Source organism: Panthera pardus, unplaced genomic scaffold, assembly GCF_024362965.1.
Source record: "Panthera pardus isolate Hobbes unplaced genomic scaffold, ASM2436296v1 HiC_scaffold_13, whole genome shotgun sequence".
Classification (NCBI taxonomy): domain Eukaryota; kingdom Metazoa; phylum Chordata; class Mammalia; order Carnivora; family Felidae; genus Panthera; species Panthera pardus.
The window spans coordinates 193,676,654-193,805,755 of NW_026526688.1; the positions used below are offsets into that span (position 1 = coordinate 193,676,654).

Here is a 129,102-nt window from a genome sequence, read left to right on the forward strand (position 1 = left end):
AAGACGAGAAGTAACAAGTGTTGGTGAAGATATGGAGGAAAAGGAGCCCTTGTGCACCGTGGGTGGGAATGTAAATTGGTGCGTCCATTGTGGCAAACAGGGTGGAGGGGCCTCAGAAACACCACATGATCCAATAATTCCACTATTATTTACCCAAAGAAAAGGAAAACACAAATTCAAAAAGATGCATGTACCCCTATGCTGACCACGGTGTTATTTACAATAGCCACGATAGGGAAGCAGCCCAAGTGTCCGTTGATACAGGAGTGGTTAACGAGGATGTGGTACACACACATCTTGCTCCTATTCGCCTCCCCAGATCTATGTATCTGTCTCCCTAATCTTAGCATCCACTGCTACATGCTTGATAAACATCTTCAAATGGAACTGCAGTGTAACTTTAAGCCAAAACTCACCTAAAAAATAGTGCAGCCTTGATTAATGTCATCGGGAGTGAACTTGAACTTTGCTTCGGAAGTGGTTGGAAAGCCTTGCTTTGTGAACCCCAGAATGCCGTGTCCCACGCAGGCCGTTGCTTCCTGGGACCCGACTGCCGCAATACTTAGTTTTAACAGCTTTTGCTGACGTGGCTATTGCTTCAAAATGTTGCGTGCTATCACCAACACTCAAAGTTTTGACTGCCTTCCTTCCAAGCCTATGGATAACACATTCTTTTCACTGTTCTGTCTTCTGAAAGACTGAGGAGACGGAGGTGTTCAGGGAGATCGAAGGCTACTATAGAATCTGGAACAGTTAATAACAAGTAGCTTTGGCAGCTGTGCTTTTGCAAATCAACTGTGTGGTTGCAGTGATGGACAGACACACAGATCAATGGATCGGAGTGGGAGTCCAAAAATAGACCCCTGCTTGTGTGATCAGTTTGTTTTTAACAGAGATGCCAAGGTAATTCAATTGGAAAAGATAGTCCAACAAACAGTGCTGGACTCACTGGGTGTGTGTGAAAAAAAAACAAAACATGGAGCTATTTCACACCATCTATAAATATTAACTCAAATTGATCATATACCTAACTGTAAGTACTAAAACGATTAGACTGTAGAAGACAGCAGAGGTAAAAAAAATCTTGTGACACTCGCCGGGTAAGGCAAAGATTGCTTTCTTTTTTTAAAAAAAAAAATTTTTTTTTAACATTTATTTATTTTTGAGAGACAGAGAGAGACAAAGCATGAGCAGGGGAGGGGCAGAGAGAGAGGGAGATACAGAATCCGAAGCAGGCTCCAGGCTCTGAGCTGTCAGCACAGAGGCCGACGTGGGGCTCGAACCCATGAACTGTGAAATCATGACTTGAGCTGAAGTCGGATGCTTAACTGACTGAGCCACCCAGGTGCCCCTGGGTAAGGCAGAGATTTCTTTAAAAAAAAAATTTTTTTTTAATGTTTATTTATTATTGAGAGACAGAGAGACACAGAGCATGAGCAGGGAAAGGGTAGAGAAAGAGAGGGAGACATAGAATCTGAAGCAGGCTCCAGGCCCTGAGCTGTCAGCACAGAGCCCGACACGGGGCTTGAACTCATGAACTGTGAGATCATGACCTGAGCTGAAGTCGGTCATCCAACCAACTGAGCCACCCAGGCGCCCCAAGGCAAAGATTTCTTGAATAGAACACCAATTACATAAACTCTAAGGGAAAAAAGATAAAATAGATTTCAAGATTAAAAATTGTTGCTCTTTGAAAGACATAGCTAAGAACACAAGAAGGCAAGCCACAGACTGGGAGGAAGATTTTCTTCAACATATATTCAACAAAGTGCTTAATTCAGAATGTATGAAGAATACTCATCACTTAATAATAAGACAACTCAGGGTTTAAAAAAAAAAAAACCTAAAAACTAGACATAAGAACTTAAACTGACACTCCACAAAAGAAGATAATGGAATGGCCAATAAGCACACAAAAAGATGCTCAGCATCACTAGTAATCAACAAAATGCAAATTAAAACCATAATGAGATAGATACTGTTTCACACCCACTAGAATGATTACAGTAAAAAGATCAATAGTACAAACGTTGGTGAGAATATAGAGCACCTGGAACTCTCTCACACATTGCCAGTGGAAGGCAAAATGGTATAGACACTTTGGAAAATAATATGGCAGCACTTATAAAGTTAGCTACATTTATCAGATGACTCTGTGATTTCACTTTTGGGTTTTATTGCAAGAGACATGAAAACACATGTTCACATAAAAATGTGTGGACATTGTTCATAATAGCCCCAAACTGGAAGAAACCCAAATATCCCTCAACTGATAAGTGGGTGAACAAATTATGTACCATGGAGTACTCATCTGCAATAAAAGGAGAATGTCATATTAGTATATGCGGCAATGTGGATAAATCTCAAAAACATAATCCTAGGTGAAAAAGTCAAGCACAGACTATCATGTACTGTATGATTCCAATTACATGAAATTCGAGCAAAGGCAAAAGTATAGTCAGAGAAAGTAGAGAAGAGTATTGGTTGCTAGAAGCCAGAAGAATGGCAGAGTAAGGAGAACAAGCATAGCAGGCACAGAGGAACTTGTCAGAGCAAGGGAACTCTTGGGTGTCTTGACCCTAATGGCGATTATGATTATATACAATTACCCAAATCCATCAAGCTATACTTCTAAACTCTGTGAATTTTGTAATACCTTTATAAAAAAGAGGAAAAAGAAAGCAATACAAGCTAGTGCTTGCTCGAAAAATTAACAGTTAGGGGAAGAGATAGACATTAATGTGCAGAACGACATATGTGAAGGGCAAGTTTGGGCAGTGACGTGGTAGGATGCAGCAGCATGATCCTGGATGCCCTACTTTCCCGGGCTACTTGCAAAACAAACCTGATGGCAGCGTGGCTGTTGCATGACCTCGTGTCTGGAGAGAGAGGGAACGTGTGTTTCTCAAGGCCGGTACGTAGTGAATGGTTTGTCATCTGGTAGAGAGGGTTAAAAATATTGACACCACCAAGATTAATACTAACCAATTATTTACTTGTTTGGTGCATAGATTTTACAGTGACCGCTTAACAGCAGATGGCATTTAGCTAAATTAGCTTGTATATAAATACATCATTCTTTAAAGACTGAGGTCAAGAAAAGGCATATGTAGGTCCGGTAGGATTTGGTCTTTGGGCTTGTGTTGTGCATGAAATTTCTCCAGTGTACCAACAATGGGCTTCTCAATACATTTGTTGACTGGCTCCCACCCTGGGCGTAGCAAACCTTTCACATAGTTGACAATAATAATAAAAGGCCTAAAGGAGATATCTCAATCCTTGAAATTCATGACTATAGATCATTCTCAGTGGCAGGTCCCTTTGAATGGGCCAGACGTGGTCCTGGATGCTGGTTGTAAGATGATGAAAAGATGTGTTGCCCATAGTCTGGAAGAGGCGTTGGCACACTGTTTTTGTAAGGCGCTAGACAGTATATGGGCCACATTGTCTCCGTTGCAACTATTCAGCTCCACCTTTGTAGCATGACAATCCGTAGCTGTCATCCAGCAAAACTTTATTTATGAAAACAGGCAGTGGGCTGTTTTTGGACCATGCAGCTTGCTTACAACTGGTCTTGAGGGGTGGTAAGCACTAAATGAATAAATACATCCGAGGCATATCATCATTTATTGTAATCTGTGCCATGAGAGACAAGAAGAGATTACCGTGCTAGAGAAAGATGAGGTCTAAGGAAATCGGCTCCTGACTGGGTAAAGGGAGAGAAAGTGGCGGAAGGGGGGCCAACAAGGTAGCATACGGTACGATATATCATCTTGACCCCCAGCCATCAGTAAAGTCTACACTGATCAAGAAATGTTCGTGCTAGGAGGATTTCTTGTGGAAACCAGTGGCTGAGCCCGATAGTGCACCCCGGTTGACATGTGGTTAACTCAACAGTGCAGGTGGAGAAAATGACGAGGAGGCCCCCAGCTAACATGGGGGTTACATATATGTTTACCTGTGCTTAGGAGAGAGGTCTAGAAAAGTAGACACTAAATGTTAGCAGCAATTACCCCTGGGGAATATATTTTAGGTAGGCAGGTAGTAAAAGGGGACTGCTTTGTAATAGGTACTTCTTCCATGTTGTAATACTTTACCATGAACTTGTATTACTTCTAAAAACTAAATAGAGTGACAAAAATTATCTTTTCAAAGGCAGCTTCCTCTCTTTCTTTCTCTCTCTCTTTCTCTCTCTCCTTTCTTCCTTTCTTTCTCTCTCTCTCTTTCTCTCTTTCTTTCTCTTTCATTTATTTTTTTAATCTAATTTATTGTCAAGTTGGCTAATATACAGTGTATATTGCATGCTCTTGGTTTTGGGGGTAGATTCTTTCAAATGGATTTCCCAGCACTGAGGAGAGTACAAGGTCTAGATGAGGATTCTGAAACATCTTGAGAGAGACGTCAAGTCCTTTTAAGTCAGCTCACAATTACATCTCACTGCACAGGTTGTGCATATGTGTGCGTGCACACACGCAGAACTCCAGATGGATAATGATCCAAATATAAAAGGTTAAAATATAAAGTTTTTGGAAGACAGTGTTGAAGAATATCAACCTGACCTGAGGGTAAGGACAAGGATGAAAATGGGGACTACCTCTGACTGCATTGAAATTAGGAACATCTATTCATTAGAGAGTGAAAAAAGCAAAACTCTGGAAATACGAAGATGTATTCAAGACATATTACTGACAAAGGGCTCGTATCCAAAATTACACTCCTACCAGTCAGTAAGAAAAACAAAACTCAATGGAAAAATAGAGGAGAGATTTAAGAGGCACCTCACAAAAGAGGAAATCCGGGGTCCCTGGGTGGCTCAGTTGGTTGAGCATCCAACTTCAGCTCAGGTCATGTTCCCACGGTTCGTGGGTTCAAGCTCCGTGTTGGGCTCTGTGCTGACAGCTCAGAGCCTGGAGCCTGCTTCGGATTCTGTGTCTCCCTCTCTCTCTCTGCCCCTGCCCTGCTCATGCACTCTCTCTCTATTTTCTCAAAAATAAACAATAAACGTTAAATTAAAAAAAAAATAAAACATTTAAGAGAAAATCCGAATGGCCAATAAGCACATAAATAGTAAATGTGCTCAACCCTATCAGTCATCTGAGAAATGAAAATACCACGAGATTGGCAAAAAAATAAAGGCCACCAGCATAGTATATGCTACGACGTGGGAGATCAGAGCTTACACAAGTTGCTAGTGAGTGTATAAACTGGTACAACCACTTTAGAAAACAGATTGCATTATTTAGTGTGTCAAGTTCGTGTACCCTATGACCCAAGCAATTCATTCCTGGGTAATATTCTCTCAAAACTGGGCATGTGTACACCAGGAAATACAGTAATGTTTACAGTCACATGGTTCACAATAGCCAAGCTCTGGGACGAATCTAAATGCCCATCAACAATTGTTATATATTTATATAATAAAATGCTATCCAACAGTGAAAATGAACTACAGCTACAGACAACACGGGTGCATTTTATAGAAAATAGTGTAGATTAAAAGCAAAGATATAAATACATAGTTTTGATTCCCTTTATTAAAAAGTTTAAGGGGCGCCTGGGTGGCTCAGTCAGTTGAGCATCTGACTTCAGCTCAGGTCATGAGCTCACAGTTTGGTTAGTGGGTTTGAGCCCCACTCCAGGCTCGTTGCTATCACTCAGCCTGTCAGCCTGCTTCGGATCCTCTGTCTCCCTCTCTCTGCCCCTCCCCTGCTGGCGCTCTCCCCCAAATAGGTAAATAGTAAACAATTTTTTTTAAAAACCGTGCTGTTTTGGAATTCGTGCTTGGGTGGTCAAGCTATACAGAAATGCAAAAGCTTGGCAAGTGTTTCCTTCTGAGAGATCGGGAAGGATGGTTGTACCTGAGAATTGTACCTGAGAAGGAGGTTGTACGCAGAGAGGTTTCTGGTTGCTGTCAGTTTTCTTCCCATTAATTTTTTTCTGTTGCGGTAGAATATATGTAACACAAAACCTAACCGTCTTAGCCATTTTTAAGTGTAGAGTTCAGTGGCATTAAGTAAATCCCCATTGCTGTGCAAACATCACCACCATCCATCTGTAGAACTTCTCTCATCGTCCCCAACGGAACCTGTGTACTCATAAACAGTAACTCCTGTCTCCCTGTGTCCTCAGCCCCTGGCAATCACCACTCATTCTACTGTGTCTATGGATTTGACCACTCTAGGTACCTCAGGTGATGAAATCGTACAGGCTTTGTCCTCTGCAACTGGTTATTTCACGCAGCATCCTGTCTCCGAGGTTCCTCCATGTTGTAGCATGTGTAAGAATTTCTTGCCCGGTGAGGCCGAACGATTTTCCACTGTGTGGATCTACCACATTTTGTTTATCCATCGGTGGACACGTGGGCTGCGTCCACCCTTTCGCTATTGTGAATAATGCTATGATGAACGTGGGTGTACAAATAAATACCTGTTTGAGTCCCTGCTTTAAACAGTTTCCTACTTGTTGACAAGAGTTTTAAAATTATTCACGGTGCCAGTTAATGCTTAATCCATTTTCCATGTGTGCGTTACCTTTCACAAAAAGATTAAAAAACAATCCCATAGACCTGGGATTCAGTTACCATGGAAACTCTCTTTCTGATTCTGCTTTTGCCTGTCTTGCTATGATCCTCTCTCTCCCTCTCTCGTCCTTACTATTGAAGTAAGAGGTGTTTTCTTGCGCATTTAAAAAGAAACTTTTTAGCGGGGTTTGAAACCTACAGAAAATTGTGCAAGTAATACACATCAACGTGACAAATTATTCACAAAATGAACAGCCTAGTTTGAGTATACATGTTAGGTACATGAATGAGGTGTGTCTGGAAACAAAATATTCACATTTCAGGAGGTCAGCAAAGTTCTAAACTAAAAAGCAAAGAGCTCCTTAGATGTAAGGAGGTAAACAGCATGATATTGCAAAGTGTTAACACTTGGGAGTTAAAAGTGGTTGCCTCTCAGGAGTAACAATTGGGGATGAAAAGGGAGTGGGGCAATATTTTCCTTTTCATGATTTATATATTTGACTTTTTAAAATTTTTTTTAAAAATGTTTATTTTTGAGACAATGCGAGAGACAGAGCACGAGTGGCAGAGGGGCAGACAGAGGGAGACACAGAATCCGAAGCGGGCTCCAGGCTCCGAGCCGTCAGCACAGAGCCCGATGCGGGGCTCGAACTCGCGGACCGCAAGATCGTGACCTGAGCTGAAGTCGGACGCTTAACCGACTGAGCCACCCAGGTGCCCCTATATTTGACTTTTAAAAACATACACATAATACATATTTCAATTCGAAAAATAATTTATTTACAATAAACTAACCAACATCTATAATCTCTCCTCCTCCACTCCAAACAAGACCTTTGTCATCATTTCAGATGTTCATCCAGGACTGGCTCTGTTTTGCTTAAATTATCTTGACTTTTAGTATTACCTTGATCATGTTTTAAATTATGTCTCTACTATTTGGACTTATTTACAAATGGTGTTCAATTTTGTAGCCACATTGTATTTCCTAACTCTACATTAGACTGGTGTTTTTACCCACAACATTATCTGCTATCCCATGTTATGATTCTGACGCCAGTTATGTGTGTTTTTTCCGAACACACCACGAAAAAATTCTCTGACTCCAGATGGATGTCCTACAGTTCAACTCAATTCAAACGCTATCTACTTGGAGATAGCATCAGATCCCACAGATTAAGGATTCGGTCCTGCAAGACTGCTCCCCTCCTCCCATTTCAGGTATCAAAGTCCAGGCTGTCACCTGTGCTTCTGACCAACTGGCTATAGATATACTGGAGGTCCAAAAACCTTCTCTTTGGGTTTGACTACATATCGGTTTTTTATAAACGGTTATAACCTCATTACAGCCCGATGAAGGGATGCATAGGGCAAGGCGCGAGAGAGAGTGTGGAGCTGCCACGCCCCGTCTGAACTGAGCTACTCTCCCCAAACTCGCACACGTTCACCAACCTGGAAGTTCTCTGAACCCTGTCCTTTTGTGTTTCTATGGAAGCTTCACAACTTTGGCGTGATCAATTCAACCAGTTGGGACTGGTTGGGACTGGAGTCCCAGTCCCCTTCCTGGGGGTGAGTGAATGGGAGGAACTGAAAGTTGGTTGGTTTCCCATCCTTAGGCACTTTCCAAAAGTCACCTCACCAACCAAGTCAGTTGTGGTTGAAAGGGGTTTGTTACGAATATCAAGACATCTTTATCCCTCTTATCACCCAGGAAATTCCAAGGATTTAGGAGCTGTGCCAGAAACAGAAGGAAGACCAAATATGTCTCATAAATCACAGTATCACATGTCTCTCTGATTCCGGGACACTTTTTTATTCTTTCTTTTTGGTGGAATAGATCTTCAAGGACTTTTCTAAGAAATGGTTTGAGTACTAAGTCAGAAGTTTGCTTAATTCTTCACTCATACAAAACCTCCAAATGCTAACTCCTGTGAGAAATTCCTCAGTAAAATCATTTCAAAGTCAGAGAATCACTTTGGCAGTCTTTCCCTTTGCCCTTGCTACACATTAACTATGGTATATTTTATATCTTATATTATGCTTTGAATTGACCTGATTTTTCACCTACAAGATTATAAAATGGCCTGGAAACCAAGGACCCCGCATAGAGTCCAACACTTGGTAGGTAGTCAAAATTTATTCTTAAACACCAAAGCCATGAGGAGCACAGGAAGATAAATAATCTTTATGTCATGTCAACAGTAGGGGGGTGAAGACAATGAGAAATTCCCGTGAAGCCTTAAAGATAGGCCAGAATGCAGGGGAGGCTCTTTGTTTTTGTTATGGAAGGAGACTCATTGGGCAAAAAGAAAGTAAGATTCCAAATGGAAAAATGGTAGCATATGCCAAGATGCAGGTGTGTGGAGGTGTGGGATTTGCTTTGCACGACATGGGTGACAGTGACAGGCTCGGAGGTGCTGATGTCAAGATCAGCCTGTTTAAGAAGTTTCTGTGATGTCCTGTAGAATAGGAGGGCGTCCTAAGTTTTACCCTCTCTGGGGTACCTATGTCCTCCTAGGTAAAGCGAAAAAATTGATGACAATCAGTGATTTTCAAAATGTTTTCTAAAAAAGCAGGGAAACGTTTTCTCCACCTCACTCCCACACCCCAGTTTTTAAGTAGAATTCCAACTTTGTTCAGGTGGAAAGTAGAGCTCTTTCAGCTATCATTAGGATGAGGAACTTCTAGCTCTTCTCCTTCTTTTTCGTCTATAGTGTGACCATGGAAGAACTCATAGGCTGTGCCGAAAACAAGTAGAAAAATGATACGTGACTTCCAACGAGGGTGTCTGCGGAAGCATCCTGGAAACTGTGCACTTACAGCAAAATAATCAACGGGCTTTCGTTGTTTGATTGCAGAGTCCATTTAGAGATGGGAACGCTGACGGTCTGGGATGATGACAACACCACACTAGAAAGTCTATGGAACGTATGTGGGGGCTAAGGGCGAGGGTGGGGAGGAGAACTGATGCCAGGGGTGTCTGCGGTCAAAACAATGAGAGATACTGGGCTACGTGGTCTCCAAGGTGCCCTCCCAGCTCTGGCACTGGGCTGTAGAGGGGCCTGGGCTGCGTAACGTATTCATGTCACAGAGCTTCCTAAGTAAGAGTGATACTGGCCTCGGGGAGTATTTTCGTAGAGGTGAAAGTGAAGAACAAGGTTCCACAACTATGCCAATAACTTAATAGTTTATTAGTCAGTCAACAATATTACAAATATTTAAAAATTACTTAATATAAATAGTTGGCAGCAAACTATTCCATTACAGAGTTAAATTACCAGTACAACAGACAGACTGGAGATTTAGACATCTGGAAGATAACAATAAAATAAACTAAAATATTTTAACGAAAGAATTTAAGCTGAAGGCGTTTACCTAGTGTCCATAAAAGCATGGGTTCTCTTTTTATTTAGAAAAAAATAAAAAACGGCTTTAACACCCCATTAGGAATATAAAATAAAATCAACTGAAAATATTAATTTGCATATCAAAGAACCATTTATAATTACAATCCAAACACTCCATAAACCACTTGTGCGATTCTATACAGAAACTGGGAATTAGAAACTAGTTGCTTTAATATTACAAAGATTTCAGCTCCAAAAATAATTCAACATAAAATAAACTTTAGCAATTAGTGTCATAAAATTATATATTTCCACATAAAAATACAAAATAATATTAATGACAAGAATATGAAAAATTATTCCAAGTATTTTACTACTATTAAAATAAAATAAAACCCAAAAAAACAAAATAGAAATATGCATGAAAAAAGTCTCTCCTTTTGTTAGCAAAACACTATCCAAAATAACTACAATCATTTACATCAGTACAAAGATTTCTGGATTTAAAAAATAGTTGCAATGACAAAAGGGGTATCTTTTCTGACAGTAAAAAATGACACTGTGGATAAAATCTGCAAAATATGCAATGAAAAAAATAAATTTGCATTAAAAAGGTTTACACTGTTATTTTTTTTTATACAAACATTAGAAACAGTATTGCACATCACAACACAGAATCGAGGTTAGTCAGCCTTCCAAAATGTGTTATATTCAAGTTTTGTAGCATCTTTGAGGAGAGGCTCTGTGCAGCCAGATGCAACAGGGATAAAATATCAAGTGTTTTCCATACACAAATATATAAATGCTAAATGTTTCCTTCTTAACAAAAAGTGTGGATTTTTAAAGTTTTTTTTTTTTCCTCCACAGTCATACTTTTGGGCAGCAATATGAACATTTAGGGAACACAAGTGAAGAAGCTTTGAAAATACAAAAATACAATCAAAATTAATAATTTTCTACAAAAATAGTAAAATAAATATGATCTGTAAATTAAAAACAAAAAACCTCCAATACAGTGTTTAACAGTTAGAAAATAAGAATGTAGTACATAAAAGGCAAAAAAAAAAAAAAAAAAAAGAAGAAAGAAAGAAAGAGGTAGGGGTGAGGTGTGGAAGGAACAAAAGATTAGACCGACAAGCTTTTACTATAACAGAAATGAAGGTAAAACCAACCATACATTTCTGCCATTTTTACCCGTGGCGAAAAGGGGGTTCCGTTTCATTTCCCTTCATTCCCAATATTTATTTCTGTTTAAGAAGGGAAAGTGATTTTCAACATCTCCAATCATTTTCATCATATAATTTATTTTAGTGTTCATTATTTAATACATGAAAAGGCTCTTCAATTTTAAACATTAAGCAGAAATTATGAAAATAAAGTTAAAAAATCTGCGAAATTAAATATCTAAATAATTAACATTGCAAAACTACTGATTTCTTTTCTAAATTCCAAAAATTGAGGTATAGCAAAGGAGATGTCATCAGTCAAAAAAAGTGTGCCATAAAATAGCTGACTGTTGGAAAAATCTCTCACAGAGATATAAAAATAGTGCATAACAAATGTCAAATGGATCAAGGTTGGCAGGGTTAAGGTTAGAAAAGAATACTCCAAAAATCTGGAGGATCATGGTTAAGTAACAAATAGGGAACATCGACAAATAAATTAGTAAAAAGCTCTTCTGAAAACAGCATCAACTTGAAACATTAAAAACTGGAACCACAACCACAATAAAACAGCAGAGTTAGACGTGAACCACATATTTTTACAGTACAAAAAAGCACACCAGAGACAACCGATATTAAGATCGACACTTTGCTCACGTGAAGGATTGTCCCAAGGGGTTGCAATAAGGCAACACCCTTGTAATTTTCTCTCTTTAGAGTCAAGAACCTTAGTTCCACATTTTCTTTTAAAAACATCCACCACTGTTGGGTGCTTTGCTTAGATTGCAGAGTAACTTCTACATTAAAATATAGGGGCTAGTTGCATTAAAAATGCTCTAAAGAGAAAAAACATCACTAGCGATATTCTAAGTGTTCGGTACCAAGAGAAACTCATTAGCTATGGCATGTTTCCATGCCCACTTTCTCAAAAAAAAAAACAAAACAAAACTGCAAGCAAAGTCATTACCAAAATTCCTTCATCAAAATCTAAAAAAAAGCAATTCTTAACCATTAAGAACAACAATGTTCCATGCAACAGTGACCCCAGTTTAGACAGAAGACCCCAATATACATAGGTCAAACGTGTAAGCAAGTTTAAGCCAGATTTCACCATTGTCTTTAAGGTAAAATTAAATTTTATGCAACTAGCCATCTGTATATTTCCCCATCTCCATTTTGACTTTACTTAGGTTTACTAAAGTTTTGCACTCTTCTATAAAGTTCATTTGTTTAATATGGGCTTCCTGTGGGTCTTACATTTGGTGACTGGTTAGCAGTGTGCTGGCCATCTTTGGTTTATAAAGGATGTCTTAACCATGAACTATCAAAGGGGCTAAAATCAACCTTCTTTAAAATTCTAGTATTTTTCTTCTCTCAATCTTTTACCTATACTATTATCACTGCACATGAATTAGAACCGCACATCACAAAATTGCACAGGGATTACAAATATTACATCCAGTCTGCATAAAATCGAATTCCACTACCGACCAGATCACAAAATGGCTGCACTCTCTAATCTAAAACTAATTTGCATATTGTACACATGTAGGACAATTTTTTTAACTTGAAGTCACAATAATGCATGCAAGTTTGCTTTTTTTAAACAAATTTTATAATTTGTTCATGCTACCTAGATTCAAGAGAGCTTTTTTGAACATTTGCAATACCTCACCTCTTGTTAGTTAATAACTCTAGTGCATGCATAAGGTGTATACAGGTAAGTAAACATGCATTTTTTTTTTTTTCACATTCTAAAACTATGGCAGTTTAGGCCATATTGTGCTGCCTGCATTTTATCTGCAATGCAGTGTCTCTAACGTTTTCAATCCCGTATTAATAGGTGGCATTTACACATAACACCTATATAGCAGCAAAGCTAATACAGCTTGTGATTAAAAATGTTTAAAAATAGCTAATAAATCAGATTATCTTGAGGTATTATTTCTTGCAAGTCAAAATGGAGAGCAAAAAAACCAACCCTAATTTTTAGTTTATGTATACACTGAAAATAGCAACAATAAAAATAAGCATTTGTAGCAGACATATTCCATCTCCACTATTATTTTGCTACCTTTGGTAAATTACTGGGGCAGATCTTGAAGTTAAAAACCCACGTTTAGAAATAAGTGCACGCTTCACCCACTATATAGCAGCAGACTGTTTGCCCCTACGCAAAACATTCTCGTATCTAATTTTAACTTTACATATAAAAATAACTTGGAGAAAATACAAAAAAACATTTTATTTTAACATGAAAATATCACAAAAATTAGTAAGCCTGAGATGTAGGGTTTTGGTGAAAAACAAGAGGCTTGTAGTGTTTTGGCTGCTGATCAAGATGCATGTACTGGTAGCTGGGGGGAAAGCAGAAGAATGCACTTATTTCTTCCGCGTGTCGCGTCTTCAGACACAGTAAGCCACATGCACCCTTTCTTTCCGTGTCACACGGAGGCCGGTGTGCTAGTCTCAGTTCCAGCGGAAGTGGATCTGACGTGGGCGATCAGCACCTTCCTTTACCAATGGCTTATGGAACTCACGTCCTGCGCGAGAGTGGATATTTGCCCAACAAAACTCACAGTAATACTGCAGGCAAGTGACATTGGCACAGAAAAAGGGAGCAAATTTTCCACCGCAGCGCGCGCCCTGGCATTCATCACACATCTGGTCATCTAGCACATATGGCTTCACCTCCACCTGGAACGAGAGGGCAAAAGAGGTCTCACGAAGGCTGCTTCAGAAACCGCTTTAGCGAATTTAAAACGTTCAGTGTTCTCAAGGGTGGGACCCGCATTTAACCTCGAGGAAGTAGGCAGCTTCCCAGGGAAAGAGCTTTCCCATGTAGCAGGTAAATACAAAGCGAAACAAAACCAACAACAGTGAGGTCAGTCTGTTCTTGCATAATCGTCTTTTTACAAGACGTTTCGTGTTCATAAATGACCACGTGATTAAACGAGCACTTGGTTTTAGTTTGGGTAACTTTATTTTGATGTTTTCTTCAGAGGACTATAAACTGAGTGGTGTTTACTATGTTTTTCAAAGACAGCTAATCCTGTAAATCTAACATTCTACCCTCACCTTTGGTGAAGTGCCATCTTTAAAAGCGTGTTAATATTTTGGGGGGGGGCGGTGACTGAGTGAGAAAGAGAAGGGCATGGGACGAGCGGTTTTCGCACCTTCCCCTTCATTCCGACACCACCCGAGAGCCGGCCCAACCCCACGGCCGCCGGGCAGCGCAGCACTTCCGTCTGTACCCTGCTGGTGCCTCCTTGGCACACACACAGACCAGAACTGTGGATAATCTCGTTACGGGCGTGTCTAGACGTCAGTGAGTTTCTAAGATATAAAATCAAAGGCCCACTGAGAAGGCCTGACTCAGGAGAAGACCTCAGACTCTACTCAGCTCGGGGCGCTAAGTCTCTTAAAGCTCAGCGTCCAGGTCTGTCAAGTGAGAATACTAGAACCTGCTTCACAGAGTTGTGAGGATTAGATTATGCAGGTAAAAAAGCATTCAGGACAGAGCCTGGCACCCAGCAGACTCTGTAAGCCAGTGCTGCCTGCTACAGTAACCTTCCCAGTGGAGGGCTACCATTTTCGTCTGGACGGTGCCCGGCAGCCTCAGACCTCGGCCTTTCCTGGGGACGGGAGGGGAAAACTGAGTGTTTAAGTGGCTTGGTTAGAGGTAAAGTAGTGCTTGCCCAAGGTATAAAATAACAACCCAACAATTTCTATCCTGAACGTATGAATACTTGCATGTATGCAGAAAATGAATATGTAAGGATATTTTCTTTTATTTAAAACAATTTTTTTTAATGTTTATTAATTTTTGAGTGAGAGACAGAGTGCAAGCAGGGGAGGGGCAGAGAGAGAGGGAGACACAGAATCAGAAGCAGGTTCCAGGCTCTGAGCTGTCATTACAGAGCCGGACGTGAGGCTTGAACTCATGAACTGGCTCATGACCTGAGCCGAAGTCGGACACTTAACCGACTGAGCCACTGAGGCGCCCCTAGTATCTTCTTTTGAAAAAAATGTTTGAGATACGGAGTGTGTGTGCACACACGTGTGAATGGGGGAGGGGCAGAGAAACAGAGAGAGAATCCCAAGCGGGCTCTGTGTTGTCAGTGCAGAGTCCAATGTGGGGCTCAGTCCCACGAACGGAGATCATGACCTGAGCTGAACCAAGAGTCGGACGCTTAACCGACTGAGCCACCCAGATACCCCTATAAGGGTATTTTCTGAAGCATTATTTGTAGCAACAGCAACAACAAACAGGAAAAAAATCTAAAAGTTGATGACAAGAACTGTAAAACAAACATTTGATAGAAAGGTAATGGAATTAAGTTGTTTATATTTGCATTTCATGGACTAGGGCTGGATAAATGTATTTTATGTACATTGAACATTTTGCTTTTCTGCACTGTCTGTATCTTTTGCATATCTTCCTGCTGGAGGGTTTTTTTTTTTGTTTTTTTTTTTTTTTAAATAATTACTCATTGCCAGTTAAAGATTTTAAACCTTTTTTCCATTGGCCTTTGGTTTTTAAAAAGATCTTTGACACTAATTTAAAAATTTTTATGCTCAATCTTTATGTTTCAACTGTTTTCCTTTATGAATTCTATCTTGATTGCCAGGCTGCCATTTTTGATTCATTATCATCACTATAATATTTTTATGTGTATATAGTTATAACACTATTCTTATATGATATAATATTATAACTATAATTAAATTTTCAAAGAATATCTCAAAGTAGCAAGAGACTTACTGGATTTCATTTTGCTAGATGATAAAGAAAATGGGCACGGGGAAAGCATCTGCTCACTTCTTAGTTCCCAGGACCTAGCAGAATCTCTAGCACAAAGTAGAAACTATATTTGAGTAAATGTGGTACACTTATGTGTGCTAAGTTTCTTTCTCATGATTTTATCTCTTGCTTTTACCATAAGATTTTAAGCTAATTAAAGACAGAGTATCTGTGTGGTTTACTTCATTTCCATAATACCTCATAAAATGCCTGGTGCTCAGGAGTTACTTAATGTAAAACTGCTGAATAAAATATGAAAATGCAATGATTTCAGTTATTTATGTTTTAAAATTCTAGATATTATTTCATGAAGCCAATCTACTCACTTTCAAAATCACAGACTTCAAAAATAGAAAATTTGATTTCAAATTTATGATTTTGGAGTATAATCAAACCTTATTTTTGACTAATAATCTCTAAAAATTAATCTCTTGCATATGTGAGAAGGAGTCTTAGTTTCATCAGTTCTGTACCTATTTTTATTTTCTATTATGATGCTTTTCCTTATTTTACTTCAGAAGAACCTATCTGTAATAGTCTGTCATAACTGATGAAATAATATTTAGTTATCCATCTTGAGGCATAACACAACTCCCTTCAGTAAGTACCAGAAGGCACAGTGAATGATATTACTCATGGAGTAACATACAAAAATTATAATGAATTACACCTTTGTGGTGACTGTGTTTCCTAGCAATTGAGGAGATAGGCATTAAACCCCGATGTGCTCCTGAGCCAAAAAAGTAGCCTGAATAAACTATTTTATTTTCTGAATAAACAATTTTAATCTTCTCCATATCTTTGGATTATCAGTTATAAATGTAAAATTAATCTGTTTTTATGGTTTCATAACTATATTCATAGTAGAGACATGAAAGGCATAAAGGTTAATGGTTTATATTTTTTTTATAAATAATACAGGTGACTTATAGAATTCTTAAGGCTCAAATTCTTTTTTTTTTTTTTTTTTAAAGATTTAATTTTTTAAGTACTCTCTACACCCAATGTTGAGTTCTCACAACCTGAGGTTAAGAGTCGCATGCTCTACTTACTGAGTCAGCCACGCACCCCTCAAATTATTTCAAAAAGATTTCAAAATATACCTTAGTAACACATACCTTAAAAAATAAACATTTCATCCTTTTTAAGATGGCATGTATGTGTTTTCAGTTGCTCTTTAAGAATCAATACTCTTCCCCAAATACTTGATCCTTCACTATCATTTTGGAAACAAAGAAAGATGAGGTTTGACCCTCCACCAATTTTCCCTGTGCTTCTGCGTGTTAAATAACTACAATTACATACAATGTAAGTAACTTCCTCAGTCAATAGGCTCGCTTCCCCGCAAAAGTCAAGGTTAGACTAGATAGGCGGTCTCAAGCACCGATGCACACTGGAATCACTTGGGAGCTTTATAAATTCCTGCTGCCCCCACCAATTACAACAGAATTGGGGTGGAGGGAGGACCCAGATGTCAAGATGTTTCTAAATTCCCAGGGGACTTTAACGTGCAGCTGAGGGTGAAAACCACTGGGTTAGAGGGACTCCAGTTCAACAAATTTTTGTGCATGTTGTAATTAAAACAGAGACCCTCCACTTATTTATCTTTTTGCAACATTTTAAGTAACAGTGCAAAAAAACAAACCAAACCAAAAACCTCTGCATGTATGAACTGAAACTATGCTGTACTTTTTTTTTTCTAAATGGTAATTTAGAAACTGGTAATTGGTAATTAAATTGATGACTACCTTTAGAGTCCATGGTCTAGTCAATCCATATTCCTTAACCAGCTCCCCTGCCTCCAAAATAGTCCTTTTATATACAGACAGCTTTGGAGAAGAAACTTCAAGAAACTGTTACACTGGGATAATAAATATGCACTCAAGTTATATCTACCACTTTGGACATAAAAGTTAATTTATCTCCTATTCTTAGTATACCTCATCTGTACTACAAAGCAACCATGATTGTTTAGGAATACTGCTTAGCTATATCTAGGAACTACGAATAGATTTTAGTATGAAACAGATTTGTAAGTGAACAATTGAGTTTCAGTCACTCCTTTCCCCTATTTTGGATGGTAATCAGTGCTATCACTTAGCAATTATTCAATGGGCTGGCTGTTAGTTAACATTCATAGGACCTCCTAAAAAGTTCTTATTATGATGACCTAAACAATGCTATTAAAGAGTGAATGTTTTAAAGTTTAGGTGAAGCTTTTTAAAGTTTATTTATTTATTTTGAGAGAGAGAGAGAGAGAGAGAGAGAGAGAGAGAGAGAGAGAGAGAGAGAGAGAGAGAGAATCCCAAGCAGGCCCTGCACTGTCAGCGAAGAACTCGACATGCGGCTAGAACCAATGAACCGTGAAATCAAGACCTGAGGTGAAATCAGGAGTCAGACGCTTATTAGGACTGAGACACCTGGGCGCCCCTAGGATAATTATTTTGTAGGTTTAGTTTATTTGTAGGTTTATTATTGTGTATATTAAGGGAAATACACAGAGTGTATTTTTATTTTAAATTTTATGATAAATAAAAAATAAAAACACTTAAATAACACTCAGTGCCAAACTCTAAGTGCTCCTGCATCTGTGAACTCACTTAATCCTCAAAATAACTGTGAAAGAGACACGATGATACCAATAGTGCTTTCTATCTGATAAGTGAGGGAAAGAAGGCACACTGAGGGTTAATTTCTTGAGGATTACAGAGCACATGGTAGAAACCGGAACCCGGGCAGTCTGGCTTCAGGGTACAAGCTCTTAAAACAAGCTCTGCCTCCATGGTAAGAAGGATATTAAGACTTCACTGGTGGATAAAAAACAAAAAACAAAAACAAAAACAACAACAAAACTTGACATGCTTTTACAATGACATTTATATTTTGAATATTGTATCTAAAGTTCAAAGTATGTTCAATAATTTTACATTTCAGGGATATATTAAAAAAAATTTTTTTTAATGTTTATTTTTGAGAGAGAGAAAGACAGAGACAGAGAGAAAAAGAGAGAGACAAAGCACGACCAGGGAAGGGGCAGAGAGAGAGAGGGAGACAGAATCCGAAGCAGGCTCCAGGCTGTAAGCACAGAACCTGATGCAGGCTCAAACCCCTGAACTGTGAGATCATGACCTGAGCCGAAGTCAGATGCTTAACTGACTGAGCCACCCAGGCACTGTAGGGATATTTTGATATAATACTCTTTTAACTCCAAGAGTAAAAAAAAAAAAAAAAAAGTATAAAAAAATAAAGTGTTTGAATTATATTACTGACTCAGCACATTAGAGGATGTTGTCAAATGATTTCCCAATAGGTAACTTACGCGTTTATCAATATCCCCATGCTGAAGTTGAACGAACCGAGCACTGATGGCAGCAATATAGCTCTGCTGATTGGAGAAAGCAACTCGACCAGCACCTTTTGGGTATTTTAGCTCAGGATCTGTATCGATTCCTGCATAACAAACTCCACCATACAGCCGGTCCATGATCATAGCAAGTTCCACTTGAAAAGAAAAAGAAGTTCCCATCAAAGGTGAGACAACACGGTAAATCAAAAATATTTAAGTCTTTCTTAAAAAGGAAAAGTCAACAGGATAGTTTCAGCTGTTTTCTAAATCCAATCCTTTCATCTGCATATTGGACCCAACCTGCTATCACTACAGAGTCACCTGGCAATTCTCTTCTCTCCTTAGTGTATCACCGGTTTTTCATCTATACTGGCTTATTCCCCATCTTAAAAAAAAAAAAAAAAAAAAAAAATCTCTTAACTCTGTTTTTCTCCCTCTCAGTGACTGCTTAATTTCTATGTTCCCCTTTATAGCCAAATTACTAAATTTTTTTTCTTATACTACCCAATCCCTGTCTTCCCATTCCTCATTCAACCCTTTATAGCTTGACTTTCACCCTATGACTCCATTTTAACTTCTCATGCCATTGCCAAATACAATGGTCAATCAGCAGCACTGAACCTAGTTAATCTCTTCCTCTTTCTTGAAATACTTTCTCCATCTGGCTTCCAAGACACATTATTCCACTAATTTTCCTATGACCTCACTGTAATTCCTTCTTAGTCTTTCTTGCTGGTTCTTCTTCCACTCCTTGACTTTTCAATGTCAGAGTGCCCTAAGTTCCAGTGTGTGGGTTTCTCTCTACACTTCTGGCTTTGGTGGCTTCATCCCATGTCATGGCTTTAAATACATCTACCTGTTTCCAGCTCCTAAATTCCTGTCTCCAGCCCAGGCCTCTTCTCTGGACTCCAAACTCATCTATGCAATGATGGACATTGCATATTGACATTTAACAGACCTTATCACATAGTATGTTCAAAATGGCACTCCTAATATTCCATCATCCCACTAAATCTGCTCTAATGAGGTTTTGCTGACTTAGTTGGTAACTAATATGAAAGATGAAGCTGCCAAGAGCCTTGGTTTCATCATATTTTCTTTCCCCCCCACTGTACATGCAATCCTATGAACCTGATTTTCAAGACATATCTAAAATCCAATCTCCTCACCTCCATTCCTAACATCCTGTTCCAAGCTATTATTATTTTTCCTCTGGATTGTGGCAATAGCCTTATCTCTTTGCTTTTGATTTACAGTCAAAACAGCAGCAGGGCCCCTCAAAATTTATTTTCAAAACAGTAGCAAGAGGGATTCTTTTAAAGAAGATACCAGATACAAATGGCTGAACTGAAATTTCTACTTAGCTCTACAGGGTACCAGAAACTTGCCTTCAAAACCAAGACCACAATCTTCCTTCTCAGGGTCCTTTATCTCACTATCTATGTAGTAGCTGAAGACTGAAAGCTGAAAGTCAGTCTTTGTGTTTACCTCACAAATGAACAGGAACATGCATTCATTCTGCTCTCTCACCACTGCCACCTCCAATCCAAGCTCCCATTATCTGTCTCCTGTCCCGCAAAGATAGGCTCCTAACATGGTCTATCTGTATCTACTCCCAACTCAGCTGCCCCCTAAATGTGTCGCTAGCTACACTTATCTAAAACTCTTCACTGTTTTGCCTTGGCTTTGAGGGTAAATGCCTAATCAGCTTATTAGACTTATATGACCTGACTCCTATTCACATTTTCAATGCCTTTTTGTGCCTTTCCCCTCCCTCCTTATACCCCTAGTCACCCACTCTGGCCTTCTTTCAGTTCCTCCAACACATTCTGCTTCCTTCCACTAACAATCTTTGAATATGCTGTTCCCTTTGTGTGAAACACAGTTCTCAAAACCCTTCTGCCACCCCAACTCTTCTTCTGTTCTTGTAGGTCAGCTAAAATTCAAGTGTGTCTTAAAGATCAGATGGCACCACATTCCTGGGCTATATGCTCTTTTATTCTCTGTGGTCTTTCTTTGTAGCAGTTATGTTCTATAAGTATTTACATGTGTGAATGGTTCTTTTAACATGCATCTCCTATACTGGAAGAGGATGTTTTCCAGTGGTGGAAGGCACTAACACACTCACAGGCACATGGAATCACAGAACATGCTTGCACAGTGGGTATTTAGGTCTATAAATTATGTTCCTATATGGCATCGTCTGGTAAATGGTTCCTGGTTGTTGATGAGCAGAAATTTATTACTTATCAAAGCACTATTTAAAAAAAATCCCGTATTTCTTCTTCAGATACCTGAATCAACCCACATAAAACAAACACAGCTCAAATCCTTCTATCTTAGAGAATTACACTTAAGAAGTCAGAAGTATTTGGATTCTGTTTATAGAGTCTGCTTGGAGTTAACTATTATAATATTGATAGATGAATGTCCACTTCTCCAGTGACTCGATGGTTTCAAGAATGCTTCTCAGGATTCTGCAGTGAACAACTACTAGAACATGAGGAATCTGCCCCTGCCCACCCAATAGGGACAGGCACACAACAGCTCCCAGATGTTTACTGAATTAATATTTAATTTTTTTTTTTTTAAAGAAGCCACATTTGTTAACATTCTACTTACCAGCCCTTAATGGCCTAGGAACACCTCCAACAAAAATTGTTTTTCGAGGATCCAAAGGCTGAGAACCATCCATCACAAAATCACTGTCACTTAAATTCCAAGGGCGGATCTGAACCTATGAAGAAAATTACATTACTGCAATGGGTCTTATTCCCTTGATAGCTTATGCTGCTTTGTGCCAATTAACAGTGGTCCTTTCAGTTTTCAAAAGTTTGGATAGTTGGATTTTAAAACAAATTATTTTTTTAACCTAGATACTGAAAATTATCCAAATTTTTAAAAACTGAACTCTTAATATAGCAGTTTCACTTTCTTTTTAATTTCTTTTTTTCTTTTTTAATTTTTTCTATCACTAACAATGGTCTCAGAACAGTTTTTGGTAAACTTGGATTTGTAGCCTAAAGTTCAAGTGGTATTTACTTACTGGTTTGTCCTTGATGGTGGGGCTGGAAACACAGAGATAGAGTTTTCCATCCTCTTCAATACAAGCATCAATTAGTGCCTGAACTGAGCTCTCTTCTTGAAAGAGAAGGAATGCATAGCCTGTAATAACCATTAAAAATAAGGCAATTATGTGAAGGTAAGTGATTTCACCCCAAACTTCAGTACTGTTTAGAAAATACATGCTATTAGAAAAGAAAAAAGTTAACTGTCAAATAGAACTAGAACCATTACACTTTCCAAAGGAGAACATGATTATCATCCTATGGAATACACACAAAACAGATACTCATTAATTAGCTATCTTCTATAGAGTACGTGCTATTCAATATTGTGCTAAGAGCTTTACATAAATTATGTCATATGATTCCCATAACAAGTCTAAGTCACTTGCCCAAAGTCAGTCACATAAGCAAGTAGCTGGTGGAGTAATTTTAAACCTGGGACAGCCCCTAAGATCTCCCATGATACTGTCTTCTTAAAGAACTTGGCAAGTTTGGGGGTCCTGGGTGGCTCAGTCACTTAAGTGTCCAACATTGGCTCAGGTCATGATCTCACAGTTTGTGGGTTCAAGGCCCATGTCAGGCTCTGTGCTGACAGCTCAGAGCCTGGAGCCTGCTTTGGATTTTGTGTCTCCCTCTCTCTCTGCCCATCCCCCACTCATGATCGGTCTCTCTCTCTCAAAAATAAATAAAACATTAAAAAATTAAAAAAGAAAAGAACTTGGCAAGATTAACACACTAACGTTAGAAGCTGAAGATTCCTATAAATGCCCTCAGGGTAAGACATGTTCTGGCGCATACTTGGGACTAGAGCATACTTGGAAAGGCCCAAGAATTTCCATGAGGAGGAGAAAAGTCCACAGCAAGACAACTTCAAAATGATACTAAGAAAACTACCTTAAGGAGGTTGGAATGAAACGGGTTCCTTCAGCGTGGGTTAGAACTTTCAAATCAAGCCTCAAGTTGGATAAGCAGCGGAACACTCCTTTCACATAGTCTGGAGACTATGTTTGGACTTTGGATCCAAGCTCTTGCTTAGTTTCTGTACCTTTGGGAAATATGCCCTTCCTCCTCTCTTTGTGATAACCAGTGGTCAATCTTTAAGCAGAATAGACTTCATTATAAAAAGAAGGTACCAAAGTTTACACTGCAAGTTCACCATTACACGATTATTCCTAGAAGCTGAGAACTAAATGACCAAAAAATACCCCTTTGCCTTGGCAAGATTTCTATGCAAACAAACCTGGAGAACTGTAATCTGGTTCCATTATGAAGAAGTCATCGAGCAGGCCATGCACATCTGTTCCATCATGCAATGAATGGTAAGTGTGAGGTCATGTTTTATGTTGAAATCTAAACACACAGCTTTATTGCTAACAATGGCTGTAATTGCCACAAAGGTCGATTGTGACACAAAAGTGCTTTATTTTAATAAAATTATAATACCTGATTGCATAAATAAAGCCATCAAACTAACCTATGCAAATAGAAACTTCCAAAGGTATGATTATACAAGATTAAAAAACACATCTTAGACCTTTTCAATTGCTAGAAATAATTTAAATATGCCTAAAAAAATAAAAAATGCATACTGGTGAAGGCTTTAGTTTTGATACAAGCTAAGGATTTGAGAGTTATAACTTCTGTAATAACTGATAGGTTATACGACCAATTTACTAAAATTGTATTTTAAATTTAGTATTTTTAACGTTAAGATTTGTGATACTAATTTTTGATACTAATATTTTCATTTTACTTGGTTTTAAAGTAATACTTTATATTCAGTGTTCTTAATATTGCTTAATTATTTGTGTGATTATTAGGGACGAAACGTTTTGTATCACAAAACTAATTAGGCAGCGTGGCAGATAAATTATGATCTAGCTAAGGCAAGCCATTTAGTATTAAAACACTCTTACCAAACACACGCTATACAGCGAATTGATACCCACATAGGGTGAGCCTCATTCACTGTAAAGGAAACACATGTACATGTGTGGCTCAGTATCCAAGGGCTCATGGCACTGCCTTAATCACAAGGCAGCTTCACTAACTGGATGCTTTTATACCAGTGTTTTCCAAACCACGGAAAATGAATTACAACAATGACCACACTGCCTGAGAGAGCAAGGCTTGGGAACACTGGCCTTTGGCGATGACAATTAACTATAGGTATACCAAAAAAAATATGATTTGCCAGTGCTACTTTTGTGAGTTTTGTGTTGTTTGCTTTCCAGTTTCAGAAAATAAACTAACCATCACCACAAAAACCACAATGACAATGACAACAAGAGCAACAAAGACAGCAACCATTGTGTTTGATTAAGTTTGTGCCAACGCATCTTTCCAGGCTTCGAGTCCACCATCCTATTTTATATGAAAAAAACTCAGGCAAAAAATGGACACCTGTCTCCACACAAACCAATTCTCCTTCCTTTCTAAAACTGTATTGCAATTCCTTCCTGGAACTCTGTTCAACTCCTTGATGTCTATCTAAATTGCACAGTACCCTTTAGATTTTGTTCAAAACTTCGCAGTGAGGTCTTCACTACCTATTTCAGGTCAAAGGAATCTCTCTATTCTATGGTATTTATTGTTGTTTATATCATTTGTTAGTCAATTATCATTCTGTGAATTACCAAGAATAGAAAGATGAGTAAAGGCATAGTCCTATAGACTAAGGCAAGAACTGGATGTTAATAAAATTGTCACAGATTTGTAGAATTATAAAGATCTAACATTGCAGTTGTGACCAGTGCTATGAAAGGGCTGAACAGTGCTAGGAGAACCTAAAACAGGAGGATGTGAACCGTTAGGTCGGTCCTGAAAGTTTCCTGTGAGCAACAAATATTTAAACTGAAATAAGCAGGGGATATGTAGATAAAGACCCATGAGAAGAACCTCCGGGCAGAGACAACACCAGACGTAAGGGCCCTGAGGTAGGAAAGAGCAAGGCCAGTTTTTGGAACCGGAAGGCAGCCAGAAGCAACAGGGGTAGAAGAAACCAGAGAGATAGGGAGGCGGGGCAGGGCAAATGCATTTTTGCCTTTATTCTAACAATAAAAGAAACCACTGAAGGGTTTTAAGTAGAGGGTCAGGGGAATAGCACTATCAGGTGAATTTTCAGAGAGATTACTCTAGCTGTACTGTGGGAGAAAAACTGGGGACAGCCAGAGGTATGGACAGACTAGTCACATTCCTGAAGTAGGCCACCGTAGTGGTAACTTGAGCAGGAACATCAGAAACTAACTGGCATTTTTACTGAACACTCAATAAGCTTTATAAAAGGACAAGGGAGTAAAACAATGGACAACAATAGATTAAAACTCAGCTAACAAATGCACGTCTACATCTATATGGAGCGAATTTTCTCTCTAAACCAAGTATCAGGGCTTCCAAGTCCAGTAAACTCCACAATTGGGTGACACTTTAGGGTTACATGGAAAAAGGTACATAGCTTTAATCAGATTTTTATAGAGGCCTGGGACTCAGAATCCTGCTCAAAAGATACTCCTGATTCCTTAAGATCTTAAGGTGTAAAACAAGAATCACATGAATGAATGATTTCATTTCTCTAAAAATCTACATGAACTAGTAATGGAGGTTCTAGAATTCTCAATGACAAAAAGTGGAGATGGCCCATATAATTCACTCAGAAACCTTCAATTAGTTTTTGTATGCCAGTAACTATTCTAACTTGTTTCCTTTCTCAGGCCCAAAATCAGACCATTTAACAGGTTTGCTGGAGTCTCTTTCCAGGCTTGAAAATTCATTCAGTCATGAGTGAGTGTTTTTTTTTCCTTCTAAATTGTATTTCAACGATGTTCAAAGAAAAATCTCAGTTTCTCAACCTCCCCCTTTCATTTTATTCACTTCAGAGAATCTGCCATCAACAACCTGAGTGTATTCATGTTAAATTCTCTCCCCTCACCTCCCTGCTCATCATGGGCAGGGAGATACTTCCTCTCTCCCCTGACAGTGGCTTTGCTTCGCTCATGAATGATAGTGTAATTTGTGACTCTTGTGCTACGCTGACAGGCTGCAGTAGTATCCTAGCAGTAAGTCACTAACACAATTAGGTATTCTCTTCATATAATGGGGTTTTTGGACCAGACACTTTCTCCTTGTTAAATTCACCCACAGGGTTAAGTATCGCTCTGTTGTTATCTGCTATTATTTGGAACACCTGAGCAAATGTTGCAATATTTATACTACTCATGTGTTTATACACATTTTTTTTCACTTCACACAGATCTCAATTTCACTGTGTAGAGGAACACTTTTTTATATGTCTGTACTCAAGTTACTTAGAAGGATGCTTCAGACGGAGAAATTACTCAATGCTGGTTTGAGTCTGAAATCATTGTCACATCATCCTATCTTTTATCATAGCACAAGTGTCTTATGATTCCTGATTGCCTTAAAGGAAATGAGGATAGTCACAAGGACCATTCTTCCTCACTTTGACACATTACCAGCCTTCACAAATTACTCTATTAGTTTTATATAAAGGTGTGATGATATGCAATTCTAAAAGAAAACACAAAGTAATTGACAGTATCTTATTTGCTCTCATAAAACTGATTCCCTAGAAAATATCAACAATAAAAACTCTTACCTTTTGGTGGAAAATAGGACTTGCTTTCTGCTTTATGAGGCCAATCTACTACCAAAGGCCCAAATCTTCTGAAGCTAGCAGTTATTTCATCTAAAAAAGTATAATAATATGTATTAGGAATTAGTTTTAATGGTTCATTCTAAAAAAAAAAAAAATCCTGTATAAGTTAAAGATTTAATGTTTAGAAGTACCAAGTAGCCTAAGATAAACTAGAATATGAAAACTCAAAACATGTCTAACAGCCTTACTAAAAGGATATATGAACTAAATAGCTATTTTAGTCAAAATAAATTCAATTTTAAGCAGCACATTGGCCAGAGCCGTCAATTCAGTGTGAGTTTTAAAATTTTATGTAACACTGTATGGATACTAATGGATTTTAGTACACCAAACCGTAAATATTACTGCCTTGAAAAACACGCCAACAGTATATCAAGTTAAATAAAGAGATTGTTACTGCTTAATAAGTAAAATTTTATAGGGAAAGAAAGTTCTGTGCAAATAAGACATATAAAGTTATCATACTCATAAAATACACTAAGGTCTGACACATGTCAGGTAGTTTCGCTGAAATACACCTAGGTCAAATCCAATGATACGGTCTAGGTTATTTCATCACATGAAAACCTTATTATACTAATGAGTCCTTAGAATAAGTTTGTGGATATTTGAATCATAACTGAAAAATATCTCAAAGTGTAGCAATATCCCATTAGTTGTTACTAAGAGTGGCAGATTTCCCACAACCTTACAAACATTAAGACAGTTTCAGTACTTTTAAATCTTTACCCTGAATTATTTTATTATTACACATGAATATTTTTTACACATGTTTATACATGCCTTTGTATAACCTGAATTTCCTGTTTATGCTGTTTCCATTACCGTTTGGGGTTTTATTGCCTCTTTCTTACCTGCTTCTAAAAGCCTACTTATCCTTAAAGGAATTAAACTTTTGACTATCATGAACTGCAGGGAGAGTTTCATGGCTGGTTACCTTTATTTCGTGTGTGTTGTATTATGGTAATGTAGCAGGTTTTAAATTTTATAAGAAAAGATTTTTGTATGACCATCTTATTTACAAAAAAATATTCACAGTAACCATGTGCATTTTAACATATAAAGAAACAAACTTGAAACTGTCCAATTACCGATTTAACATTTCAACAGGTGATAAAATATTGAAATAGAAATGGATGTCCATTCTGAATGAAAATCTCTAGAGGTAAAACATTGTATACCTCCATTCACATTATATTTTAGCTGTTTGTTTGTTTTAAACTCAAATCATCACCCTACCTTCATCAATATCTGGAGGAAGACCACCAACAAAAACTTTTCGAGAGAAGCGTTCTATTCGTTCTCCATTTTGATGAGCAGAATAGCATGTGGGAGAATTTAAAACCCCAACTTGATCATTATGGCCATCATCAAGCAGACCATCATCTATTGGAAAGAGGGAAGAACGACCTAAAATATAAGAACAAATATAACTTGAATCTTAAAGAAATGACAAAGTCAAGCATAAAGATAGGAATGACAAATTCAAAGGCTTAAACAATGAAGGTGACATAGGCATAAAAAAATAAGGGAAATTCAGATTGTTTAAGGTTTTAATTACCTGGATTCAAAAGAGAAGCAGTCTGAAGAATGACTTAGAAATAAACATAGTCATATGACAACAATTATACTGCAAACACTAGATCACTTCAATTTTTTATGGAAAGCAGCAAGAATCTGAGGTATGGGGATGGTTAAACTGGATGTGTAATAGGAGAAACCTTTGAGAAATTGGTGGCAGAAGGGAAATGGCACAGACTAAATAGATAAGACATAATAAAAAGCCACTTGCAAACTACGGTAAGGACAAAGGCAACACGGAAGACTTGCATATAAGGTTAATTGATCACACATGTGACAATTATGTAAGAGGGTAGACAGGGTTTCTGCACATGTGCAAAACAGAAAAAGGCATCCCCTCTAGGACTTTGGTCCTCATCTGAGCCCACCCTTCAGAGGTGACCCTTTATATAGGGCACATCCTGTACAACCCTCTACTGCGCAGCAATCCTGATGCTAGACTCCATGGGGATCAAAAAATTAAATGACCTAATAAAATATAGTCCCCTGCTCTCAGGGGATGTACAGTTAGAAAAGATAAGATCTATACATATAACTATGGCACATATTCATAAGAAAGCTTCAAAGTACTTCAGAGGAAGTTTGCTGGAGGAAGGGAGTAACCTGGCTAATAACTGGATAATTTCTAAAATCCTTAAATGAAACTGGATAGGAACTGTGGTAAAAAGGGAAAGATAGTGGTATTTACTGAGTGCATGCATTAGATTGGGTAAGATATTTCTAAGTTGAAATATTTGTTAGAACATGGTTTTGAGTAAATTTTCCAAGTGGAAGGAGACACACTGGACAAAGGATGAAAATGTGAATTTATTTAAGAAAGAGAGAGTAGTCATGGTTGACTACTGCATGTTGGATATAAGGAGAGTAAAGGCAAGAAAACAGTTTTGAGGCTAGCCAGAATACTTAGCCTTGAATGTCGAGTTAAAGGAGATGTTTTATTTAGTGGGTGATTAAAACAAAAAACTGGATATAGGGGCTCAAGCAAGATAACTTTTCCGGTGCTTTAGGAAGACTTACAGCAAATGTGGTTAAAGTGGTTAGAAATGAGTGGATCAGGAAGGATGGACAGAGGAGACACTGTAATAGTAAGGCGTGGATATCTGAGAAACAAAACAGAGAAAAATAACGGAAAGGAGGAACTAAAAGATGTTATAATAATAAGAATCATTAACTAAATATAAGGATAATAAAGACCAAAAGCTGGCATAAAAAAGGGTAGATACAGAAGGAAACAATCAACAAAACTAAAAGGCAACCTACTGAATGGGAGAAGATATTTGCAAATGACATATTTGGCAAAGGGTGAGTATCCAAAATCTGTAAAGACCTTATCAAACTGAACATACAAAAACCAAATAATCCAGTTAAAAAATGTTCAGAAGACATGAATAGACATTTTTCCAAAGAAGATATCCATACGGCTAACAGACACATGAAAAGACATTCAACATCACTCATCATCAGGGAAATACAAATCAAAACTACAAGGAGATATCACCTCACACCTGTCAAAATGGCTAAAACTAACAACACAGGAAACAATAGGTGTTGGTGAGAGTGAGGAGAAAGGGGAACCCTCTTACACTGTTGGTGGGAATGCAAGCTGGTGCAGCCATTCTAGAAAACAGTGTGGAGGTTCCTCAAGAAACTAAAAATAGAACTATCCTACGACCCAGCAATTATGAGGTATTTACCCAAAGGATACAAAAGTATGGATTCAAAGGGTCACATGCACCCCGATGTTTATGGCAGCACTATCAACAATAGCCAAATTATGGAAAGAGCCTCAAGTGTCCATCAACTGATGAACGGATAAAGTAGATGTGATACACATATACAAGGAAATACTACTCAGCCATAAAAAAGAACAAAATCTTGCCATTTGCCATGATGTGGATGGAGCTAGAGGGTATTATGCTAAGTGAAATGAATCAGTCAGAGAAAGACAAATACCATATGATTTCACACATATGTGAAATTTAACAAACAAAACAAATGAGCAAAGGGAAAAAAAGGGAGAGGCAAACCAAGAAACAGATTCTTAACTAGAGAGAACAAACTGAGCATTGCTGGAGTGCAACTGGAGCGTTGTAGGGCGATGAGCTAAATGGGCGATGGGCATTAAGGAGGGCACTTGGTATGATGAATACTGGTTGTTGTACGTAAGTGATGAGTCACTAAATTCTACTCCTGAAACTAATATTACACTGTATGTTAACAATCTGGAATTTAAATAAAACCTTGAAAGAAAGAAGAAAAAGAGAGGATCGATAAGTGCAGCTTCACATGCTGAGAGGATGTTCAGAATTCAAAATAAGGTGGGCAGATGCAAATGGAATGGAGGAAGGAAATGAGCCACATTTTCGAGAAGAGAGTCAACTTTACAAAAGTGACAGGTTATAAAATTCTTTGTAGTATCACTGATGAAAACTTCAGAGACAAATGATGAGGGTAGTTCCTTGGGAGACTTACAAGAAAGTGAGGGAACATTCAAGAAGCACGAGAAAGGAGTGGTAAGAAAAGTATGAGGGAAGCCGAAGCATTATTATAACAGTTCCAAAGAAAAATGTGAACAAAGCTTTAAAGAAAAAAAAAAAAAAAAAAAGAGCAATGAAGTACCAACGTGAGATGTTAAGATAAACACTTGAAAAAATGACAACTGTTTGAGGACATGCACGATCTTCAGAAGGGAAGCAATTTTAGTGAAGTTGGATGAAAGTCACATTGCATGTAGAGTTTTATAAAGTAAAGACATCAAAAGGAGACGATTCTTTTGATGGAAAAAGAAAAAGAATGCAGACAAATTGTTTTTCTTCCAAGATGGAATGAAAGTTTTTTGTTTTTTGGTTTTTTTTGGGTGTGGGGGGGATGAAGAAACAATGCATGGAATCTGTAGCGTTGTACCTTAATATATCCAAGTCATAAAACGTCATTAAATAGGGATCCTGGGTGGCTCATTCAGCTAAGTGTCTGTCTCTTGATTTCAGCTCAGGTCATGCTCTCACTGTTCCTGAGATCTAATAACCCTGCGCTGGGCTCTGTGCTGACACTGCAGAGCCTGCTTGGGAATCTCTCTCTCCCTCTCTCTCTCTCAAAATAAATACGCTTAAAAAAAAGTAACTATCTCATCATCTTGATATGACTCATAACAGTGCAAGTGGTATCAACAAAGGCCATATGAAATGTGATGGCCTGCACAGACTGAAAGATGGGATGAGAAGGGGACTCACGTGCTGTGAACTGTAGCTGGTTGGATGTTGGAAATAAGAATTGGAAGTTTTTAACATCAAAACCAGGTAGAAAGATCATACTTGTACAGGAATAGGAAATTATAGCACAGATTCAAATTCAACTTAAATAAGATGTTCTGCAAGATGCCTATGTGAACTTTGTGAATAGTTAACTTCTCCAATACCTTTGCTATTAGAAATAAGGGTCAATGAAAAACAAATGTCAATAATCTGTTTTGACATTAATTTGACATTATTTGACAAATTTGACATTATTTGACAATAATCTGTCAATAATCTGACCAACAGAAAGAAAGCCCTTCAAAGTATTTTATCTAATTACTTTAACAAAAAAAAAAATCAAGACCCATTATAAATAATATTGTAACTGGTTCAATTTCTAAGGTGGACTTCAATAATTCTATATTTTAAAAGGAATAATATGAGGCAGAAAAACACATATATTAACTAGTTTTTAGTAGAAAAATTATTCTTATTTCAGACATGCCAATACATTGGAAATTATTTCACTCTAAAGTGCCCTAACACACATATGAATTTAGCAGGCCCATGAATATGATATGCACTCTTTTTAACAAACATTTATCTTGAGAAAAAATACAGATCATAAATATTTAGAGTCTAAATCGAAATACTAAATACGGTGACAAAGGAAATCACTACGTAAGAGAGGTCATGACCCAAAAAGGATTTAAATTTTCTGTGTTAACTATAATGTTGTAAGCATATTCATATTATAACTGCATTTAACGATGATTCTGTATTACAAAATACCACTTTAACTATAATAAATAAAATATAGTTAGTAAAGCAACTATCAAACATCCATAATCTATATGTCTAAAATCTAGTAACCAAAGCTCAGCTAAACAAAGGATGTAATGGAAAGGCTAAGAACATATTACACATACTAATAAGAACCTTCATTGCTGTAAAATCATGACCATTTTCTTTATAGAAGCCATAAAAGCTATGGAATTATATGCTCTTTTAAAAGAGGAGTTAACTGAGTATACATCAACAACAAAAATATCACGTTTTTAAATAAAAAAAATTTTTTTAATGTTACTTATTTTTGAGAGAGAGAGAGAGAGAGACAGAGCACGAGTGGGGGAGGGAGAGAGAGAGAGACAGAGTCACAGAATCTGAAGCAGGCTCCAGGCTCTGAGCTGTCAGCACAGAGCCTGACACAGGGCTCGAACGTATGAGCTGTGAGATCATGACCTGAGCTGAAGTCGGACGTTCAACTGACTGAGCCACCCAGGCGTCCCCCAAAACATCATGTTTTATCTTGCCAATTATCTTTCCTTATCACCCAATTTAATTCAACTCGAAACACAACTTTAATACAATTCTCTAAGTAATGACCTACTTCACATACAGTACACTATGAACATGCTTTCTGAGAATGACACATACCTACATTTAGTGCATGAAAATTACAGCAAAGGTAAAAGGATGTGTGCTGAGAGAAGTAAAACTGGATTATAAAATAATTTGGACTAAAATATTTGCAACAGTTTTCAACCAAAATTCAATTAGCTTCCTCCTTTTTTTTGCTCTGAAACTAGGATATATTTTCAGGTTCTTACATTTCAAAAGAATGAAGCTGAATGATAATGAAAACACAGCATAAAATTTATGGGATGCAGCATAAGCTACATATTTAGAGGAAAATTTCCATATTTAGAGGAAAACTACTTTTACACGCGTGTTAGAAAACAAGAAATGCTTAAAATAATCCTAGTTTCTGCCACAAAAAGATAGAAAAAGAATAGCAAATTAAACACAAGGAAAGATGAAGGAAATAAAAAAATAAAGTCAATGACATAAAACATAGACTAACATGATAGCAAGTCAACAAAGCCAAAAATGGCTCTTCAAAAACATGAAACTGATTTACCTCTAAGCAGAGTTTATCAAGTTCATCAAGAAAAATTAGAAAACTCAAGTTACCAGTACTAAGTATGAAAAAGGGGACATCAACCAACACAGAGCCTATGAACATAAACAGCTAAACTTCCTACCTAGTTTTGCAACCCTGATCGTAAAAACCTGGCGAGAAAATTACAAGAAAACTATGTATCAAGAATACAAGAGGCAAAAATTGTAAAGAAAATATTCACAGGTTGAATCTAGAACTATATAAAAATGGAAAATACATCATGATTAAGTGGAGCTCGCCTCAGGAATATAAGACTGATTGACATTTGAAAATCAATTACTGTAATTCATATTAACACAAGGAACTAGAAATATCAATCATTTCCACAGATGTAAGAAATGCATCTGATAAAGTTCAACAGCCACTCATGATTAAAAACTCCCAGCAAACTAGGAATAGGCAAGAATTTCCACAATCTGATAAAGAGCACTGAAAACCTGCAGTTTACATCTTTAATGATAAACCATTAATGCTTTTCCCCTGAGATCTGGAAGGATGTTCACTATTTATATTCAACATGATCCTGGCAGAACTAGTGCAAGAAGATGAAAAAATAAAGTGTTTAATACTTGCAAGGAAATAGTAAAACTGTCTGTGCTACGAACATGATTTTATATGGAAAATTCAAAAGACTCAAACTACTTGAAGTAAGTGCATTAGCTACGGGACAAATACAAAATCAACTTACAAAAATCAATTTATTCCCAGATGACAGTAATAATAATAGGGAAAAAATTTAAAATAGTGCCATTCTTTATGTCATCAAAACTCATCAAATACCTAGGAATAAATTAAACAAAAGATATGTAAGACCTTTACACTGAAAACAAAAATTTGCTCAGAAATTCTACAAGACTGAAATAAATGAATAGAGAGAAGAAATCAACATGTGAGATGTGAAATTATCTCATGTATAGATTGCATACAATGGCATTCAAAATCCGAGCACATTTTGTCTTCTAGAAACTCTCAAGCAAGTTCTGAAATTTATGATAAATCAAAGAATTCAAAACAGTTAAAAAAAATCACATAAAAGAACAAAGTCAGAGGATTATACAGCCATATTTCAAGATTTACTGGTCAGCTATGATTATTAATAATTATAATAATAGTATAAAATAATATAAAAAAATAATCATAAGCTTTGGTGGCTTAGTCAGTTAAGCGTCTGACTTCAGCTGAGGTCATGATCTCGTGGTTCGTGGGTTCGATCCCCACATCTGGCTGCTCAGAGCCTGGAGCCTGCTTCAGATTTTGCATCTCCCTCTCTCTCTCTGTCCCTCTCCAGCTTGCGCTCTGTCTCTCAAAAATAAACTAATTGTTAAAAAAAAAAAAAAAAAAATTAAAGAATGTAACACTTAGGATAGGCAAATAGCTAACTGGAACAAAACAGAGTCAAGAAGCAGACCCATACATTTACAGTCACTTCATGTTTTCGAAAGTATCCATGCAGTTCGATGTGGAAAGGAAGATGTTTTTCAATAAATGGTGGTGAAGAGGGGTGCCTGGATGGCTCAGTTGGTTAAGCATCCAACTTTGGCTCAGGTCATGATCTCACAGTTTGTGAGTTCGAGCCCTGCATCGGGCTCTATGCTAACAGCTCAGAGCCTAGAGCCTGGAGCCTGGAGCCTGCTTTTGATTCTGTGCCTTCCCCTCTCTGTGTCCCTCCCTGGCTCACACTCTCTCTCTCAAAAATAAACAAACATTAAAATTTTTTTTTTTAAAAATGGTGGTGAACCAATGGATATCCAGGTGTGGGGGGTGGGGAAGGAACCTTGATCCCTATTCTCACACCATACCAAAAATACATTCAAGAAAGATCAATGACTTAAATGTGAAAGATAAAACAACAAAGTTGCTGGAATTTCTTCACGATATTTGGGGATAGGCAGTGATTTCTTAGGATTAAAAGGAACTAAAGATAAAAGAAAACAACTGGACTTCCATCAAAATTAAATATTTTTCTGCTTATCAAAAGACAGTGTTAGTGAAGTGGAAAGACAAGCAACTACCAGAAAATAGGACAAAATACACAAAGAACTCCTCTAAGTGAACACTTATACTGAATTAAAAATGGACAAAAGACTTGTACTGAAACTTGACAAAAGAGTATAATGAAATGGGTTACAAGGTATGAAAAGGTGCTTCATATGACCCTTAGTTATCAGGAAGATGCAGATTAGAACCATAATGAGACATCACATACATGTATCAGAGTAGGTAAAATTAAAAAGCTAACAGTACAAAGTCAGTCTTATATTCTGTGGGAGTGTAAAACTGGCAAGCTACTTGGTAGTTTCTAATAAAGTTAAAATATGCATTCATTCTATAAACCAGCAATTTTGCTCTTATATATCCAAGAGAAACGAGTGCTTATGTGCACATGTACACTCACACACACTCACACACACACACACACACACAGAAAAGAAAAAGGATACAAAAATGTTGATGGTACTTTTATTTACAATAGTCCAAATGGAAACCAACTCAAATGTCTATTAGTAGGTTAATGAGCAAATTGTGGTATATTCATATAATGACTCTATTCACCAGTAAGAAAGAAATAACTGACAGTAATTTCTGTTCTACAAAATCTTAAATTTCCCTTTGAGACTGACATTTTTAAGTATCTAAAAGCAATTACTTATGAAATTTTAAAATGTCTTTTCTTTTATTTAAAAAAAATTTTAATGTTTATTTATTTTTGAGAGACAATGACAGAGTGAAAGTGGGGGAGGGGCAAGAGAGAGAGAATCTGAAGCAGGTTCCAGGCTCCCAGCTGTCAGCACAGAGCTGGATGTGGGGCTCGAACCCACGAACCATGGGATCATGACCTGAGCCGAAGTCAGACGTTTAACCGACTGAGCCACCCAGACGCCCCCAAATGTTTCTTCTTTTAAAAGAACTGGATATGGTTGTTCCTAAGCTTCTTACCATAGTAATTAGATGTGTTTTTTGTTTTTCTCTAGATAATTAAAAAAAAATTTTTTTTTAATGTTTTTATTTATTTTTGAGACAGAGAGAGACAGAGCATGTACAGGGGAGGGGCAGAGAGAGAGGGAGACACAGAATCTGAAGCAGATTCCAGGCTCTGAGCTGTCAGCACAGAGCCCAATGCGGGGCTCGAACTCACGGACTGTGAGATCATGACCTGAGCCGAAGTCGGCCGCTTAACCGACTGAGCCACCCAGGCGCCCTAGATAGATAATTTTAAAGGTGAGATTTCCATGCTGTTAAAACCAGCAGCAAAGTAAGGATATTGATCAACAAGCTCTATAGTCAAAAGAATTTTAAACTGTAATTAGACTGCATTGTTTGAAGGGGTAGGGTTTTTTTTTTTTTTTTTCTATTTTAGAAATCATCATTTGACCTTGACATCAAATGCTCCATTTATATTCTCTAACTATTGTTATGACATTCTTGACTAATACTACAAGGCAACAAGTATGAATGGTTACACAAAAATCCTACTTCAGTGATTCTAACTTAAGATGTATATACATCCCTATTTGTCTGTAATATACATAGGCATTTATAACATACACGCATGCTATAAACATAAACATGAGAATTAATATGAGGTTAGTTACAACCAAGACTAGAGTGAGCATCTAACTAAGAATTCTTTAAGAGATTTACAAAGAATGTGATAGTTTTAGAGACAAAAATGTAAAGGAGAAAAGAGGGGAAAAGCTTTATAGGTAGAAGATATTTGCTTGAGCAAAAGTACAGAAATATTCCAAAGGCCATATCAAGGTAAAATATAGAAAACTGGAGACATTCTTAACTATGTGCTTAAAAGCCCTACTTACTTCAAGTAAAATACCTTACGGTAAGTTAGTCACCTAAAATGTACAATAAAAATCTGAAAGGTAAAAGAGTAGTTACAATAAAAATTACAGAGGAAGTAGTAAGAGGTGAATGAGATATGAAAAATATGAAAAAAAAGAATAAATGAAGGTTGCCTAATCATTGCCAATGAAAGGGTCTAATACAGCTTCCGTATTGCCAGGGCTTTTTTAAACAGGTCACCAAAATCCTTTTCACGTGAAGGCAAAGTTAGAGGATCTATATTCCTATTACAGGACTAACAATATACCTTTTCCCAAAACAGAAAATTGGCAAAGGTTTTATAGTAAAGAAACACAGCCACTACCTCAAATATGAATGAGCCTTATTTGTTATGTGGACAATTAGGATTCAAATTATTCATTTCAAAATATTTTAAATAAAAAGGCTTAGGGAATGCATGAGATTTTTCTATATTCCTATAATAATGTTTATTCCACACAATAATAAAAGCCAGATTAGGAGCTTCCTTAACTGAAGATGGGGCTAAAGGCTAAATTATGACTAGGCCATGTGACAGAATGATGGTTAGCAACCAGTACATGATTTTCTGGTATGTGCTGTTAGAGGAGTTGTAAGCAATTACTAATTTTACTCCACTGGCTATGTGCCTATGCCCAAACCACCCCTATATTTTCAGATTTTGACCTTATTTTGGAAGCCCAGAATAGAGAAATTTCTCAACATATCAAAAAGGGGGAGGCAGGAAAGGAAAACATTTGTACAAAATTAGGCAATTTATGACTTGAATCTAGGCATAATTCTTTGATCTCAATGTGTTATCCTGTACTTTCATTTACTAACTGTTGTTCTAAAAATAAAAACCAAGCTATATAAATTAAAGATGACTATGAATATTCTTCTCATCTTCTAAGATCTTAGCAGTCACTCTATTGGAGTAGAAAATCTACCAATGTGATGGCATGATTTTTATTTAATATGAAAGGATCAAAAAAACCCACCATCAAAACAATAGAAGTAGGTTTGAGACTGCACTTTCTCAAGCACTACCTGTTTAATCAGATAGAATCACTGATCAGGCATGCTTTTCCAAAGAACTGAGAAGCTATTAAGGTACCCTTATCACCTAAAGAGATTTTGTCCCAATAATAGGTTCATCCTTTTCACATAGGGGATGGATATTTAATTTTAATAATCAATTATAACCTAGTTATTACATCTTTGTACATTAACTTCTAGACATACTATACTTGGCCGTAAGTTCACTAAAATTTTGTTTCTTTTTAGAAACTGGTCTGGCTGGGTATAGGTGTAGAGTTAGGCAGAGTAAGTCTCTTCAAGGAGGAGGGGTAAGCAAATTTTTTCTGTGAAGGGCCAGAGAGTAAAAAATATTTTAGTCTTTGTGGGCCTTACATTCTCTGTTGTAACTCCTCAACTCTGCCATCATTGTAGCTCCAAAGCAACCAGACAAAAGTAAATGAATGGGCATTGTTGTGTTCTAATAAAACCTTGTTTATAAAAACAGGAGGTGTAGCCTGTGGGCCGGTTTGCTGACCTCTGTCTTCCAGTACTACTCTGGCTTTTTTTTCATGCTTTGGAGATTTTGCCCATTCTTTGACAGGTATCAAAAGCATTTACCAAAGATGAAGAATTTCAGCCTTGATTTCATCATAAAAGGATTTGAGAGTGGTGGTATTTAGGGGGTGCACCCTTACTTGGGCTACTTGACAAGATTGTTTAAGAGTCAAACGGACTGAAACCAAATCGAACCAATTCAGAACATCCCGGGGTCAATTTTAGAACGATACATGGTATACTGTCTTACTAATAATTCCTTGCTTATTACAGTGCATAAATCTGAATGGCTACATAGTGTAAATAAATCCAACCTCCCTAACTGAGCTTCCGTAATTTCATTCCCTTTAAAATAATTTCTCCTATTTCATTCCATATACAAGCTATTAATTCAAGCTTTGAGATTACCTGCTAGAAAAGATTGCATTATGATGTTTTAGTCCTATTAACTAAAATAGGCTCTATTTCTATTTGTTAAAATATCGCTTATATTTTTGTTCCTTTGGGAGCACAGTAGCCCTTTAACCCTTTACGAAAGGAATAGATGGCAATATAAAAACGTTTGAAGAGGAGGGACAGAACTTACCTTACACTTCACACCTCTCTTCACACTCCCACCCAGACCAGTACGTTCACTCTCAGAATTGAATGGAAGAAATGCCGAACAGAAAATAAAACACAAAAGATAGTGTTCCATATATTAAAGACTGCCCCCCCACATGAGAGTCTTCCTCCTTCCTAATCCTGCCCCCCAGGCAGCTCTGAGGTAGAACTTTTTTATGGCTCCTAGGGTGTAGAGACGCAGAGGAGTTGGGGCAGGTTGCAAGTGAAAAACAGGGAAAGAAATACTTGCTCTTTCTTAATTACTTCCAGTACAATTAAATTTTGAATATTCCTAAGGTATATTTCATATACTAGTATCTAGAAACAGCCTGATGTGAAGTTCTTATTGACATTATTAAGGAAATTAAAATATATAAAGTCGTTTTGGTAGTAATTTGGTTTGACTGCAGTCCAGTGGGAAATCTTTTAAATGAAAACAGCTCCTCTGTGCCTGGGCTTAAAGGTGAGTCTAAGGTGGCAAGTAAGAAAAATATAGTTCTTCCCCAAGTGGACTACAAAGTCAAAATGTCTTATGAGAAGTTAATGCTACTCACCGACTACTGCAGTGGTGGAGAGCAATGTCTCATTTTTGGTACAAACTGTATCAACTTATTGTGACACATCCCACATGAGCAGTAGATCAGATATGTGTAAGACTTTTTTTTTTTAAGAAAGGAAAAATGACTAAATAAAATTAACAAATGCAGCTCCTTTGATGGACCAAACGTTAAACATGAAGCCCATAAAAGGGGGATCTTGGAAGTTAAAAAATTATCAGTGTGATAATGGCACTGTATCTAGCACAGAAGGGGGAAAAAATGAGTAGAAAATAGGAAGAGAGCCAGGCTACTTCCAGTCTTTTCTGAGTCATTCCTTTGGTATGTGTGTGGTTTTTTTTTTTTTTTTTAATGTTTTATTACGTACTGTGTCAAAGTACTTTCAAATTCACATAACTTTCTCAATAGGTATTTATAATAGGTACACTTTTCATTTGATTATCAAAATTGAAATTTTAATTTTTTTTTAACGTTTATTTATTTTTTTGAGACAGAGAGACAGAGCATGAACGAGGGAGGGTCAGAGAGAGGGAGACACAGAATCCGAAACAGGCTCCAGGCTCTGAGCTGTCAGCACAGAGCCCGACACGGGGCTCGAACTCACAGACCCCGAGATTGTGACCTGAGCCGAAGTCGGCCGCCCAACCGACTGAGCCACCCAGGCGCCCCCAAAATTGAAATTTTAAAAGCAGACTCCGACTATTCACAGAGAACCAACTAAAAAATTACTAACGCCATATAACTTGAGAGGAAAATTCAGGCGTTATCCCTCCACACTAAGCCAAATAAGTATGACAGGTCAGTTCCGACCTACAGAAAGCTTCTGTAGAAGCCTTAGGACCATGTGAGAGTCTTCTTTCTTCCAAAGCTGACAGGCAGTCCTAAAGTAGAGGAAATCTTATAGATCTCTATCCTCTGGGAGCCATGAAGAGCAGTAATAAGTTTCTATCTGAAAGAAGAAAAATTTGCTTTTTCTTAATATCATAATCATAGTCTACCATTATTAAACTGAGAAAAAAGATGATAAACAACAGGACTTTCTGACACCCAGTTCCTGAGAAGTTCCTAGGTCCTGATATTAAGTTGGAGTATGCCAAATTACATTAAGAATAAACCACTAGGGTTAAAAGATGAAAGTGTATAAAAGGAAAAGATCCTAAATTAAATATGCTCCGTAGTTTCAAAAATACCTAAAAAGCACAGCTTAGTAAGTGGGTTTTGCCACAAGAACCGAAGCTCCATATTTAAAAAGCAGAGTGAAACAAGGCAGTCTACAGATGTGAGAACAGGTACTAAAGTTCTAACCTTCCCCCTCTCTTCTCAGTTGCTAGCCGCAACCTTCAGAAAGTTATTCAGCTTTAGCGTCTGAGTTTTGAGTTTCTATATCCTATAATTTTTTCATTAAGAAAACTAAAGAACCAAGAGACTTAGTCAAGCATGGGAAAAAAACAGATTCCAAAAAGGAAGTTAAATTCAGACAATGTGAAATACAAAACTGGAAATACTACTTAAGAACATAGAATACTTGTTTCTGTCATCAGCGGTGGCAGAAAGATTTAGCTTGTTTGTTTTCGAAGTGCACATACTCATGACCACATGAAAAGAAAGTGAAGCACTGGCACGCAGTTATAAAATGTATCAAAAGGCACTATTATTATGGTCTATCCTCCATGGCTCAAGGGAGATTTCAGGGGTCAAGGAAAACCCTTTTTACTCATTTTGGTCCTTATGACAGCTACGTAAGTATCATGATTATTGCGCACTTAGAGGATAAGCTAGCAGGTAAAGCTACTTTTGCTTCTTTGCATCCCATGTACTTTTCTCTCTCTCAGTCTCTCTGTACATACAAAAGAGAAGCCAAGTTTAAAGCGCCACAGACACTGTCAGCTGCTTTCCAAAGAGGTTTAGTAGTCCGGCATCTCAGAGGCCTCGTTTTGTCCTTCAGATAGCAAGAAACCAGAGAGGAAGACTGTTGCGGGGCAGAGAGAAAGGGTGTGTGACAGAGCGTGTGAGTGTGCCTGCACGGTCTGGGGAGGGAGAAGGAAAGCATTATATTCTCCAAAGACACACAGAAATGTTAGCAACATGATTTCTATACACCAGTGTTAACAATAGCTTATCTGGTATTATTTAGTTTCAACTGGGTCAGACATAAAACTAATAAACTGGGGTTGGAAATTATATACATAGGTATGGCAACCAGTTACAGATTTAGAGAGCAGAAAAATCGCCTTGCAAGTCACCTTCACTAGTGTTTATTAAACATTTTTCTTAAGCAAACTATAAACAGCAGCTTTACTTTAAAACGTATGAAAATAAACAGTTAGAGTCTAGACAGTCTAAAAGGAAAACATTTATTAAGTAACCAGATTAGTATGGAAATGTGCTTTAAAGTTAGGAGATACAGGATTCAAAAATTTGACAAGTGTGCAAATCAAAATATAACTTTTCTGTGAGTTTTCAGTGCATAAAAAAAATCTAGGCTAATTATAGAGTTGATCAGTAAAACCCAATTAAAAACAGTTATACCATAGCAAACAGAAAGGAATTACCTCGTCTTCGCCCATAACTCCTTGCTGCATGTAAACAAAGGACAAATTGTAAAATGTCAGAACTAAAAACAAGCCCACACATACAAGTATCTGTGATATGAAAAGCTAAGTGGGCATCTAGTGATTAGGACTACTTTGTTTTAAGAGCTAGGACAATGTCCCCATGTAATAGCTGCATGTGTTTTACCATTTACAAACCACTTTTATTATATATATATATATTCTGCACTGTACCATAAAATGAAATTAACAGGAAATATGCAATTTATTCTCATACATGCTCCAATTCATGAATAAATATTTCTTTCACCTGATCAAGATGGTAATATGTAACACCTTACAGTTAAATAGCATCCCAAGTAATAAATGCAAACAACTTGAATTAAATCCTCATTTTACTAATTATAAAGAGAGATACAGCAGATACAGTCCAACAAACAGCTATTCAAATCCAATTCACATTATATCAAGCACTGTGTGGAGAAAGTACTGGAAGACACAGAGGTATGAAAAGATATAACAATGTTAAACTGATACTCTGAAGCCTGTAGAGCTTAGATAAAAGGTAAAGACATCAATCCATGTTCAAACTTGCTTAGTTGAAAAAATGATTAATGATACACTACAGTTACCAATGCTTTCAATCCTTCTGGTACATTTTATAACCTCTATCTAAGTGCTTATGTCTCTCTCTCTCTCTGGGGTAAAAGGGATTCAGATACAAATTGTTCTTAGTATCATCACAGACTAGCACAGATGTTAAATATTCAGAAGTATGAAGCAGAAAGACATTTCAAACTACCTTATTAGCAGTTTACATAATTCCACATGGAGAAAAAACACTGCAATTTATTCTCCATAATAAACTACCAGTTTGATAAAACCCGCAACTTATTTTTAAATAATTCCTCCTTGCAAATCCGAGTACACAATGAGTATTTTTACCCTGGAATTAATATATGAAATCAAAGCAGTAAACTAAAACAAAAATCACTGTTAAAATCAAGATCTTAACCCATGTTTTATGAATTTTTTTTTTGGCCGGGGAAAGTTTCTTTCTGAATAAATCTCAAATCGAAACATATGTTAAGAGTTGTCAGAAATGTAGTCTTCCCCAAAAGTATAAAGCAAAGACCAAAGGAAAACATTTCACATCATTAAATACATTCTACTACAGAAGTTTTACAATGTGAGTCTTTAATATAAAGAAGTGTGCCCACAGGTGAAAATATAGGATTAATACCCCTACAGTAACCCTTAGTCATTACACTTTAAGTCAATAAATACAAGGCTTACAACAGAGTCTGTTATACAAAATAACTTCATTTGCATCTCTGCCTCTCCATTGTCTTTATTTAGCTGTAACTACTGCAGTTTTAACCTTTTTGGGAGCTCCAGCTACCTCACAGCCTAGCAGATTGTCTGACCTGTACATTAGTTTATATACAAGCTTACCTGTGTGTGTTTTTGTGTGTCTATCGAGCTTAGATGTACATTACCTGTATACATTACATATAGATTACCTGACATACATATTCGTTTAGGGTGAGGTAGGGGCGGAAGTGACATTTAGAATTTTGCTGTGGAAATCCTGGAAGACTTATAAAGGCCTTAAAAACACAGGGTCTCAAAGAGATAGCGGATCAACTATGGAAAATCGAGTAGGAATTTTAAAAGAGCTGTCAAAAACAGACTATACAAGAGTGAATTCCCTGCAGTCTTAATCGTTGTATTAAGTGTGGAAATGGTCAATAGGCTCCCAAACGGTCACAGCACAAGTCTAAGAAGTTAGGCTTCCTACTTCTCTCCAGGCATGATCGAAATGATATTAATCCAGTATAGATTTGCTTTACGGAATTTCAGTCATGGGTGTAGAAGACGGATCATTTACAAAGCAAATAAAACTACTCTCATCAAGTTTAAAGTCAAGTTATGAATTATAAGGAAGTGATAACGTGGTCCACAATTCCTGACCTATTGAGAAAATTAATGACACGACAACCAGTTTATATTCTCAGCTGTTATGTTCTTTGCTGAGGCTACTCAATGCTAAAATAGTCAAAATACGTATGAATGTTCATAGCATCTTAGGTCTCATCTCATTCCTAGGCTTGAACACATTATTTAGAAGAGTTCTCCAACTACCTCATACCTGAGGAATTTTAGAGTTCTGTAAAGAGCTATTGCACTTATTTTCTGGACAACTCTCAAATTCCAGCTCTCTACATTACCAAAAATAGAACTGCCTGCAGATGAAGCTAGATCATGTGAAACACTTCCTATCCCTGTCATGGAAAGAACCAATCTGCTATCATCACACTAAACAACGGAGTACGGACTCACTTTCCTACATGAGATCTTCTTATGTGAATTTCTGTTCCACCATAACTCGGATTCAGAGTTATCAAAAGTTCCCAATGAGAAAAGAAAATCATTAAATTACTATTCATTAAGTTTTAATTAAGGAAGACTTCTTTAAACAATATGCCCCTCCAAACTCATTTAGAATAGGACTTAGAAAAAAAAGTGAGCAATTTTTGTATAAAAACTATTTAGAACATTCAATTTCAGTTACCTAAGTTTTATAAAACTTATTACTAAAAATTACCAGGCATTCAGAAGTGAGGAACTGGCTATTTAACACACGTGTGTAAATATGTGTGTGTGTGTGTGTGTGTGTGTATGTTAGATTATATTTTTTTACATATATGTTTTATTTTATCATTATTTTTTAATGTTTATTTTAGTTTTGAGACAGAGCGTGAGGGGGGGAGGGGCAGAGAGAGAGGGAGACACAGAATCTGAAGCAGGCTCCAGGCTCCGAGCTCTCAGCACAGAGCCCGACGTGGGGGTTGAACCCAAGGACCGGGCCGTGAGATCATGACCTGAGCTGAAGCTGGAATGAGGCACCCAGGTGCCCCTCCACATACATTTTTAAAGATAATAATAATAAAGCTTTGGAAAAAAAAAATTTTCCTACAAGAGTGAGTTTAAAATTTGGTCCTGGGTTATCAATAATCTCATTTAGGTTCTAACCCATTGCTACTAAAAAAGAAAAAGGATGATTCTGACATTCTCTTCAGTGTCTCTGTGCCCTTACATATTGGCTCTTAGCAATGGCTGTGGTACCTGATTTACTGCAGCTGGAGTAACAGATAAGGAAACATAACAAATTAGCCAGAAATATTTAGGTTAAAGTTCTCTTGGTGTGAAACTAAAGAAATTCTTATTTCTTGCTCTGAAAAGCCAAAACCAGGGAGAGATATACCCCCAAATTATCCTTTTCAAGATCTAAAATAAATCTGTTATCTACTCCACTTATTTCCATTAGCATAAAAAAGGATTACGTACTCAAATTTCCTATTTTCAGGACTTAATACAGTACATTTAGAGACTCTGCCCTCAGAAATACAATTTCACTAAGTTTTCTTAATTAAAAGATAAACATAACCTCTCTCCTCCCAAACAGTAGAGCAAGCCCTTGATTATAAACATAGATGTATATGGCTAATGACAGCAAATTTAAATTTCAAACTAGCTTGCATCCCCCTGTACTTCTGCTATCTGTCCCCCTTTTGAAAAGCCATATGTACTAATAAAAATATAAGCTATTTTTCCTTGGGAGAGGGGTGAGGGGAGCACAACATGATCCAAACAGATACAAGCACCTGAATGATACATCATTTTGCATTGGTCCTCACTGCTATGGAAAACAGGTGGTTTTATTTTGTTTTTTCCTACTGAGAATAAAATATGTGAGATTTATACACTTGGAAGTACAACATTCAAGCCGTCATTCTAAATTCAGATAGTGCTTGCATTTTGGTTTTTAGACAATCTACCCATTCCTATATAATATTACTTCCCTAAAGTGCTTCTGGGTGTTAGGTTCGGACTCCTCTACAATATTTATTCAATGGTAGCAGTCTCCACCAGTTAATTCAACTTGATTTCTAGTTAGATGGAGGAACATGGTATGTTCAGGAGCCTACCTGCAGTTATATTTCTATGGCATTTTTTTATTGTTAAATTTTATTTTGTCTATACAACTTCAAGAGACATATGGATGTGGGATACTATCTCTTTTTCTGAGTTAAGAGAGGTTGAAATATAAGGATCTGTTAGAGGTATTTCACAGTTTTACCCAGTCTGACCAACTTCCTGACCTTTACCCCATTCCCTGTTTATCCGTTAAAGGAATATTTCACAGTTTAACTATAATGTTAATTGACCAGGAAGGCAGACTCATGAAAGCTTTTTACAACATTTGCCTTATCTGCATAACAACTACACTAGTATTTATAATATTATTTTTATTAAATGGACTCAAGCCTAGCACCTAATAATAGCCTAGTAACATCATAGATTTCTTCCAGTTCTGTGTTTTCTAAGGAATGTTCTCAAATTGTTATAGTCATGCATTTATTATAATATGTATTTGTGCGCCACCAAAGATTGTCTTGGGTACCACATGGGACATGTGCACCACTCCTTAGGGAGCACTGTGAGACAGTCATTTTGCTTTTGACCCACATTTTGTTCCTATATAGCTTCTTCCAAATGGGTCTGGTTTGACTTTCTGCAGTAACATAAGACAAACCTTCTTTGGTCACTACATATATGTTGAACATCCTTCAAATACTTGAAAACATTGGCTATGTCTTCTTTCAATTTATATTCTCCAACAATTTATGTATTCACAAGACAGGATTAATACTCTTTCAAAGTCATTTTGTCACTATTCACCATCACCCACTGTCACAGCTAACTCTCACTTTTAGAAACTGTTCTAAACACTTTACATGAATGAATTCCCTCATTTCTCAAAAAACAATCCCCTGAAGCAGGCAGCATTTTATCTCCTTTTGACATAAAGAATCTGAGTCTAACTGAAGTTAGGTGAACTGTCCAAGGTCATAGCAAAGTTAGGGTTAAATCCAGATAATCTAGCTCCAGAGTCTGTGGTACCAACTACTGTTAACTATTGTTAACCCCACCACCACCACCACACACACACACACACACACACACACACACACACACACACACACACACACAAAACCACTGACTTATAATTTATTGCCAAATACTGATTTTCAAAGTCAATAATGTTAGCTATGCTTATTGGTTAAGTAATACAACTTACTTAGTTGCTAATGATGAGTTCAAATCTGTGACATAATTTAAAAAGTAGGTCTATGTATTGAGATGCTACAATTCCTTTAATCAATAATATTTAATAATAATTTAGTACAGGCAGAGGCTTGGTATTGACATCACTTAATTCCCATATTTCCTAGGGAGACAATATGCTAAGAATATAGTTGAACTGTAAGAATTAAAAGCAGCTCAAGGAAAATTTCCCCTTACTCCTTCTTGCCATTTGCCCACTTCTCTCTTCAATGACCTTGATGTCTAGAAAAAATTACTTAAATTCTTAATATTCAAATACTTCCCAATCATAATAAATATACCCAATTTCTTGACCTCTGCTCCCCTCTTAACAATGTTCCCAAATGAGCAAAATAATTTTTTTTCTCTCTGGATCAAATTGTCCCTACTGACCTAAACACATTTTGATGTCCTAGTTTCATTATCTCTTCTGTCCCCTACTCCCTTGCCAGAAGAAGTTCAGAATGTCCAGGACAGCTCACTGTATCGAGCACGTAACATGGCTCTGAAGTGGCAGGCCATGAAGAGTGCTCACATAATGAAAAAGCGTGTTTGTCCACAAGGTTCAACTCTTGCCTGAAATAAAATATTCTTGTGTCTACTAGGTGATAAAACACTGATAACCTAACATCTAGGTTATTTATGAAGGCTTCAGGCAACCGATGAACTCAATTAGCTTAATAATATTTAGTGCAAAAACAGTGTGGCTCCTAAGCTCTTTGCTCATACATAACTGATGTATTCTATTGTGGTTGCAACATACCTCTGAATCGTGCTAGTGTGGTAGGCACACAGCAATCCCAGGTCATCTGTGAATCATCTAACAAACTGTCTCATACAGCACCTTCCTTCAAATGGATCTTAACAGAGTATGTGAAATATACACAAATTCAAGTTTTTCTACTGACTTGTTTTTAGAAGTTAAAATGGACATGATCTTTATCACACAGAACGTCCCAAAAGCAAATTATTTGAGGAAGTCAGGATAAATACATAAAGAGCTTGCTGCTTAATCCCATCGTTATTTTATAAATCAAGTCATGAGGATAATACAAAATTATGATCTATTTTCAGTTTGTAAACTCAATTTCATCAATGTAAGTTTTAGTCACAGATACAGAGTTTAGAGACCAGCTACTCAAGTGACGTGTTGTTTTAATTCCATGGTAGAAAAAAAGTTGACTGAAGAAGTCCTGGAATGCGATTTCTAGTGCCCTTCTGGTCAAAGTCTATGTAAGCACCATAATTCACTGAATTCATGAATGCGGCCTGCTGTACTGCTGTAAGGTCCAGCCCAGACACGGCCTCAGCTAGAGAGCACAATTAGGCCCCAGTGTTAGGACCTTGCCAATTTGACCTCTAACCATCCTTCAAGATCCTAACACATACCCCAGTGCTCAGATTACGCTGGCACGTGGTGGGCAACTCAATATATAACAATCTAAAGTTGAATGAAGCAATCAATCGCACCACAGACACCCTGCTTCTTCAATTTTTCTCTCATTCCAAAATTCTATCTGACACCTTGCCAATCTCCCAGGAAGCCTGGGCTTTATTCCCACCCCTCTGTCACTAGAGTCTTTATTACTTAGTATAAGTTCACAAGGTCTAGCTTTACACTGGCCTTTTTTCAACCTTTGTTCCCCAACCTCCCTATCATCTGTTTTCAACAGAGCTTTAGTTGAAATAGAAGAGTCAAGTCATTCTAATGATATAATTATGTATTTTTTAAGTAAGACTGTGTCTATTCTTCCTTCTTTCTACTTCTCTTTGTCCACCCTCTGATTTAAAAATAGCTGTATGAAGGATATTTTCACCTTCCATGTCTACTCCCACAGTCACGGGTGTGCTAAGTACTGGGACTTGAAAACAATGTTTGTCCAACAGAAGGAGAACAAACTTTAATGAAAGTTTATTTATCCTGTTTCTAACTCTGGTGAAGTTCACTGTGTAAACTTTCTAGTTAGAATAAATTAAGTTAGCGTGATCACCATATTTACAGAGTCACAAGTATATTCATTCCTTAGTTAACATAAGCACAAGTGCTATACTAAGTAACAAGTTCTACGCACTTTGCAATCATCATCTCATTTAATTCTCATAATAATCCTTGAGATTGTTATTCCCATTTCATAGATGGGAAATGAAGGCTCACAGAAGTTTCTAAACAAAATCATACCAAAAACTAGAAAGACAATATTCAAACTCAGGACGATCTCCAAAATCTGTGATCAATGAATTAAATCATACTGTCACAAATACATTGCAATAATTGCTTTGACAGCTAGAATTTATATGCCAGAGATCAGAAATAGGCACATTCCAAACTCCTAATTCTGCTTTCTGTACAGCAAACGCTGTAGCTTTATCTTTATACCTATAAAATATTTAACTTCTATGTATATGCAAGGTATAGAGAACCATGTACTCAATTATATTTATTTATAAAAGTCAACTGGAAACATAAAATGTTTGTATACAACTTACCATTTAACATCAACAGATTATCAGTTCCTGGATGTGGATAGCTCAGTCGACCTTTAAAAAGACAGGAAAGGGAAGTTTTAAGATTATGGAGCTATTTGAAAGGCAAAAAAAAAAAAAAAAAAAAAAAAAAAAAAAAGGAAAATGAATAAGGAGGAAATTACTGAAGACAGTATATTTCTTAAAAAAATGCTAATGTTTAACTCGAAACATATTAACCAAAATCATCTTTTGAGATTTGAAACCAAAACATAAAAGAGTTAACCTTAGTTCCCAGATCATATGAGGACAATGTGATTTCAGAGCAATGCCTAGAGAATAAGGCCTATTTGTTTTTTGAAATGTAAGAACAATATAGGTATCCTAGTCCTTCACACTTAATATAGGATATAAAAATGTTTAAATATTTTCAAAACTGTTTATAATTCTCTTCACAGCTTTCTTTTTCAAAAAATAAAACCTGAAGGAATTTATTATATTCCTAACTAAAAAACCACCTAAATATTAAAATAAAAAATGAGTAGCAAAAACTCATCACAACTTGCCATTTAATTCAACAGTTTTATATATAGCTGTATGTAAATAAGGAAGTTTGATAAAAACATCTTAAACATATTATTATAAATCATATTGCAAGTTTAACCTGTTCAAAGTTTACAACTGATATAATAAAAATATAAAAAATGAAAATACTAAGGTTTAAGAGCATAGTAGCCTCCTATTTCCTTTGAGTCATTCCTCATACGAGAGCTCTGCACTTCATACATGCGGAAAGGATGACAGGACCGTAGACCACTGTGGCAAAGAAAAAAGGTACGCAGGGACACACTGTGGTTTATTCAGCATTTCTACATCGTAACACTTGTTTGACTAAACGCCAACATTAAGGATGATCGTTGTTTAGAGTCCATTAAAATACAGGACTTTCCTCTAATGCCTGAATCTCTGATGGACTATTAGAAAGGTTCATTAAAATCCACTGAGAAAGTTACTAGAATGAAATGTCTGTGCGATGGCACGTCAGCAGTTTTCAGTGCAGCCCCTTTGCAGATCCTGTGATGGTGCAGGATGCACAGCCGCCAGAAGAGTGACCAGGAACTCTCCGCATGAATCTGACATGATTAGTAAGGAGTATAGATTAATTGTGTCTAGCTTTACCACCTCAGCAAGCACCCTACACACTCTGAGGCCCTGTATTACGCCCACACATCCCATACAAAACAGAGGCTTTTGTTTTAATTATGAAACTAAAGAACTTGATCACCTGCCAGTGGGGGAGATAATTCAATTTTAACATTAAAATATACATATTAGACATATAGTTATAGATATACACGTACACCTATGCATATACACACACTTCATCTGGGCTCTAATTTAACCGTAGCAGATTCTGTTTTTAGGCTCAACAGGTGAAACAAATGTTACTGTCCTTCTAAAGACAATGCACTCTTATTTACTTCTGCATTTCACATGACACCAGCTAAACTAATACAGCAGCCATACTCTAAAAACACACAATAAGTCTATTGTTGTTAATATTTTAGTACGGAGTGAGAAATAAAGACAGTACGTACAAAAGGTACCGAATACAGAGTTAGAAGGCAGAACTTTCCTAAACTGGATTTCAATATCACAGAGCATTACTTTGCCCCAAGTATCATAGCTTACTTTGGAAATATGCCTATTTCTAAACATCTTGTTGCACATGACCAAATTTAGAGAATAATTTAAGGCCATGAAAAAACGCTGTTATTTCTGACTTGAGATGAAAATTACAACCCCTACAAAAGTGGTAACCCGTACTGCTGTTCACTGTAACAAGCTCATTGTCTTGTATACCTACAAGTGTATAGGATGCAGAATATACAAATAAGAATGAGTCTCTGTTTATGATGTAGTATGAAAGACAGAAACAACTTCAATAAAGCCTGCCAAGTGTTAAAAGAATTATGTATAGCACGCTGTATGAAGAACACAAGGAATATTTAACCAAGGCCATAGATTCAGGGAAGACCTCCTACAAAAGTAAACTGCACAAAGCTTTAAGCCTGGTTCCACTTCAAAAGACACTCAACTTTGAATCGCCACGTAATTATCTTGTAACAGGTTGATTGTTCGCTTTACTTATCCCAAGACACAAGTATATTTTCATTGCTAATAGTCTTTTGACTTCTTGGCTCTGAATGGACTTAAAAGGCACACCTTACACAAAAACTTCAAAAGATAGATACCTATTTGCAGAATGTGCATTTGTATACATGTTCTAAAATACAGTACTCCAAACAGGAAAATCTCTCAATATAATTAGCCAAACACACCAAAATGAAATAAACAAATCAGACTTCTTTTTAAATTATCTGGTCCCTTTTCCTCAATCACAGCAAAATATCAATACATCTTTACAAGTTAAATTTATAGATAATTTACTTTTACCTGGGATACCATTAAAATTACTTCCACTAAGAACATGCCAATTTATAGTAATAGCTAAAATTTGACGGCTCGCTTCATGCCAGGAGCTTTTCTAAGTTCTTTTTGACCAATCGTTTAATCCTACGACGATGTGTGATTTAGGTACGACTATCTTCTCCTCTGAAGATAAAGACCCTGTGCAAGGTTAAAAAACTTGCTCAAGGTTACACCACTGGCAGATATGATCCTAGACAGCATGGCTCCATACTCTTAATCACTATCTTGTAATGACTTCCTAGTTGATAAAATATAGAGAAAGATAGGTATGGTTGGATATAGGGCAAATTCCTATGCTAAATCCATTACAAAATTCATGGGATGATTATGAAGTATGTATTAGGTAACTTATACGTTAATACAGAAAAAACACACATTGGTATAAAATCGGTTCCTCCCTATTGTGTAAAAAGCCCAGTGGCGCAGAGATCGCTAGCTGCACACTGACACCTATACCTGTCAATAATGGGAACCCCAAATCCTAGATAAGCACAGAAGTGCCCAGAGTTACTCCCTTGTAGCTAACGTGTGCCCTCGTGAGTAAGATCTGGCCAATGGGATGTAAAACAAAATTGTTATGTGCAGTTTCTGGGAAGTATTCTGGAAGGGAAGATCTTCTCTTTCCTTTACCTTCTTCCTGCTTGCTGGGATGCAGATGTGATGGCTAAACTGAATCAGCCATATTAGCTTGAGGCCAAAGCTGGGTGGTAAGGACAGCAGAACAAAAAGACAGGCGCCTAGATCCATGAACAACACTACCCTACTTCTAGGTGTGGTATTCTTTTGGAAGAGGAAAATACTTCTGTCTTGTTTAAGCTGCTCTGTGTTTTCTGTTGTCCCAGAAGAACCTAACCTTACAAATAAAGCCCTCTAGTACAAATTTGTGCAAACTGAATTTTAGGGAACCAGGTTATAATTTATTATTGTGAAAATATGATAAAGCATAATAATTTCATTATAGTTTTAATATGTCTACAATTAATGGGTATCTACTGCCTCTTGGCACTTCTTTTACATTAAGATACTATAAAATTTAAAATAAATAACTTTCAAAAATATGTATTTATTCTTAGCTATCAGTGAATAATTAGAGGACCTACAGTATCTTTAAAATTATCTTACTAGTCTATTGTCATTTTAATTATCTGTATAACACATATAAACAAGGCAATACATGTTGGCCATTTTAGATGTATATTCAAGCAGCCAAAACACAGAAGTATGACAACTGCCTACAATTCATCACATATAGGCAAATCACCAATTACTAAAATTTGAAACAATGCTGTATTTAAAGACATGCAGTAAACTAAGCCAGCATTAAAAACGATTTCATATACATTTAAGTTCTTTCACCAAACTACCTACTTAGTCTCAATAAAATGCACTTAAAAATAGAGATGATAGAAAATGACATGTCACTTCTCAGATTTAACCATACTTTTAAAACTACAGAAATGTGAATTAGAAAGGATAAAATGCAGCAGTTTCCCAACATCTCTTAATGTTTGTGTAGCCTTAAGCTGAAAGTCCCAAAATAACCTCTAGCAACCCATTTGCTGAAGCATCGTATTTCCCTTCCCAGATATCACACTCTCTTGGTTTCCTCTCACTAGCTATTCCTTAAATACTCTCTGCTGTGTCTTCCTCCTCAGCTTTGCAAAATGCTGAAGCCCTAGTGTTCAGTCCTGGGACTTCTCTTTCCACGCAGCCTCCCTAGGTGATACCATCTACTACCCAAGCTCCATGCATCATCTCTGAGCAGATGACTCCCACATTTGTATCTCTAACCGCAACCTCTATACCTCAACCCCATACTTCCCCAGATTAGCACAGAGCACCGTCTTCCTTCCATATGGATGCTCATCCCCAAACCCTGGGTTGCCTCCACACCTCACTGTGTGTAATCTGTGTACAAATCTGCCAACAAATCCTCACTGCTCGATTTATAAACACAGACCTAGATCTGATTGCTCTTCACGGGCTCCTTCTTGGTTTCCCCAGCCCAAGCCATCTCTATCTCTTCACAGACTACTAGAATAACCTGACAGTCTAGTCTCCATTCAGCAGCCTGAGAGATCCTTTTCAAGCCTCAATCAGCTCAGGTTTCTCTATTACTCAAGACCCTCCCAGGCTTAGAATAAATATCTGGCCTCTCATCCCCTACCATTCTAACCACGTTGGCCTCTTTGCTGTTCCTCAAACATGCCAGGCATACTGCCATTTCAGGATCTGTAGATTTCCTCTTCTATTTAAAATGCATTTGTCCAGATATGACCAAAGCCTATACCTCTCACTTCATTCAGGTGTTTAAACGATGCCATCAGAGACCATCCTAAAATAGCAGTTTCTTTCTCTATCCCCTTGATACTGTATTTTTTTTCTTCATAGCATTGACTCTTATTATCTCCACCCTTCATTAAAACAGAAGACTCATGAGGGCAGGACTCTTGTCTTTTTTATTCTCTACTGTATCTCTACCATCTAAAACAGAGCCTAGTAGAGGTGCCTGGGTGGCTAGTTGGTTAAGTGTCTGACTTCGGTTCAGGTCATGATCTTGTGGTTTGTGAGTTCAAGCCTTTGTTGGGCTCTGTGTTGACAGCTCAGAGCCTGGAGCCTGCTTCGGATTCTGTGTCTCCCTCTCTCTCTGCCCCTCCCCCGCTTGTGTTCTCTCTCTCTCTCTCTCTCTCTCTCTCTCTCTCTCTCTCTCGTTAAAAATAAACATTAAAAATTAAATAAATGAATAAATAAAACAGAGCCTAGTACATAACAGGCCCTTAAGTATTAGCTAAATCGATGAACGAAATTATCTCATTCTATTATATGACCCATGAGCTTAATGGAAAGCATAGTACTAAACACGTATTTGTATGTGGGACATTCTCTCAGTAAACGTAAAAATTGCAGAGTAAGTTTTTATCAGTTCATTTCTACGCCTCTTAAAATGGTGAGAGGGAGGAAGACAAGTCTTGCTTTTTTTGCTCTCTGTCAAGATGAATTTTTTCCTTTCTCCACAAATATTCTTTTTTTTTTTTAAGAATACATCCAAAATATGATCTCCAAAGCCCCAATATTCACAGTTGATGATGCCAACCCATTCCTCATTAGTGATGATTAAAATTACTAAAGAACAATGTTACACATTCTGCCAACTACTTTCAACAGAAAAAAAAAATTTTAACCACATATTAGAATCATAAGGAGATTGGGTTACAATTATTATTAAACCAAATACTAAGAGAGGCAGTATGCTAAGATGGTTAAAAACACAAACTCCAGAGTTCTACCACTTCCTAGCATTGCCACTTGGACAATTATTGTTAGTAAGCCACAACAGTCACCCGAATGGAAGATAAAATATCTACATCTTAGGTGTGAGAATCATGTTTAAGTTAATACATGTAAAGTCCTCAGAGCAGTGTTTGACATGCATCAAGTGCTTAATGCATGATATGTACCATACATTTTATATTGTGTGTGTGTTTCTTATACACACGAACATATTGTACAAATGAAAAGATTCTTCTTATATGCTTTAAATACAAAGCATTGCTCCCACTGGTTTGGTAGACTCTCCTCATATTTTATCATTGTCTATGCTTACCTTTATTTCCAAATCTAATTAGAAAAAAAAAAAATGGTTCGTAGGAAGTCTGGTAAAATCCACTTAGAATGTGGTCATTACCAACCTTGAATAACTCCAATCTCTGCTCAGATCCAAGGGGCAGGACAGTCATTCCTGACCTCACTCCCAAATCTCAATGCAAGCCTCATAAAAGCCTAAGAATAAGATCATACAAATGCAGAAAAGACCCTTAGATCCAAAGTACCAGATCCCAAGAGAGCAACAGAATCATTCCTTAATAAAAACCATCGATCTGAGTTTCCACGAAAATTAATCTAGTTAACTCACTCTTAAAGCAGGGCCCCATCATAAATTTTCTTCACTGAATAATGATTTACAACTTTTAAAACTTTTATCTAATTAATATTAGAAAATAAACTAAGAAACATCATGGAATATAGAATATCAAAAAGTTTGTTTCAAGTAAAGTATAACCACAAAAAGAAAGACAACAGCAACAGAGGCTAAACTTAAGTCATTAATCATCATAATGTGTCATCATAAAGTTATTCCAATAAAACTGGTACTAATTAAGATCCATTAAATTAACATTAAAATCAGGTTGGACTAATGGTTGCAAAACTTTAACCTATAATAGTTGTATAAATGAAAATAATATTAAGAATAACAAATGGGCAATCAAGCATTGCCAGCAGCAGTGTTAAATGGCATAAAACCTAAAATTAAGTCAGCAATATATACCTAGAATCTCAAAAATATATATATTAAGCCTATTCTATGGCAATAAACACAAAAAGCTCACTGATTTTCATTTAAGAATTTGAAATACCTAAATTTCCAACTGTAGGGAAATGGTTATGTAAACTATTTTATATGCATGTAAGTAATTTTTAAAAGTTTTAAGTAGATATTGACAAAAAATAGGACTCCTTGTAGAAAAATGTTCAATCGTTCAACCAATAATTTATTGAGCCCTTTCTATTTGTTTGGAACTATAATAAATGTTGACTCAAGAGTAAAAACAGAGGTGCTCACTGCTCCCATGACACAGTGTCGTGTGAAAGATACATTAAAAAAGAAAACAAGCTACTGAATCAAAAATAAATGAGCAAGGCACTCCATTTAAAAGGAATAGAATTCTTTAACAATCTTTAATAGAGTAAGCTACTACTGACTAAGCATGTTGGGGGGCTTCACCAAAAAGATAAATAGACTAGGGATTACAGAGACTTCCAACCGAACATGGACGACTGAATGCCTGTGTCCATCTTTGCTGCTTTCTGAAACCCCTAAAAATGGCGTCATGGAAGTTTTAAAGAGGCATAACCCCATCAGGACAAATAAAATGAGACAGGATCACAGAAGAACTATGTCACCAAAATTTTGGAAGCTGTGAACAGGAATGGTTGAGTGGTTAACTGCCTGTGTAGACCAGAAATCACTGAAATCTCTGACACCTATACTGGTGCGTGCCTGGGAAGACTATCCAGAAACAAGCCATTTACCACAATAGACACCTGGAGAGCTTCCAGAATAAGAAGCTCTAGTTATCACTACGAGTAGATGTGGGGTGGAACTGAACACGGGAAAGTCGAGGACTGCTTTTTAGTTTTTAAAAGAATCAGAGAGACACACAGCCCTCTCTCTGGCTTTTCTAAGAAGGCGAGAAGTCAGGCCTCTAGCTCCCAGACAGAAGAATGGACGACATACATCCGGTGTTCATTTCCCAGACTGAAAGAAAAGACCTAGAAACAGACATTGTGGGAGTTCCACCTGGTTGGCTTATAGCAATGCTCACTGGTTTGTCAATTCCAACTACATACACAGAGCTTCCAATCACCATTTTTGTGTCTCATCTTTAAAAATGAACAGACATCAAAGATCCGTAAGATATGTGATGAACACCTCCAGCATGAATGAAAGAACAAAACCAAACAAACAGAAAAGAGGAACGTAGAAGTATAAACATTGCAAGGAAATGGAAAAATAATCCACAAACACTACAATATAGTGTTTAAAGATAAGCACACCAGAAAAACAGTATCAAGGAAGAAAAGGAAAGTTCAATGACTTTTTTAAAGAGGGTCCTAAAAGTTCTTCAGAGAAAAATTTTGAAATAGAAAAATCAATAAAAGGGTTGAAGAGTAACAACTGAGGGAATGTCTCCCAAAGTAAAACAAAAGATAAAGCAATGGAAAACAGGCAAGTAGATGAATATAGGAGGTTAACTATTTGAAGAACAGGATTTCCAGAAAGAAAAATATTAAAAATAGAAGGGAAGAAATGATCAAAATGCCAAAAATGTCCAAGAATTGAAAGAAACGCATCTCCAAATTAAAAAGGCCCAATGGATGTGCAGTGAAGGAAATAAACAAAGAAATGGAAGGAAGGAAAAAAGGAAGGAAGGAAGGAAGGAAGGAAGGAAGGAAGGAAGGAAGGAAGGAAGGGAGAGAAAGACAGGGCTCCCCCATGCATACACATAAGAAGATCCATATTTTGTTATTATGAAATTTCAGAACCGCAGGCACGAAAATATCCTAAAAGCTTCCAGAAAGAAAGACAAAAATTTTAAAAACACAAAACAAGGCAATCGATCATACAAATTAACAGATATCATGATGGTAATACACTTATGGTAACCTTGAGAGGTAAAAGACAATGAAGCATGCTTTCAGTGTTCGCAATTACAAACATGTAATTCCACACCAGCCTATCATCTTACATAGTAGAATAAACACGTTTTCATACGTATGAGATCTAAAATGTATGTCCTACCTGAAGGAAGGTACTATAAAACAGGCCCAATAAAACAAAGGTATAGACCACTAAGAAAAGGGTATAGAGATCAGGACAAGGATCCCACAGGAAAAGGAACTCTCAGCATTCTAGAAGTCCCACAGTGACAGTTATGAAAGGCTGCAGAAGGATGCCTTCAACAGCAGGAAAAAAAAAAAATCAATCTAAGATTATTTGATGTTTTTAGAGGTACTGAAGGAAGCTTCAGGGTTCTATTGATAAATTTTGGGATGAATCAGTGACAAGTACTTAGATAACAAAGCAATCAAACCAAAAGAGACAATGATTAATTCTAAGAAAAAGAAGAAAAAAGTTACATTACAGTACAAAACAGATGAGGTTCACCCATGAGTATCTGCATTTTCATGGCAAAACACCTCTTGATTTAATGTTTATTTATTTTTGAGAGACAGAGAGAGACAGCATGAGCGGGGGAGGGGCAGAGAGAGAGAGGGAGACATAGAACACGAAGCAGGCTCCAAGCTGTCAGCATAGAGCCCAACGCGGGGCTACAACTCGCGAGCCGTGAGATCACGACCTGAGCTGAAGTTGGGTGCTTAACCAACTGAGCAACCCAGGCGCCCCAATACACTTCCTGATTTAAACAAAAATGATCCTATAATCATTTGGAGAGGACAGAGCAGGGTAAGTGTTGGGGGATGGGCAAGTCAAAGTTCACAGTCAACAGATAATACCAAAAATGTAGGAAATTTAGAAGCCTCAGCATATTATTAACAAACGATTACATGAAGAATCCATTAAAAAAAAACATTGAAAGTTAGCTACCTACCTCTAAGGAATGGGGATCTGAAGCAAAGAGAAAAGAATGAGAGAAGACTTCTATCTTTTGTTATAGAAGCCTTATGGCACTATTTGACTTTTTAACTCGGGTACATATCAAACCAGGTTTGAGGGAAGATAAAAGATTTGACTACTGCAAATATTTTAAGCTTACATGTAGTAGACAAAGATTAGAAAAAATTATACACCAACATATCAAGCATGGTTGGTTATTTTAGTTTGTGGAAATAACTGATGATTGAAAAATTCTTCCAGATTTCCCAAATTTTCTTTAATGAACACATACTATTTTTTTTTTGTAATAAGAAAGTAAACATTTAAAAAAGGATAAAGTCCTATACTCTACAGGGAAATCCTTCATTAGAGACTCTCCGATACCCTTCAAATACTAAAAGCAACTAAAATTCATAGGGCTAATTATCCCAAGTACCCACTTTTACCGTGACAAATTCTATATGAAAAATGTTGTATTTCTTGACTTTCAACCTAAAAATAAGAGTTATAAGCCCATAATTAAAGTCTTAATGAAGATTTGTGGTGAAAACAGGCTTTTAGTAAACCCATATAAGCTCTGAATAAATAAATGTGATTTTAAGAAAATTCACTGTGGTTTCTGAATGGTTTTAGTTTTTAAAGAAGAAAAACTGCATATTGTTGTAATTCAAATTGCTTAAACAGCCAAAACTGCCTGAAGAAATAACAATTTGTTTTCAAATTTAATAATATTGTTGCTAATTACATATTGTTGCAACTACCTGAAAAGAAATATAAATAAATAAAACTTAAAAAATCTCTATTCATGATACTATACTTCACGTAAATTTTCTAAAACAAGAACTTTTACAACCACATTTTCACAACTTCCTCTTTAATCTGCAGACATTGTCACAGAAAACAAAAGTTAAAATCTTGAAAATTGTACTTTTCTTGAGATGAATTCAATTCTGAGTAGTTTGAAGGGTAAAGTATTAAGGTATGAGGCATATTACAAGGATCAACAGCAAGCATCTCTTTTTTTTTTTTTTTTTTTAATTTATTTTTGGGACAGAGAGAGACAGAGCATGAACGGGGGAGGGGCAGAGAGAGAGGGAGACACAGAATCGGAAACAGGCTCCAGTCTCCGAGCCATCAGCCCAGAGCCTGACGCGGGGCTCGAACTCACAGACCGCGAGATCGTGACCTGGCTGAAGTCGGACGCTTAACCAGACTGCGCCACCCAGGCGCCCCAACAGCAAGCATCTCTTAACGTCAAAATAATGAAATGTGCACGGCTTCGATATAAATATGATTTTTTTCAAAGTTAATGATTTTTTTTCTTATTTATCAAGGCCTGTGGTCTGTAGGAAAAAATAAAAACAAATGAAATCCAGGGGAAAGTACGCACAAATTTCACTCCTTTTTAAAAAGAAATATTTTTGGGATGCTGGGGTGGCTCACTCGGTTGAGTGTCTGACTCCTGGGTGGGTTCGAGCCCTGCATCGGGCTTTGCGCTGACAGTGTGGAGCCTGCTTGGGATCCTCTCTCTCCTTCCCTCTCTGCCCCTCCCCACTTGTGTGTCCTCTCTTTCTCTCAAAATAAATAAACATTAAAGAAAAAAAAAAAAGGAAACATGTTCTTTAAAGATTGAAAGCATATATACAGCAATCCCTCCTTGATGATTTTTTTTGAAGACATGTTATTATACGTGATTTGCACTTTCTGGAACTCCTGAAAAGTTTACTCCAGGAAACACAAGTGGGCCGAAGACAAGTAAAATCTGTTCTGAAGGATGCCTTCCACTCTCTGCCAGAGAAATCAGTGAAGGCAGTGTACCAGGGGCTTAAGAGAATCAACAGAACTGCTCGGGCATATAGATGATTGGTATTAGTTTTACTCTGCACTTTGCTGTGTTTTAATAATGTCATTAAAATGTTTACAACTTCCAATAGATCTCTTTCATCTTGTTCCCCTGTTCCAGAGTGTCTCCAAGTGTGCTCTCTGCACAGGCCGCAGGGCACAATGTCTGGGACTGGGCTCCTGAAACCCGCCTGATACACATGCTCTCAGAGTTTGAGAATCTCTGCCCAGCTCAACACTTCTTAGGTTCAAAAATGTAAATTCTCACACCAGAGACTTTCGGAAATTTATACAAGGTATTTTCTGACTTAGTACTACAAATTTACATTACGGCCAGCTGAAGAGAACCAGAGGGAAAAGAAGAGTAGAAGAAAAGAGGCAAGAATTGATTCGGTACTACCACAACCATTTAGCACCTTACACAGAAGCAATTCCTTATCTTCTCAGTGAAACAGCACAGATTCCACTTCGGGAGTCTTGGAAAATAGGAGCTTAGCAGTCAAGTGATAAAAATGATGCTAGACGCGAAAATACATAGTAAATAAAGTTCTGAAGGCATCCACTTTTAAACATGTGTTGCCATAAAATCCTACTCTAAATCCTTTTTCCTGATTCCTTTAAGTTGTTTAGGGAACACTGGTAAAGTCATTGTGAATTGCTAAAGCGGATACTTCCAAGAACTGTAATATTAAACTGCACTGCTATCCACAGTTTTTGAATCATTGTTTTTTTTTTAGCTGAAATTAATTTTTTCTTTTTTTCCTGTTATCCTTTTGGGGAGGGGGATGAGCAAATTTTGGTAAAAATGCTTACACAGTAAGACATTTTTGCAGATTGCTCAGGGCAGGGAGGATAGAGAGCTTAACAATAATCACCGTCTTGTTCTTTTGTTTAAAGCAGAATGAGCTGACCCACACATACATAGCAAGATCACAGATTATTTAATATAGGTATGCAAAAACAAAACTGCAAAATTGCAAAACTGCAGTTGGCAAAGCATGATTTGCTTTAAGCATTAAAAGAATCTGTATTTGTTCTTCCTTTGAAAAGAAAAATATTTGCCAAGAATGAAGACGGTCATCAGAAAATGAGATGTTAATGGCAAGAAACCAATGCAGAATAAATAAAAACAGATCAGTGTCACGAATACTAAGGAAAGCATAAAACGGTGTGTTAGTGCTCACGATCTGGAGAAGACAGCACCTGCTCCCTAAGGCTGAGCAGTTATATCCAGTTATAGCCAGTCAGCATCAGGTAGCCCTAAATGAGCTATGCCAGGACTGTCTGCTTTCAGTTCCTCAAATGTGACAAGCTCTTCCATACATCCCGGCCCCTCTGTCTAGCTGACACTTTCCGCCAGTGGTTTTTCATCTTTGTGCTGTTCAAGCTTAAGGTCTTAGCTTTCTTCACTCCACAGATGAATTAAGTATCTCTCTCCCTTTACTTATGACCTACCCAAGCACCTTATCATCTCCCTCCAAGGCACTTCAAACACTCTGGTTATAGATTATAACAGGCTGTAAATTATAACAGGCTGTAGATTATAGCAGGCTGTAAATCCCTTAAGAACAGAGACTGTATCTGTTTTACACAATTACAGCCAAGGTCTTGGACACTGCCTGGTACAAAAGTAGGCACACTCTATGGACTAACGTGCATCCGGACCTCCATCTTTGTTTGCCGTCACTTCACATCTGCAGAGCCCCCATGAGACAAGACCCTTCCTACCTGCTATGCTAACCCACAGAACCTTAACAGTAAATAACAGAGGTTCCCCTACTGACCTGTAAAAACCACCGGAGAGTGGGAAAATGGAAACAAGCCGTAGAGTGAAGTATTCTGGACTTCACTGGGGATGCGAGGTGTTAGTACAATCAGTCAGTTCTCAGACCAGTAACCTGCCAGACTTCCTTTGGATTCCAGAGAGCTGCTTGACTGTTTCTCTTCTACTGACAGTAACTCTTACCTTGAGTAGTTTCTCTTTTCCTTTAGAAAAGTAAAACCGAATGCCAATTTATAGTTTCTGCCTTTATCTCTGTGGAAGTCAGCCTCCGTGACACCCTCCACTTATGCTTGCCTCCTAGTATTCACATCTCTTGAGTAGTGGCCCCCGCCCCCCCCCCCCCCCCCCGAGTTGAGTAGGGCTGACCTATGTCACTGGTGGTAGGATGCCATGGAAGTGACGGTGTAAGACTTCTGAAGTTAGGTCATAGAAGACCCTGGAACATTAACCTCAAGTCTGGATCTTTGCTCAGGGCGGGGATGGGGAGGGGGGCATCCAGAAAATATACTGTGAGGACACCCCATGGAAAGCTCAACATGGTGAGTGACTGAGTTCTCCTACCAACGGCCTGTGCTAACTTGCCAGCCACATGAGTGAGTCACCTTGGAAAAGGAACATCCGGCCCCAGTCACGCCTTCACATGACTGCTACCTCATGAAATCCTCAGCCAGAACCAAGCAGCTAAACCGCTCCTGAATTCTAACCTACAGAAATTGTGGAGCCGATAAATGTTTATTGTTGTTTTAAGCTGCTAAACTTAGGACTAATTTGTTATACAGCAATACATAACAGTAAAATCTCTTATCACTTAAGTTCATGTGAAAAATTTTCTAGAAGCTTTCATCATTAATAGAAAGGTAAACAAGAAATTCATTAAAAAATTTACACTGCAACTCCCTTTCCATTAGATCCCATAAGGAAGGCAAAGCACATGGCTGACCTTTGAAAACATTTAAAAAGGATAAAGTAAGATTAATTCTATTTTTTGAAAAAAAAAAAAAAAAAGACTGTATTAAACTTGTATTAAACAGTGGACAGAGTTTTCTGAAAGGAATGAAAAGATGAGATGGAAGAGACGGGACACAGGCTGCAGTGCTGCCCTGAAGACAAGGACTGGACAAACGGGGGAAGTCCACAGACTGGTTTCTTCTGTTCTGTCACAACCTTGCTTTAGCAGATTTTACCGAGGTCCCGCCCAGAGAAAACATGCAATGATCAGAGTACCAGGAGGAAGATACATGACAGGATGTCCCAGAAGGCAGTGAAGTCTGTACTAGTAAGACAAGAAGAGTCTTTCAGTAGTAGCTGTGGTGCATCAGGACCATTTTAATAGCCATTTGATGGCAGTATGCACAAGTACCGGTCTTCTTTCTTTCTCTATAGAGGTATCTCTCAATGTTTTTCTTTATTTATTTTTTTCTTTTCTTTCCTACCATAATAAATGTAGGATACAAAACACTCCCAATTAGAGAGTTGTGAGGTGCCTGGGTGGCTCAGTTAGTTACACCTCTGACTCTTGATTTCAGCTCAGGTCATGATCTCATGGTTGGTGGGACTGACCTCCACGTCAGGCTCTTGGGAGCCTGCTTGGGATTCTCTCTCTCCCTGTCTTTCTGCCCCTCCCCTGCTCACTCTCTCTCTTGAAATAAATAAATAAACATTAAAAAAAAAAAGAAAAGGAACAGAGATTTGTTACCATAATTCCTAAAGGTGGTACTGAGCACATTTTCCCCTTCCCATTCTAACGAAAGAATTTTGCCTTCACTTGAGATTTGTTTTTTAATTATTAAATTCCTCTTGGTCTTATGCTGCTTCCATTTTCTTTTTCAAAGTCTTCTCCAGTTTTATTATAACATAGACTTTAGAAAAAAAGAAAACTTGAAATGAGAATGGTTTCTCTTAACATCTTTAAAAGGCCTTTTTAAAGACGACTGGGAGAAACGACAATGAAAACCTTTTCATTATTTGCTGGTAACAGCTGATGATGACTTTATCTTACATTAGAATTTCTAAGAGTTTTCTTTCTACATAAACCAAAGAAGTAAAGAGAGGGAACTTCTTCATAATCATAAACTACTGGATTCTATTATCAAACAGTGGATAGAAGACAGATGCCACTGGAACTGTCAACATAACAGGGAAAGAGAAAAAGACCCCATATACAGATACTCGAAAAACTAGACTGGGTTTTGGTTAGAAGCAGCTCCCTCCACCCAACCCTCCCACCCCCACCCCCCGCCAAAAAACCCCCAAAAATCCCAAAGTATAATAATCTTTATTAGTTTCTGAGGAGGAGAATTACCATCCCCACACATTGCTAACAATCACTAATGATGATCCCTTGAACTTCTTAAGCCCCTTAAAAATAAGGGAATTAGACAAGAAACTAACAAAATCCAGAAACAGAACAAACCGTTTGGATAACTGACCAGTATTGCCAACACAGCCTCAAGCCACCACCTTGCTGCCGACACTGAAGTGCTACAGTTTTGGGCTAAAATCTTATAAGGGAATTCTTATTTGGCTTTATAGAATTAAAAATATGGACAAATTACCAAGTAACACATGGTTTTGATTCAGAGAGCCAGAACTAACCAGTTAAGCTGCTCCTGAATCCCGACCCGTAGAACTCTGTGAGGTAATATTTATTGTTGTTTAAGCTGCTAAATTGTGGAATAATTTATTGTGCAGCAATAAATAACATATCTCTTATCACCCAAGTGCACACAGTTTGCTAGATGTTCACTGTTACTACTGAAAGGCAAGGAGATATATTGTACAAAGAAATGTAAAATAACAACAAGTAATGTACAAACAAATAAAAACAAGTATGTTAATGGAATATCTTCAGATACAGTTAACAGTAAGGCTGATACTGTGGGATCAGTGGGGCTGACTCTTTTTCCTAATTCGCCCCAACTTGTATGAAACCTCAGAGAAGCTCCCATAAAATATCCCCTCTCAAAATCCTATGACGGTAGAAGAAAAATGGGGAAAGGACAATTTTAGGTTGGAATCACTGTGAACTGTAAATACAAATATTCCAAGGCATTTTTTTTATTTCTGAATTTGACAGAATTTTGGAAAAGTTACTTCATAACTTTTTTTTCAAGTGTGTGGGCTGAAGCTAATACGGTGCATGCAGATTTATTTATGTATTTATTCTTCATTCATTTTCATTTGTGTTTAAAGTAGGCTCCACACCCAGCGTGGCGCCCAATGCAGGGCTTGCACTCACGACCCTGAGATCAAGACCTGAACTGAGATCAAGAGTCCGACACTTAACCCAGTGACCTACCCAAGTGCCCCTGAACTAAACAATTTTAGATCCTTTCTTCAACCTCTGGTAAACTGCAAGATATCTCTAAACAGTGGCTTTTTGTTCAATAACAAGAGACACAGGTTTACATTTCTCTCTGCATAAATCAGCAGGTATCTATATAAGCTACAAAGGAAAAAGGATGACATTTCACACAGGTTTTTATTAACAAGCATAGTACAATTTTATAGATAACATAAGTGCTACTTAGTGCTCATTTTCCTACATAAAATGGTGAGACAAAGCGGTGGGTGATACAAGAAAAAAAAAGCCACCTACCCTTAAGAGGATCATGCTCTGCTCTCATAATATCAATAAGGGAATTTTCCAAAGAGTGCATATTCAAACTGTCATACATTCTACTTCGATCCTAGAAGAAGAGAAAAAAATAGACTCAATATGATCTATACAAGTTTTCAAAAACTGATGATAAATATACCATACCATCTAAACCTTCTTACATAAAAGAGGACATCTGATTAATATATTACTTATCAGTCTGCATCCCAAGACAGTATCAGTAGCTAAAGATCTCATGAGCTATAATATCTCTTGTATTGGAGAGAATGCTACATTTAAGATCTCCAAAATCACATACCAAAAATAATCTTATTTCACTGGCAGCATTAATACAGTAAAATAATTGCTACTGTTATCACTCTCAACTTAAAAAGATTTGTGAAATGTTATACACGTAGGAAGCAGTTTTAGCTGTTATTTAACTTCTATACTTTTCTCATATATCCAGGAAGACACTGGCACTTGAAAAATAAATATTTTGGGGGAAAGGAATTAATCCCATAATGGCACCACACTTTAAATATCTATCAAACGGGGTACACATTATTTGACTTGGTCAGAATTTCACAATAAATGCATAAACATCTCATACCATAAAAATCAAAAGAATGAAACTATTAATATCAGAACAAAGACTAACACCTAGAATACTTATATTCAAATCTTGCTCTCTGAAGTTCTCACATGTTGGTCTCTGCATTTCTAAATTCGCTTTCCCTCCAAACCCTGCAAAAAAGGCAGGGGGTGGAGGGAGGAAAGGGATGACAATATTTCCACCTTCCAAGTTTCCTGCCTCATCAAGTCCCAGAACAAAGTCTTTTGTGTAGCTGGGAGTCTTGTTTGCTAAATGTTAAATCTCTCAACTTGCTTACTAGAAGGAATCTGATTCTTTAATGCTTAATGAATTTATACTGTTCTTCTGCCCAACACACCCTCAATGTACTTGAACAAATACACATAGGGAACTATCGCAGCAAGCTCTGGCCCATGCCCAAGTCACCAAAAACAAACAAACAAACAAACAAATAAAAATTTCAGTGGTGACCCCCACCCATTTAAGTGTGTGTAGGTGTTTGTACAAGTGTCTGTATATGAAGGAGAGTCAGGGCGGGCCATTTTTAACTCTCCAAAAAAAAAACAAAACAAAAAAAAAACAAAAAAAAAAAAAAACAAAAAAAAAAAAACCACAGAAAAAGGGAAGAATCAGAAAAGTAGGGGAAAAACTCTTTGCAGAAATTAGAATTAGGCATTTTTTAACCTGCATGAGCTCCAAGAAGGACCATGAAATCTCTGAGATTATGTACAATATCCTGTATGGGTGTGTACACATATTTTTTTTCCTGAAGAAAAGGGTTAGGAATTTCATCAGTTTTCCAAAGGAGTCCACAATCTAGGGATGATTTAGAGACAGTCTTTTGGAAAGCTGAAGACAAACCTAAGAAGCTTTCGTGAAAATATGTTGATTTATTTACTCCACTTGAGGTTTAAATTAGGGTTGTGAACTTTTTAAAACTAGGGGGCCAGAATCAGTATTATAGACTAAACAAGTTGCTGTTGAGGAATTTAGAAGTGTGCAAAGTAGTACTAAAGACACAATGCTAGGCCAGAGCTCTTACTCCAGCATGACCACAATACAGCTACATTGGTACTCCTTGTCTTTTACTTACTTTATTTTTTTTATTAAAAAAAACTTGTTTTAACGTTTATTTATTTTTGAGACAGAGAGAGACAGAGCATGAGCAGGGGAGGGGCAGAGACAGAGGGAGACACAGAATCCAAAGCAGGCTCCAGGCTCTGAGCTGTCAGCACAGAGCTCCACACGGGGCTCGAACCCACTAGCGGTAAGATCATAACCGGAGCCGAAGTCAGATGCTCAACTGACTGAGCCACCCAGGTGCCCCTACTTACTTTATTTTACATCATTAACATGACTTTGGTGAAGGAGGCACAGATAATCACTGAACTACAACAGCGCTTCTCACACATGAGCATGCTTCACAATCATCTGGGACCCAGGCTGCTGGGACTCTGCTGAGACAGAGTCTGAAATTCAATAGGTTTAGAGAGGCCCCTAAGAATGTGTATTTACAGTAAGTTCTCAGGTGATACTTAGACTGCTAGTCCACAAACCGTACTTAAAGAAGTGCTGGACTTCTTGATCTTATAGTTTACTAAACCTCTTTAGGCACTGCTCTATCTTCGAGAAAAGAAAAAAATTATTTCAGAGTAGACAATGCCTAAAGTCCACCTTAATAATAGAAAAGCCACAGCAAAGCAAATAGACATATTAGAAAAGCAAAAGACTCAAAGTACTATGTAATAAATGAAATAAAACTAGTATAGAGAAGAACATGGCCCTTGGACAAAAATTACATACAATTTTACTAATCTCTCCAAATATTTCCATCTTCTGTGCTTCCATTTTACTTTATGCATAATTAATTTGTTGATTTTCCTGCCTCACCCACTAATCTAAGCTAATTAGGGGTAAGGACCTTCTAATTATGAAATATAGCTGGCTCTCAAATATTTTTGAATGAATAGTACCCTAACTCTACTAAAAAAAACTCTGCAAATTTAAGTTGAGCTCTGTGAGGACAAAGACTACATACAGGACCATAAATCCCCCAGGAATAAGGACTCAAATGGTAACTAAGACAAGACGTATTAAAGATGTATTTAGAATAGAATTAACAGAATTAAAAAATGTAAACTATCATGATAAAAACTGTTCACATAATTAAGCAAAGAAACCTCATTAGGTATGCTGTATCGTACAGGTTCTAAGATGTATTATAAATACTTTATATTCTATTGCCTTAAATTCTTACAAAGAAAATACATTATGGTTTAAGGCTATCTTCTCAGGCTGATGTTTTCTTTAACAGAATCAGACTACGCCCCATCCTTAACAGACCTATGAACTTGATGGTGACTCTCACCACCACCCAAATGACTTTTGTTTCTTGGTTTTTAGTCACACTCTAACTCCATTCAAAGAGTTTGAGTTTGATCCTGCTTTAGAGCAAAATTTAGAGTAAAATCATTGAAGTAACTCCATATGTACTCTCAATGGGCCAGGGGCAATTACTTAAGGTAAGAAGGGAAATGGTTATTCAATAAATATCAGCAATCACTAGATAGTCAACCGACAACGGTTATTCAAAAAAGCGGCACGTATTAATAGCTTTAGCTTTAATGCCTACGTTGAACTGAAATAGGGTAATGCCCACATATCAGGTCCCTATTTTCCCTTGCATTTCAAGTCTTTCATAATGAAACAAACTCCTGCTTTAGTAAAGAAAAGAATAAAGTCATTATACAAATATTAGCCAACTTATACTTTGGTAAGCATCTGCTGCATCCCACATGATTTTTAAAGCATCGAACACAAAATAACCTTGACCAGGCAAAGAGCTCCTGACACCTCAAAACCACTTTCTAGACTTAATGAAACCTGTAGGCTCATGTCTAAAAAAATACAGGTAATTACATTAAATAAAGTATGGGTATTAAAATATAACTTCTGGAAAAAACGACAGAAACAAATCTGACTATAAAACAAATACGCATTTTTCTAACATAAGGATATTAGAAAAATTTGTGTTCACAAAAACTGCCATTGATTTAAAAACTAAATGAAAATCCCGAAACCATTTTAAGGAAAACATAAACACACCAAAGCTGATTAGCTTACATATGGAAAATCATAGCAATGTAACTTAACCTACATTTATTACTACATGACTATTTGAAAACAGCCAAGAAGTTTCACAAAAGTAAGAATCACTATGAGGAATCTACCTTAAATATGAAAATTATCTGGCAAAGAATCGATTTAAATGGGTTTTCATAAACTGAGATTACAGAATCCCACAACAGTGAACAGGTAAAGCTCAGAAAACACTGGAAAACTATAATCTCTTATATTCTAATATTTTGTTATTTTCTTGAACCCAGACTTTTGGCATAAAGACTTACAGAAGCAACCATACGCTCCTAGAAAGACTGCAGGACACAGAAAGAACAAAGTAATCTAATCTCACATCCTCATCTTAAATAGGATAATCTAAAAAAAAAGATTATAAATGCTGAAAAATAACTAAAGAGGTCAAGAATATTAAAACTAGTACAACAGAAAGAACTTAAACTTAATTAAAAGGGAACGTTTCAATGGGATGTTACATTTTTACTTTGAAATATGCAAAACCCTGTCTCATTTCAAAAGACATGGTCAAGTAGAACATTTTCCTCTTGAAAATGAAATGTTCTCCCAAAGAATAAGGAGATGGATTATGGAAAAACCCTCTATTGTCATGTTTAAAGATATACCAGATGCTTTAACATATATCCTTCTGGCTAAGTAGAGAGATCCACTTTTGTTGCATTTTTGTGTTTGGTTTTCCAATTTTTGCTTTAAAATAAAACAGCAAAGTTGTTATTAATACTGTCCTCCATTTCAAGCAAACACTGATTTTACACTCCTGACGACGCAGTGCTGTTGCACTGTGGTGAATGAGCAGCAGACGACATGCTACTGTCTCCCTCCACAATGTAGCATCAGGCTCCTACTCTCTCCTATCAGTCTCTAGTTGTTCTACACAGACACCCCTTCTTCATTCAACTGGGCTTCCACCTTCTCAAAGGCAAAGAACAGAACTTCTCCCCATATAGCTCAAGGATAATTAAAACACTACCTCATACACAATGAACATAACAGTTTTTGAACTTCCTTTATGAATCTGAACCTTGACTAAGTGGCATGACAGGGACTGAAAAAAAAATTTTTTTTTTTAAATTTTTTTAAAGGCCCCAACGGCCAAAGGTATACTAGTATCCACAAGGGTTAAATGAAAAGGCTAGTAGAAAATATCCGGTATAAGAACGTATCAAGTACAGGGGCCCCTGGGTGGCTCAGCTGGTTGAGTGTCTGACTCTTGACTTTAGCTCAGGTCAATGGTCTCAAGGCTTGTGTGTTTGAGCCCCGCCTAGGACTCTGCATTGACAGTGCAGAGCCTGCTTAAGATTCTCTCTCTCTGCCCTCCCCAGCTCGTGGGTGTGCACAGTCTGTCACTCTCTCAAAATAAACAAATTAAAAAAAAAAAAATGTATCAAGTGCAATTAGAGAAGTGAATGCAGGATACAAAACTTAAAAAGCATCCATTACCTAAGCAGGTTACAAGAGACCCATTCTCTCTCATTTTCAGTGTTTACAGTTTGATGACTACCACCAATGTCCTTAAATGAGGTTCATCACCTTTAAGAACCAAAATTTAAGGAATGCTTTATTAAATGAATGAACAATTGGACTTGGTCTGCTACTATTTATTGTTTTTGTGCAAAGTGAATAAAGATACCAAATAATATATCTTTCTGAGAGACCTCCAAATTATCATCTATCATGTTGTCATAACAGTTTGGATATTAAAGATTGGTGCAAAGCATCTTCAATGAATTTAAGGTAGTTTATGTGACACACTCAAGAACTTCCATAGGAACAAAAATACAGAACTAAATATATTCATAATCCCTTAGCTAGAGGACAGGCCGACATACCATCTCATAGGCTTTATGGCTATGTTACACCTTTAAAGGGACCACGTTGCTAATTATTTAGAGAGAACTAATGTGCCATATATAAACCTTTAAGTAATAATCTCAGCTACAAGTATATTTACTTTTTGATTTAAAAAATTCAAGTATTAATGAATAAATAAACTGAAATCTCAGTATCTAATTGAAAATTCAATTTTAAGGTAATTAAAAATCACACATCTAAGTATAATTTCTTGCAAGGGTAACTAGCTAATAGCACTTTAAAGAAATTAAAATACCTATATTAATTTTATTAAAAACAATTTTTATTAACATTTATTTATATTTGAGACAGAGAGAGACAGAGCATGAGCAAGGGAGGGGCAGAGAGAGAGGGAGACACAGAATTTGAAACAGGACCAGGCTCTGAGCTGTCAGCACAGACCCCAACGCGGGGCTCGAACTCACAGACTGTGAGATCATGACCTGAGCCGAAGTCCGAGGCTTTACCGACTGAGCCACCCAGGCGCCCCACCCACGTTAATTTTAAAGTCAGAAATGTGCATAAAACTTTACCCTTGTTTTTAAAAGTTCTAAATTTGAAGATTTTTCCATAAGGACATAATTACTTAAAATAAGAGAATGCCAACCAACCCTAAAAATGCTATATATAACTGAAATAAAACCAATTTTCAGAATGATTTCTTTCCCATTTACTGAATGTTAATTACATGTCCAGTTCTTGGTATAGGTAAGGCCTCAAGTATCCAGGTACAAAAATTAAGACTCTGGTTTTACAATTCAGTATATTTTATAGGCCTACTCGATTTGAGACTAAAAGAAATAAAAAGTTAAATGTTTTAAAATAATGTATTTGTTAACTGAGGTTTATTAGTATTAAAATGTTGTACGTGGTGGGGAAAAAAGTCAGAATGAAAATATTTCCCCAGATATTTAAGTGCTTAAGAATTTTCTGTAATTTTAACTTTGCCAAATAGTGAGGAACTCCCCAATGGTTTAAGATACCAATTGGAAGTTTACAGCTGTTGCTGTATTTTTAAGAACCTCAACTTCAAATACCTCAACCTTTTATGGAAAGATAGAAACAGAGAACAAATTTTATATAGTTAAGTACCTTAGGGTGCTCAAAAGAGAGAACAACATTGCTTTTCAGCCTATTTGGGAGGCCATACAGTACACCTGGACTGCCTCAGTCCAATTCCCACCCCTTCTCCCCAATAAACTAAGACCCTTGTATTCTAAAAATAAAGTGTGTGTGTGGGGGGGGGGGAGGTGGATAAGGAGGAAAAGAAATGGCCAAAATAGATCAGAGAAAGTATAAGAGCTGGCTAAAAAGGCCTTCCATGATCTAGTTCAAGGTTCTCCTTTTATAGATCAGGAAACTATGACCCAAAGAGATGAAAGCCCATCATCAGTATGCTCCGATGTCATAAAGACTGAGAAAGATGAAGGACGTTCAGGTTTTAGGCCTCCTTTCTTTCTAGTTCACTTCACTTTCCACCATCTTTCTCTTCACCACTCTTCAGCTTCCATCACATCACACCTCGCTTCAAGGGTCCACAGGGAATGCTAGTATCTCAGCAGTTTACCAAAAGAAAAAAACATTATCTTTAAGCACCCAAATCTTTTTTGGTAAAATGAATTTATGTGAAATGCTCGGTTATAACATGGGTAAGAACAGAGTGGCTCTGACTGAAGTCTAAGTGGGAGCACTGGAGGCCCTGCTCCCAGAGCAGCCAAGGAAGGGCACCTCTGTAGGGCCCACTTTGAAAACTTCCCTTTTTTCATCATCACTTCTATCCACTCTAGCTCGTCACCCACTGACAGCATCTCAATAACCTCATTTCTCTACACGTGCCCCGCCCCCGGGGGTCCCTTTATGACAGCTAATCTGTCTTCTTTCTTCTCCATAGTTAATATCCCCCGTCTATGGATCCTCGTGCTGCTTCCTACACCTGCTCTTCAAATAATTATGTCTCTTCTTCTCTAAAAACACGTCCCTTGCCACCTTCAAAATGATTACCATAATTTTCCTCTTCAAACATACCATCTCCTAGGCATTTACGTATTCAATTTGAACAACATAAAAGGGCTACCATAAAAATGTCACTAATACGGCCTAACTGAGCCAGAGTGGAGAAGAGGGTAGAAACAGATGGATAGCTAACTTACATTGTTAACAAAACAATAAATTATAAATTATAAATTATAAATTATGTGAGATAACCACTTATTTCTAAGTGGAGATCCTGGCAGGACTATTTTGGTAAATAGGTAGGACTTGTCTACAATAGGTGCTAATGGTAGATTACTGAAGTTACTGCTAACCCTCTAGGTTAGAAGGCTATTTACAAACATCTTATTGATCTATTTATACAGTCCTTACTTGTAAAATCATCTCATGTTGACAAATTAACTAAGGAAGAGCCTTAGCTAAAGATAACATAGCTCCATTCAGTGGGATCCCACAATGTCAAGTCTATGCTCATTCAAGCTTCGGCTCTGTAGTAAAGAATCCTCATGTAGGACTGAGTTTTCTACTCATCCTGTAATAATTCTCATCACTGGGTACCCAGTTTGAATTCAAATTTAGTCTGCAGGAAAAGAGATAGCATTTTGCAACCACAAAGGGCTGGAAAGTAATGTGATTAAGACGGATTCCTAGCTTTTTGATTTAGGGCTTTTCTACAGGAAACTGACTATTTACAAGAATATAGTCTATAAGAGCAGTGACAAATTTTAGAATAAAGAATAAATAAAGAATAAAGAATAAAAACACACGAAGTTTTTTATAAAGGTGAAAAAAATGGAAGACTGGCTTTTTCAGAAATATACCTCAAGACAAATGTAGCAGATTCCATGACAAGCATTTGCTAAAAAAATTCTGTAAAATATTGATGAAACTTAAAGTTGAATGATAAGCAAATCCATAATTTTGTCCCTAGCTGAAAACAACTCTCAAAGATAAAATCTGTTCAGTTTGACTGATGTTTAAAGTCAGGTGCTCTTGGGTATATAATTCCTTTTTCCAAAAAGAAAATTTTATATTTTGGAAATAATGAAATAATTATAAATTACTCATAAATTTGAAAATGAAACATTTTATATTAAATAGTTTAAGTCAAGTGACCTTTTAAAAATAAATTGCTTCAATGCTCTCTGACATAGGCTTTAAAAAGGTATAATTGGAAAGTTAATAATAAATCTTACTCATAATATAAACACTAAACTCCTAGTCAAAATCCTGAAGAATATACACTGTGCAGCCTACCTGGTCTATTCTGGATGTTCCGGCTGCAGTGCACCAACTATCTTGGAGTGAATCTGAGCCCCAAGCTGGTAACTGCAAACTAGATCTCACCTTCAATAGCATAGAAGTTTTCATCAGAAATAAGCAGTTCTCTTCCCCACACCCACCCACAAAAAATAAAAAAAAATAAAAAGAAAGAAAGAAAATAAAACAATCAAAGTTCCTTCTATCTTGTATCTTTGGCCCTCTGAAGGTCTCAGGAGAAAAAAAAAAAAAATCTCATCGTAAATAGCTTTATTAGACTATAATATCAATAAAACATTTTAAAAGGCCTGAAAAAGTGTCTAATCATCATAACTATTAAGCCACATTTAGGAAAAAAATAGTCCCTGAACCAGTGAAGGCAAATTTTAATTGGATGTAAAAAGTCTTAATATTATTTTGCCATAATCACAGCTGTACCGGGTATATTTTAATATACACACAGCTGATCACAGTCAAACCTATGCACAATTGCTTAACATTTTAGTTTAGTGATATTGGAGGAGAAACTCATTTTGGTGGCCTATTAAACATTAATAAATTAAGGCATTCTTGAGCTGCCAATTAAAAGCTTCAATATGCACTGGAGAAACACAGCAGGTTTTTCTACATTTTAGGAAGCTTCTTTTCTACCGTGTGTTTAGAGAATTTTTTACAGTATCCATTTTCTCTATCCTTTTGTATTTTGTCCTTAAATTAATGCTTAAAATCAGAAATTTTTTATTTTTTCATCTGTCAGTTTTTCCACACCACCACCACCACCACCACCACCACCACCCAATTTCTTGTTTTGAAAGATCAACGTTAGAAATAAGACCATTTACATACCATTCTTACCTGTAAGGGTAAGAGTGTATTACTATTGTTGTCGGTTCTGAACACGTTATCTTCAATCCAAGATTTTGGAGTCAGTGATGGAGTAGAGCGAGTAAATTTTGGTGGTGCTATGACATTACCAGAAAATGGTTTCTTCAATGGAGATATCTGATTCATAGTTCCTGGAATCCCCATGTTTCCAGTTCTACGATGGTCTCTGCCGTGCATTGCTCCCCACGACACGCTTCCAGTGCCCCAGCCACTGCTCTGATGGTTGCTCCAAGGAGATTGTTTCAGAAGAGGCTGAGAAAAACACGTATGTTTAAATTACAGGCATTTAGAGAGTTTACAATTCAAACTAAAATTTCGGCCTGAGCTGAGAATATATATATAATCTTAAAAAAAAAATCTCTAAAGGCAATAAAGGATAGCTTAACAGTTTACGAAAAGTAATAGGTTTGCGATCTTGCTGTTTGAAAACATACTCATTTCCTGCTAGGTGAGTTTTCATCGTCTGGTCCACTATAAATTATAATGAATCGAGCAGATATTTCATGACAACTGCTAAAATAGAACCAGGCGGTTACATTTCTGTCCTTTCAGAATCGTGTATGGAAGAAGAAAAAAATAGTTTAAAATTGAAATTAACTTCGAAGGTCCTTGAAGATAGAACCTACATTGTGATCTTAAAACAACCATAATCTACTAGGCATACAAGTAAAAATCCGGTCTTTAATTAATAGATAGGAGTAACAATCGGAGTAAGATATTTAGACGTTAGCTTTCCAAAACCAATGGCACTGCTACAAAAGTGAATAATGGTAATAACATTTGCTGTTACTGTCTTGCATGAACTAAAAACGCCTTTCAGGGTAGGGAGTGTATGGAAAATATGTGGGTTTGGTTTTTTTTTTCTTTTTTTTTTTCCTATCGCGTATTCAACTTTTAAGATATTTTACTCCGATTTTAATGTAGTTTCTTTTAAAGTGTTTTTGTTTTTCTTTCACTTAATTATCCATGAACTGTTAGGCAATTATCTGATGTTACCCATAGGTGGATCCACTGAGATATACTGAAGAAAAACAACTAACTATATGCTTTGATTATTCTAGTAGAGATCTTCATACAAGTCTCCAGTAACCTCATTCATTTTCAAAAATAAATTCTATTTATTTATTTGTCAGTCGCCAAAGCATGGACAATTCAGCACGAGGCAATAAGCGTAGGTTTTTGAAAAATACTAATTGCTAGCAATTACATTGCCAAGAAGCTTGCTCTAACGCTTAGCCAAAGGAAGTATGGACCGTGCAGCTGCTCTAAGTCAGTAAGTTACTATAAGTCAAGAATTCCTCAAATGAAACCTGCTTCTTGTGAGACAGCTTTCTCTTTTTGAGAGAACTTGACCCCTAGTACCTATTAAAAAAATTTTTTTTAAATGCCCAGATAATCATGAATATATGCTGCCGTCTCGCCCTCCCCACAGTTCAAAAGCACAGCTGGGGGGACCATGAAGAAATCACTCCATTCTTGAGGGCCTTACTTTCCTTGCTGACACAGGGTTCAAGTTCTCTTCCAGCGATCTAAAATTCCACAGGGCAGCTGTGTGACCTCTTAAACTTCACTGGGAGAACCATCTTCTGACAAGACGCAGATCACAGTTAAACACGAACCACCCTACGCGGTCTTCCAATGGCCGCGAGCAGGGCTCCAAGAGCACAAAAGCACCTATCGATACTTTTCTGTGGCAAGTTCCCAGCGGAAAAAACCCAACACCCTGACACGCAGGACACAGCTGCTCGAGACTGTGAAAATCATGGGAAAGCGGACTATTATTTCCAAATGACGTGTTTTCAATCCTTGTAGGCCACGTTCTTCTTCCTCGGGGAGACACCGGGGACTCGAAAGAAAGACTAACTGTTACTCTCATTTCAGAGAACTCTCAACTTGTTACTTTGGTCAGACAGCGTTCGCCCTTTAAAAGGTTAACCTTTGAAAACTTTAACTGGTCAATGGAAAAAGTTACAGGAGTAAGTAAGCACCGGTTAAGGTCCAATTCTGCTTCTGTCTCGGTCCTTGATCACGAAAATGACCTTAAACATACGAATCACTACAGGAAATGCTGACTGGATCAAAAAAGGACAACAAAATACGCTTTTCGATGTCAATGAACCAAAGCCGGCGGTCATTCAAACACTGTACTGGGAAGATAACAAAACGGAGCCTGAATCGGAAAGGACCCGGATGAATAAAAAAAAAAAAAAAAACCAAAACACACACACACACACACACACACACACACACACACACACACAACCCGGCCCCGTGTTATTTCATAATTGCATTACCCACTCAAAATATACACACCCCGTAACCCAAGAGACGGTCAAGGCCGCCAAAAAACGTGAGTCCCCCCTGCGAGGTATCACACGATTCCCGGATCCGAGTTTAGTTTTGGCCTCACCAGCCACCAAACCGTCCCCAAACGCGAAGAGGCGCAGAAAGCCAGCGGCTCGCGGGGCACCTCGGCAGAGGCGGACGGAGCCGCCGCGGGCAGGCTCCCCTCTCCCGCCGCCTGACAGCTCAGCGCGGGGCCCCGGGCGCGGCGGGCGGCTCGTCCCGGCCGGGCCACCGCCGCCCCCCGGCCAGACCTCGCGCGGGCCGACTCGCAACGAGACGGACCCGAAAGAAAAAAGCCTCTCCTTTCCGCCCGTCCCCTCATTGGACGACGGGGAAGAGTCACCGGCTCGCCGCACGCACCGTCTGCGGCGATCACGACCCTCCTTCGCAAGTTCGCTTCCCCAGGCCGCTCGTCCGAGCCCGCCGGCCCCGCGTCCCCCGGCCCGTCCTCGAGGATCGCCGACAGCGGTCCTCCGGGTCGGGGCGCCCGCTGCGAGGGACGGCCGGGCCGGCGCCCGCCCGCCCGCAGCCGCCGCCGCCGCCGCCCTCGGTCCCGGGCGCCATTCGGCCGCTGCCCCAACCCCCCTCCCCCCCGCCGCGCCGGGCGTTCGAGGGGGCGCCCGACCGCAGCGGCTGCCGGCGCGACCCCCCTACCGGAGCCTCGCAGCCCACGGTGGCCGCTGCCCGCCGGGGACTGGCGTCCCGAGCCCCGTCCCCCTCCTCCGCCCTCCCAGTCCCCCCTCTCACTTGGGCGAGTGGCCCTCGCCGCCCCGGTCGCCGGCCCCGCGGCGCAGCCGGGCCGCCGCCCGCCGTACCTGGTGGTGGTTGTAGGAGTTCCTCTGCTGCAAGAAGGCGGCGGCCGCCGCCTGGTGCTGCTGCTGGAGCTGCGGGCTGACGGGCGACCTCCGGCTCTGCGGCTGCTGCGGCGCCGCGGGCGGCGGGGGCTGCTGCTGAGGTAAATTCATGGCGGGCGGCGGCGGCGGGGGCACCGCGGCCGCCGAGAAGGGGCCGCCGAAGCCGCCGCCGCCGCCGCCGCCGCCGCCGCTCGCCGGCACGCTGAGTCCCGCGCAGCCGTGCGGGGACACGGGCGAGAAGCTCGGGAAGAAGGCCGGGTTCATGGACGACGGCAGCCCGGGGTAGAAGCCGTTCTCTGAATCGGGGCTGGGCGGCGGCATGGCGCTGAGCGAGCCGCCGCCGCCGCCGCCGCCGCCGCCGCCACCCGGGGTGGCGGCCGAGGAGCCGGGCTGCTGCGGCTGCGGCTGCGGCGGCTGCTGGGGCGGAGGCGGCTGCTGCTGCTGGGGCGGCGGCTGGGGCTGGGGCTGGGGCTGGGGCGGCGGCGACGCGGTCTGCACCGACCAGGGGGTGCCGAAGCCGGGCAGTGGCGGCGGCGGCGACGCGGAGCCGCCTCCCCCTCCGCCTCCCGGGGGCCCCCCGCCCCCGCCGCCGCCCGGGTGCGGAAGGTCCGGGCTCTGCAGGCTGCTGAAGGCGCCCGCGCCGAGCGCCCCGCCGGGCAGGAGGTTACTGGGACTGTTGAGCAGAGGGTGGTTGGGGGACTCCATGGAGCCCGGCGCGGGGTTCACCGGCGGCGTCGAGGGGGCCAAGCCCGCATTGGGGGGCTCGGCGGCGCTGCCCTCGCCCGCGGCCGGGGTCTTGCGAGGGCTGCCCGCGCCTCCGTGGCGGCGCCGCGGGGCTGCGGGCGGCGAGGGCTGGAGCTGCGGGAGCGGGGGCAGGTCGGCCGGGCGCTGCCGCGGGGCGAAGTCCTGCGGCGGGAGGTGCTGCGGGTGCGGTACGCTGAACTGCTGCTGCGGCGGCGGCTGCGGCGGCTGCTGTGGCTGCTGGCGCTGGGCGAGCTGCGCCGGCTGGAGGAGCGGGCCGGGCGGCGGCGGGCTGAACCGGCCGGGGCAGTGGAGCGGCGGCGGCGGCGGCGGCGGCTTCGAGTCCGGAGGGTGGGGAAGGTGGGGAGGGCTGAACTCTTTCCTCTTCTGGCTGCTCAGCTGCTGCTGCTGCCGCTTACTGAAGTCCTGCGGGGAGGAGGTGCGGCAGCAGCAGCAGGAGGAGGCGGAGGAGGAGGAGGGGTGGTGCAGACTCGGTTTGAAGTCCTGGGAGGGGAGGAGGTGGGTCACACCCGCGTTCGTGCCGCCGCCGGGGTGGTGGTTGGGGAGTTTCTCCGCGGCCGCCGCCCCCGAGAGCGGCCGCGCCGGCTGCTGTGTCAGCCCCAGCAGCAGCTCATCCTGCATGGTCTGCTGATGCGCCAAGAACGGGGAGGAAGAGGAAGCGGCGGCAGCTGAGCTGCCCGCGCCGCCGCAGCCTAGGGGGATAGAGAAGGGGGAGGCGGCCTCTGAGAAGCCGGTGACAGGCAACGGCGGCGGCGAGAGCGGGCCGAAGGGCGTGGTGGAGGGCAGCGGGGCGGCGGCCGCGGTGGGCCCCGTGGCGTAGGGACGGTACGCCCCGCTGCCGAATAGGGACCCGGGGCTGCTGCTTCGGAGCGGGGCGGTCTGCAGCACCCCAAATCCGAAGTCCCTCATTTATCAGGCCGGCGGCAGCCGGAGGAGAGGCGCCCCGTCCGCTGCCCCGCCTAGGAAACCGCCGGATCTGGGGCGGCGCGGCCGTGGTGGAAGGAGGGGGAGTCAGTGAGAGAGGGACACCGTGACTGAGCCAGGGGCACCTACTTCGGCCCCGCCACCCCTCGCGGCAGTCACCGCCGCCTCCCGAGACCGGCTCGGGTGCCGCCGCCGCCTCTGCCGCCGCCCTCGCCGCTTAAGAACTCCGGAACGTGCGTCAGCGCCACCTCACAATCGCACCGCCCCCCGCGGTGCGTCCCGGCACGCGCGGGCGCGAGGCCGCCGCGCCCCCGCTGCCCCGCCCCCGCCCCGCCCCTCATTAATATACAGGCACGGCCGGGGGCGCGCCTGCGCTCCCAGGAAGGCGGGGGAGCGCGAGAGCGAGCGGCTTCGGTCCTCCGGCCCCTTCGGCATCCAGGGAAGAGGAGAGACCGGTGGCAGTGGAAAGCGGCCGACCGGAGTCCGAGCGCCCGGCGCGCGCGCGCACGAAGGCGTGCGCGAGCCGTCGGCGGCGACGGTTCCTGGGCAACGGCCCCTCCCGGCGCGGGGCTCGCACGCGCTCTCCCCCGTCGCCCTCGCGGCCCCGCCTCCTTCCTGTCACCTCCGCCCCGCCCCCGGTCACATGAGGCTTGGCCGCTGGGACGCGGGCTTCCCAGGGCGGCGCGGGCCCGCGGGGGAAACTGAGGCCCGGGAACCAGACTGGGAGCGGCTCCTAGTGACCGTGGCCCCTCTCGCCTTCCAGGCTCAGCCCTTGGGGTCCTTAGGCCGGCAAGATCGTGTGGGCTCTGCCTGCCTTGCAGACCGCGGAGCGGCTCTCTCCGCACCTCGTGCCCCACCACGTCCCAGTCTTGGACGTGTCCTCGCTTCTCGTCGCCCTAGAAAGCGCCTTCTCGGGCTTGTTTCCGTATTTAGCTTCTCGTGCTGTGTGCTGCCTTGGACCTTCCTGCAGCTGCGTGAAGGTGTTTTCTGCAGGGCAAACAAGAACCCTCAGCTGTACACCAAACGTTTTCACTTCAGCAATGAGGAGCAGAGTCCCAGGAACCTAACCAGGCTCCGGGTGGCTTTTTACACACGTATATGCATATAACAGGTTACGTACGGGGCGAGCTCCCGTGGTAACCCTGGGCCATGTCCAAGTCTTCGTATTTCACAAAAGCATTCAATGTGCCATCGTCAGGGCTGCTGTGTGAGGGACTCCTCCTCACCACGTTCATTCTGGCTCCCCTGTCCCTTCCCCCCCAGGGAGACTCAAACATTTCCTAAGCTTTATGAGTTTTCAAGAGAGAAAGATTTCTCACATCAGGGAAAAAAGGAGGCTCTGACTCAGCAACAGACTTGTTGAGGCTTGCAAAATGGAAGGGGAAAGAGCTTTCCATGGTAGAGCTCTTGTTGGAAGCAATAGCAGAGACACTAATCCTGTGTATTTCCTTTTCTAAAGAAGTATTTAACATAGAGACAAAAATTACGTGAGGGTCTAGATAAAGAATAACAGAATGATCCTGTTTTGCAGTTTTAACTTTTTCTTGGCACTTAGGAAGGGAAACTATTTAAAGAATCCTAGAATACAGTCTAATCCCAAAAGCAGTAGAGGGGGTGTTCAGACTACTTGATATTTTAATTCTTTTTTAAATCGGAATACAATTGACCTATAACATTGTATGGATTTAGGTGTACAACGTAATAATTTGGTATATCTATATATGCTGAAAAGTAGTTACCACAGTAAGTTTACTTAATATCCATCACCACACATAGTTAATTTTTTTTCTTGTGAGACTCTACCTGATTTTGATTTACAACTAGTCTAAGATTAAATAGTGTTATAGGTGGACTGATGTAGGCAGAATGTACTTTGTGATGAGTCCTCATTCTCTATAAAATTTCATTTCTACTTTTGTTACTAAGGTGTTTCAAATTTATGTAAATCACAATACATACAGTAGAAAGAGAACAACATTGCAAAAGGAAAATATGTTTCATGTGTAAGGTTTATGTCTGATAGCCTGTCTAATGAACTAAGTTTGATATTGCCTTTACAATAGGAAAAAGTGTTTTTAAAAAACTCAAATGGTTCAGAAATTGGTCAGGTGTGTAGAAAATTGATTCGAGTTAATAATCTCAGAACCATTTTTAACAATCAGGCAAAATATAGAACAGGAGAAATACTTTTATTATTCTAAATTACAATGTCTAGAAAATAACCTGAGCTCATTATAATTAAAAATATAAATGGCCATTTCCACAGCATCTATTGACAACTTCTTAACTATTATTTATTAATATATTTGCTAGGCAAAAACTACTTCACAACTGAAGACTGTCTTAAAAATGAACACATTTTTTTTTCTAAGTAAAGTTATATTTGGAATCGCCTGCCGATCCAACAACAAGTCTTGAAAGAGGAAGAAAATATAGGCATGAAAATTAGCTCAATCATCCACTAAAATTGCCATTAGTGCAATGTAAGGAGGAGAGAGAGCATACATTTACAAGCCAAATGCTACAATTCTGGGCTAAAGTTTGAAAAAAAACAAGATTTCTTGGTGATCTGATACTGGTTTTGTTTTGGAGGATTTAGAGACCTCCAAAATGGAGAAAAGCTGTCATGTTTGGTATTGCACAGTAAGGTCAAATTTCATATTAAGTACACCAAATTCCAAAATCCAACTACCAGACCCTCTGCGTACCACTTTAACATCTTAGAGAATGTTGTGACGACTCAATTTTTTTCATAGAGAGGAAAGTTACATCCTGAAATCTCGATCTTTTAAGCTGGCGTGCCATCACTGAAAATATTCAAGCAGAAAGGTTTTCTATAGTGGAGGTGCAGGTGGGCCAGAGGAAGGGGAGGGTGGTTGTGGTGTTCTAGAAGATCCAATGCCAAAATCTTAGGAGGGTGTATTCTCTGTTAACTATATGGTCGTCAACTTGGTCCCTGACGTTGTTCGACAGTCTCTTGATCATTTTCTACCACTGTCTTGGGCCAGTGTCTTTAAAATATTTTTGCTACAACCTAGGACATACACATATACATGTGCACCTGAAAGAAAGCTTTAAACAATTCTTACTCTTTTTACATGCAATGAACTCTACTTTTAAATTCTATTTACTGTTTTAAATCACTGAGTTGATCTCCAATCCTTAAGTTGATTTTTTAAGTTCCACGATTAGGTCATGAGTTGAAATTTGTTATTATTTTAAAGGTTATTTATTTATTTGAGAGAGAGTGCATGCACACATGAGGGCAGGAGGGGCAGAGAGAGGAAGAGAGAGAGAATCCCAAGCAGGCTGCAGGCTGTCAGTGCAGAGCCAGACAAGGGGCTCTATCCCACGAACCAGGAGATCATGACTGGAGCCAAAATCAAGAGTCAGACGCTTAACGAACTGAACTACCCAGGAGCTCCCGCCATGAGTTGAAATTTATTATCACTGTCCTAGAAGACTATTTCACACCTTCTCCTGTATCTCAAAGCCTCTTTACACCTTCTCTCCTACCCTCATTCTCAGCCGCTGACCTGGCTTTCTACTTCACTGAGAAAATAGAAGTAGTTACAGGAGAGCTTCTTCAGGTCTTCACGGCACCCTTTTCCAGGCACCGTGCATCTTTTCCTACACACCTTCTTCCTTCCTGCTGCATGGAGGGTTTGCCCACACCTCACACTCCCATCGAAGGCCAAGCTCCTCCACTGGCACACCAGATCCTTCCTGCACCTGCTCAGGACATGGCTTCATAGACATCCTAGCGTTTCACAGACATCCCACATTTACCGTGTCCAAAATTGAACTCCCCCATCTTGGTAAATGGCACTCCGTTGTTACAGCTGCTCAGGCCAATAAATGAATAAATAAACAAATAAACAAATAAATAAAAAGGTCATTCTTGATTTCTATTTTTCTTACAACATATTCAAACCATTATTACCTGTGGCGTATTGTCCCTTAAAATCATATCCAGAATGCAATCACTGCCCACCACAAGCAACCTAGGCCAGGCAACATGATCTCTCCCTTGGCTTCTTGCTATCACCCTCTAACTACCCTCCAAGCTTCTGGTCTCATCTCCCCGTAGTCTATTCACACAGTAGCCAAAAGGCTCCTTTCAAAATGGAAGGCAGATCATGTCAACTTCCCTGACTGAATACTTATATTTTCCTGGAATAATAGTCAAAACATTTTCAGTAACCAAATGGTCATTCATGATTGCCTTCTGCCTCCACTAACCCCTATGACCACTTCTACCCACAATGGAATGCTTATTTCTTTAACATACCAGGCCAAGTTGGCCTCAGAGCCTTTGCGCTTGTAATTCTCCCTCCCTGGAACACTTGTCCCCTAAATACCAGCAGGGCTCGCTCTCATGTTTTGCATGTCTCTGTCTCATTTCTTTTAGGTCTCTGTTCAGCTCATTTCCTCAGTGATAGCTTCCCTGACCACCATTGAAAGAGCGGCCCCATCCTTCCATTCCAGCCTCCCTATTACTCACAAGTGGTTTGATTTTTTCCCCCCTGTCTGGCACTCTGTGTACCGACATTGTTTATCCTCCTATTAGATCACAAACTCTACAAGGAAAGGTGCATTGTTTTGTTCACTGCTGCATCTTCGGCACCTGGAACAATGATGCCCGGCACACAGTAGGCACCTAAGAACTGTTAATTGTGCATGCACTGAATAATAGCTGTAAGTATACTATAGTAATATGAGGGTCCACTTATCAGCTGCTTATATGTTGGCAGGAGTTACCCAAACACCATCTACATGCTCCTAGGAATTCTTAGGAAGGCAAGATAGTTCCAGACATCATCAGGGTAAATGTGTGAGGATGCACAGATAGGGCAGCTCAGGATTGCAACGCAAGGGAATAGATAAACCCGGACTCCAGGAGGCAGGACTTCTGTCTTAAGAGCCTAGAGAAGGAGTCCAGGTTTGAGGGACTGGGATATCGGGGAAGGAGAATGAAATGGAAGGGTTCATTATAGGAGCTGGAGCAAAGACAAGGAGTCAAGGCTCAGCTCATAGAAAGGGAATGAGTTCACATAGAAGGGCAATGAGGACAACTTGATGCTGACCAGCCAAGCTGCTGTTTTCCTACTGCTTTCCAGCCTGGAAATGTTACTGACCCCATAGGGTGGGAAAGGGTTAGTGTTCATTGGAAGCTCATTAGCCTGACTTTGGGTTGGGGCGGGAGGGAAGGGTGGGGAGTAGAAATTAAGGCCCATACTGACCTTGCCCAACTTCAAGTTGCTTTATTGACACAACACCCCCAGAGTATCACCGTGTTTAATACTTCTGGTTCTTTTCCTGCTTTTCTAAACCTTCCTTCATACTCTTATCCGTTGCCTTCCTTCTCTTTACGTATCCCTCACATGTTGGAGTTCCTTAGGCTTATATTCTTGGTTCTCTTCTTTACTTCTACATACTCTTTCTAGGTGACCTTATCCACTATCATGTTTTCAAATATCATCTATATGCTAATGTGCCAAACTCATATTTCCCACTGCCTTTTTAAAAGCTTGACCTTGGCTCAGACACATCAATATGTCCACACCTGAACTTACCAGCTTCCCTAAAACCTGTTCCTCCTCTTTTGCTCATTCACTGGGTTGATGGCATCATTACACAGTTGCTCAAGCTGGAAACATGATTCATCCTCTTCTTGCCTCTCTCTTACCCTCCAAAAGCAGTCAGTTACCATACTCTGTCAATTCTGTTGCAGAAATAGTGCTCAAATGTTGTCTCCTCAGTTCACTCCTCTACCTGTGTCTTAGCTCTCAGTCTTTTCTCTGTCCTTCCCTGGTGCACAGACTTTAGCTGGCTTCCCTACTATTTCTTCTTCTGAATCTCTTCCCTTTGATAGTGTCAACAAACAACGATCATCCTGTCACAAATCCTGGTCAATAAGCACCTCCCTAGCTTCCACCTGATCATGTCCAAACTCGCTGGTGAATGGGACCCTTCAGAAGTTATCTGCAACATGCCTCTTTGCCTTTATCTCCTGTCACTCCCCCATAGTACCCAGTCTTCTATATCAGACATGTCTTTTCATACCTCTGGACCTTTGCATATGATGTTTCTACTCTCTGGAATGCTTCCTACCTCTTTTCATCAGCTCATGCATCCTTACTATTCAAGAGACAGTTCAAATGCCATAGCCTTTCCTGACTCTCCCTGGAAAGTGAGTTAAATCCTTTTGTACATTCTCATACAACATTGTCATGATAATTTTCTCTTATTAGAACACTTGTCACATGGACAATACTTTTCTGTCTCCTTCGCTATGTGCCCTTTTAACTCTGAGTTGCTCTAGGTCATGAACTCTCCTTTATGTATCTCGGCATCCTTTTGCCTGTCATTATACCTGAAGTGCAAGTGCTCAATACATGTTTGTGGATTAGTAATTTCCCAGTGAATGCTGTAGGAAGGAGAGATGAAGGAACGAAAGGAGAGAAAGAAGGAAAAGAAGGGAAGGAGAGAAGAAGAAGGGAGGGAAGGAAGAAAATGTACACCTAAAAGTACACCTAAAAGGGGATACTCCATTTTCTCGAGAACCATAACATTAGTGACTGTGTTTGCTAGAGGAAAGAAAAAAAAAAAAAAAAAAAGAATAGACTGTAACAACAACAACAACAAAATCTCACTCTTTCCCATTGTTTTCTTTGTCAATACCTACCTGAAAACTCCATTCCAGTTATTATGCTATTCAAAGATGAATGCATTGACAAAGGAAAAATATCTAGAATATTTCCCTGCTGCTAATGTGTAGACTCCAAACACAATAAAAGGTCTTCACAGGTTATGTTACCCTTTGTGGAGCCTGGGAGATTTGTCATCCAACTCCAGTACTCCCACCTCGGAGAGAAGCCGTCAACCTCTGCAGTAATTCCTACCACATGCTCATTGGCACATAGACTGACTTAACCATTCCATTGCTTCTTGACTTGTATTTTTAGGTGTAGTTAATTTGACTAGATTATAAATCTTTGGAGGGAGTGGTTATGCCTGCCTTATATATTCCTTTCTTTTCCCGGTTCTTGATGTGTTTATGTATCCAGAAACTATTTATTGAGTGCTAGGTGCTGGGGATATCACCCTGAACAAAACTGAAGATATATGCATTCTTCTGTGGCATCACAGAGGCTGTTGATATCAGCTATGATAATTCCCAGCCCTAATTGTCCAGACAGAGTCATAAACAGTGAGATTCTAGGCTGAAAGTGACCTACTAAATTGGAGTCCTACATGCTGTGACATAATCTTGCTGGGCTGGTCATGGGTGGAACCCTGGGGTGAATATGGAATATTGAACCAAGGCAACTTCAGCAGGAAGGCAGAAGAAATCACACACTGAAACACATTGTAATCCTAGGGATTTCCATTTATTATCTCCTTAACCTGTCATAGTATACTTTGTGACTAGATAAGCAAATAGTATTCCTATTTTATCGTTGGAAAACAAAGCCCAGAAATAAAGTAATTTGCATCCAGTAGTTTGCACAGCCTGGGTTTAAAGCCCCCATCTTCCCGTTGCTCAGTCTGCTGCTCCATTAACTGTCCATTGGACTACCACCTGAGAAATGCAACTTATCTGAGGCAAACAGAGACACAGGGACAAGCCCTAAGAGCCATGGTTGTTACTTCTACTAAAGGATAATGGTTGGAAAGAGTAATCTTTTAAAACTTTTCAGTAACGCCTAACTAGCTGAATAGCGATGTGCAGTAGTGATCTCGGACTGAGAGCATTTTATTTTTGAAATATATAGACCACAAAACTTCAGAAATACTTTTCATATGTGCATACTAATTTTTTTCCTATTAGAATAATGAGGCCTGGCAGTATATATTGCATTTAATTATTTTCTTTCGTTCTGGAAAGCTAACTCCTTCAATTGATAAATTATTCTCTGTAGAGAAAAGTGAAGAAGAATTTGACTCAATATTAAATATTTAAACTTTATGTAGATGAAGAATATTGCATCTATCAAATCTGATCTTAATACTTTTAGAATCTTAGATTAAAAGGTTTAAACCTTTTTTTGGAAACTGTGAATGTGTGGTTAACAAAGAAAAATCATGAACTCTATTTGATACCACACATTACAACCCTTTTAAAAAAAATTTTTACTGTTTTTATTTATTTTGAGACAGAGAGAGACAGCATGAGCAGGGGAGGGGCAGGGAGAGAGGGAGACACAGAATCTGAATCTGAAGCGGGCTCCAGGCTCTGAGCTGTCAGCACTGAGCCCGAGGCAGGGCTCAAACCCACGAACCTTGAGATCATGACCTGAGCTGAAGTCGGACGCCCCACAGACTGAGCCACCCAGGTGCCCCACCACCCATTTTTATACAAGGACTGATTAAGTATAAAGACAATGTCTGAATAACATTCTGAGGCAAGAGGAATATTTGATATTAGCCCAGGTTAGTGCACTGTCCTTACTGCTATCCATTCACCTTTACTGTGCTCTAGGTGGGACTATAGGAGTTCATTGCATCTTTTATCCAAAATTCATGTATAAGTGTAAGTCATTTAGGAAGTTTGCAGAACATAATTCACAGTAAGAAGAAGAAAAACAGACCTCAATTTGCAATAGAGAAAAATTATAGATAGATTTGTGTGAAAAAAAAAAAAAAACCTTTAGAAAATTATCATGAGGACATGAATCCCATATATATATATATATATATATATATATATATATATATATATATATAAATACTACTGCTAATGTTTTTAAAAAGGCCCACAGTTGATCCATATTTCTCTCACATTAGGAGACCGGGAAGAGGGACATTCTGGACACCTGGGGCTCTTGAGTCAGAGGTCTACCTGGCTTTTAGTCCCAACTCCCTCTGTTCCTGTGTAACTTCAGCAACTAAGTTTCGGGACCTTAGTTTTCTCATCTTTGTAAAAATGAAGGGAACAACAATCATCATCCCAAAGCGAGGGTTGTGAAGACGATTAGAAATATTTTAAGTAGAGAGTCTTCTGTAACATTTGACAGAGAACAGATGTTTTGACAAACACACAAAAACTCTTAGCTATTATGAAGCTTAAAGGAAAGAGGAGACTCCAGGGCCAGATAGAAGAACTCAGTGGTAGAACTTGGCTGGGGCAGAGGATGGAGGGGTGGATAAGGTAAGCCAAACAATTATTCAAAACACAAAGAGGTTGGTAATGGCTTGATCCCTAAGGAAGACAATTGATGTAAATGGGACAAACTCTGGCTTCAGGGCAGAAGTAGATTCCAGTATCAGTTGTGACACCTACAGGGTGGAGTTTGTTAACCTAGGCAGGTTGACCATCCTCAGTGTCACTTTTCTCCTCCAGTAAGTAATACAGGGAGCCACGCACAAAAGATACCCTATGCTGTTAGAGCACTGGTCTTCCAACCGAGACGCATCTAGACTGTCTTTGTCCCCTAGATATATAATGTGAGCCACAGATATAGGCTCCATATGTAATGCGAAATGTTCTAGTAGCCACATCTAAAAAAAGATAAAGAGACGGATGAAATTAACCTGAGTAATATATTTTAACTCAACACCTGCAAAATGTTATCTTTTCATCATGTCATTGATATAAAAGTAATTATTGATTTTTCTGCATCGATTGAGATGATTATGGTTTCTGTGGTTTATTCTGTTAATATAATGTATTATGTTGATTTCCAGATAGTAAACCAATATTTCATCTCTGTGAAAAATCCCTCTTGGTTATGCTGTTTAAACACACACACACACACACACACACACACACACACACACACGGCTGAATTTAGATTGCTGAGGATATTTGCGTCTATATTCTTAGGGGATATTGGTCTGTGGTTTTCTTAAGATATCTTTGGTTTTAGCAAATTGGTCTCATAAAATAAGAGAATTGGAAACATTGGAAAATGCTCCTTCTTCTAATTTTTTATAAGAGTATGTGAAGGATTGGTATTAATTCTCTATTATTAATTATAATTATAATTAATTAATATATAATTAATTCTCTATAATTCTTTATAAATGTGCAGAATTCACCAGTGAAGCCATCTGGGCCTGGGCTTTTCTTTGGGAAGTTTTATTTTGTTTAGTTTTTTTTTTTTAATGTTTATTTATTTTTGAGAGAGAGAGACAGCACGAGTGGGGGAGGGGCAGAGAGAGAGGGAGATAACACAATCTGAAGTAGACTCCATGTTCTGAGCTGTCAGCACAGAGCCTGACGCAGGACTCAAACTCATGAACCGCAAGATCATGACCAGAGCCGAAGTTGGATGCTCAACCAACTGAGCCACCCAGGAGCCCCTCTTTGGGAAGTTTTAAAATTGCTAATTCAATCTCTTTGTTATACGTTTATTCAGATTTTTTTATTTCTTCTTATTTCTGTTTCAGTCGTGTGTGTTTATGTGGAAGTGTATACATTTCATCTAGGTTTCTTTAATTTGTTGGTCTACAATTTCCAGATCCTCTCTTTTATTCCTGATTTTAGGAACTTCAGTCCTTTATTTTTTTCTTGGTCAGCCTAGCTAATGGTCACTTTTGTTGATTTTTTTTAAAAGAACTAACTTTGGATTTCATTGGTGTTCATTATTATTTCTATTCTCTATTTCATTTATTTGTGGTTTAATCTTTATTAGTTTCTTCCTTCTGCTTGTTTTTGTTTTAGTTTATTCTTCTTTTGCTAGCTTCTTAAGGTAGAAGTTTACATTATTGATTTGAAATCTTTATTCTTTTCATAAATGCAAGCATTATAGCTGTTCCCTTCTGACTGCTGTTTTAGTTGAGTCTCATAAGTTGTGGTATGTTGTGTTTTGTTTTCATTTATCTCAAATTATTCTGTAATTTGCCTCGTGATTTCTTCTTTGACCTATTTGTTATTTAGGTATGTTTTGTTTAATTTTCGCATATCCATGAATTCTCAAATTTATTCCTGTTATTATGACTTGAATTTCATTTGATTGTGGACGAAGAATGTATTTTGTTTGATCACATGCTTGTAAATTTATTGAGATTTGTGTTATGGCTTTTAAACATATGCTCTATCCTGGGGGGAGGCTCCATGTGCACTTGAGAAGAAGATCTACTTTGCTGTTGTTGATTGAAGTGTTCCATAGATAATGTGTTACATTTAATTGCTTTACAGAGTTCAAGTTTTCTACTTCCTTGTTGGTCCTGTGCCAAGTTGTTCTACCCATTACTGAAAGTGGGTTATTGAAGTTTCCAAATATAATTGTTGAGTTGTCTATTTTTCCCTTTATTTTACGCATCATATTTCATGTTTGGGGGGACTTTCTTGTTAGGTGCATTATGTTTATAATTGTTTTGTCTTCCTGATGGATTGTCCCCTTTATTATTATGCCCCCCCTTTTTTTGTCCCTAGGAACAAATTTTGTCTTTAAGTCTATTTTGTTGGATACTGATGTAGCCACTCCAGCTTTCTTTAGGATGCCATTTGCATGGTGTATATTTTTCTATTTTTTTTTTACTTCCCACTTTATCTTTGAATCTAGTGTGTCTCCTCCAGATGGCATGTAGTTGGATCAAGTATGCTCCATTCTACCATACTCTGCCTTTCGACTAAAGAGAGACACACGTTCTTATTAGAAGAACGAGGCTCTCATTATTACATAAACTGTACATTCATTGCTCTATTACAAATTAGTTAATGAGAACTAGCATACTTAGTCATCTTTTTATGATTTATGAAAATGGGTTATTTATGTTGGACTTCTTTTAATCTTGACTATTTTTCATAATCTTAGAGGATTCATTTTGTAACATATTTCTCAATGTTTTTTATAATATTTCTTGCAATGCTTTTTAGCACATTGATTTGAAATAAAAAGGTAAAGACAGAATTTCTCTGCAAGAAAGTGTGATTTGGCGTATTGGTTTACCAATAAGGCATATGATGGACAATTTCCATAAATTGAGCTAAAAATGCAGCTCCACAGCTTTAATTTCATATATATGTATAAAATTCAGGGAGACAGTATAATGGGAATATGAGTTCAAAGAGAAAAAGGAAAGGTCTAAAATTTACAAAATAAACTTTTACATATATATTAATATATTTTAATAGCTGGTCATGGATATTACATTATTATAGTATTCAAATTTCATTGGACATATTTAAAATGATAGTCATTATATTTAAATATATGTTAAAAATTACATCCTTTGCAACAATTTGAACTTAGGATAAAAATTTTTAGATGACTTAAAATGCACAAGACACTTAAAACTGTTTAAATATAGAAGATATTTTATTTTCTTTAAACAATGTTTTTAACGTTTATTTATTTTTGAGAGAGAGAGAGAGGGAAATGAAGAGACACAGCATGAGCAGGGGAGGGGCAGAGAGAAAGGAGATACAGAATCCGAAGCAGGCTCCAGGCCCTGAGCTGTCAGCACAGAGCCTGATGTGGGCTCAAACTCATGAACCGTGAGATCATGACCTGAGCTGAAGTGGGCTGCTTAACTGACTGAGCCACCCAGGCGCCTCTAGAAGATATTTTAAATGTTCAGTGGTTCTTAAAGTGATTCTTGAGGGAAAATGTTTGAAGACTAGGCACAAAGAGCAAAGGTACTCCAAATTCATCATCTCTAAGTTGCCTTATTATTCCCGGTGCCAATCAGATCACCATGATTGAATGAATGAGTGAATGAATGAATGAATGAATGGTAACATTACAAATTATATACTTGCTGCTTAAAAAAAAGGATGGCCCTGGAGGTAGATTTTTCCCTATCTGGGTTAGGGAATTATTAGTTGGTAGGTGGAGAGAGCAGGGTCCTGATGGAAATGGGGAAAAATAATCTTCACTACTGACTTGAGAAGACTGCCCTGAGTGACTAGCTTTGTTTGCCAGTCCCCAGGAATGTGAGAGAAAGCCTGAGACCTAGATTTAAGGGGGGCCAGCCTGGTATTAAGATCCATACATAGCAATCACCTTGAATTCTACAAGTATTTTGTAAGCATCTATTTCCTGTCTGGCACTCTGCTGGGCAGTGGTGAAGAAGACAGGGTACATGAAGGATACATGTAAATTAAGAAGTCTAGGGGAACCTGGGTGGCTTAGTCAGTTAAGCGTCCAACTCTTGATTTTGACTCAAGTCATGATCTCAGGGTTCAAGAGTTCCAGCCCCAGCCCCACATCAGAGTCTATGCTGACAGCGCTGAACATGCTTGGTATTCTCTTTCTCTTTCTCTCTCTCTGCCCTTTCCATGCTCTCTCTCTCTCTCTCTCTCTCTCTCTCTCTCTCTCTCCCTTTTTCTCTCATAAGTAAATAAACTTAAAAAAAAAAAAGACTAATGAAGTGGGATTAATGCTTTAAGGGGAATACATTAAGTTACTGTTACTTGACCATTTTTGAGCTACCAAAAACTGCTAATTCATTTGTTTCAACCCGCACGGTAAGTGTAATTCCAGATGAAAGAACCATAAATCCTGAGGGATTCACTAATTAGGGAATGTGTTGTGCAGTCAGTGCCATTTGAACTGAACACCGAAGGATGAGAAAGAAGGAGAGTGGATGGATGGGTGGCAGATAAGACATTTGAAACACCAGGATCAACAAGCGCAAAAGCAGAGAGGACAGAGGGTACACGTGTGTTCTGGAAAGGTGCATAGGGTTTTTTTGTGTGTTGATGTCTGAGATGTGTGGAAAAAAGTAGAAAGGAGCCTGGGACTTATGTTGAGTCCTGTAGGCCTAAGAAAGCACTGTTGAATCAGCAAGAGGAAACCACTGAAGATTTCCCAAAAGGAGTGTTGTGAACAGATATAAGCTTTAGAAGAACTCAGGTGGATGACTGGGGAGAGGGGAAGTTGAGACTACAGGCAACGAGATGCTGAGGAAGCTCCTGTAAAGACAGGATGTGTGTAGTCAATATGTAGAGGAGTTGTGAAGTAGGATATAACATTTCTCTGATAGAATCATCATAGTCTGGTCAATGATTAGGTTGAAGAGTTAGTTGAAATAGGTATAGGGTCACGTACAGGGGAGAGAGTAAGCTACATGGAGATATCCTGCAATGGGAGTGGAATTCTTGGCTAGCGGTCTTGACTCTGTTGGTACACCGATGAGAGCTGAAGCCATGAAAGTGGATGCAGTTATCGGGGAAAGCTGTCTTGGGAGAGCAGGGAAACCGACTATGAGCAAAATGACAGAGCAGGGGATTAGGAAAGAGTCTGTGCCCTATGCTTTACCCCATTGTATCTCCATCATAACACTCGTTCACCTGAGTGTCCACCCTTGGCAAGTATATGAGACCTCCAAAAGTAGGATGTAGATCTTGTCCGTTCCTTGGCATCCTGCAAGTTCACACATAGTCAAGGGGTAGCCACTTAAAAAAAAAATCCTTTTTGGACCATACTCAAACATTTATGGAATGCTTTTCAGGTGCCAGGCATTGTCCAAATGCCACTCAGGGGCCCTTCCATTTCATATTTTGCACATGTGGAAACAGTAGGGTGAACTTGTTTAAGGTCACAGGTAGTGCGTGGGAGCCTGGATTTAAACTCAGGTGATCTAATACCAGAGGCCACCTGCACCTAACTCCCATGCTATGGAATAAGCAGAGTCAGAGTGACATCTGCATGTCACTTGGCAGATTAGAATTTTTGTCTAGACAATTCAAATACCCTCAAAGTAACTGTGAGATGGAAGGAGGGCACAATATTATTACTGAGTAAATGAAAGCTAAAGCTAACTGAATCCATGAGGAAACACACCTAGTAAGTGGCCAAACTAAGCAAAACCACTATATTCTGAGTTACACCCCATGTCCTATTTCCATCTCGACCCTATGAATCCAGTTGCTTACCCTATCATTCAAGAAGATGGAATGCCTCAGCAGGTGTCCAGAGGAATCTGGGGACAGGGGCTATGGAAAAAAGCGAGAAGACTTTTTGACTAGCAGGATCTACTTCCTTGAGGGAATTAGGAACACTGATCTGGTAAGACTGTAATATGCCTGTGGGTCTAACTTGCTGGTGAATACTAACATAGTCTCTCTTTTGTTAATGATCACGAGTATTCAAAATTTAGGCACAACACATGTATAAAAAATATTGGTTTGTTGACTTTAAATGTAAATGAAAGATAATCGATTGATTGATTTATTCATCCTTCTTGGGGACATAATCTGGAATCTGTCCATGGGGAAACATCAGACATCCCTTGACAGTGTAAAGGCCCCACCCTATTTAGAGGCCTCTGTGGTTGGTTCATTTACCAAGAAGCATAAGATGTGCCCTCTTAACAGGAGAATGGAAAGAGAACAACAGGTACTGAATTTCTGTAAGCATTTGTTTAATCTAATCCCCTACCACACATAGACTCTTCTCTGATGGCTGGTCTCCTTAGATAGGAGAGACTCACAAAAGATTTCAAAGGAACTGAAAATGAGATTGATAATAAGCTTTATACTTGTGTTCAGCTCATTCCAGTTTAGAAAAAAAAAAGTCCTGGTGCATCTGACAGATACTGCCTTGCTTAAATTTCATGAATCAGAGGCAGGGATGTTCTGCCATTTCTCTGCCATTATACGAGATTAGCTATCTTGCCAAGTCTCACCGTTGCCAATATAGACTCAGAAGCAACAAATACCACAGAGGATTCAAAGATGAAAAAAATCTCCTATTTTTTAGGTTAAGTGCAGACATATTTATTTATACAGAAGGTGAAACTCTATCCTCAATGTAGCCTATATTTATTTAATCTCATGACTTCTAAAATAAGCAATGTTATGATGATTAAAACAGAGGCACCTGCATTCTTCCTGTTTAGGGAAGGATGGAATGAAGAAAAGGAATTCGGTAGTTCTTGTCTATATATTAAGTAGCACAAAATACAAACTGTTAACAATTTATAATATTAAATATTATCATTTACCTAGTACTCTCTTACATGTAAGGTGATAGTCTAAACATTTAATCCACTTTACAACTCTATGACAAATTGTATTATTGTCCTCATTTCACAGGTGAACAAATGGAGGCATAGAAGTGTTAAGCAGCTTGCCTAAAACCACAGAGCTAATAGTAGAGCCAAAATCCCAGAGCTCCTACTCTTAATCTGGTGGGTTAAAATTGTTGAGTCCAATGACTTTGTCCCCACTGAACTGAACAGACTTCCAAGAAGCGGTGGGACTTTATAAAATCTTTCAAAGACGGGAGTAAATTTACAAAAATGGAAAGTTAGAGAACTTACAATGCTTGTCAGTAAACCCTCTCTTGTGTAGCTTTGAGGGATTCTCCTTCCACTTATCTCAGATAAGTTTAATTGAAATCTGGAACAATGTTTGTCTATGCACCAGAGTCATGACTGTGTCTCAGGTCTGTGAGAAGATGGCTTTGTGCTGGGATGGTTTTTCCTGTTGATCTTACTGAAATAGGGAACACCGATTCCCACTGATACATTCTGGACCACTGAGGGCACCCCTTGAACACCATACAAATGGATGCCATTCCTTCTTTCTTCCCTTCCTCCCTCCTTTCTATTGTCTAAGTCAGTGAAATTACTTAAAATAGACAGGCTCTGTGCCAGGTGCTGATGATTAAATAAATATATATGTAAATAGTTCCTGACCTTTATAAAGACTCAAACATGGTTTTAAAAATGGCCATCTGTTCATGGTATAAGCAGGTGCAAAAGCAGGAATGGTTACTTCAATTTGGGACATTGGGAAAGGTTTCATAGAAGAGGTTGTACTGGAACTAAGCCCTAAAAGATGTAGGATGGGGGTGGGATGATCAGAGAAGAATTAGAAGAGCATTCCAGGAAGAGGGATCGGCAAGGATAGCAAAGGATTGGAGGAGGAAAACAGTAGGACATGTCGGGGGAAGTGGAGAGAAGGCTACCTGAATGGGGGCAGAGTGTGATGTGCAGCCATTAGAACGAGGCTAGAGAAGCAGGTAAGGGCCAGACCAGGAGAGATGAAGACAAATCTCATCACTGAAAATCCACTTGCATGACCTAAACACACCTGTGAATAGTGATCATATTTTAAAAATTCCCTGCAGTTCATCTAAACTTCAGGGTGCCAGGAACACTGGGTACTTTTACTAACATTATGATAGCCTCCTAACTGGTCTCCTCACTTCTGCTTCTGCTGTCTTACAATCCTTTCTTATTACCCTTTCTCCTGTAGCTTCTGTTGCATCCACGTGCATCATTCACTTGCTTGTAACCTTTCAGTGTCCTGCTTGCATTCGCCTACGAGGTCCTGCGTGATCCACCATGAACTTGCACCACTCTCCCCCTCTCTCACAACCACAATGGTCTTTCAATTTCTCAAACGCCCCAAGATGTCCCCTGGCCCAGAAGACTTTTCTCCCAGCTGCGTGACTGGCTTCTCCTCTTTTATGTCTCATCTAAATGGGATTTCCTCCAAGAGATCTTCATGGACCATCTGCTGCGGAGTACCTCCCTTCTTCAGCCATCCTTTATTTCCTTAATAGCACTTATCCCCAATCTGTAAAATTTAGTTAATTAGTTAATTTTATTTTCTATTTATTTCACCAAATGTAAGATCCATGATAGACTAATGTCCTACCTTGCTTTGATTTATCCCCAGCTGGTTCCTAAGTCCATGGCACAGAATAGACTCTCGAAAAAAATAATTCCATGTTAAATGAATACAAATATCTATGTAATCATAAAAAAAAACATAGTGATCTTTCCCCTCTTTTCCTTAAAAAAGAGAAAAGTCTAGACTACTGATTCCCAAGCTGTATTTTATTCAGTAATGAATTTAGGGGAAAAAAAAGAAAAAAGAAAAGAAAAGAAAAGAAAAGAAAAGAAAAGAAAAGAAAAGAAAAGAAAAGAAAAGAAAAGAAAAAGAAAACAAGAGGCAAAATGTGTTGCCAAGATTTTATTATTAAGTCAGTCTACATATAAACAAGATCAACACCGCACACTTTGGCTTCTTCTTCGGGGCTGTCTGTGGTGGTGACAGCCAACTCTTGCTCAGAATTGTGGCCCCCCTCAGACCTCTGGTGAAGCTCAAGACAGTTAAAACAAGGACCAAGAGGGGCGCCTGGGTGGCTCAGTCAGTTAAGCGTCCGACTTCAGCTCAGGTCATGATCTCGCAGTCCGTGAGTTCGAGCCCCGCGTCGGGCTCTGGGCTGATGGCTCAGAGCCTGGAGCCTCCTTCCGATTCTGTGTCTCCCTCTCTCTCTGCCCCTCCCCCATTCATGCTCTGTCTCTCTCTGTCTCAAAAATAAATAAACTTAAAAAAAAAACACACACAAAAAAACCCAAGGACCAAGAAGTTCATCTGGCACCAGTCAGACCAATGTGTCAAAATTAAGTGCAACTGATGGAAACCCAGAGGCACAGGGCGGACAGCAGATTCAAAAGCCAAGACTTTGATGCCCAACACTGGTTACAGGAGCAACAAGGAAACAAAGCACATGCTGCCCAGTGGCTTCTGGAAGTTCTTAGTCCACGAGGTCAAGGAGTTTTAAGTGCTGCTGGTGTGCAACAAATCTCACTGTAGAGAGATTGCTCACAATGTCTCCTCCAGGAACCACAAAACCATTGTGGAAAGAGCAGCCCAGCTGACCACCAGAGTCACCAATCCCAATGCCAAGCTGCACAGCAAAGGCAATGAATAGACAGCTTTTGTGCATGTCGTATTTTGTTAATAAAACCATAAAACTACAAAAAAAATGCACACTTTCTATGTCTATCATCATTTCACCAGACAGATGAGTGGAGAGCTTAGGCATTCCAGACCAAAGACACTATAAACCCACAGAGATGGAAATACTATGATAGCTTTGACATAAATCAATAAGATGGTTGGAGGAGGATAACCAATCAAGATTTGGAGAATTTGGTAGGTTTAGATGATGGAAAGCTTCATGTAGTATGCAAAAGTATTCGGACTTAGAGAGGGAGGAGCTCTATAGGATAAAAAGACTTTTAAGCAGGAAAACTACATGGTTCAATTTGTATGTAAAAATTATCATCTATGGCGATGTAGCAAATGACTTGGAGAGAGATGAGATACAAATCAGAGAATCAACTTAGAAGGTTGTTACAGAACCTACTAGCAAGGTGGGGGATCAGGCAATGGCAACTGAGGACGAAAGGGAAGGAATGTGTCTTTGCAATTAACTCTTGGAATGATTTCTGCTTTAACAGTCTTGCTTCTAGTTTTGGCTTGTATCATCTAGCTACGGGCTTTCAAATATATTTCCATATTTTTTATCTGCTGGCCTCTTAGCTACCTTTTTTGATGATGTATTTTTTTTAAAAACCACTAAACTATCTAGCTTTCATTGTGAGGATAAAAAGAATAAATGGATGTGAAGGCATTTTGCAAAGTACTACACAAATGGAAACTATTTTTATTACTAGTAAGTCAATTTAGTCTACAAAGAGAAAAAAATCATTTCCCCACATGTAAGCTCCCATAAGCAGACTCCCCAGGCAGAATGAATCACTCTTATAACCAGAGCACTTTTTTGTACTTCTATCATAACACCTCCATTAATTATAAATTGTTTATGCATTGGCTTTCCCTTGTAGCATATAAATCCTATAGAGGTAGGGAGAGAGTCTTATGAATCTTTGCAACCTGGTTTGTGGTAGACAGTAAGTGCTCAGTAAATGTTAATTGCATGCATGAATGAATGATTAGTTCCCAGGAAAGGATGAAGGCAGGTTGGAAGGAGCTGATGGGGACTTCATAAGTAAAATAAATAATAGAGTAAATGTGTTAAAGTAAGAGGATTCAGAGTGATTGGTGATCATATATTTTATTTTAGTCACGAATATACACATAGATTTACTGAACTGCCAAAGTACCGTACTAAATTGCTCTTAGTAACGTTAAATATTTTGTAACACTGATAATTAAACAGTATTGTACTTTTGCAATATTTTTGCAGTATTGTATTCTTTGTCTATTCATTTGGCAGATCTCTTTCTGATGACTGATAAGTACAAAGCACTGTGCTATGGTTTTTAATTTTTTTCATGTTTATTTTTGAGACAGAGGGAGACAGAGTGCAAGTGGGCGAGGGGCAGAGAGAAAGGGGGACACAGAATCCAAAGCAGGGTCCGGGCTCTGAACTGTTAGCACAGAGCCCGATGCAGGCTTGAACCCCGTGAGATCATGACCTGAGCTGAAGTCGGACGCTCAACCGACTGAGCCACCCAGGCACCCCATGGTTTTTAAATAGTCTATTCCAGTCCTCATGAAGTTCGCAACCCAGTGGAGGGGAGAGAAAAGGACCTGTTCCAAACCAAAGTGTCTTAGGGATTTTACATATTTTATAATAATAATTACCATGTATCAAGTATGTCTTATATTCATAACAGCCCTGTCAGGTAAGCATTATTATGCTCATTTTCCAAAAAGGAACCCAAACTAAGGGAATTTTATTAATTTAGCTGGGATCATCAAGCTAGGAAAGGACTGAAGCACATCTATTGGTAAGAAGGGAGTGCATCCAAGGTAACTCATCAAATAGCAATAGAATGCCAACAAGGACAGACATATAAAATTATAATGAATTATAAATGTTAAAGTCCCCACCCTCACGGACTTTTTGGTTCTGGGGGAAAAGTTTAGAAAAATGAACATAGTCGTAAAGTGAGATTTTCACCAAAGACTGACAGATCTTTAGAGGGAAATGGTTCTCAGGGGCTGAACAGCATTGTAGTGTGGGGTGAAAAGTGTCCTGGACTTGGGGGTTCAAGGCCACTATTTAAGACCTCATTCTTGTTCAACTGCTTGGGGGACTGTAGGAAAGACACTTAAATTTCTGGGCTTTACTGTCCTTATTTGTTAAATATGAACAATAACAGGTGAGGTTTCTACCTTATTTTAAGAATTAATTGGTTGAGATAAGGGAAAAGCAGCTTCTAAAGTGCAGAACAGATTAATGATAAAGAAAGCCATTTTTTTAGAAACATCCTTTTGGTAGAAGAGCCATCAAGTAAGAGAAAGCACAGAGAAGTGATTTATGAATTCTTATCCCTAGTACATAATCTGGTGCCTGTCACCAGTGCTTAATAAATCCTTACTGAGCTTAGCTCCTGAATGGCTGAGAGAGAACCGAGAAAACCAAACCTTCTCTCCTCCAGCTAATGGGGAGGACCCAACTTCTTCTTGCCACATTGTGAACACCTTAAGCGGTTGTCAATAAATATATCAGTTACAATCCAAAGTGCCATTTGAACTGGATATTTTTGCTTGTTCATTTCATTGTTTTTTCGGAGATACATGTACGTGACTGTGTATGTGTGTCCAAAAGAACATATTTGGGGGTTGTGATGACTGGTCCTCATTTCTATTTGATTCTGTTAAGTATCTGTTTGCTCCTCTCTACTGGTAAGCACTCACAGCCCGCAGCAGTACTGGGGTCTAGACTAGTACCATATATCCTCCATAGATGTTTATATTTCAACAGATACTATAGACATAAGCTAACGGATAAAGCTTAAGCCTGGTAATGCTATGCATGAGCCAGAGAGAGGATTTATTTGAGGAAGGCAGGCTTACTTAGCAGCATCGAACCACACACCCACAGGCAGTTATCTATCTGCTTATTAAGACTAGCTTTTAGTTTGGATCATTGGCTGGACACGTACACGCCTCTGCTACCGATATGAGCAAATGAGCAAGCCTGAATCTTGTGTGTCATTACAATATTGTTATCAGTTAATATTAGTCTGATCACCTAAAATTCTTTTTTCTAGGAGCGCCTGGGTGGTTCAGCCGGTTAAGTGTCTGACCTCAGCTGAGGTCATGATCTCATGGTTTGTGGGTTCAAGCCCCACATCGGACTCCACACTGACAGCTGGGAACCTGCTTCGGATTGTGTGTCTCCCTCTCTCTCTGCCCCTCCCCCACTGGCACTCCGTCTGTCTCTCTCTCTCAAAAACAAATGAACATTAAAAAAATTTTAAAAATAAAATTCTTTTTTCCAGCTTTCACTTTATTTAATGTGACTCAAAATTGTTCTTACAATAAAATGTTAATACAAATGAACATTCAGAACTTCAGTTTCCATTGAATCATCCATAGATGATTTTTCCCTGTTTCTCCCACTAGTACAACTAGTTACCCCTGACTTTATATATAAAGCAAACATAGACTGCCTATTAGGCAAAAGAAGAGGAAAATCTGCCTAGGAACCTTGGAACCCAAGGAACAATGAGGTAGTGAGGTCCTTGGGTTTTCTTTTTGCCTTTTATATCCCAAAGTTGGAGTTGGAGAAGCTAGAATACTGGAAAGCCAACAGGTACAGGGGGAGAAAAGCCCCCAAATAGCCTGCTCTCTGAAACCAAAGGACCAAGAAAAGGACAGTCTCACATCACAGACAGTTTTTAAACAATAGCTGCTCTACTCTAGCCAAACACCACAAGAAAGAGATTGTGGCCCCACTTCCTACCCATGTCAACAAAGACCAGAGGTAGCCTAGGGCCCCACTCTAGCTAGGACATAACAAGGTACCCCTCCACGCACTGGATGGCGTTAGAGAAGGACTTTCATTCCTGCTGAGTAGTGGTGGAAACGCCTCACCCCCCATTCCATCCACAGTGTCATGGGAGACTGTGTGTGAAACCTGGACTTACACCCACACCCTGCAATAATGAGGCTTACCTCCTTCTCCCCGCTGCTGTTGAGATATCACTTCAATTCTCCTAGTTGTAGGGCTGTGGGAAAGACACTTAGTGGGCTGATTTCAGAAGAGTTCGTGGATAGTCAAGATTTTACCAGTGCCTCATTATACAAACCCTGTGGTGACATTGGAGGACATGTGGGGAGAATTTATGAAGTAGTCTTACTCCTCCCCTTTGAGGGAGTTGGGGGAGGCCTCCTGGGAAGTTGGATATCCCACTTCTTCCCAGCAGTACCATGGAGCTCCTCCCCCTTTCCCCCTCCTCAGGTGTCAACAGAGGCCAAGTGAGGAACCTGGTCAATCTCAATGGGACAGTAAGGAGGCAACACCCTCCTCTTCCTCTACCAAAGCAACACCATAGAAAGCTCACTAAAACAGAAAGCTGAAATAAATTTTTTTAAAGTTCATTTATTTTTGAGAGAGAGAGAGAGAGAGAGAGACAGAGACAGAGAGACAGAGAGACAGAGTGCAAGCAGGGAGGGGCATGAGAGAGAGGGAGACACAGAATCTGAAGCAGGCTCCAAGCTCTGAACTGTCAGCACGGAGCCCGACGTGGGGCTGGAAATCACGGACCACGAGATCATGACCTGAGCCAAAGTCAGACGCTTAAACGACTGAGCCACCCACGAGTCCCCAGAAAGCTGAAATGAAATCTTGAGTTTCTTAACAGAATACTAAGAATGTCCAGGTTTCAGCTGAAAATAATTTGTAATACCAAGAACCAGGAAAATCTCAACATAAATGAATAAAGACAATGAGTGTTAACACCAAGATGATGAAGATGCTAGAATCTGGGAAGTCTTCAGATATTATTTCTTTCAGCTTTCTTTTCTTTTCTCTCTTCCAAATTCTGGTGCTGCAAGTGTTAGAACATTTAATATAGTCACACAGGTTCCTGTCTGTCGGAACGGTGTCTGTCGGTCGGTCTGTCTCTTCATTTTCTTCTCTCTGTTGTTCAGATTGGTAAATTTTTATTGTTTTTCTTCAAGTTTACACATTCTTTTTTTCCATCTCTTCTGTTCAGCTGACAAGATTTTAAAACAGCTGTCCTAAAAATGCTTCAATGAGTAATTATAAGCATATTTGACACAAATTAAAAAATGAAAGGCTCAGCAAAAAAGCTAAACTTTAGAACTTCTAAATACAATAACCAAAAATAAAAAAACTCAGTGGATGGACTCAACAGCTGAATGGAGGGATCAGAGGAAAGAATCAGTAAATCCAAAGAAAGAACGATAGATGTTACTCAATCTTGATAGCAGAGAGAAGATAGACTAAAGTAAAAGTGAACAGAAGCTCAGGAACCTGTGTGATAATAAGGAGAGACCTAATATCTGTGTCACAAGAATACTGGGAGGAGAGGAGAAAGAGGCTGAGACTGGACGGTGAAGAAATATTGGCTTCCCGAGTTTGGCAAAAGACATAAACTCTATAGTTTCAATAAGCTGACTGAACTCCAAACAGGATGAACTAAAAAAAAAAAAAAATCCACTCCAAGATACATTATGGTCATACATCTAAAAAGTACAGATGAAGAAAAACTCCTAAAGCATGAGAGAAGCAATACCTTAACTATACAAGAAAACAAACAAACAAACATTCATTCAAGGGACAGCTCATTTCTCTTTTGAAATCACAGAGGCTGGAAGAAAGTGGCATGACATTTTTTTTACTACTGAAAGAAAAGAACTATTAATGCAGAATTCTAGATCTGTAAGAATATCCTTCAGGAATAAGAGGGAAATCAAATATTCTAAGATAAAGGAAAACTAAGGAAATTTGTTTCTAGGAGAACTACTCTAAACAAATGGGTAAAAGAAATTCTTTAAACAAAGAAAGAATTTTGGAATATCAGGGAAGGAAGAGGAACGTGGTAAGCAAATACATGAGTAGCTTTTCAGTTTCTTTCTTTCTTTCTTTCTTTCTTTCTTTCTTTCTTTCTTTCTTTCTTTCTTTCTTTTTCTTTCTTCTTTTCTTTCTTTCTTTCTTTCTTTCTTTCTTTCTTTCTTTCTTTCTTTTTCTCTTCTTTCTTTCTTTCTTTCTTTCTTTCTTTCTTTCATCTCTTGAGAGACAGAGAGAGAGCAAGTAAGTGAGGGACACAGAGAGAGAAAATCCCACTAGGGGCAGAGAGAGAGAGAAAGAGAGAGAAGTGGAGTTCACCCGGGGCTTGTGTTTTACCTGGAGCAGGGCTCCTGTTAACTGGGAGCAAGGCTGAAGCTCACCGGATGTGAGCCTCCAACTCTTCAACTGTGAGATCAAGACCTGAGCCCAAGTCAGATGCTTAATGACTGAGCCACCCAGGCACCCCCTTTTGAGTTTCTAAATTATGTTAAATGATTGAAACAAAAATAGTAGTACTGTCTGATATGGTGCTAAAGGTCTGTAGAGGAAATATTTAAGACAATTATATTTTGAGTATAGGAGGGTAAAGAGACATAAAAGGAGTAAAATGTCTATATCACTCTAACTGGTAAAAATGTTGACACCAGTAAATTGTGATGTCATGTATGTATCACATAGAACAGCCACTAAAAAACTGTGCAAAAAGATATACTCAAAGGCACTAGAGATCAATCAAAATTGAATTCTGAAAATGTATCAGTAGCCCATGAGGAAGGCAAGAATAGAAAGCAGAGAAATGAAAAACAGAACAAACAGAAGAGATGGAATTGAATGGCGAACCTAAATACTAACATATCAATACTTATTTTACAGGAAGCAAAACTCATGGAACTAGAAAGCAAAATTGACAAATCCACAATTATACTTGGAGACTTCAATACTCCTCTCTCAACAATTGACAGAATGGCTAGTCCGAAAATCATCAGGGACATGGAAGAACTCCGCACCATCAACCAACGAGATCTAATATACATTTACAAACCATTCCACCCAACGACAGAATACACGTTCTTTTCAAGCACCCCAGGAGACATATATTAAGCCACTAACCATATACCAGACCACAAAACAAACCGCAGCAAATTTATGAGAATTAGAATTACCCAGAGCATGTTCTCTGACCACATAGAATCAAACTAGAAATCATTCACAGAAAAATAACAAGAAAATCTCCAAACACTTAACAACTAGACAACACACTTTCATTTTTTATTTTTTGAGAGAGGAAGTGTGAGCAGGGGAGGGGCAGAGAGCGAGGGGAACAGAGGATCCAAAGCAGGCTCTGTGCTTACAGAAGAGAGCCCAACATGGGGCTCAAATTCAGGAACCCTTGATATCATGACCTGAGCTGAAGTTGGATGCTCAACTGACTGAGCTGCCCACTGCCCTGGACAACCCACTTTTAAATTACCCATGAGTCAAAGAGGAATTCTCAAAAGAAATTTTTAAAAAGCACACATTAGATGAAAAGAAAATAAAAGTAAAAATTTGTGAAGTGCAGCTAAAAAAGTGCTGAGAGGAAAATTTATAGCACTAACTGCTTACATTAGAATATAGGACAATTCTCAAATTAATAATCTAAGCTCTCATATCAAGAAATTAAAGGAAAATAAAAATAAACCCAAAGCAAACAGAAGGAAGTAAATAATAATAATGAAAGCAGAAATTCATAAGATTGAAAGCAGAAAAAAATAGAGAAAATCAATGAACAAAAAAACTGGCTCTTTGGAAAGATCAATATAATTGGGAAGCTGCTAGCAAGCCTGACAAAAAAGAGAAGAGATTCAGATTATCCGTATGAAGAATGAAACAGAGGATATCACTATAGATCCTGCAGGCATTTAAAAGATAATAAGTGAATGAGTCCACACAGAAAAAAATTGCCAACTTAGATGAAATGTATCAATTCCTCAAAAAGCACAAACTGTCACAATTAATCCAACAAGAGAGATAATTTGAAGAGTCCCAAAATACTTAAAGAAATTGAATTGGTAATTTAAAAACCCTCAAAAAGGAAATCTCCAAGTCCAGATGTTTTCACTGGATTATTCTACCAAACACTTAAGGATAACTAACGTCAGTTGTACACAACCTCTTCCGGAGAAAAATTAGAAGGTAATACTTTCTTATTCATTTTGTGAAGCTAATATAACTCTGAAATGAAAATCCAAAAAAGACAGTATAGAAAATGAAAACTATAGATGAATATCTTTCATGAACATAAACATAAAAATCTTAAAGAAAATATTAGCAAATAGAATCAAGCAACATACATAAAGAATTATGCTTCATGATCAAATGATATTTATCCAAGAAAGCAAGACTTGTTCAATGTTGGAAAATCAATCAGTGTAACCATATATTAACAAGTAAGGAAGAAAAATTATATGATCTTCTCAATTGAGTGCAGAAAAAGCATTTCACAAAACTCAACGCCCTTTCATGATTAAGACTTTTTTTTTTTCCAGAAAAATAGGTATACCAGAGAACTTTCTCAACTTGATAAAAAGAACTGACAGAATATCTACAGTTAGCATTATATTTAATGGTGAATGACTGAAAGCTTTCCCTTTAAAACTGGTAATGAGACATGGATGTTAGTACTTATCCCATTCAATCAATATAATACTGAAGTTCTAGCTGGTGCGAATAAGGAAAGAAAAGGAAAAAAAGGTATACATATCAGGAAGGAAGAAATAAAACTGCCATGATACGATGATACGATCGTCTACGTAGAAAATCTCAGAGCAGGTACGAAAAGCAAACAAAAAAACCCAACCCCCCTCCTAAGACCTATCCTAGAACTCAAAAGTAAGTTTAGAAAGAAGATAGAATACAAGATAACCGTACGGAAACCAATTTTTTCCTATCATTTATTTATTTTTTACTGATGTATAATTGACACCTAACATTGTATTAGTTTTAGGACTACAACATAATAATAATTCCATATTTGTATGCGTTGTGAAGAAGCGATGGTCACAATAAGGCTAGTTTTTATCATAGTTTTGTAGATTATAAATTTGAGGTGTAGGTAGATTAAATGGCTTAGTCAAGGTTATTCAGGGCAGAGGCTGGACTTTGCAGTTCGGGTTTTTTGAGATTCCAAAACCCATTCACTTTCCATTGCGGAAGGCTGTCGTGAACATTTAGGTGAGGGGCTATGTGTGTTTGTTATTCTTGGTAATCCGGAAGGATGTCATTAATGGTGTTATATCCTGTTCAAGGATTGGTTCAATCAGCAGACCTTTAGTACAAGGTGATTGCCTAAGAGCAGACTTTCCTTTTCTGTTGTCCACATCCATTGCCTTTACGTAGGCATCTGCAAAGTCCTGTCCTGGTGTACAATGAGTCTTACTTCTCCAAGAAGGAGGGTGGGCCCAAACGAACCCTCCTTTGTTGACTCATTTTATCATGTAAAAGAATTCATACTTGTTCTTCACCATCAGTTTGCAACTTGTGGAGCAACTCAGTTGCTCACAGAACTGCCTGGAATGACTTTGTTTTGCAATGTGTATCCCTGCCCTTCAGAGTCAACTAAAACACAACCTTGATCTCCACAATTATGCAGCAGGCGTGGCTGAAAAAGCTGAAGCACCGTCACATTTCAGAGCCAGAAGGGATCAGCATTCAATTAGAATAATGACCTCATTTCACAGAGAGGTAGTGACTTGTCCAAGTCACAAGGAAGTGTTTAAAATGAAAACACAAGCCTCAGATTTCTCGGGAGGCTCAGGTCTGAGAGTTGCCAGCATTACTTTCTACACTCCATACTTTGAGCTCTAGTTGCTGTTGGTCCCAGCTTTTATAAGAGTAGTTCATGTTCTATAAATTGGCCATCAACAAAATATCTATCAATTTCAGAATGAAAAAGCAAAACTCCAAGGTCCTTAAGCTAAGAGGGATATGATTAGACGATTCTAGAAATGGCAAACATTGTGTGGCTAGAAAAATTCAAGAATTTGGATTAGCAGTTCTAAGTTAGAAGACTTGCTATGCGCCTCTTAATTTTGATTCCTCTAACAGACTCTTATTGTACGCTTGCTTTATGCCTTGTTCTTTGCTTGGCTCTGGGGATTCAGTGCTGATCAAAATAATAATAATGCCTGCCTTTCCCTAAGTCGCAGTGTTGGTGCACGAGAGAAATGAGATAGTAAATGTGAAAGCTCTTTGTAAAGTGTACAATTCCATAAAAATTAGACATAACCTGATACCATTTCCAGTTGCAAGTGTATGTGGTATCACAAATGGAGCTTTGAAGATAATGAAAACTCCCTGAGCATAAATTGAAAATACATTTATATTGTGAGATTGTGAAGTCTAGAAATCGAAATTGGACAGAATGCTTAATAATAAACAATTGCAATGTGCCAATCACTTGCTTATCTTCCGTGCTCCCCACTCAAATATAAATGCGGAAACTTTTATGTCTTTTACTACTCTTGCTTCAGCTCTTAAAAGAGCACAGGCACACGGTATGCACAAAATATTTGCTGAATAAATTAATAATTTAATTAACCTCTTTTGGGTCACCTGGGTGGCTCAGCCGGTTGAGCGTCCTACTTCATCTAGGTCATGATCTCGTGGTTGGTGCGTTCAAGCCCCACATTGGACTTGTCGCTGTCAGCTCAGAGCCCGCTTTGGTTCCTCTGTCCCCCTCTCTCTGCCCCTCCCCTGCATGTGCTCTCCCAAAAATAAATACACATTTTTAAAAACTTAATCTCCTTTTGTGTATATATGTTAGTTTTTCAGGGTAAATGACAAGATGTAGGATTAGTGGACATAAGGTTATATGAATTTAGCCTTGATACACAGTGTTAAATACTTCTAATTGGCTACTAATTCATCATTTAATTGCCTAATTTATTTAAAAATATTTTTTATGCCTGTGTTTTTTAACTGCTTTTATATCTGGCCAGCACATTTAGTTGTTTCTGAGAATAGCTTTCCCTTCTTTTAGGAAGTATGCCTTCTCTTTTCCTTCTGATGGGAATCGCCAAGTTAAACGAACTCATCTTCTGTTGCAGTGGGTTGTGTCAGGGGTGGGACCAGACTCAAGGTGGGCCAATCCTGGAAGCCCCTCTCTCAGGTCACCAATGATTGGTCCAGGGGTGATCATGGATTTTAATCAGGGTCAGTGAATCCCTTCCTTAGGATTTTTGGACCTGGGGAACTCAAAAATTGAGTTAGTCATTTTCGGTTGGTTGAATCCATAAGACATAAAATTCATGGTTCTCCACTTTCCACCAAATGGAGAAAGCCAGTCAACACCAAGAAAGAGAAATCTGAAAACAACATGCAGAGAGGAAAGAAGGGAAGAGTCCAAATGTGGTTTGAATGCCTGGTTCCCAGTGTTTCAGGAGCTCTGAGATTCGGGAAATATCCCAATTTATTTCCATTGATTATAATAATAATGTATTTTTTAAATTTGTTTATTCAAGTTAGTCGAACCTGGCTTTCCTCCATATTTGGAACCAAGAGTCATAACAGTGAAGCCTGCTGTACAGCAGATACCTTGACTTATAGTATCTCATATATAGCAACATATAAAAGTACCCATTTTCCCATATATCTGTCTATAAAGTATATTATCAATATTTAAGATTTTTTGTCAGTATGCTGGGTGAAAACAATGATATCACCTTATCAGTTAAGTCTTCTTATTGGCTATTTGTAATTCTGTGAGTTGTTGATACATAATGGTAATTTTTCTGTGGGGTTGTATTTCTCTTTAAAATTTTTTTTTTTTAATGTCAACTTATTTTTGTCAGAGAGAGACAGAGTGTGAGCTGGGGAGAGGCAGAGAGACAGAGGGGGGACACAGAATCTGAAGCAGGCTCCAGGCTCTGAGCTGTCAGCACAGAGCCCAATGCGAGGCTCAAACTCACCAACTGTGAGATCATGGCCTGAGCCGAAGTCAGATGCTTAACCAACTGGGCCACACAGGTGCCCCTATATTTTTCTTATTAATTGGAAGGAATTCACTAAATATTATGGTCGTTGATCTTTGTTAGTTATAGACGATGCAACTATTTTTTTCCTGGTCTGTTACATGCTTAAGAATTTTGTTCATGTATATATTACCACATAGAGGTTAATAATTTGTATATGTTCATATCTATTATATTTTTCCCTTGTAATTTCTGAACTTTTTGACTTGTTTAGGAAGGCTTGTCCTACCTCCAGCTTATTTTAAAAAATTAAAATTTCCTGTTTTTGCAGATATATACGTTTATTTTCTGCATTTTATTTTACTCTAATCCAATCACGATACTTTGCCCTTTGATATAGAATTTAACACTTACTTGGCAAGATGGCTGGCATTATCTCTACTTCTCAGATTATGATCGAGAAAATGAGATTCAGAAAGTTGTCCAGGTTATCTACAGGAAATTCTGAGATTACGCCACTACGCTCATGCTCTTTCAACCTTGAGTTGCCATCTCTGCAAAATATAGCTGAGAAAACAGGTCACTTATAATTACTGGAATTTATTTCCTTATCTTTCCATTCACTCTCCAAGTGATATGAATGGTTAATATTACAAATTAACATAACAAAATAGATATTTATTGTGTAAGGGACCTGATGTTAGCACAAAATTGTGATATAAATGAATCCTGTGCCTAATTATGTCCTTGATTAAAGATGGATGGATGGATGGATGGATGGATGGATGGATGTAGGACAGCATCACTCAGGAACTAGGGGTGGCAAGGATCACACGGACCCTATCTGTAGTGAGAGAGCCAAGGTGAAGCAAGAAGCCAAGGTTTAGAGTAAGATGAGGAAAAGTTGGCTGTCAGGTGTGTGCAGCAGGCTGTCAGGGCAGAGCAGGCGGCTGTCTGGAGGTCTCAGCTCATCACTGCTGTTCCCATGATCACTACTTGTGGCTCTATTCTCTGAATTTCCAGAGTCCTTCCAAAGACCTCTTATAGCTCTTTTTTCCTTGTCTGTTTTGCCCAATACGCTGTGTCCTTCCAAGTGTGGCACTGAGTCTTTGGGTTCTGTATGCCTGTGCCCTTGCAGTACAAGGTATAGAACAGAACTGTGGTCAACACACAGTGTCGAGGGCCAGCGGGGGCTGCTGAGCTTCAGAATGTGGTCCGTGAGTTCATTTCAAGAGGGAAAACTTAGAGAGTTGCCGTGTTATCGATGCTTTTCAAAGAAATCTAGGTATTATAATTTTGGTGGCTAAAAAGCAATGCTAAAGTTAATGTTCTTCTATTCAATAAAGTGGGTAGGTAATTCAAGTTCCAAGAATAGATGTGTTTTTTCTGTGGAGCCCAATATGGCTATTTTCCTTTTGAGTGAAAGAAACATGGCCTCCAAATAATGCACACACACACACACACACACACACACACACACACACGCCATACCCCCATAACCATACCCATACGTACATACATACGTATTATGCCTGAATTTGCCTTCATACAAAAGGGGGCTGCTCACCCCTGGAGTCCATGCTCAGCAAATGCCTCATCCGGTAAGGGTTCAATGCTTTAGTTTCCAGACACATTCAATTGGCAACGTAGCTACTTTCCCTATTGATGGATCCCACCAGAGGACCAACACTAGCCTCAGCTGCTTCCTCCCGGCTGGTCCTTCAAGAGCAATAAGGTGTGTAGTAAAGCCTGCCGGCTGGCCAGGGCAGTGCCAACCTCACAGCGATGTTCTTTAAATGATGGCCGAACCAAACCTTGCTCAGCAGACATTGCATCACGTGTGAATTCCATGCGTCTAAATGCAGTCACAGGGGCGATGGCGGTGTGGACGTATGCCACGCGGATCTTCCCTCCAGAGAACCTGCTGTGGGGACCTCAGCTGATAGCAGCTGTTGGACGTTTCCTATCTGATGGTGCCATGGCCCTGCTTCCCCTCGATTCCTAGCCAACATTTGAGCATGGCAGGGGCACAAGAGCCAGGCCTTTCCTCCCTGACATGGGGTTCCTCCAGCAGGCAGTGTTTGCTTGTGGAACCCCCGCTGGCCTGGTTGAGACTTTCTGAGAATCACACTGTGGTCTGAGGCTCTTCCCAACTGATCCTCCTTCCTTCCCTCTCTCCTTTCACCGGCGTCTGACTTGTGTCATGGTCTGAATGCTCTCCCTCTGCTCCCTCCTCCCTTGTCTTATAGGTGTTCTTCCCAGGAAGACTTTTGTGTCCATTCTTGGTGTCTGTCTCTCAGAGAGCCTGAGTTGATACAGTAGTTCACCAAAAAAAAAAAAAAAAAAAAGGAATTTTTGTCCAATAAATGTTCTGTGGCATTTATTTCATGCCAGGCATAGTTCTAAGCATTTTACGTATGCTGAATCACTTAGTCCTGACCTCAGCTCTGCAGTGAATTATTTTCATTCTGCAGATGAGAACACTGAGGTACAGAGAGATTATGTGAACTTGTCTCACATCACAGAACTAGTGTGGCAGGGCTAAAATTTACTTCCACTGCCTGGTGTTGTCTCTTATATCAGGAGTCCTTCACTAAGCTGAGATTGCAGTATTTAAAGGTAAGTATTTTTTTGTATGTTTTTATTTAAATTCCACTTAGTTAACATACAGTGTGACATTAGTTTCAGGTGCACAATATAGTGGTTCAACACTTCCATACATCACCCAGTGCTCCTCACAAGTGCCCTCCTTAATCCCCGTCACCTATTTCCCCCATCCCCCTCACCTCCCCTCTGGTGACCCTCAGTTTGTTCTCTATAGTTAAGAATCTATTTCTTAGTTAGCCCCCCACCCCTTTTAAATATATTCACTAAATTTTGCTCCATTACTTTGCATGATACCCAGCTAAAGAAATAAGAGTTTCCCGCCAAGACGAGAAGGAAACTGGCTGCACTGAATTTGCTAAGACAGAAAATCCTGAATGTGGCAACATCCTAAGGGATTTTCAAGAATATTTTCAAGAATTTTGGCTAATTTTCTGACGTTAGAGCCTACTCCTGCAACTCCACTAGAAAACCTTGCCTGGATGAAGCAAGTCTGTGAATTGTCATTCTGAACAGCTAACTTCTCCAGACTACTGGGGGATAATTAGCAAGCAAATGTTATTCTCTGGAAAATGCACTAGGTAATGTACCTGCTTCTAGTAATTTAAACCCCTGGACCACCTGTGAAATTGCTGCCCATTTTACAAAGAAGAAACCTCAGTGGTGCCTGGGTGGCTCAGTCAGTTAAGGGTCTGTATTGGGCTCTACCCTGATAGCTCAGAGCCTGCTTGGGATTCTCCCTCCCTCTTCCCTTGCCCCTCCTGGTTTTGTTCACATGCACGGGCTTTCTCTCTCTTTCAAAATAAATAAACATTTAGGAAAGGAAGGAAGGAAGGAAGGAAGGAAGGAAGGAAGGAAGGAAAAAGGAAAGGAGGGAAGGAGGGAGGGAAGGAAGAAGAAACCTGAACTGAATATATAAAATAAATGGCCCAAAGTCAGAGCTAGCAAGTAGCTGAGCCAAATAGAAACCAACCCTTGTTGATTAGCTTGTGGCTTTTGTTTACTTGTATTCATTTTCATCGTTTTTAACTTTCCAGCTGACTAGAGTCTATCTTTCTGAGCCCCCAAATTTAAATAAAAAATAACCTTGGGGTGCCTGGGTGGCTCAGTTGGTTGAGTGTCTGACTTTGGCTTCAGGTCATGATCTCCTGGTTCGTGGGTTCAAACCCCACATTGGGCTCTGTGCTGACAGCTCAGAGCCTGGAGCCTGCTTCAGATTCTGTGTCTCCCTTTCTCTCTGCCCTCTCCAGCTCGTGCTCTGTCTCTGTCTCTGTCTCTCTCAAAAATAAATAAACATTAAAAAAAATAGCCTTGCCTTGATGGACTATCATTGGCACAATGGCAATCATACCCACTTTAGCCTTTTCATGATGTCACAGGGACGTCTTTATGAATCATAATTACTTTAATGCTAACATTTGCGATGTTATTTATGATTTTAAATGAGCACATCTGTTATTCACTTTTTTCATTCAACAAATGTCTGTGGAGTACCCTGTGTGCAAGTAGGCAGAGCTCTGAAATGGGGGGCCAAGATTCCCTGCCCCCAGTGTACATGTTTTATATAGTCCCCAGGATTGCGGTTATGATAGATTTTGCTCCTGTAATTGGGCTATATTCCTTGACAAGTTGACCTTAAGGTCAGGAGATTATCCAGGTAGGCCTCATTGAGTCACATTACTCCTTTGAAAACAGTTTTCCAGCTGGTTATTGAAGAGGAAGTCAGATATTCAAAGCACAAGAAGGGTTTAGTGTGCAGTTGAGCCTTAAACGTGGAGGAGACCACATGTTAAGGAACTTGGGTGGCCTCTAGGAGCTAAGGATGGCTCCTGGATGACAGTTAGCAGGGGAATGAAGACCTCAATCTTACAGTCTCATGGGGTTGGATTTTGTCAACAGACTGAATGAACTTGGAAGCAGATTCTTCTCTAGAGCACCAAGAAAAGAACTCAGCCTGGCTCACACCTTGATTTCAGCTTCTAATGCCCTGAGCAGGTTGTAGACCTAGCCACCCTGGGCTTGGACTCCTGACCTGCAGGACTGTGAAGTAATAAATGGGTGTTGGATTAAGGAACTAAAATGATGTGATTTGTTATGCACCAATAATACACTAATAAACCCTGTATGTGCCAAGCACAGTTCTTGGTGCTGGGGATATATGGCTTCTGCACTCATTGAATTTATGTTCTGGGAAGAGGAGGGGGTGAAGGGGATGCAGTGAAGGAAAAACCAATCCATAAACACACAGTGAAAGATCAGGCTGCAGTTATTGCTGTGGAGAGAGTTACAACGGGGAGGTTTGATCGAGAATGTCAGGGTGGTTCCTTCAGATCACCCGATCAAGGGAAGTCTCTTCAAGGTCGCCATATCTGGAAAGGTTTGCATGACAAGAAGATTCTGGGGAAAAAAGAAGTCCAGGCAGAGGAGGGACCAAAGCAAGAGGCTTCACATGGAAAACAACATGTGTCTGACAGAGAGAAGGGCAACATGGCCAGGACCTAGATGAGGTTGTGAGATAATTAAAAGAGCAGAGGAGGGTTGGAGAGATGGTCAAAAGCCAGATAAGGTAGGACTTTGTGGGTCACAGGAAGGAATGTGAATTTGACTCTAAACATGCTGGGAAGCCATTGGAGGATTGAAACAGGTTATGATATGATTTACATCTTCAAGATTTTGTACAATGTGGAGGCAAATAGAAACATTCCAATTAAAATCAGGAATAGAGCAAGACTTTCCTTTTTTGTTTTCATAAAGTTGAAATATTTTGCCAGCTGTTTATGCATAGAATATATTTAAATTTTTAATACATTCTTGGGCTCAGGGATATTTTCCCTTTTAACTTATTGTTCTTTATCTTCCCTTCTATGTGTTTATGTTCTTTTTATTGAGAACATTAGGATAAATTTACAGAGAATAATATCCAAATGTCCAACTGAGAATTGACATTTTAACATACTTATGTGTTCATTTAAAGTTCTTACAGTTTTTAATAAAAAAAAGGGAATACTATGTGTAAAAGTAAAGTCCATTTTGTCCTTCATTCCTACCCTACTTTCTGTCTAAGAAGTTAAATGCAACATAGATTTTGTGGGTATCCTTCTAAGCCTTTGTTCAGTTTTTATGATTCTATATACATATCATATTTTTACTGTTTGGTAGATATTTACATTAAAATTCTGTCTTTATTGTATACATTGTTTATAAGTCATAGATTTATATAAAAGTTATAATAAATGTTAAAAAAATTGCAAAGAGCAATAGGTAGAGTGGGGAACTAGTTCAGAATTGATTATAGACATTCAGATGAGCAAAGATGGTGAGCTGGACCAGGGCAGTGGTGGAAGCTGTAGACAGAAGTGGACAGATTTGAGATCTGCTTCAGAGATAGTGTTGCTAGGTCTTGCCGATGGATTGGATGAGAGAGAAGACAGGAAGACTGGACTCAAGATAACTCCTAGATATTTTTAGTGTGAGCAGTTCAGTGGATGGCATTGGCTAAAATAGGGAGGACTAGGATGATGAAGAATCAAGAGGTCTATTTTAGCCATCTAAAGTCTGAGATACCTATTTGACATCAAGTGGAGATGTCAAGTCTGTAGTTGGGTTTAGAAGTCTGGAGTTCAGAAGGGAAGTTAGGACTGGAAACATAAATGTGGAGATGACCAGCAAAATGAGTCATGCTTAAAGCTTGGAGATTACCTAGGGAGAGACTGCAGATAGGGAAGAGAAAAAGAATGAGGACTGAACTCTAGGGTACTCCAAAATTTAGAGATCAGAGAGTGGAACCAGCATGGAAGGCTGAGCAGGACTAGCCAACAAATGTGAAGGAAACAGGACAGTCTGTGGTCCTGGAAGCCGAGAAGAGAAAGGGCAGGTCAAGGTGTGAAATCATGTCAGTGACTCTACAGGGCTCACTTACTTTTGATCTCCACCACAAGCTTGTGCAGTAAGCAGTGACAGAATCACTATTTTCATTTTAGAGATAGAGAAGGCCTTTGAAAGATTATATGGCTATTCTCAAGAGATCTGGCTGATCAGGGGCCCTTCAGAGTATATGGTTCCTAACCCCTGCCCTTCAAGGAAACTCTGAAGCTGCCCTATTTTTTTTTTTTTTTTTCTATTGGGTTGTATCATAGTCATGTCCTGGGGCCTGTGATACATTTAGCCCTCTGTGCCTCTATAAGAAATGAATGCTGGGGTTTTATGGGCTTGTGACCAAGTTCTGTGGTTTTCCTGTCTCCCTTGTTTGTTGTAAGGATGTCAACTAACACTTCTTCTACTCTAAATGTTCCTGCCTTGAGTGACCCTGGCTTGCCTTCTCTTATTTAAAAAAAAAAAAAAAATTAAATTTACATTGAAGTTAGTTAGCATTTAGTGCAATAATGATTTTAAATTTGTTGAACACTTTACAATATACACCTGAATTTCAAATGTGTGGCAGGTAACTGAATGCCCTTATAGATGATGCTAAGTATGTATTAGTAGAATTCTTTAATTTTTACATCATGTTTGGCCCTGCTGAATAATTGTTAATAATATCATGCTAAGCGAAACAGAATGTTAACCTGGGCTTTTGGTATTCTTGCAAAGATGTGTAGGGCTTGGAATATATAATAGTACTGAATTTCATATATTCCTTCATGGCAAACCAATCTGTACCCAAATCATCTATTTATTGCTAGTTCTGGAAAAGGAGTTTCTATTTGGCTTTAACCTTTAGGAAGTAATCACTGGAATCAAACAGCCTCAAACCCATGATTGAGAATGTTATTCCTTTTTGGTCTCTGCTTGGTTTAAGGAACACTCAGCTACTGAGAAGAATATAAAAGAAAAAAAATTGAACAATGAAAATCACACAGAGTAAGGCATTAGAAAAAAACACATTTGCAAGATATGGAGGTTGAGTTTACACATGCAATGATTTGGTTGGTTTGGTAGTGTATGATGAAATTAAAAACATTTGTTTGAAGTGTGAACCTCAGCCAAAGTTTATAAGGAAACTCAATGGACCAGGATTGTTTTATAATGAAAAATTTTAAGATACTAGTTTGGATGTTTAGTTCATAATAATTTAGTTCTTTCCAAAATAAAATGGCACTTACTTGTTAACCTTTTTACTCAAACTATCTCCTTGATTTTCTGCCTAATGTAGAAGGCAGTCAGCTTATAATATTAAAAGAAAAAGGTGTCTTGAAATTGTATTAAGAAGTCTGTTTATTCCTTCTGTGTGGAACTATGTATCCCATTTACAAGGTCAGCGAGAGAGCAAGGAAGGAGACTTACATTTCTGGAGTTCTATTACATATCGAGCACCATATGAGGAGTTTCTACATGCTGTACTCTGGTTTTTTATTTAGGTATATCATATCTTTTCTTCCTTAGGATGAGGGGACAGGGAGAGGTTGATCAGCTGGCCCCACGTCACACAGCTAGTTAACATTAGAACTCATATATGAACGAGGTGGTCTATGTGCATCCATCAGATACAGGGCTTGGAACGGGGACGAGGGGAGAAGGAAGCCCTTGTTCCTGGAGCACACCTCCATCTCCCCAAACAGACTTTGCCTTGTCACCACAACAATGGCTGCAGAGGAAGGCAATGCTATCCTCACTGTCTTTGCAAAGGACTTGATTCCATCACATGCCCTTTTGGAGGAAACATATTCATGGAGGGGGCAGTCATCTGAAGGATCTGGGGCTCACTGTGTTCCTTGGCTAGGGTTGCCATAATAAAGAACTGTAAATGGAGTGGCTTCAACAACAGAAAGTCATTGTCTCAAAGTTCTGAAACCAGGAGTCCCAGATCAATCTGTCAACACGGTTGGTTCCTTCTGAGGGCCGTGAGCGAAGAATCCTTTCCAGGCTTTTCTTCTTGGCTCTGCTTTCACATCATCTTCCCTCTGTGCAGGTCTCTTCAAATTCCCCCCCCCCCCCTTTTTTTTTATAAGGACACCAGTCATACTGGATTAGGGTAGGGCCCACCCTATTGACCTAATTTTAGCTCAGTTAGCTCTGTAAAGACTATGTCCAAATAAAGTCACATTCTGTGGTTGGGACTTTTTATGAATTCTGGGGGGAAACAATTCAACCCAGAGCGAGCAGATATCTTTAGTTCATTAACTTATTAATCCATTGACCCCTTATGCCAGACCAGCCACTGTACCGGGAACTGAAGCGTCAAGGCAGCCAATTGCTCACTTAATATCAGGGAAGAGAGATATTAAACAAGTAACTGCAATAAAATGTGAGGAGTGACATAATGGGAGAAATACCAGAAGGTACAAGAGGTGACTAGCAGGTGGCCAGCGAAGAGGTTGCAGGGGAAAGTGGTTTCAAGTCTTCCCCTCCACAAACCACAAGGGGGGAAAAGTGCATGGTAGCCCCCCTCTGGGGGTCAGGACATGTAAACCAAGGGCTGTTCACACATGAGGGATATTCCCTCTGCTGAGGTTTCATGCTTCCCTTTTCAAAGCATTTATTCATTTATATTCTATTCTGTATATATGTGTGTTGGGGTTTTTTTTTTTTAAATAAACAGTTAATGTTTTAAATTCTTTATGTGCAAGAAAAAGCCAGGCCTAAATGGTTTCCTACCTATCACCAGGAATGTATGCCATTTTCATCTCCTGTTGTATCCCCTGGGGTGCTCATTTTATCCCTGTTTGAAAAATACGGCTCTGATAAGTTTAGACTTCATGCTTGGATTAATCCTAGGCATTCAAGAGTTTGGATTTGCTTTGGTGTGGATTACAAACCTCAGAGCAGCCTAAATTAAATTTGAGTTGGCCTTGATAGATGTTTTAAAATGTGCTACTATGTCCACGGTAGAGATGTTACTAAGAGCTCCATAATATCATTTAGTGAGCCTTTTTTGAAAACCCATGGGAAAAACAGAATTTCTCTGAGGTCTTGGGGCCAGAAATAGCTTTGCTCTTCCAAAGTATACCATGACTCCTTTTAACCGATCATTCTTCCTTCTTTGCTTTGTTTGCCAGGAAGCTCAAAACTAAATTGCCATTTAATCTTCAATATCTGTATGGGACTTTTACTGTTTGGAGTCTGTCTAGTATCAATCTTATTGTTTGCATCTTACTATTTTATCTTTATTATCCTTTCACCTTTATTTTTTTATTTATAACATAATTCCATTATGCATTGTTACATAGTATATATGGTTACATATAATATAATAGTATTGCATTGCATCACAGTGTCTATATCGTTTTTTTAACGTATTCTTTAAAAAAATTTTTTTAAATGTTTATTTATTATTGAGAGTCAGAGCATGAGCATGAGCATGGGAGGGGCAGAGAGAAGAGGAGACACAGAATCTGAAGGAGGCTCTGGCTCTGAGCTGTTAGCACAGAACCTGACATGGGGCTAGAATTCACAAACTGCAAGATCATGACCTGAGCGGAAGTCAGATGCTTAACCGACTGAGCCACCCAGGCGCCCCTTGCTTTTTAATGTAGTCTAAGTGCAGAGGACATTGCTGTTTATATATCTTGTATCTGTCCTTTTCTTCATCATTTGTACATTATCCCGCTGTGCATTCACTGATGTACCCTTTCCCATCCCAGCCCGCGGTTTCAGGGAGGCTGGCTCCGTCCTCAGCACCAGAGATGGACTGAACAGTCCAGGGCTAATCCCTCCAATGCTGGCACAGTGGTTCAGGAATGCAGGCCTAAGACAGTCGGCACCTGGCAGGTCCCTGGACTTGAGGGCTGACCCACAAATGGGTGTGTGACCCATTTCAGGCCAGAGAGACTAGGGGTAGTTTAGTTTCTTGGGCCAGGCATTTCTATCTCCACGTAGGAAACTACTGGAGTTGGAGGGAAGTAAAAACACCAAGGAAAAGATGATCACAAAATGCAGAGGAGCTGAGCTAGAGTCTCTTGGTTAGTGAATCCTGAGGTCTCACTGGTCTCTAGGCTTCTCCTTTGCTGCTCGGCACAAAATAAAACTAAAAATAGATATCCACTCCAGAGTCTCATCAACATACTGGAGTTTTTAAAGATGGGTTGGTATCTAGAAAAGGTTACTATTATTTCAAAAATTTTAGATGTGTGTGTGTGTGTGTGTGTGTGTATGTGTGTGTACCAGAATCTACAAATTAGAGAGATCTAACTCTGTTATTTCTCATTGCCATCTCTTCTGAACCAGATATAGTCCCTTATTATTTAAGCCATTCTGAATTGTTGTTTTGTTATTGCTGCTTTGTCTCTATTCTTACTTAAACCACTTCAAATCCTTTTGGGAGCAAGGCAGAACATACCTAAAACAAGGGTGAATGGTATCTCTTGTTATATATCTCTGTTCTTTCTGCACGTTTGTCCCAATTCTAGGACTGGCTGTTCTCTGGATGCATTCTTGACACCTTCTTGACAGTGCTCTTGCTATTCTCCATTGTTTCCTGCTGGTTAACGAGAGTCAATCCAAACATCACTACTTCAGGAAGACAAACTTGAGCTTGCTTTTTAAAATACGTCCTCAGCACCTTGCCCATCACCTCTTCATTACTGCCTCCCTGACATGGCTCATGGCACTTATGTGCCTCCTCTAGGCAGTAAGTTTCTCGATGGCAGGCACAAGGTTTCTTCACCTTGGCATCATGACTGTGTAGCATAATGCCCGACCAATAGCAGATGCTCACACGGTTTGTATGTGGTTCGTTGTCCAAGATAAGCAACAGAAATCAAGGAGCAGAGATGTATTGGGTTGTTTAGTAATAGAAGAGGTTTAATCCCACAGGATAAGCTACCTGGTCCTGTGCTTTGGAAGGAGCTCAGAAAGTCCAGCATGGAACCTATAATTTCAGTATATTAAGTTTGGGGGAATTCTTAGCTTACCCTTCTCATTTATCAAATAAGAAATCTGAGGTCCACAACGATGAGGTACCTCTCCCAAGGTTGCATAAGTTATTAGATTCACAGCCAGGAAGAGAACTCAGGTCTCCTTCTCCCCAGACTGCTACTCGTCCAGCTACTTTTCTGCCATGCTATGTGCTCTCAATACCTTGTGTGACCTTGGCTTGAGTCACCCAAACCTCGCTGAGTCCTTGCTTTTCCACTGCAGGAATGGAACTTATTCCCACCAGATAGTTGGCTAGAACCAAATGATATAAATATATGATAACACTTGGAGAACTATAAATGCACCTTCAAAGCTTAAGGTTCCACCATAGGCTGCTTCTCAACCCTGGGTACTATGCACAAAAAGTTACTCGCTCCCTTTGGTGACAGGGAACATTGTTGAATCCTGCAATTTGGTGAGTCTATAAGGAGTAACATTCAAGACATTACAGAGAGCATCTTTCCTCATTTGTTTTAACAAGCATTGTTTCATTGTAATAATCTGTGACAAAATGTCTAGCTAACAAGAAAAGAATGCTAAATGCACGAGGTAAAAAGGAGTAAGTCAGCACTGCAGGCTTTTCCTGAAACACTTTGCTATCAACTCTTTTGTACAGTGGGAGATCAGTGCTGCCAGGGAGGCTCCTGTGGGATTTGCCAGCCTCGGGGATGTGTGAAAAGAGTTGGAGTCAAATTGGGTTGCTTACTTAGGTGACGCTCAGTGTGCCTAGTTTATGCATTACAAACTTTGTTTAAAAAGGTCTCGACATGGACTATTTAGGGGCATGAGCATGAAATGAAAAGCATGTCAAACCAGCTATTTTCTATCCTTCCTATCCCCTCACGCTCTCCTTCAAAATGTTTATGGAGGGAATTTGAGCAGTTTGTATTTATTAGCAAAACCTATTGTGTCTGGATACTGTGGTAGGAGCTGGGAATTAGACCCACTGGGTGCTTCTCACTCACGACTATAGTCTCTCGAGGAAAAGAGATGAACGGGTAATGAGAGGTTTTGAGGCAAGTACGAGGCCCTGTAGGGGACACCGTGGAGCTCCTCATTATTCCCGGGGATTGTCTGGCAGATCAGAGTGCCTCTAGGCCAGCTTTTAAGCCTGACAGTCGATCTCCTTTGCAAGGTAATCCCAGCTTCCCACTTCTGAGCTTTGATGGTACCTTCTTTGTCCCACTCTTACCACATTTAACAATGATAACAAAATAGCTGCCACTTAATAAGTACCTGTGTGAGAGTTTCTAAATAACACCTTACACAAGTACTCATGCTCAGTTTAACCTTTCAAATGACTCTAGTTCGGTCAGGAAACAGAATCCAACGTAAGGCTCTCATATACCTCCATCACTGACTCTTCATACAATTTTCTGTTCTGCCTATCTAAATTATTTTTGCCAGTCTCTTTAGCCAAATTTCCCTTACTACTGTGTATTTGTGTAGATGATCCTGTGTATTTGATTAGATGATGATGTTAATGGCAGTAGTTGATGTTTATTTGGTGCTTACTATTTGCTATATGTGGTGCTAAACTCATCACAAGGCATCATTTCCTTTAATTGGTTCAGCAAAATTATGAGTCGGTCTGGTTACTCTCCATGGTTGACAGATGAGGAAATGGAAATCCAGATATTTTCCCAACAGGTACACAGCTACACAGTAAGAGACTGGGGATGACGTGTGTATCCTTCCAGATCTTGACCTTGAAAATTGAGTGCGGGCAGAAGATCTTATCCATGGGTAGATTATTTTATATATCTTCTAGAAGACCATCATTTAGAAATCGGCCTGGACTGCTCCTTCTACTCCCTCCACTTTAGATAACTCCAGTGTGCTTTTGAAATTGACACAGGCTTCTAGGAAACCATAGCACATTGTCCCCACAGGTTGATCTCTTCTCCTTCGCTTAGCCCTTAAAATAGTGGTAGAAGTGGGTAGATATGGCAAGGACAATAAAACCGGGGGGGAGGCAATAATGAATGGAATGACTCAACCACTATTCTGAAGATAGAAGACAGATGAAGACACGGCAAAGAACTTGGAAGACTAGGGGACGCTCCCACTTAAGTACCTGCAGGTGACTTGCTATGGAGCCTCTAAGAGGCTCTGCAAGAAGAGCACAAGGGGCATCAGAAGGTCTGGGGGGCACGGGGGAAAACTGGGTGGCTGGCAGACACCGAGGTCCTTCCGTAACCCTTCAGAGCCAAAAGACAGTTTCTTTCTTGCCTTTGGAGAATTAAACTAGTGAGACTCTGGTCTCAGGGTCACCAGGATCTGGGGAGAGCAAGGTGGTATGGAATGGGGCCAGAGCAGAGGATTAAGGATGATCTATGTAACAAACCATGAGACCCTCAGCACCCTTCCCTTATTGCCATGGAAGGCCAGCGTCCAAGCATATATCCTGTTCCTGAATCTCTCTAGCATCAGATTGGAAGATCATTTTGTGGAGAAACGAAGTAGCTCCAGAGAAAATATTTCCAGGTACAGACGTAAGGAGTTTTTCATTCACAAGAATGGCATGCCCTTTCATTACCCCAAATAAAACCCCCAGATTAAGTCTGTGCCTGGGCTTATAGTGCTTCACACAAAACTTTTGGTGCTTTACACTTAAAAAGCTAATGGACAACCCAGGATAACTAGGCATTTGAGGAAGGCCTTCGACAGGAAGTGATGAAGACAGGTGGAAAGAAAAATAGAAGCAAAAAGCCACCAACCAACCAACCAACCAACCAACCAGTGAAATAAATAACCCAACAAAACAGTAATGAAAAAGGAACTCAGTGAAATAGAGATAATTCTGGCAGCAGAGGAAGACTTCAAAAAATCTGCAAGTAGTGTCTTCAGAAAAGTAAGAAGATTTGTTGCATTGAGAAAATTTCAATAGGATGCTTTGGAAAAGAAAACATCAGAACAGTAAAGAACTCTTGGAGGATAAGAGATGATGTTTTTATTCCATACTCTCCCCCACCCCCAAATTAAAAAGTTCACCAAAATATTGAAAACACCTTTGTTGCCCAACAAAAGGAAAAGTTGTGGACACGAAGAAAGAAAAGATAGGAAATTTAAAAGCTCAATCCAGGGACTTCTACATCGATACATTAGGAGATTCAGAAAGAGAAAAAAAAATGAAAAGAAGGAAACAATCAAAGGAATAATGTAGGCATGTCTTTGGTAATGGAAGTGTGTGAGCTTCCACATTGATAGGCTCCTTGACTCCTTCTTATATGCAAGAAGACCCTTGTACACCAAGGCATATTATGGTAAATTTTTAGAACATTTGGAATGAATCCAAGATGAAGAAAGAGAGAGACAAAAAAGAGACAAAGACAGAGATAAAGAGACAGAAACAAGATTCAGGATTCAAAATGGCTTTAAACTTAACCACAGCAACACTGGATGCTAGAACAGAAGAGCAATATTTTCAAAATTCAGAGGGATAATTTTATTCAACATAGTGTTCTGTATTCAACCAAATTATTCATTGAGGGTGTAAGGTGGCATATAGATATATTCTGACAGGAATGGCTTAAAAAATTTTACCCACTACACATTTTTTCTTAGGAAGCTACTAAAGGATGTGCTTTATAAAATGAGGAATCAGTGAAGAAAGAGGAAGACATGGGCTTAAAAAACAAGGGTGTTTAACACCTGGGGTAGAGGAGTGGAAAAAGGAAGGCAAAGCATGAAAGCTGTATGGGAGACCTAGACATGGATGTGTCCATACAGGAACAGAGGGCTGAGGGTACTGGGAAAGAGGATGCAGGATGGGTGAGTGGAAGAAGGGAAGGCAGGTGGCAGAAATGGATGAAGTATTTGAAACTGTGGTTGAGCATTTGTGTTGGGGTAATTGGGAAAAAAGTGGTGGTAAGATGGTGGTAAAAAAGTGGTGGCCTAATATAAAAAGACAAGAAAAGAACAAGGTTGGCAAGGATGTAGAGAAAAAGGAACCCTCATGTACTGTTGGTGGGAATGCAAACTGCGGAAAACAGTATGGAGGTTCCTCAAGAAGTTACAAATAGGGGTGTCTGTGTGGCTTAGTCGGTTAAGCCTCCCACATCAGCTCAGGTCATGATCTTGCAGTTCGTGGGTTCGAGCCCCACTTCCGGTTCAGTGCTGACAGCTCAGAGCCTGGAGCCTGTTTCTGATTCTGTGTCTCTCTCTGCCCATTCCCTGCTCACGCTCTGTCTCTCAAAAATAAATAAGCGTTTAAAAAAAAAAGGAGTTGAAAATACATCTACCCTATGGCCCAGCAACCACACTACTAGATATTTACCCCCAAAATACAAAAACACTAACTCAAAAAGATACATACACCCCTATGTTTATAGTATCATTGTTTACAATAGCCAAATTATGGAAACAGCCCATGTCCATCGATAGATGAGTGGATAAATATGTGATATATATGGAATATTATTCAGCCATAAAGAAGAATGAACTCTTGCCATTCACAACAACATGGATGGAGCTAAAAGTATAATGCTAAGTGAAAAAAATCAGAGAAAGACAAATACCATATGATTTCATTCATAGTTGGAATTTAAGAAACAAAACAGACGAGCAAAAGGAAGAGGAGAGGGAGGGAGAGAGAGAGAGAGAGAGAGAGAACAAGAAAGAGACTCTTAACTATAGAGAACAAGCTGATGGTCACCAGATGGGAAGTGAGTGGAGGGATGGGTGAAATAGGTGATGGGGATTGAGGAGGGCACTTGTGAGGAGCACTGGGTGATGTATGGAAGTGTTGAATCACTATATTGTGCACCTGAAACTAATGTCACATTGTATATTAACTACATTGGAATTAAAATAAAAACAATTTAAAAAGTAGTGATAAATACATTAAAAATGAACACATTTTAAAAAGTCAGTTAACTCTAGGAAAAGCTATAAGTTCAATGAGAAAGGGTTTGAAACCACAGTATTTGATATATAATTAAGTATGTTTGATATATAAAAGTTAAGAAGTTGAGGATGGTGTAAAACAGCTAAATGCTTAACTTCTATAATAGGAATTCAATATACAAGGTCTTAAATTTATAAAACAAGACACAGCAGTATAAGCATCTTATTTAGAGATAGGGAAATGATTGCCAGGAGAAGTAGGCAAACTACTTGAAAGGGGTTGGCTCTAGGGACTAGGACTGGGGATCTGATGGAGGGTGGGGCAGTAGATTACCATTTTTCAGTATTTGATTTTAAACAGGGACATTTATTATTTAGATAAAATAAAGCAACAACCTTAGCAAT

The 129,102-nt window shown here is 39.1% G+C and overlaps 1 protein-coding gene and 1 long non-coding RNA gene across 7 annotated transcripts; one reads left to right on the plus strand and one right to left on the minus strand.

Moving 5' to 3' along the window:
* Positions 1 to 9,690: 9,690 nt before the first annotated feature.
* Positions 9,691 to 82,132, minus strand: CPEB2 (cytoplasmic polyadenylation element binding protein 2). 6 transcript variants are annotated; one of them, XM_019453686.2, is made up of 12 exons: positions 80,226 to 82,132; positions 77,035 to 77,316; positions 76,177 to 76,266; positions 67,329 to 67,419; positions 50,460 to 50,510; positions 42,801 to 42,824; positions 28,163 to 28,333; positions 26,864 to 26,953; positions 22,227 to 22,345; positions 21,803 to 21,917; positions 19,154 to 19,335; positions 9,691 to 13,727 (listed from the first exon to the last, which is right to left on the minus strand). In XM_019453686.2, exons 1-12 carry the CDS (start codon positions 81,933 to 81,935, stop codon positions 13,500 to 13,502), a joined length of 3,153 nt encoding a protein of 1,050 aa, XP_019309231.2. In that variant the 5' UTR covers positions 81,936 to 82,132; the 3' UTR covers positions 9,691 to 13,499. The 6 variants fall into 6 exon arrangements, with proteins under 6 accessions (XP_019309231.2, XP_053757658.1, XP_053757656.1 ...); XM_053901683.1 differs by lacking the exon at positions 76,177 to 76,266; XM_053901681.1 differs by lacking the exon at positions 42,801 to 42,824.
* Positions 82,133 to 91,833: 9,701 nt separating this feature from the next.
* On the plus strand, positions 91,834 to 103,965 carry LOC128776666 (uncharacterized). Its single transcript, XR_008421846.1, has 2 exons — positions 91,834 to 98,036; positions 103,674 to 103,965. It is a non-coding gene; the product is annotated as an uncharacterized LOC128776666 (long non-coding RNA).
* The last annotated feature ends 25,137 nt before the right edge of the window (positions 103,966 to 129,102 follow it).

Bases quoted from the DNA above. Each gene is read 5' to 3' on its own strand.
- CPEB2 (XM_019453686.2), bottom strand. From the start codon at position 81,935: ATGAGGGACTTCGGATTTGGGGTGCTGCAGACCGCCCCGCTCCGAAGC. The intron at 50,511-67,328 runs GTAGGTGGCTTT...GTCTTTTTAAAG, and splicing joins AGAGCATGATCCTCTTAAGG to GTCGACTGAGCTATCCACAT. The intron at 19,336-21,802 runs GTAAGTAGAATG...TTTCTTTTCAAG, and splicing joins TCCTAGGCCATTAAGGGCTG to TGGAACTTGCTATGATCATG.